The sequence below is a fragment of the Bufo bufo genome, chromosome 5 (assembly GCF_905171765.1).
Source record: "Bufo bufo chromosome 5, aBufBuf1.1, whole genome shotgun sequence".
In the NCBI taxonomy this organism is placed as follows: Eukaryota; Metazoa; Chordata; class Amphibia; order Anura; family Bufonidae; genus Bufo; species Bufo bufo.
Window position 1 is genome coordinate 363,884,032 of NC_053393.1, and position 144,179 is coordinate 364,028,210.

General features: G+C 45.5%; 1 protein-coding gene across 1 annotated transcript; it reads left to right on the forward strand.

The window, feature by feature from the left end:
* Positions 1 to 38,631: 38,631 nt before the first annotated feature.
* Positions 38,632 to 102,096, forward strand: LOC121001016 (serpin B3-like). Its single transcript, XM_040431874.1, has 8 exons — positions 38,632 to 38,706; positions 39,494 to 39,681; positions 76,055 to 76,093; positions 78,412 to 78,528; positions 88,906 to 89,023; positions 97,638 to 97,780; positions 99,281 to 99,433; positions 101,595 to 102,096. Exons 2-8 carry the CDS (start codon positions 39,514 to 39,516, stop codon positions 101,991 to 101,993), a joined length of 1,137 nt encoding a protein of 378 aa, XP_040287808.1. The 5' UTR covers positions 38,632 to 38,706; positions 39,494 to 39,513; the 3' UTR covers positions 101,994 to 102,096.
* Positions 102,097 to 144,179: the final 42,083 nt, after the last annotated feature.

A 144,179-nucleotide genomic window follows, 5' to 3' on the forward strand; every position in this document is an offset into this window, starting at 1 on the left:
CCGTACAAGGACATCCCTCTTGTCCTTATATCTGACCAGCAACAGGTTTCCACTGGTAAGGGCACGGGTCTCACCCTTGGGGATAGGTACCTGGAGGGGGAGGGTAGGGAGGCGCGTTGATTTTCCACGCGGTCCCACAAGCGGACGTGGATCTGGCGGCGCGGGACTGGAACAAGGGGATACTAATATAAAAGTTATCCACGTACAGGTGGTAACCCTTATCTAGCAGTGGGTGTACTGAGGTACTCTTACAAAGTTTGTACAGCTTCACGCCATACCTCGCCCACTTTGAGGGAACATACTGGCGGAAAATGAGTCTACCCTTGAACGCAATGAGACTCATCAACCGCGACCTCCCTTCCAGGTACATAGGCCTGTACAAATTTGGCCCCAAAGTGATCGATGACCGGCCTGATTTTGTACAGGCGGTCATAGACAGGATCACAGACAGGGGACGACGACGACGACATGCTGCATTATCTGAATAATGCAGGCATTTCCGGATGGCCTCAAACCGGGTATGTGTCATGGCCGTACTGTAAAGTGGGGTCTGGTAGAGGATGATACCACTCCAGTAATGCCTGACACTCGGTTTCTTGACTAGGCCCATATGCAGCAGGAGGCCTCAAAATGTCCTCATCTCGGCTGCACTGACCGGCGTCCAGCCACCGGGCCTAGCCAAAAAGGAGCCCGGGTGTTGAGCAACGAACTGTTGGGCGTACAGGTTCGCCTGCTCCACCATTAGATTTACCAGTTGGTCACTGAAAAAATGACTAAAAAAGTCATATTTAGTGAAGCCCACTGTGGAAATCTGGATTCCTGGTTGGCCTACAAAATCAGGAATCACGGACTCAAATCGCTCTGGGGTATACCAGACAAGTTCATCGGCAGGGGGCTCCGGTGGATTTAACTGGTGGGCCAGAAAACTAGTATGAGCCCCAGAGCTGCTCGTACTAGGGTGGGCCACAGGGTCCCTAACATGGCAGTCCCCTTGCTCCGCCTGGCGGCGTCTCTGCCGCCTTGGGGGCTCATCATCATCGCTAGATGATGAGGAGGACGCGGATGACAACAGGAAAGTGGGGTCATCCTCGTCCTCACTGGGACTCTCAGACTCGGAGGCAAGCTGGGCGTATACCTCCTCGGCGGAGAACATCCGGTGGGCCATAGGGGAGTGTGTGTCTGCGTGTGTATGTGCGTGTAAATCTTTATTTGTGGTCAGGACCTAAATGAGTGGAAGATGCCCAACCACCACCCCCCTACCTAATTGGCCTGAGGTGTGCCTTGGCCTCACTAGGTCGGTATGCCTGAAAAAGGGGGCATACCCTGAATGTGATGGTTGAATGACTGAATGAAGAATGGGAATGGGTGGGCAGGGGACGTCCGAATGCCGACGTGCTGCCTGGGAGAGCCGGACTGCTTAAGACAGGTAACGGCCCCTCCAACAAATTGGCCTGAGGTGTGCCTTGGCCTCACTAGGTCGGTATGCCTGAAAAAGGGGGCAAAACCCACCAGTGAGGGAAGGATTGGCCTGAGGTGCTACTCTGCCAATGTACTGAATGCTTGGACCAGCTCCGCTTATGGCTCCGGGATATACCGTGCAAAGCACCCCGAGCGCCAGCGCCCCAAGTGTTTGATGACATGCACAGGGACTCCATGCCTGGACACCGCGGATGCCGCACCGATGCGGAAAGAATGCACCGAGAATTGAGCCGGATTCAATCCTACCCTGGTCAACAGGATGCGAATATGTTTGATGAACTGGCTGGACGTCAGTGGACCAACAGGGAATGGAAGTAATGGGTCGGTGGGGCTGTGAAGACTAAGGGCCAGCAAGAGGTTGTCCAAGACTGTCACTGGACACCATGCGTTTGTGGCCTGGAAGAACTGAACTACATGGCCGGGACCTACCTGCCTTGTTTTGTTGTGAGGCAACTGCAAATGAAAGTTACTGCCCATCCTGACTAAATCTCCCTTGCGGAGAGCCACCGCCCCTTGTCTGGCCTGTGTCACTTCACCTGGTCTTAAAAACCCGTAAAACGCCAAGTACATCGCTGCCTTGATCACCAGGCTGGGAAGGACTCCGAATGGTGACAATGTGAGAACTTCCGACAGGCTACGAAACGTGTCCCCCGTAATAGGTCGACGGACCGACTTGACCGTGACCTGGCTTTTTTGAATGCCTCTGAGGATGGCCTTGATCGGGTGAGCTGAAAATATAGAGGTCTTGAAGTGCCAAAAAATGCTGCACCCCAGCCAAATATAGCCTAATGGTGTTGTAGGATAAAGCCAATACCGAATGACAATAAGACACGAAAGCCACCATATACTTGACCTGACCTGTGTCACCTCTAGGATATGCCAACTGAAAGTACGAAAAACCACCCACGCTCGGCGGTACGACCGCAACGTACTGGCCGACAAAGACTTGGTAATGAGTGAACTGGCGACCATCATCAGAGAGTCTAATCCCAAGACCAGCAACCGCCAGTCCGGTACCGGGGTGCCCACTGAGTCTGCTTCTGGGTTCTGTAAGAAAAAGCGAGAAAAATCAAAACGAGATAAAGCATCAGCTGCAACGTTGCTGACCCCGTCCAAAAACAGGGCATGAAAATGAAACGCCTGTTCCAGAGCTATCCAGGTCAATCTACGCATGAAAGACATGATGAGTAATGATTTAGATCTGCCCTTGTTAATGATCTCTGCGGTCGCCATGTTGTCAGTGTGGAAACCCACCGTGTGACCCGACCACCTATGCCCCCAGACTATAGCAGCTGCTATGATAGGATAGATCTCGAACAATGCCGACGTCTGAGAAAACCCCGGCAACTGTAGCACGTGTGTGGGCCATGAGCCGGCGAACCAATGTGAGCCAAATATGGCCGCGAAACCTACCGAGGCAGCCGCGTTTGAAAATACGTGTGGAGAATCAGAAGTGGCCCTCGGAATAAACATGGAAATGCCATTCCACCCGCTGAGAAATCTGTCCCACATGAACAGATCTGCTCGGGCGTTCGCATTAAGATGCACTGATGCGTCCAAATCACTGGTCTGTTGTAATAAGACTAGCAATCTTGAAATGAATGATCTACCCTGAGGAATGATCCTCATGGCAAAGTTTAACATGCCCAACAGAGACTGAAATTCTCTCTTGGTGCAAACCTGAGACATGAGCAAGGAACGGACACCTGATTTGATTCTGTCGAGTTTGTCCTGTGGCAGACTGGCTGACATGGCGCGTGAATCCAGAGAGATCCCCAAGAACGTGACAACCTGCGCAGGCCCTTCTGTTTTGTGTTCGGCCACTGGAATGTTTAACTCCTTGAAGACCTGCAAGAGAACCTGCAAGTCAACAGGCGCCTGTGAGGGTTCTTCGATCAACAGAAAATCATCCAGGTAGTGAATGACATTCTGGCAACCCTGTTCCAACAAAATCCATTCCAGTGCCTGCGCTAACTTGTCAAACAGACTGGGGCTGCTCTTGGAACCAAATCTCAACTTGGTGGCGAAATGGTACGCATCTCTCCATTTGATGCCATGCCACTGCCAGAGAGATGGGCTAATGGGCAGCAGTTTGAACGCATCAGAGACATCTGCTTTGGACAGCCAAGCCCCCATGCCTGTCTGAAGAATGACCTGGATAGCCTGGTCTACGGAAGTATACTTCAAGGAAAATTCCTCGGACGGAATCAACGAGTTGAGCCTTGGAACGTGGGAAGAATGTAGAGCAGACAAATCATAAATCAAACGAAATTAATTGGAATATTTTCCCTGCACCACCCCCACCGGGCTCACCCTCCAAGTGCAGAAAGGAGGGGACTGGAAAGGACCAATGATGAAACCCTTGTCCAGCTCAACTGCCAAGAGTGAATCCACCAGACCAGCATGTTTAGAAGCCGACTGCAAGTTGGGGCATTCATGAGTCTGCTGGGGCAAGGTGATGAGCCCAGTGTGAAACCCCCGTGAAACCCTTCCACCAGGAATGTACGGAACGGCTGAACCGGATGAAGCCGCAGCAGCTGGTCTAGTGCCTCCACATTCACCCGGCTCAGTCACGCCGGCTTCAATGTGCAGACCGTGACTGGATGTGCCCTAAAACATGTGGCACAGACATGCAGGAGCCTGCACTGGCTGAATTTGCAGATGGCGTAATTGAAGTTATTGCAGAGCTGGGCTTTGCCTAGATAATGAATGGGTCTCCCTAGCTTGTCAAACTGGGTTGACTGCTGGCTAGGACCCGGGTTGATCCCACCTCTGGAGGTACTGGGGGCGGCTGTGAGGTCAGCCAATGGGCACCAAGCGGTAGTATGAGCAGGAGACTGACATGTAGCGCACACCGGGGACTTCAAACTGGCGAAGTGCCTGCAAAATAGTTCCATGTCGATATTGCTCCAGTCTGTGACTACCTGGAACTGGGCCCAAATGGCTGCCGCTTTGGCCGAGAAGGACCTATGATAATCATAGCTGAGACATGACCACTGCAAACAACACAACAAACACCACAAAACAACCAAAAAAAAAAAACGAAGAAAGAAAAAGAGAAGAGAAAAAAAAAAAAACTGTTAACCCTACGACCTGCTGCCCGTAAGCTGACAGACAAGATGACGGAATCTAAGCCCCCCTCCCCCTTTCCCCTCCCCGGCAGCGTGAAACGATTGAACGAAAAGCCTTCGAGGCTGACAGGGAGTATGATAGTCGTTTCCACTGACGTATGAAGCGAGCCCGAGTTTGTGTGAATCTGTGACGTGGCAGATTAATTAAAAACGAATACTGCGGGCTAACGAACCTACAGACGTGGTAGGTGATGTATGTAAGTATAGGATTTGTGGAAAACAGACCGTATGACGTATGACACTAGTCTACGAGATGAAACGGGGTGTTTATGTCGTGCGAGCGTGTAGCTGTATTGGCGGATGTACCTATGCTAGAGGTGTATGGATGAAGCTTGTTGGATAAAGGTTCCCAAAAAAAATTATTTGTTATTTTATTTAAATTTTTTTATTTTTTTTTTAAATCCCCAAAAATTCCCTTTTTTTTTTTTTTTTTTGTTTATTTGAACAACCCACTTTTTTTTTTTTTTTTTTTTTTTATTCGTCAAACTGCCTGATGTGCGAACTATGTGTCTAAGGTATGTATGTAGTGTATGTGATGAGTGTCAAACATGTGCACAAGCAGCAACCTTGTAAGTAATCAACTCAGTAATGGCACCAGGACCCAGCTGCCAGAGTTTAACCTGCTGAGCCCAGATGACTCGCAGCCCCTGTATGAACTTAGATACAGGTTATGCTGAGAGTGCTGAACAGGCAATGAGCTCCAACTATGTGACAATGCTGCCCCCTGGTGCCAAAACTTGAATTGCATGTGCCTGAACGCAGTGAGGAGAAGCGATCCTCCGGCACACTTCCCCCTCTCTACACACCCTCCTACCCTCCTCCACGTTGCCACGCTCCCCAAACAAACCAGTTATCTTGGAAAACGATCTAAACAGCTTGCAGACTGAAGGGAAAGGTACACCCGGCTTCTCTGAGATCCGACTCGTGCAGGACGCTTGCTGATGACGTCACACCCGGAAGTAGCAGACGTCCGAATGCCGACGTGCTGCCTGGGAGAGCCGGACTGCTTAAGACAGGTAACGGCCCCTCCCACAAATCCAGGCTAGCCTGCGGCCAGCCTTAACACTTGGTGTGCGTGTGTGTGGGGGCACGGGTGTACGTGGACTTATCCCTAAAACTAAGAGAAAAAAAAAAGACTGACTAAAAAAAGGGCAAAAAATGTGAAAAAAAATCTAAAATAAAAATTCAAAACCGCTGATCAACAGTCTGAAATTGATCAGCGGTGGGGTGTGCGATGCGCTAACAGTGGCCGGACACTAAGAGTGCCGGACACAGTCAGCATACGCACAAAAAAAACAAAAATAAAAACTGCCTGTGCCCCAAAAAAGTTGGGGGGGGGGCAAGCGGCAGCACCCCTGGGGGGTCTAGGGTGACACAGCTGTGCTCTGGACCCCAGACACCCAAACTTAGGGTGATGCAATCAAACTTTTTTTTCCCACTAACTTTCCCTTTTATATCCCTGCCTAGCCCAACCTTTTCCTAGCCTTTCCCTAATTACCTGGCTGATCAGATGGGGGGTGCTGGGGCACAGATCGGGTCCTGGAGCAAGGATGGGTGCTGGGGCACAGATGGGGTGATGCTGGCTGAGATCCAACGACGTGCAGGCAGCGTTGTCAAGATTTGAATCTCCTGTCCGCCCGCCCACCTACCAATCAGAGGCGATCCTGAGAGGTGATGTTACATCACCTCTCAGGATCGCAGGATGGTGATTGGTGAATTGACCTGTGGTTTGCTGCGATCGCCGACATGGGGGGTCACAGGACCCCCTGGCGCATCTAGCCAAGGTGCCTGCTCAATGATTTGAGCAGGCACCGGGTTCCGATCACCGCCCGCCAAGCTGCGGTGATCGGAACTATACATGACGTACCGGTATGTCATGTGTCCTTAAGTACCAGGACAACATGCCGTACCGGTACGTCATGTGTCCTGAAGAGGTTAAAAAAGATGGGCGATGTATGGCTGACAAGAAACGTGTGTCTGGTCCGGACCTGAATGTGGGTGATTTGGTGTGGTTGTCCACTAAGAACATTAAGGTGAAGGTGCCATCCTGGAAGTTAGATCCAAGATTTATTGGTCCATACAAGATCTCTGCCATTATTAATCCGGTTTCTTTTCACCTTGAACTTCCGCAGGCTAGGAAGATTTATAATGTCTTCCATAAATCTTTGTTAAAAAGTTATGTGGAACCTGCTGTACCATCTTCCTTGCCACCTCCACCTGTCATGGTTGACGGGAATCTGGAGTTTCAAATTTCCAGAGTTGTTGACTCTCGTGTCCTTCGGGGTTCCCTTCAATACCTCGTTCATTGGAAAGGTTACGGTCTGGAGGAGAGAATGTGGGTCCCGGCGACTGATGTGAATGCCAGTCAGCTTCTGAAAGCCTTTCACAGAGCCCACCCTGATAAAGTTGGTCCTGAGTGCCCGGAGATGAAGGATTAACAGAGATCTTAGAAGTTCAGATAGACGGAAGACTCGGGAATCTATCTGACAGATCTCTCTTGTTTTTATTGTTGCTGACAGGTTTCCACCCCTTCACAGATGCTGCTCATTATCAGTCAGGTGGCTCTTTAAATGTTCCGTCTCTCACTTGTTTCCCTGCGGCTAATAGTTCTTCTGTGAGTGCTCTGCTTGTGTGGTGGTTCTCCTGTTCCAGTTGCTTCTCAAGCTAAGTACTTATTTCTTTCATGTTGTGTCTGTTCTGACTAGGCCTCAGGGAGACACTAGCTCCTTCAGTTTGGAAGAAGTCAGTTGCCTCTTTCCCTGTTCCCTAATCTGAGGGTTTGGTGCAGTGTTTTAGCAGTCTCAGGTTCCGGTGCATGTGCATTTCTACCTTTAAGATTTGCACATGTTGTTAGCAGCTTAGGTAGAGATATTCTGGCATTGCTGGGAGGTCACCTCTTTTCCCTATGTTTGGGGCCCAGTCTGTTGTTGTTTTGTTGTGGTCCCCTTTGGTTGTCCTTCCTTCCCCGTATTACCCGTGACAGAAGAACACTGGCCTGCAGTAAAATTGATATCCAAGGATCGTGTAATCTACCTCCAGCCACATACTTACTTGTTCTTTTATGTACGCTGAATGCATAATATTTGGGACCTGTAGTTCACTGGCCTATTGTAAAATTGATATCTAATGACCATGTAATCTACCTCCAGCCACATACTTACTTGTTCTTTTATGTACGCTGAATGCATAATTGTTACAGCCTCGGAGGAATTCAGCACCAGTGACAACCACGTGTTATCGAATTTCAACTATTATCACTAGGGTTTTTTTCAAGAGGCGGGATTTCGTTAGACATGTCTTTAATCCATTTCTATATTTTTAGTTCTTTTAAACATATGTATTTGACCTGTATTTGTACTGTAACAAAAACAAAGACAGGTGCACTCTGCGGTCTTACTAACCCTCGTACTGGTGTAAAATTGAGAATTAGCCAACATATCCTGCTTGGAGGACATGTCTGAGCCCAAGCACCGCGCCAAGGTTTCTCAAGTAGCTCGGGACCTAACGCTAAACCTACCTGGGCCGTATGGGCAATACCAGGAGCCAGTGGGCGAATTACAGGCGCGCAAGGTCCGACTCAAAGCAATCTTCCAGTAACCTCCAGCATGTGACCATGCATACAATGGGAGGAGGCAGAGAGCTCTGAGCCCCACCCAAGACTGGCTGATATAGCCCGAGCCTCACATGTGCACAAGAATGCTGCCTGTGGATGGAAATAAGGGCACATTCAGACTAGGAGTTTCTACACCTCGAAAAATTCAAAATACAAACTACAAATTGGCATGGTATTAAAAAGCAGGAAGTGCTCAACCCCATATGCAGTGGTGCATCTATACCGGGGGGGGGGCAGATCCTGCACTTGTGGCCCGTTGCTAATGGCAATCCCCAGCAAAAATGCACACAATGGAGTATGCCTGCAGCGGACCACAAGTACCACAATGGACATCCTACACAGGATAGCAATTGTGTGGATGTGATAATCAGTCAAAGTAACATAACAAAAACAAAGACAGGTGCACTATTGAGAATTAGCCAACATATCCTGCTTGGAGGACATGTCTGAGCCCGAGAACTGCGCCAAGGTTTCTCAAGAGCTACTTGAGAAACCTTGGCGCAGTGCTCGGGCTCAGACATGTCATCCAAGCAGGATATGTTGGCTAATTCTCAATTTTACACCAGTACGAGGGTCAGTAAGACCGCAGAGTGCACCTATCTTTGTTTTTGTTATTTTGACTGCTTATCACATCCACACAATTGCTATCCTGTGTAGGATGTCCATTGTGGTACTTGTGGTCCGCTGCAGGCATCCTCCATTGTATGCATTTTTTGGGGATTGCCATTAGCAATGGGCCACAAGTGCAGGATCTGCCCCCCCCCCCCCTTTCCGGTATAGATGCACCACTGCATATGGGGTTGAGCACTTCCTGCTTTTTAATACCACGCCAATTTGTAGTCTTTATTTATACTGGCCTTCAGTAAAATTGATATCCATTGACTGTCTAATAGACCTCCAGCCACATACTTGTTCTAATATGTACGCTGAATGCATAATTATTGCAGCCTCGGAGGAATTCAACACCAGTGTCGACCATGTGTTATCGAATTTCAACTATTATCATTAGGTGTTTTTTAAAGAGGGGGGATTTCGTTAGCCATGTTTTTAATCCAATTTAATATTTTTAGTTCTTTTAAACATATGTATTTGACGTGTATTTGTACTGGCCTTCAGTAAAATTGATATCCATTGACCGTGTAATCTACCTCCAGCCACATACTTACTTGATCTTTTATGTCTGGTAAATGCCTAATGTTTGGGGCCTGTAGTCGACTGGCCTACAGAAAAATTATTAACTATTGACCGCATAATGTACCTCCAGCCACATAATCAATTGATGTTTTCTGTCCGGTGAATGCCTAAATGTTTGGGGCCTGTACTACCGTGGACTAAAATAAAAAATTTCTAGGCTCCAGCAGGCCAAATTTTTGACAGTTTTCCTATAAGATGCATAAAAATGGCCCCTGATTAAATTAGATATTTTTTGTGGGAATTTTTGCCATTGATCCCCCTCTGGTATGTCACTGTCCATGTTGTGGGATGATTTGTGCACTTCTTGTAAGTATTTGGTGACTGCAATAATGACCTGAAGTTTTTTCAGGTTTGCCTGCCATTAAAGTGAATGGGGTCCGCCGCAAACTTGTGGTTTGCAAACATTTGATTGCATTTGCGCGTTCGCGAACCGTCCCGGCCGATGTTCGTCCATCACTACCTGCTTCCGCAAAATACTGATTAAGGGGATTGATATACCTGTTTCCACAAAATACAGATTGAGGGGTGCGATATACCTGCTTCCACAAAATACTGATTAAGGGGTTTGTTATACCTGCTTCCACAATATACTGATTGAGGTGTGCAATAAACCTGCTTCCACCAAATATTAATTCAGGTGTTCTATATACCTGTTTCCACAAAATACTGATTGAGGTTTGGGATATACCTGCTTCTACAAAATACTGATTAAGGGGTTCAATATAACTGCTTCCACAAAATACTGATTAAGGGGTGCGATATACCTGCTTCCACCAAATACTGATTGAGGCCTGCGATACATTGGCTTCCACAAAATATAGATTGAGGGGTGTGATATAACTGCTTCCACCAAATATTGATTATGGGGTTCTATATAGCTGCTTCCACAAAATACTGATTGAGAGGTGCGATATACCTGCTTTCACAAAATACTGATTGAGGGGTGCGATATACCTGCTTCCACAAAATACAGATTGAGGGGTGCGATATACCTGCTTCCACAAAATACAGATTGAGGGGTACGATATACCTGCTTCCACAAAATACTGATTTAGGGGTTTGATATACCGGCTTCCACCAAATATTAATTCAGGTGTTCTATATACCTGTTTCCGAAAAATACTGATTGAGGTTTGGGATATACCTGCTTCTACAAAATATTGATTAAGGGGTTCTATATACCTGCTTCCACAAAATAGGCAGGACGTGAGGCAGGATGTGGAGCGCCGGGAGTGTGGCTTTGTGGTTTCTGACAGAGTTGCTCCCACGGGGCTCGGTGATGGGAGGCGAGATGCCTTCTTAAGGCGGTCGTCCCTAGGTGAGTTTTGGGCTTATCGCGATTTATGTGTTGACAGTACAGGCTGCAGATGACAACACTTTTGTCAGCAGCTGACACATTAAAAAAAGCCCACACCGCAATGCCATGTACCGGAGTCCTGGGAGCGCAAGATGTGACCATGCATGTTGGATGGCTTGCTCCAGATACATTTGCAGTCTGCTATAATACAGGAGGCAAAAAGCAGACTGCAAATGTATCTGGAGCGAGCCATCCAACATGCACGGTCACATGCGCTCCTAGGACTCCGGTACATGGCATCGCGGTGTGAGCTTTTTTTAACGTGTCAGCTGCTGACAAAAGTGTTGTCATCTGCAGCCTGTGCTGTCAACGCATAGCTCGCGATAAGCCCAAAACTTACCTAGGGACGACCGCCTTAAGAAGGCACCTCGCCTCCCATCACCGAGCCCAGTGGGAGTAACTCTGTCAGAACCCACAAAGCCACACTCCCGGTGCTCCACGTCCTGCCTCTTCTCCTTCCCCTCCCATTTGTCCTCCACTCCACCTTCCACCGTGCCGTCGTCGCGTTCATCTGGCAAAAGGCAGGCCTCTGTGGCCCAAATGTTCGAGCGAAAAAAAGTTGACGACGCCGGATAACCCTCTTGCCCAATGCCTGACTGCTGGCTTGACGGAACTGCTATCCCGCCAACTACTGTCATATAAACTGGTGGACTCGGAGGCCTTTAGAAAATTTGTGGCCATTGGCCCACCGCAATGGAAGGTCCCCGGAAGGAAATATTTCTCCCAGAAGGGCATGAGGAATGAGGATGAGGAAGAGGAGGTAGCAACGGCCGCCACCCAGTGGTCTGACAGCAGTACGCAGATCAGCCCAAGGAGGGTGGTCCACGCTGTTGCTGCCTACTCGGAGATCTCTAATGTCAGTGGTGGTGAAGGTGACGATGATGGACGTCACGTGGGTGCCCACAACAGAGGAAGAGGAGGGGAGTTCAGAGGGAGAGACGGAGCAGTAGATAGGTAGGAGAAGCAAACAGAACTTGCAGTGCACAGGAGGCAAAAATCAGACTGCAAATGTATCTGGAGTGAGCCATCCAACATGCACGGTCACATCTTGCGCTCCCAGGACTCCGGTACATGGCATCGCGGTGTGTGCTTTTTTTAACATGTCAGCTGCTGACAAAAGTGTTGTCATCTGCAGCCTGTGCCGTCAATGCATAGGTCGCGATAAGCCCAAAACTCACCTAGGGACGATCGCCTTAAGAAGGTACCTCGCCTCCCATTACCGAGCCCAGTGGGAGCATCTCTGTCAGAACCGACAAAGCCACACTCCCGGCGCTCCACGTCCTGCCTCTTCTCCTTCTCCTCTCTCCTCCCATTTGTTCTCCACTCCACCTTCCACCGTGTCGTCGTCGCATTCATCTGGCAAAAGGCAGGCCTCCGTGGCTCAAATGTTCGAGCAAAAAAAGTTGACGATGCCGGATAACCCTCTTGCCCAACGGCTGACTGCTGGCTTGACGGATCTGCTATCCCACCAACTACTGCCATATAAACTGGTGGACTCAGTCTCCTCTTCGGCTGACTCCCACTTTTCCACTACTACCACCTTTTCCACTGCACCCCCCAAGCTCCCCAGAACCTATTCGAAGTGCCAGGTGAGACGTTGCCATTAGTGATGGACGAACATCGGCCGCGACGATTCGCAAATGCGATCAAATGTTCGCGAACCGCAAGTTCACGGCGGGCCCCATTCACTTTAATCGCAGGTGGGGGGTTGCAGGAGAAGTTCCAACTCGATCAGCAGCAACTTAAGTCTGGATTCTTGTGTAGACACTACTCACCAGCAGCTAGACATGGAGAATAACTTGAACCAGCAGGTGGTGGCATACTTGGACTGCACCCTTCTACCGCACATCGAAAATCCCCTGGACTACTGGGCAGCCAAACTTGATTTGTGGCCGCAACTGGCCGAGTTTGCCATGGACAAGCTTTCCTGCCCAGCCAGTAGTGTGGCAACAGAGCGGGTGTTTAGTGTGGAGGGGGCCATAGTTACCCCAAGGAAAATTTGTCTTTAATATGGAGAAACTGACCTTTGTGAAGATGGATCAGCCAGGATTTCGACACACCAGTGCGTGATGCATCAGACTAGATCATCCATGGTGCCACACCCAAACTTTGTAAAAAGAAACCTGTTTGTTCTAGCTACCTGCATCAGCTACTATTCTGATAATGCCTCCAGCCTGATGCCACACACCTGCTGCCAGGTGATCCTACTTCCACCCAACATCTTGTTCTGGTACTGGCTATGCTTTTGCCTCCCACCTCCCCACTCTTTCACTGGGCCACTCTGTGGTCTCCTCATGCTGCTGCCAACTCAACACTCTGTCACTGGGCCACTCTGTGGTCTCCTTATGCTGCTGCCACCTCACCACTCTTTGGTATCCTCATGCTGCTGCCACCTCACCACTCTGTGGTCTTCTCATGCTGCTGCCAACTCAACACTCTGTTGACCACAGATTGTTAAATTGGCAGCAGCATGAGGAGACCACATAATGTTGAGTTGGCAGCAGCATGAGCAAACCACAGAGTGTTGAGGTGGCAGCAGTATGAGGAGACCACAGAGTGGTGAGGTGGCAGCAGCATGAGGAGAGACCACAGAGTGGCCCAGTGACAGAGTGTTGAGTTGGCAGCAGCATGAGGAGATCACACTCTGTCACTGGGCCACTCTGTGGTCTCCTTATGCTGCTGCCACAGCACCACTTTGTGGTCTCCTTATGCTGCTGCCAACTCACCACTCTGTGGTCTCCTCATGCTGCTTACACCTCACCACTTTGTGGTCTCCTCATGTTGCTGCCAACTCACCACTCTGTGGTCTCCTCATGCTGCTGCCACCTCACCACTATGTCACTGGGCAACTCTGTGGACTTCTGATGCTGTTCCCACCTTCCCCACTTTATGACAAGGCCGCCATTTTCCCTTTTTGGCCTTGTTGACATCACCATTTATTTTACCCTTCTTTTGATCTGTCAGCAGGATGGAAAAATGACACACACAACGGATCCTGTCTTTGGAGCAGCCGTACGGCCTGTATCCAATGGTCCCTATTTTGCATCAGGATATGCTCATGATTTGGTAGTCAAAAGCATGAATGGGTACAAAACACATAAGACATGCAAATATTCCATTCACGTGTCATCTCTGTTTTGGATCCACTCCTGTTTTTTTTTTGGCCTTAGCACTACTGATGACTTATTGACCAAATGCTGACCGAGTAAAGGCGGATCATCATTTTTTGGGGGTTGTTCTTCTGACGGATCAGAAGAAGGGCAAAATAATCAGTGACTTCAACACAATCTTACTGCTGACATCCTCTCCCCTCTGTCGGGGGGCTCAACTTTTATCAGCGTTTAACAGAACATGTTCTGTAGAAATCTTTGTGGAATCAGTTGACGGTGTAAAACGAGTGAGCTCTTTCACGCTATAGTAGGATCTTGGGCTGCTGCACGGTTCTTCATACCTAATGCTAACATTGACCTGTAAGGCTGAGTTCACACTTGAGTTATTTGGTCAGATTGGGCCCCATAACAAACCAAATAAGTGAAGTGTGAAGTGATTCTAGGAGTGACGCCTGTCATAGGCGTGACATACTGACTGACAGTTCTGTTTCACTACCACAGTAGACTCCCTATGCATGTTTCTGCAAGGCACAGTTTTCTACATCGCTATACAGGCTCTCTGCAGCCAGGAAATAGCTGTTTTTTTAACGAGATTCGTCACAAATAAATTTGGATTGAATCAAATTTGTTTGGAAAATTTGACGAACCAACTGAATTGAATTTTTGAGAAATTTGCTCATCTCTATTCAAAGTCCTAGCAGTCTCTCAGTATTCATCAACCCTTTTCACAGAGCCTTGCAATGCAGTGATAATGAACAGGGTATATACAGTATCACAACATACATATAAAATGCAGTAACACAGTATTAAACATTATAAGTTAGCCCTTTTAAGAGAAATAAAGTAAGACGTTTTAACTTTGCATAGGGGAAATAGGCAAATGTCCACAAATGTCCAAACGTCAAAGTACCCCCTGCTCTAGGCACTACACAACCCCTTTAACCACCTCCGGACCGCCTAACGCAGGATCGCGTTCCGGAGGTGGCAGCCCTGCGCAGAGTCACGCATATATGCGTCATCTCGCGATGGGCGAGATTTCCTGTGAACGCGCGCACACAGGCGCGCGCGCTCACAGGAACGGAAGGTAAGAGAGTTGATCTCCAGCCTGCCAGCGGCGATCGTTCGCTGGCAGGCTGGAGATGTGTTTTTTTTAACCCCTAACAGGTATATTAGACGCTGTTTTGATAACAGCGTCTAATATACCTGCTACCTGGTCCTCTGGTGGTCCCATTTGTTTGGATCGACCACCAGAGGACACAGGTAGCTCAGTAAAGTCCCACCAAGCACCACTACACTACACTACACACCCCCCCCCCCGTCACTTATTAACCCCTTATTAGCCCCTGATCACCCCTGATCACCCCATATAGACTCCCTGATCACCCCCCTGTCATTGATCACCCCCCTGTCATTGATTACCCCCCTGTAAAGCTCCATTCAGATGTCCGCATGATTTTTACGGATCCACTGATAGATGGATCAGATCCGCAAAACGCATCCGGACGTCTGAATGAAGCCTTACAGGGGCGTGATCAATGACTGTGGTTATCACCCCATATAGACTCCCTGATCACCCCCCCTGTCATTGATTACACCCCTGTCATTGATCAACCCCCTGTAAAGCTCCATTCAGACGTCCGCATGATTTTTACGGATGCACTGATAGATGGATCCGATCCTCAAAACGCATCCGGACGTCTGAATGAAGCCTTACAGGGGCATGATCAATGACTGTGGTGATCACCCCATATAGACTCCCTGATCACCCCCCTGTAAAGCTCCATTCAGATGTCCGCATGATTTTTACGGATGCACTGATAGATGGATCCGATCCTCAAAACGCATCCGGACGTCTGAATGAAGCCTTACAGGGGCATGATCAATGACTGTGGTGATCACCCCATATAGACTCCCTGATCACCCCCCTGTAAAGCTCCATTCAGATGTCCGCATGATTTTTACGGATGCACTGATAGATGGATCCGATCCGCAAAACGCATCCGGACGTCTGAATGAAGCCTTACAGGGGCATGATCAATGACTGTGGTGATCACCCCATATAGACTCCCTGATCACCCCCCTGTCATTGATCACCCCCCTGTAAAGCTCCATTCAGATGTCCGCATGATTTTTACGGATGCACTGATAGATGGATCCGATCCGCAAAACGCATCCGGACGTCTGAATGAAGCCTTACAGGGGCATGATCAATGACTGTGGTGATCACCCCATATAGACTCCCTGATCACCCCCCTGTCATTGATTACCCCCCTGTAAAGCTCCATTCAGATGTCCGCATGATTTTTACGGATGCACTGATAGATGGATCGGATCCGCAAAACGCATCCGGACGTCTGAATGAAGCCTTACAGGGGCGTGATCAATGACTGTGGTTATCACCCCATATAGACTCCCTGATCACCCCCCTGTCATTGATCACCCCCCTGTCATTGATCAACCCCCCTGTCATTGATCACCCCCCTGTCATTGATCCCCCCCCTGTCATTGATCACCCCCCTGTCATTGATCACCCCTCTGTAAGGCTCCATTCAGATATTTTTTTGGCCCAAGTTAGCAGAATTTTTTTTTTTTTTTCTTACAAAGTCTCATATTCCACTAACTTGTGTCAAAAAATAAAATCTCACATGAACTCACTATACCCCTCACGGAATCCAAATGCGTAAAATTTTTTAGACATTTATATTCCAGACTTCTTCTCACGCTTTAGGGCCCCTAGAATGCCAGGGCAGTATAAATACCCCACATGTGACCCCATTTCGGAAAGAAGACACCCCCAGGTATTCCGTGAGGGGCATATTGAGTCCATGAAAGATTGAATTTTTTGTCCCAAGTTAGCGGAACGGGAGACTTTGTGAGAAAAAAATTAAAAATATCAATTTCCGCTAACTTGTGCCAAAAAAAAAAAATTTCTATGAACTCGCCATGCCCCTCATTGAATACCTTGGGGTGTCTTCTTTCCAAAATGGGGTCACATGTGGGGTATTTATACTGCTCTGGCATTCTAGGGGCCCCAAAGCGTGAGAAGAAGTCTGGTATCCAAATGTCTAAAAATGCCCTCCTAAAAGGAATTTGGGCACCTTTGCGCATCTAGGCTGCAAAAAAGTGTCACACATCTGGTATCGCCGTACTCAGGAGAAGTTGGGGAATGTGTTTTGGGGTGTCATTTTACATATACCCATGCTGGGTGAGAGAAATATCTTGGTCAAATGCCAACTTTGTATAAAAAAATGGGAAAAGTTGTCTTTTGCCAAGATATTTCTCTCACCCAGCATGGGTATATGTAAAATGACACCCCAAAACACATTCCCCAACTTCTCCTGAATACGGCGATACCACATGTGTGACACTTTTTTGCAGCCTAGGTGGGCAAAGGGGCCCATATTCCAAAGAGCACCTTTAGGATTTCACAGGTCATTTACCTACTTACCACACATTAGGGCCCCTGGAAAATGCCAGGGCAGTATAACTACCCCACAAGTGACCCCATTTTGGAAAGAAGACACCCCAAGGTATTCCGTGAGGGGCATGGCGAGTTCCTAGAATTTTTTATTTTTTGTCACAAGTTAGTGGAAAATGCTTATTTTTTTTTTTATTTTTTTTTTCATACAAAGTCTCATATTCCACTAACTTGTGACAAAAAATAAAAAGTTCCATGAACTCACTATGCCCATCAGCGAATACCTTGGGGTCTCTTCTTTCCAAAATGGGGTCACTTGTGGGGTAGTTATACTGCCCTGGCATTCTAGGGGCCCAAATGTGTGGTAAGGAGTTTGAAATCAAATTCTGTAAAAAATGACCTGTGAAATCCGAAAGGTGCTCTTTTGAATATGGGCCCCTTTGCCCACCTAGGCTGCAAAAAAGTGTCACACATCTGGTATCTCCGTAATCGGGAGAAGTTGGGGAATGTGTTTTGGGGTGTCATTTTACATATACCCATGCTGGGTGAGAGAAATATCTTGGCAAAAGACAACTTTTCCCATTTTTTTATACAAAGTTGGCATTTGACCAAGATATTTATCTCACCCAGCATGGGTATATGTAAAAAGACACCCCAAAACACATTCCTCAACTTCTCCTGAATACAGAGATACCAGATGTGTGACACTTTTTTGCAGCCTAGGTGGGCAAAGGGGCCCACATTCCAAAGAGCACCTTTCGGATTTCACAGGTCATTTACCTACTTACCACACATTTGGGCCCCTAGAATGCCAGGGCAGTATAACTACCCCACAAGTGACCCCATTTTGGAAAGAAGAGACCCCAAGGTATTCGCTGATGGGCATAGTGAGTTCATGGAAGTTTTTATTTTTTGTCACAAGTTTGTGGAATATGAGACTTTGTATGAAAAAAAAAATTAAAAAAAAAATCATCATTTTCCACTAACTTGTGACAAAAAATAAAAAATTCTAGGAACTCGCCATGCCCCTCACGGAATACCTTGGGGTGTCTTCTTTCCAAAATGGGGTCACTTGTGGGGTAGTTATACTGCCCTGGTATTCTAGGGGCCCAAATGTGTGGTAAGGAGTTTGAAATCAAATTCAGGAAAAAATGAGGAGTGAAATCCGAAAGGTGCTCTTTGGAATATGGGCCCCTTTGCCCACCTAGGCTGCAAAAAAGTGTCACACATCTGGTATCCCCGTACTCAGGAGAAGTTGAGGAATGTGTTTTGGGGTGTCTTTTTACATATACCCATGCTGGGTGAGATAAATATCTTGGTCAAATGACAACTTTGTATAAAAAAATGGGAAAAGTTGTCTTTTGCCAAGATATTTCTCTCACCCAGCATGGGTATATATAAAATGACACCCCAAAACACATTCCCCACCTTCTCCTGAGTACGGAGATACCAGATGTGTGACACTTTTTTGCAGCCTAGGTGGGCAAAGGGGCCCATATTCCAAAGAGCACCTTTCGGATTTCACAGGTCATTTTTTACAGAATTTGATTTCAAACTCCTTACCACACATTTGGGCCCCTAGAATGCCAGGGCAGTATAACTACCCCACAAGTGACCCCATTTTGGAAAGAAGAGACCCCAAGGTATTCGCTGATGGGCATAGTGAGTTCATAAAACTTTTTATTTTTTGTCACAAGTTAGTGGAATATGAGACTTTGTAAGAAAAAAAAAAAATAAAAAAAAATCATAATTTTCCGCTAACTTGTGACAAAAAATAAAAAGTTCTATGAACTCACTATGCCCATCAGCGAATACCTTAGGGTGTGTACTTTCAGAAATGGGGTCATTTGTGGGGTGTTTGTACTGTCTGGCCATTGTAGAACCTCAGGAAACATGACAGGTGCTCAGAAAGTCAGAGCTGCTTCAAAAAGCGGAAATTCACATTTTTGTACCATAGTTTGTAAACGCTATAACTTTTACCCAAACCATTTTTTTTTTACCCAAACATTTTTTTTTTATCAAAGACATGTAGAACTATAAATTTAGAGCAAAATTTCTATATGGATGTCGTTTTTTTTGCAAAATTTTACTACTGAAAGTGAAAAATGTCATTTTTTTGCAAAAAAATCGTTAAATTTCGATTAATAACAAAAAAAGTAAAAATGTCAGCAGCAATGAAATACCACCAAATGAAAGCTCTATTAGTGAGAAGAAAAGGAGGTAAAATTCATTTGGGTGGTAAGTTGCATGACCGAGCAATAAACGGTGAAAGTAGTGTAGGTCAGAAGTGTAAAAAGTGGCCTGGTCTTTCAGGGTGTTTAAGCACTGGGGGCTGAGGTGGTTAACATGTTAACATCAAACACAATTCAGCTTTGTATGCACTGTTTAATGTTGCCTTGTATTGGTTAACATTAATAAAGGATGAACTTTATTATTTCATAACACGCATTGTATCAGCTGTTAGCTAAGGTGTTGTCCCTTGTAATGTTAAAGACTACACCCTATAATTTTCAGTACTGCATCATTTATATTGTTATTTACTTGTACTGTCACCAAGCTACTCGGATTTGATTGCATAAACTAGTGTGCACACTAGAAGACAAGGACTTGCCCAGAAGAACGGGAACAATTGAGTGCGCACGCGCCATCATACATGCGAGTGTGCAAGCTCTGGATCTCAGAGCAAGACCAGTGAGTCTAACGCTGCAAGTCAAAAGCATTGGGGGCGTTATTAGAACATGCAGGGCGGCGGTATCATTCCAAGGGGTGTGGCAGAAGCAGTGCTTGGAAGGCATAACCCAGCCTCCGAGTAGTCCAGTTGCTCATTTAAATATTTATAAAAGTTGCTTTTACAGCTAAAAAAGACCTCAGAGAAGGCAATGAAAAGGTATGATTTTTAGTAGTGTTAAGAGCCCAACCTGGCTATATGACTATTAGGGTATGCTGGAAAAAGGTGACAGAGCCTTTTTAAGGACAAATGTGCATGCATCTTTTGTTGCTCCCAGGCTATGACAGCCTTCCGTGGGCTATAAAGGGCATCCTCTCACTGGAGCTGGTACCTGAGCAAGGTTCTAGTGAACTAGTTTCCTGTAAAGGTGCAACATGGTCCTTCTTGCCTGCCCATGTACCAATCTCTGCCTATTACCATATTTGACCCTTTGCTGCCCGACTAGACCTCTATCTGTTCCTCATTTGACTCTGTGCTGCCCCCACTGACCCTTTGGCTGTTGACTGAATTGCTTGTCTTCTGCCCTCCCTGTCCTTAGCTTGTTTCCTGAATACGGTATTCTGGTGTCTCTTGACCCGCCCCCTCCCCTTTAATCAGTGGCAGAGACTACTCCACGAGGTAGTGGCCTGGAGGTTCCCCTGTAGAGGAGTCCAGATCCCTGTATAGGGGTCAAATCTGTTCAGTGGCCCAGCAGATGCACATCAGCTTCTGTAACACCATTGCCTAGCAACAGACACTTTACATGGTGCTTTATGCATGCAGAAATTTCCACTTCTTTAATTACCGTATATATCTATTTTTGTACTTGATTTTATTTTTTGAGGAACTGTTATGTGTCATGTTGTTTGATTCAAATATTTTAAAAATTGCTACACTTTTGCACTTATTAGGCTCAAGATTTACTCAATATTTTTATAATTACCTCTCCGCACACCACAGCATAATTGTATGTCATTGAAGTGCAGTATCTGGAGTGTATGAAGTGTATGGAGTGGGCTCAAGAGCTGAGCCCACTCCATACGCGATGGACACTGGTTGCGTTACACAGTTGACACCCACCTGCAGCGGCAGGGCTCATAGATAACTCAAATCCCAGCTGTTTAACCTCTCAGATGTCATGGTCAATAGCTTCAAATGATTTTGTCATCATATCCCCTTCCTCCTTGCACCACAATTGCAAGTTGCCAAGAAGGTGGTACAAGCAAAAGCGAACACATGTTCAAATCCCCCCAAAAATGTTAAAATAAAATATAAATAAATAAAAAAATAATATATACCTTTTTTCTATTTATATTAAATAAATAAAAATAAATACACATCACAGCTGTTGCTGTCTTTGAATTACTAAAATATCATGGTCTTTATCCCATATGGTTAAGGCCAATAAAAAAAATTCCCAATGCCAGTATTGCCATTTTTGGTCAGCTCGCCTACCCAAAAAATGGAATAAAATATGATAAAAAAAACTTGCATGTTCCCCAAAATGATATTAATAAACTACTACGGTACTATGCTACTGCTCACCCTGCAAAAAATGAGCCCTTACAAAATAAAGTAGAAAATATGGGTGTTAGAATATGGTGAATAAAATCAAATGTATTATGTTTAAAAACAAAAGTTTTAAATTTTTTAAAAGTAATAATTATAAAAAGCATACATTTAGCATCGCTGTAATCATGCTGGCCTGCAGAATAATAAACACACAATTTCATTTATAGTTTTACAATACATTTTATGGAACATAAAAAACAACTCTTCCCTCAACCCCTTGAATATCCCTAATATAGGCGTATTTCTGGTTAGTAAATGACCACCATAAAGTTGCAAAAAAATAGAAAAAAAAATGATTAGGTATCGCTGAGGGCGTGGCCTGGCTATGGAAGAGTAAGTAGAGACGCACCTCACTTCAGCTTCTGTCTCTGGACGAGTAGAGAGACCCTAATTTACAACAAAAATATCACTGATATGCGCATAATAGGAATCAGAAACAGTGGCGTACTAAGGCGGGTGGGCATGGGGCGCGATCCGCCCCGGTGCTGGTTCTCAGGGGGGTTCCAGAAGCAATGAGTGCTTCCATCAATACAGATGGAAGCGCTGATTGCTGGAGCTCTGGGACCTGAGGTCCTGTCTCTCACCACTCATCTCCTCGCGCTCCTCCCCTCCTTCAGGCCAGTGGCACACAGAATGGTGAAGCAGGAAGACTTCTCCCTGCTCCACCATTCAGCCTGCAGACACAGATCGCGCTGTCAGCCTGTGAGGGCAGAGCCTGCAGCCTGGAAATCTGCATAAGCCCCACCCACACAGTGCTGCAGAGCGATCTGTGCCTGCAGGGAAGAGAGGACTGTGAGCTTCAGGAATGGGACAAAGTGAGTAGTTACTGTGTTGTTGTTTTTTTTAATACAGAGGAGGTAAACAGGGCTTTATTACTATGGAGGGGGCACATAGGACTATTACTATGGAGCGGGCATAGAGGACTTTATTACTGTGAAGGGGGCACAGTGGGCATTTCTACTATGGAGAGAGCACAGAGCCAGAGGGCAGTACTACAATGAAGGGGGCACAGTGGGCATTATTACTGTGAAGGGGGCACAGTGGGCATTATTACTGTGAAGGGGGCACAGTGGGCATTATTAATGTGAAGGTGGCACAGTGGGCATTAGTACTGTGAAGGGGGCACAATGGGGATTTATACTATGGAGGGGACACATAGGCCATTACTAGCACAGTGGGCATTACTACTATTAAGGGGGCACAATGGAAATTATTACTGTGAAGTGGATACAATGGGCATTATTCCTATGAAGGGGGCACAGTGGGAATTATTACTATAAAGGGGGCACAATGGAGATTATTACTATTAAGGGGACACAATGGGGATTATTACTATGAAGGGGCAAAATGGGGATTATTACTGTGAAGGAGGCACAATGGGGATTATTACTGTGAAGGGGGCACAATGGGGATTATTACTGTAAAGGGGGCACAAAGAGGGCATAACTACTGTGAGGGGGGCACAATGTGGGCATAACTACTGTGAGAGGGCACAATGTGGGCATAACTACTGTGAGGAGGCACACATCTGTGCAAAACTACTGTGAAGGTTGTTGTCACGGTCATATTGGTGTTTGACCGTGACGCGGTTGCCGTGCAGACTTGTTGCTTGTGGCAACGTGTAGTTTGTGCGTGCACTTCCCCATTAAGTTGTGTCTCCCTGCTGTGTGGTGTGCGTGGGGTTAATATCCTGACTTGGTTAGATCAGGGTGTGGTCTCTTCTAGCTATTTAGCCTTTGCTTGTAGCTTGGAGGTTAGTTGTGCTCTAGCCTTGCTTTGGGCTGGAAGCTATGCTCCTTTCTGTGGCTAGTCAATCTGCCCAGTCATTGAGGGCCCCCTTGTTGGACATCAAGGTCTTTTAGCAATGTCATCCCTAATTCTTCTCCATGTCTTTACCCATCCTTAAATGTCTATGTTTGGTGTGGGTTTGATTTGGGATTTGGTTGTTATGTCTTGTGCGTTGTTACATGTCTGGTCTGTTGATGTTGTGTACAGCATGTCTGCTAGACATTTCCCCTGTTCGTCTTCTACCTCCGAAAGGGGGTCCCATTGGTTTCCCAGAGGGGTGAACCTAAAAGATACTTGCAGCCTTGCCTGGAGCCACCTTCCATCGGTGTCTGCATGGGGGTCTAGGTTGTTTTGGTGTCTTTTCCATCTTTGCTGCGGCAGGTAAGTGTTTGATGTTCGGTTGTTACACTGTGTTCTTACCTGCCGTGCAGTTGCTGCATTGTCTTTCTCCCTGTCAGCTACTGGGCTCCTGGAGACTCCTTTCATCCGTGGTGATGGATGAACAGGAGGTCTCTGCCCTGTCATTATTTTGAGGGTGATGCAGGGATTCCTAGACTTCTAGGTTTGTGGGTATGAGCCCCCTTACCATTGAAGGCGGCTCATACAGCCAGGAGTCTAGGGCTATTTTAGGGAAGCTTTAGGAGGTGACCAGCTCCCTTTTCCTTGCCTATGGCCTAGTATATGGTGACATTGTACGGTGGGGAGTTTCACCCACTCTCTACCGTGACAGTTGTACAATGAGGGCAATACTAATGTGAGGGGGTACCATATATTTTTTTTGTATTGGGGATGGGCGGGGGTGCCAGAGAATGGACCCACCCCGGGTGCCAAACACCCTAGGCACGTCACTGGTCAGAAAGGGCATACAGGCTCTCACTTGCCAGCCGGATCATTTTTTGTCGCAATGCATTGTGATTTCTTACCCCTGGATCTCAGCGCTCGTCTCTCATGCCATCTTCTTGGGAGGCTCTCGTGGATGAACAAGCAGAGGCTCCTGTGACCTCCTCTCAATCGGAAGCAGATACCGGGAACCCAGCCGATCTAGCCAGGGATCTGGAGGCTCCCCGCACCGATTCTGATACCTGGCACACAAGCGCCACCGGGGGAGATGGGGAATGTGAGAACTCTATTTATGATCGACAGCCTTCCAACCCTCCAACACCCATAATCTTCCCTGTCTCCCCCTCAGGCAATTCTCCGGCTGCAACGCACATTGCCACGCAGCCCGACATGGGGACTTCCACCCTCACAGAACTGAGAGACCTTCATACACATTACTTCTATTCCTACTAAAGATGACATGGAGGCATACATTTCCATATTAGAAATGGTTTATAAGGCGGAGGTCAATAATATAAAAAATTTGATGATTTCTCTGGGGACGAAGGTGTTGTCTGTGGAGCAATCTATGGCTGCGGTTGTTACTAAACAAGATGCACAGGACTCCATTTTAATGTCTTACACTTTACAATTGCACTACTTCGTAGATATGCTGGATGATGCAGAAAACAGAGGAAGGCAAAATAATATCAGGGTGCGGGGCATTTCTGAAACGGTGGCGCCTGGGGACTTAGATAATACTTTGCGCTCTATCTTTAATGATCTCTTAGGGGTTCCCCAGGACACACCTGTGGAGCTTGATAGAGCTCATCGTGCAATTGGGCCTAAGCCTGCTGATTCTGACAGGGTTAGAAATGTTAGGCTACTTTCACACTGGTGTTTCTGGGTCCACTTGTGAGATCCGTTTCAGGGCTCACAAGCGGCCCAAAATGGATCAGTTCAGCCCCAATGCATTCTGAATGGATAAGGATCCGTTCAGAATCCATCAATTTGGCTGCGTTTGGTCTCCGTTGCGTTTTCGCAGCTTGCAGCGTTTTGGTGTCCGCCTGACTAGGCGGAGCCAAACGGATCCGTCCTGACTTACAATGTAAGTCAATGGGGACGGATCCGTTTTTCACTGACACAATATGGTGCAATTGAAAACTGATCCATCCCCCATTGACTTTCAATGTAACGTTTTGACTTAGACTTTTTTTTTATGAATAATGCAAACAGATCCGTTCTGAACGGATACCAGCGTTTGCATTATCGGTGCGGATCGGTCTGTGCAGATACAAGACGGATCCGCACCGAACGCCAGTGTGAAAGTAGCCTTATCTGTCAAGTACACCACTATCAACAGAAGGAAGCCTTCATGAAGGCCAGGGAGGCTGGTCAGGTGCAATACATGGGCTCCCCCATACAACTTCTTTCTGATCTTTCCCGCTTCACTTTATTGTCCCTCCTGCAACAGCACAAAATTTTGTATACCTGGGGATTTCCCATCCGTCTGCAGGTTCGCTTAGATGGACGACTTGTGTCCCTTCATCACCCCAGAGATTTACCATCCTTCTCTGAGTCAATGGATCTTGCACTAATGAAGATTTCTGACTGGCCCTCCCTACCAGATGGCATTATGATGGAGGCGGCACCAATGCCTCAGAGCACTGGCGTAGCTATAGGGGTCGCAGCAGTCGCCATTGTCACCGGGCCCCTAAGTCAGGGGGGCCCATGGGGCCCCCTCAAGTCAGGAGAGCCACAGTAAAGCGGGTGGTGCGGCCTGCAGCTGATAACTAAAATCATAGGGGGCGGAGGCTGAGAGGCGAGCCCTGCATCACGTGCACTGTGCAGGGCAGGCGAAGTGAGGAGGGGGAGTGGCTTCAGTTCAGGTCTCGGGAAGAGGAAGCTGTGTGCTGACCGCCGGATTGTTAGCGAACTTGCGAGGGAGTGACTCCTGTCCTGCGACTCTGCGACTGCGAGACACTGTTGATTGATATACTGAGGTGAGCCCGGCACTGGCGGCGTGATAAACTGGACCGTCCGACTGTGGTCCTGGTCCGGTCCAGTGAGTGACTGTCCCTGAGTGAGTCCCCTGACCCGCTTGGTGGCTGACCCAGAGCGCTGGTGAGATCGTGATAAACTGCCAGACCAGTCAATACCCCCTTAGAAAATCTCTCATCAGATGTGAGATCAGCAGCAAATCGATCATCCAGGATTAATGTGCACAGTGGGAGGCCCCCCGTTAGGCAAGTGACAAACTGCCCCACCTCCCCTCAGGCTTAGGCAAGTGACAAACTCGTCTCTGCTACATCTACAATGAGCAACTACAGCAAATGTAATGCCAAACTGCAGTTCCTCTATGTGATGCCTTGGACAGCTTCCACTGGACCCACAGCCTTGTCACTTGCCTAAGGGGGGGCCTCCCACTGTGCACATTAATCCTGGATGATCGATTTGCTGCTGATCTCACATCTGATGAGAGATTTCCTAAGGGGGTATTGACTGGCATTAGGGACGGGCTGGTGGATGAGGGCAGGTGTCTTTACCATACGCGTTTCAGGGTAACAGGCCTCTTCCTCAGTGGTGACTGAGGAAGGGGCCTGTTACCCCGAAACGCATATGGTAAAGACAGTGAGGGAACATCAAGGAACAACATTTGGAAATCGTCTGTTTTCAACTTTTCAACTTTCTAATTTGAAAACCCCGCCTGGAAATTCAGGTCATATGACCGCTCCAGCCAACCACGTGGGACGCCACAGGTCCTGGAAGGTCAAAGCAGAGCAAAGAAATCACACTACTATCCAGGCAAGGGTGTAAACCCCATAGACTTGACTGACAGGTCCTGGAAGCTTAAAGCACCGCATCTGACAAACTGGTGCACAAACGGGCCGAACACAGGAGGGGTAAAGTACTCTATATCCTATACAAAGTATAGCATTGGATTACTGCAACTTGTCAAAATCTGGGGATGATATTGATCTCTTTGGACATTGCTCCATTGAACATTGTGCTCTCCCACAAGTATAGCTGCTAATACATATTAGGGTTATAATTTCCTTTAGACTTATTGGCTCAACAGCCCCCCCCCCCCTAAGGACTTTTACTATATAGAAGTGTAATTTTTAGTCTGAGTTTTAACATTGAAAAAAATAGGAAGTTTGAGTCAGCACAACCTGCCTGCAGGTGCACATCACTATGGCGAAATACATACACAAACGGAAAATGCAAATGTGATCGCACACTGCATCCAGCACTCTGCCCTCCATGCTGGATGAGACATTGGTTTATATTTTGGCCAAAGCATAGTAAGCCACTCACCGCGTCAAGGTCGTCTCATGAGTGGTCCCTAACTCTTGTTCCTACCTGTTCATGGGCCATGACAGCCACATAAAATCCAGTGCATGCAGGTCAGCATGCAAGCCAAGTACACTTTGCTTGTAACCCCGTCCGGTGCCATTACAGCTTTCATCGGATCCAGGGATGCAAGTACCAACATGCATGCTGAACCCACCATATACTTCTCCTGGAGCCAGATGGCTAATGGTAGGTTCTATATAAGCAGACTCAGTTTTATACTGACTTTAAAACCAGCCTCCAGGACAGATTAACTGGTCAGGTGTGCTTGACTCAAAGGAGATCGCCACGCCTCCAATATATGCTACAAAGAAAAAAATAGGAAGTTTGAGTCAGCACAACCTGCCTGCAGGTGCACATCACTATGGCGAAATACATACACAAACGGAAAATGCAAATGTGATCGCACACTGCATCCAGCACTCTGCCCTCCATGCTGGATGAGACATTGGTTTATATTTTGGCCAAAGCATAGTATGCCACTCACCGCGTCAAGGTCGTCTCATGAGTGGTCCCTAACTCTTGTTCCTACCTGTTCATGGGCCATGACAGCCACATAAAATCCAGGGAATGCAGGTCAGCATGCAAGCCAAGTACACTTTGAGTTTTAACATTGATTGAATGTATGAATTTTATGCAACATGTTGTAAATTATTTTAAAGTATCGTATATAAAAATAATTTCTGATATACCAACCAACTTGTCTGTGTTGCCTGATAAAGAGTGACGCCCAATTTAATTAATTACATCTCCACAATGCATCATGGTTTCCTCCTCTCTGCCCTGGAGACACCCGAGGAGTAATTCAATTATCTCTCAGGACAAAGGGAAATTGCCAATACACATGTGGATACAACAGGACAGGAATCGCCACCCAAACACACAATGTCACACCCCCACAGCAAACACAGACATTTAACATATTCCCAGATAGCTCAAGTCTGAGTGCATATCATTAGGTGAATGGCACTCAGAATACACAAATACAATAAAATGAGCCATCTTGGTACCCTCACATAACATACAATACAATTACACAGACAGATGGTTCTGTCACACACCTCAAAACCCCACATGTCCCCATATGGCTTGGATCTGAGCGCTCAGATGCCACAAACACAGTCAAATCGCCATGGGGTTTAAGTTTTGCATGGGCTGATGAGAGGGCCCATAATCCTGGGGCAAGAGGCTGGCAACCAGGCCCCTCCAAAACCCAGTGGCGAGGTTATTTTCGCCACACATCTCCCCCTCCCAGGGAAGACTAACCAGATACCCGACCTCACGCCGGTCGGTACCTGAGTTAGTCTGGCAGCCCACCCACAACCAAATACTGGACCTGTTGAATTTGGTAGCCTGTCTCTTTCCAGTGAGTCCACCAAGGTTATGTTGGTAGCTGGTACTCCCGGTCTCTGTGTTGCTCCCTGGCTTGGAGTGGAGGTTGCTTTGTGGGCAGGGATCAGCGGTACTCTGCCCTGGTGCCAGCGTTACCATGGAAGAAGCCTGGTTGGAGCCTGGTTGTTGGAGGGGGAGACCGACTGTCTCCCCTTTGGATACCCAGCTCTGCTGCTGGAGGGGGAGACCAACTGTCCCTACCCCCTGTGCTGTAAGTGCAGAGACCACGGTCCCATCTGCACTGTTGTGGGGGCTTGCTGTCTCCCCCTGGTGCGTTAAGCTGCCGCTGGGGAGAGGGAGTAACAAGCTCCTCTCCCATACATACTTCCAGCCGCTGGGGAGGGCGACCGACCGTCCGTCTCCACTCCCAATACAGTGTCCTGCTGCTGGGGAAAGGAGACTGGGCTCTCTATTCCCTGCTGGACATTCTGCCGCTGGGGGACAGGACCGACTGTCTCTGCCCCCTGTAACTCCGCCTGCACTGTTGTGGGGCTTGCTGTCTCCCCCTGGTGCGTTAAGCTGCCGCTGGGGAGAGGGGATAACAAGCTCCTCTCCCATACATACTTCCAGCCGCTGGGGAGGGCGACCGACCGTCTCCACTCCCAATACAGTGTCCTGCCGCTGGGGAATGGAGACTGGGCTCCCAATTCTCAATAAATCACACGGCCGCTGGGGAATGGAGACTGGGCTCCCAATTCCCAATAAATCACACGGCCGCTGGGGAATAGAGACTCGGCTCCAAATTCCCTGTAAATCACCCAGCCGCTGGGGAATGGAGACTGGGCTCCCAATTCCCTGCAATTCACACTGCCAATAGGGAGAGGGGGTAACAAGCTCCTCTCCCATACATACTTCCAGCCTCTGGGGAGGGAGACCGACTGTTTCCGCTCCCAATACAGTGTCCTGTTGCTGGGGAAAGGAGACTGGGCTCTCTGTTCCCTGTAGGACACTCTGCCGCTGGGGGACAGGACTGACTGTCTCGGCCCCCTGTAACTCAGCCTGCCGCTGGGGAATGGAGACTGGGCTCCCAATTCCCTGCAGGAGCAGTGGAGAGACCTCGGTCCCATCTCCACTGGCCACCTGGGTTTCTTCCCAGTAAACATACACAATATCCTCCCAGCTGAAGGGCTCTGGACCTGGGTCTGACACTCTGCTCTCCTGCTGAGCCTTCCCAATGGAGTGGAAGAGATCTCGGTAGTCCTGCTCCAGTTCCCACTCCAGGGTTGCTAGATGAGCCAGGTCTTTCTCTACCTCATGGGGGTCATCCCAATCCTGCCTAGCCTCCCTCTCATAGAAAATGTCCTGAAGTCTGTACTGTGCAGGGCTCCCGAAGTCAGGCTCTGCAAAGGACTCCCATAACAAGCCAGGACCATCAAACGGCTCTCCCTCTGGCTTGTCATGTTCAGCTGTCCAGGGTATATACTGTGCCATATACCAACAGAGCGCCTGGTAGGCATCCTCCAGCCATAGCTCCTGCCATACCCGGTGCTCTAGTTCCTTCACCCATTCCTCCAGGGGCTGCTCTCCCAGGAAGGGCATCCGCAGGGCCACTTGCTTCTGCAATCGCTGCTCTTCACTGGGGAGACTCTTGCCTCGCTGGTATTGTACATTATCCAGGGCCTGGTACCAGATGCCTTTCCTTAATGCATCCCAGCCATCCAGGTCTTCCTCATCGTATGCCACTACTGTTTCCATCCTGCTGATGTCAGGGACGCTGTACTGGGACATGCGTTGCCCTCAAATACGTAGCACTCAGGATACACAGACACAACACATCCCCACAATGCATCATGGTTTCCTCCTCTCTGCCCTGGAGACACCCGAGGAGTAATTTAATTCTCTCTCAGGACAAAGGGAAATTGCCAATACACATGTGGATACAACAGCACAGGAATCACCACCCAAACACACAATGTCACACCCCAAACAGCAAACAGACATTTAACATATTCCCAGATAGCTCAAGTCTGAGTGCATATCATTAGGTGAAGGGCACTCAGAATACACAAATACAATAAAATGAGCCATCTGGGTACCCTCACATAACATACAATACAATTACACAGACAGATGGTTCTGTCACACACCTCAAAACCCCACATGTCCCCATATGGCTTAGATCTGAGCGCTCAGATGCCACAAACACAGTCAAATCGCCATGGGGTTTAAGTTTTGCATGGGCTGATGAGAGGGCCCATAATCCTGGGGCAAGAGGCTGGCAACCAGGCCCCTCCAAAACCCAGTGGCGAGGTTATTTTCGCCACAGTCAGGGATTCCATCAAAGCATTGGTAGAACAGCAGTACTGTATAAAAGGTATCGAGATCAGGGGAGACGCTTTTTCTACGAATACTCCAATAAATGTGGAAGGCCGCTCACCCGTCTTTTACATCCCAGATCGTTACAAACCTTTATTTCTCATATCAAGAAACCTAATGGTGCTACCACCCACAACCCTATAGAGATTGTGGAGGTGTTTCATTTCTATTATTCCCAGCTTTATAACATCAAAAGCCAATTTTCTGATATGGCGCCTCCTTCCCTTGGTGACTGTATAGATGACTACATCTCAGAAACAGCACTACCCACAATCTGTCCAGGAAAAGGATGTTTGGATACTGATTTCTCTGACAAAGATGTAAAAGCCATTATTAAGGACTCTCCTTCAGGGAAGAGCCATGGCCCTGATGGCTTCACACCGGCCTTTTACAAATGCTTCAGCGACCTTATATCCCCTTTTCTGACCAGGATTTTTAATAGTATTGTCCCCATTTGCTCAGCTACAGTCCCTGGAGGCACATATTAGCACTCTACCCAAACCCGGCAAGGATTCTTCCCTGTCCTCCAACTATCGACCTATCTCACTAATCAATATTGATATTGAACTTTACTCTAAGATTCTTGCAGATAGGTTGGCCCCTTTACTTCCACATGTTATCCACTCAGACCAGGTTGGAGAGAGGCACAGGACAATACAATTAAAACCTTACTACTTACAAATGCAGCACAGTCCAATGCCTCTCCCTTATGTCTGTTGTCAGTGGATGCCAAAAAGGTGTTTGACCGTGTTCACTGGACTTTGTAGATTCTACCCTGAGACAAATTGGGTTGGGGCCTAGGTTCCTAGATAGGATCCGCGACTTATATTCTTATCCTATGGCCAGGTAAACTGGCTCTTATCCCCTTCCATATCGATTCGGAATGGCACCAGGCAAGGGTGTATGTTGTCCCCTCTGCTGTATGTCCTAGTAATGGAACACTTGGCCAACACACTCCGACACAACCCATTGGTGCATGGCTTCGCGATTAAGGGCTCTCAGTTTAAACCAGCATTATACGCAGAGGATCTCCTGCTATGTCACTCAACCCCACATACAGTCAGGTCCATAACTATTGGGACATCGACACAATTCTAACATTTTTGGCTCTATACACCACCACAATGGATTTTAAATGAAACAAACAAGATGTGCTTTAACTGCAGACTGTCAGCTTTAATTTTAGGGTATTTACATCCAAATCAGGTGAACAGTGTAGGAATTACAGTTTGCATATGTGCCTCCCACTTGTTAAGGGACCAAAAGTAATGGGACAATTGGCTTCTCAGCTGTTCCATGGCCATGTGTGTGTTATTCCCTAATTATCCCAATTACAATGAGCAGATAAAAGGTCCAGAGTTCATTTCAAGTGTGCTATTTTCATTTGGTATCTGTTGCTGTCAACTCTCAAGATGAGATCCAAAGAGCTGTCACTATCAGTGAAGCAAGCCATCATTAGGCTGAAAAAACAAAACAAACCCATCAGAGAGATAGCAAAAACATTAGGCGTGGCCAAAACAACTAGTTGGAACATTCTTAAAAAGAGTGCACCGATGAGCTCAGCAACACCGGGAGACCATGGAAAAGAACTGTGGTGGATGACCGAAGAATTCTTTCCCTGGTTAAGAAAACACCCTGCACAACAGTTGGCCAGATCAAGAACACTCTCCTTGAGGTAGGTGTATGTGTGTGTGTGGCAAACCTAGCCACTTATAGAATGTTTTTGTATAAATCTTGCTCTTACTGTAATGTTTACTATGTTAAATGCATTACTTTTCTGTGCCTCTTCCCCTCCCCCTTTTTCCTGTCCCATTGTTTCCCCAGCAGGGTGTTGTCTCAGGGACACTGGGAGACCAGTTTAAACCAGCTCCTCAATCTCCCATCAGTCCTTGCTATTGTCTGGCCCCACCCTTCCTTGTACATTAGTAATCTATGTGCCCTATTGTATGTAAATGAGGTGGTTGGGGGGTTTAAACTAGGTGTGCTATGCCTAAACCAGAGTGAATACAGAGGGTTCACAACAAGATGTAAACCATTGGTGAGCCTCAAAAACAGGAAGTCCAAATTAGTTTGCCAAACAACATCTAAAAAAGCCTTCACAGTTCTGGAACAATATCCTATGGACAGATGAGACCAAGATCAACTTGTACCAGAGTGATGGGAAGAGAAGAGTATGGAGAAGGAAAGGAACTGCTCATGATCCTAAGCATACCACCTCATCAGTGAAGCATGGTGGTAGTGTCATGGCGTGGGCATGTATGGCTGCCAATGGAACTGGTTCTCTTGTATTTATTGATGATGTGACTGCTGACAAAAGCAGCAGGATGAATTCTGAAGTGTTTCGAGCAATATTATCTGCTCATATTCAGCCAAATGCTTCAGAACTCATTGGACGGCGCTTCACAGTGTAGATGGACAATGACCCAAAGCATACTGCAAAAGCAACCAGAGTTTTTTAAGGGAAAGAAGTGGAATGTTATGCAATAGCCAAGTCAATCTCCTAACCTGAATCAGATAAAGCATGCATTTCACTTGCTGAAGACAAAACTGAAGGGAAAATGCCACAAGAACAAGCAGGAACTGAAGACAGTTGAAGTAGAGGATTGACAGAGCATCACCAGGGATGAAACCCAGCGTCTGGTGATGTCTATGCGTTCCAGACTTCAGGCGGTAATTAACTGCAAAGGATTTGCAACTAAGTATTAAAAAATGAAAGTTTGATTTATGACTATTATGTCCCATTCCTTTTGGTCCCTTAACAAGTGGGAGGCACATATGCAAACTGTTGTAATTCCTACACCGTTCACCTGATTTGGATGTAAATACCCTCAAATTAAAGCTGACAGTCTGCAGTTAAAGCAAATCTTGTTCGTTTCATTTCCAATCCATTGTGGTGGTGTATAGAGCCAAAAATGTTAGAATTGTGTCGATGTCCCAATATTTATGGACCTGACTGTATCTCTCCCTTCGCTACTAAGTGAATTTGAACAATTCTGCCATCTAAGTAACTTTAAAGTTAATTATACAAAGTCTGAAATTCTCTATCTCCATCCCTCAGACTGAATTTGCTAGACTTCTTGCCTCATTCCCGTTTAGGCACCAATCATCTTCAATTAAATATTTGGGGATACAAATTCAAGTGGACCCGGATCATTTATTTAATTTGAATTATCTTCCCTTACTGGAACGTACACAGGGCCAGTGCAAGTATTTTTGCCGCCCTAGGCAAAGATCCATTTTGCCGCCCCCTCATGTCACTCACTCACTGACAGACACGCACTCACACTCACTGAATGACATACACAGAAACTCACTGACAGACACACATACACTCAATGACAGACACACACACACACACACACTGACAGACAGACATGTACACAAACTCACTGACAGACACACATACACTTACTGACAGACAGACACGCACTCAGACACTCACTGAATGATGTACACAGAAACTCACTGACAGACACACACGCACTGGCAGACAAACACACACACACATATACTCACTGACAAACACACAGACACTTACTGACCGACAGACATCCACACTCACTGACATACACTCACTCACTGACATACACACACACACTCACTCACTGACATACACACTCACTCACTCACTGACATACATACACTCACTCACTGACATAAATACACTCACTCACTGACATAAATACACAGGCAGACACTCACTCAGTCAAACACTTAAACACTCACCTCCCTGGGGTCCAGTGTGGTGCAGCTCCTCAGTCCTCCAGCGCACCGTTTAGTATGCAGGGGCCGGAATAACGTCATATTCCGGCATCACAGAGGGCGCAGGAGGGAGGAGTGGGGAGCTGCTAGAACAGCCTCCCTTGCCGCCCGCCTCCTCTCCTCCGTTAATTTACTGTCAGAGCAGGCACCTGCCATCAGGGTAAGCAGATGCCTGCTCTGCCATATTTAAGAAGGACCTCCACCTCCTGGCCCCCCTGTAACGGCGCTGGGGGGCGGCTCAAGAGACGGTCGCCCAGGGCTGCAGCCCCAGTCAGGGGGAGCCAACCAGGGCGCCCCCGGCAGGCCGGCGCCCTAGGCGAACACCTAGTTCGCCTATATGGTTGCACCGGCCCTGAACGTACATTGAGAGATCTTGCTGCCTTTAACAAAAAGGCTTGTTCTGGTTCGGTCAAGTAAATGTCCTAAAAATGGACATCCTACCCAAAATCCTATATATCTTCCAGGCCGTCCCCCTAACTCCACCCTCTTCCTTTTTTTCAAAGATAAAAAAAACTGTAATTACCCGATTTTGTGTGGGCCACCTCAGCCTGCGGATAGGCTTTTCTACCTTTTAACCAGGCATTCCAGATTTCAAACGATATCATATGGCGGCGTCCCTCATTAGGTTATTAGATTGGCAATACCACGGAGCCTCAAAACAGTGGGTAGAGTTGGAACAGATCTTCTATCCTCTTCCTCTTAAACATGCTCCATGGATCCCCTTAGAGGCCTTACCACATGTAGATAAACGGAATGTCTTGCTGCGACAGACTCTTAGGGCTCTTTCACGCGAGTGGATACGTGCGGGTTATCCGCTGCGTAAAAAAGTGCCAAGCCCCGCTCTGGACAGCAGAGACACGGAGCATCAACATGATTGATAATGCTCTGTGCCTCTCTGTGACCTTTTTACTACAAAATCACGGTGAAAACTTCAGAGGGGCACAGAGCATTATCAATCATGTTAATGCTCCATGTCCATGATGTCCGGAGCGGAGCTTGGCTCTTTCACGCAGAGGATTTCCCGCACGGCATCCACTAGTGTGAAAGAGCCCTTACACTATGGGATTCTCTGACTCAGAAAGGCCTTTGTTCCAGAAGAATCAGTCAACTTACTCCGATTTTTCATAATCCGGCTTCATCACCAGTTTTGGTAGAGATTCTTTCCTTGGCATGTAGGTTGCAGATGATCCCCATTTCCACCATCTCCTTTTGGGGGCCTCACTGCCTTCTGTTTCTGAGATATCTACGAAACATCCTAATATACAGATTTCATGGCTGGAGTACGAACAGCTGAAGTCTTATGTCTCTTCTGGGGGGAGCGGTGCTCTTTTGGGACCTCTTTATCTGAGACCGAAAAATTGTTCTTACTATCCTCTCCGTCTACGCATTTGGTCTCTCTGCCTTATCGGAACTTAATTGCTGACTCTAATAAAGACTCCCCAAGTTTTACCTCGCAGGAATTGGGAACTGACAGTGTGCAGATCAGCAAAAAGCTTTAATATTTTCTCACAAGCTCTCTATGGCCTGTTCTGCCCAGGAAAAAAAACTATAAGATCCTGTCACGCTGGTACAGGTATCCGGTTAGACTACACAGAATATTCTCCTCTGTCTCTGAGACATGCTGGAGGTGTTGTAAGGAGAGAGGTACAATCAAGAGTACAAAGGAGTGGAAAGAGGTGGGCGAACAGAACCTCTAGGATCAGGTGCAACGCCCCCCTGCTCCTAGAGGCTAATTAGCATATAATAAGTTATAATTGCACAAAAACTGGGGCACACTGAAAAAAAAAAAAGAATAGAGTTAAATTCAGGTGACATTTGCACATGTATAATGTCAGCCTGTTTAATAGTGAAAAGTGTGGTGACAGAAACCCTTTAAACCCTTCTGGGACAAGGTTTTTGAAGTATACAGCAGCATCTCACAGAAAACAGCTAGCAATTCTCCCCAGGTGGTGCTCTTCACCATTCTGCCTGGCTCTATCGCATTTAAAAAAAAAAAAAAAAGCTTGCTGAGATTTTGCATCTCCGCAGCCAGATCAGTAATACCTTGACACTGGCGCATGACACATGTTCCTACTATGATGGAATGGTACCAGGAAATGTTGAATATTGCTAGGATGGAAGAGATTTTTTCAGAAGAGTTCGATGAGTCCTCCAGATATCTCAAGATTTGGTCGTAATGGGTTGACATTCAGGAATCCCCGGACTTTCACTCCTTACTTACTGCTTGAGTGTGGTGGTTCTTCATGGGCGAACTCTAGCTCTAGGGAGATTTTCTTTTCTCTTTTTTTCGCTCTTCAATTTACCTAGTAATGTATGTTATGTTGCATATGTTGGTGAATATAAACAGTTGATCATTCGTACTGTATGTCCTATGTAATACATATCTGCATTGTATGCTTGATTTACTAAAACCTCTTGTGAGGATTACATCTTGTATTATATAATGTTTTAAAAATGTTCAGTAAAAAGTGTTTAAACATATTAGGTATCACTGTCTGTAACGACCAGATCTATACAAAATATCACAATCGGTGCCTAAAAAGCCATTTTCTGTCACCTTACATCACAAAGTGTAATGCCAAGCGATCAAAAAGTCAGTTACCCCAAGATAGTTCCAAATAAACCGTCATCTCATCCTGCAAAAAGAACCCCTACATGAGACAATTGACCGAATAATAAAAAAAATATAGCTTTCAAAAAATGGAGACATAAGTGCGGCACCTGAGGGGTTAATTGTGCGGATCACAGCCCCCTGTAAGAGATCGGGTGCTGCCAGGCAGCAGGGGGCAGTTATGTACACAGTTCTTAGTGATGGGGACGCTTCAAGTTAGAATATACTATGGGAACGCCTCTGTGTTAGAATATACTGTCGGATCTGAGTTTTCACAATCTAACTCAAATCGATGGTATATTCTAACATAGAGGCGTTCCCATGGTGATGGGGACGCTTCAAGTTAAAATATACCATCGGATTGGAGAAAACTCTGATCCGATGGTATATTAATAGGGACTCCTGACTTTACATTGAAAGTCAATGGGGGACGGATCCGTTTACAATTGCACCAATATTGTGTCAATGTAAATGGATCCGTCCCCATTGACTTACATTGTAAGTCAGGACGGATCCGTTCGGCTCCGCACCGCCAGGCGGACACCAAAACGCTGCAAGCAGCGTTTTGGTGTCTGCCTCCAGAGCGGAATGGAGCCAAACTGATGCATTCTGAATGGATCTGCATCCATTCAGAATGCATTGGGGCTAAACTGATCCGTTTGGGGCCGCTTGTGAGAGCCTTGAAACGGATCTCACAGGCGGACCCTGAAACGCCAGTGTGAAACTAGCCTTAAAAAAGCCCTCAAATGGCTACATCATTGGTAAATAGAAGTTATGGCTCTTGGAAGGCGACAAGGAACAATTGAAAATGTAATTTCCAAAATTGTCCCAGTCCTGAAGGGGTTAAATGTCCTTTCAGTTTATGAGCAGTGAAGTAAACTTGCTCAGCTTGTCTTGCAAAAGTATGAAGAAACTGCTTGTTTGCCAAGACAAACATTGAAACATACAGTACCATGTGCATTGAATTTCATGGCACTTTGCCAACAGACAGAAGTACAGTATAAAAGTCAGCCCTTTCTTAATGCCTTACCAATTAACTGAGATCCAGCGAGGATACACTAAGATTTAAACTTTTCCATTAAGGTAATTTAACTTTAAAAATATATACTTCCTTCTCACTATATTACCTTTTATTTGTAACGTGGATAAAACAGGGGTTAATTGAATTCTTTAGAGTGGTTATAACTATTATTGTGCAGCAGTGTACTCAAACGTGCTCTAAACTATATAGTTGGATATTAATAAAATACGGATGTAGTAGAGTTAATACTCATGATTTATGAGACGTGTTATCTAAACTAAATGCGTTAAGCAAACACCTTCAATTTCTTTTTAATGGCTTTTGTCTCGATAATTTAATGAGTTAAGAGATTGAGTGCTAACCCTGCTACATCTGTTTGTTACTTATTCTTTATGGAACCGGCCAAGTCGCATCTGGCTGGAAATGATCTTTTTTGCTAATAAAATAGATTTCATAGAAAGTAACCTAACCCCTAAAGGCTCATGTACACGAACGTATTTTCTTTCCGTGTCAGTTTTTTTTTTTGCAGACCGTTTATTTCAATGGGTCCGCAAAAAAAAAGTTACTCCATGTGCATTCCATTTCCATATGTCCGTATATCTGTTCTGCAAAAAAAAATAGAACATGCCCTAATATCGTCCATATATTGGAGAAAGATAGGACTGTTCTATTAGGGGCCAGCTGTTTCATTCCGCAAAATATGGAATATTTTTTGCGGACCACAAAATACATATGGTCGTGTGCATGAGCCCTAACAGAGGTTGGAGCAAAAAGAGCAATTGTCTTTGTCATTTTCTAGGCTTAATATTACCTTAGAGTGTGAATAGTAATTGAATGTATATTTTATAGGTCCACTTTATAGGTTGATCATGGATGCCTTCAGTAAAGCGGTTTTGAACTTCTCAATGGACCTGTTCAAAGAAATGCAGAAAACTGAACAAAACAAGAACATATTTTGTTCACCTCTCAGCATTTTTATAGCATTGAAGATGCTTTTGTCAGGAGCATGTGGAATTACAAAGTCTCAAATAGGAAAGGTACTTTTGCTCTGCAATTATTTATTTTTAAATGGAGTTGCCTTCTGTCATCATTCAGATATTTCACAACCTAATGTTAAAGAGTAATGTTTAGTGATGATTAGTAATGTGCCATTTTTAAAGGAAGTCTGTCAGCATTTTTAACCATGCAAAACTGAAGACCGCACTAGGTTGGGGCTGGGCAGAGCAGGACATGCATACCTTTTGTGAAGGTTTTATTATCAGAAATAGCATGCATGTCAACTTTATTTTGGCAGGTACTGCTCCAGCAAGTGCCCATGTGGTGGGGCTTCATTGCAAAGTGCGATCTGCATTAATTTGATTTATAACAACTCCCCTGTGCTCTCAGTAACAGCTGTAGCAGAGGGGAGGGCCAATGCAGATATCAGGCCGGAAACTGAGAAAAGGCAGGTCTGCAGACAGATCATTTTTTTTATTTTTTATTTTTATGTTTCAGCAGAAAAGAGATGATCCCAGAGGTTGTCAGCCCCAAGGCTGTGTAATGGGTAACGGATGTGGACCACTGTTCCAACTAACCAGTTTTGCTTAGGGCAAACGCTAAGGCCCCTTTCACATGGGCGAGATTTCTGCGCTGAATCCAGACCCATTCATTTCTATGGGGCTGTGCAGATGAGCAGTGATTTTCACGCATCACTTGTGCATTACATGAAAATCGCAGCATGCTCCTCTTTGTGCGTTTTCCACGTAACGCAGGCCCCATAGAAGTGAATGGGGCTGCGTGAAAATCTCAAGCAAGTGCGGATGCAGTGCGATTTTCATGCACGGTTGCTAGGAGACTATCAGAATGGGGACCCGATCATTATTATTTTCCCTTATAACATGGTTATAAGGGAAAATAATAGCATTCTTAATACAGAATGCATAGTACAATAGGGCTGGAGGGGTTAAAAAAATATATATATTTAACTCACCTTAATCCACTTGTTCACGCAGCCCCGCTTCTCTTCTGTCTTCATCTTTGCTGTGCACAGGAAAAGGACCTATGGTGACGTCACTATGCTCATCACATGGTTCGTCACATGATCCATCACTATGGTAAAAGATAATGTGATGGACCATGTGATGAGCGCAGTGACATCATCAAAGGTCCTATTCCTCAAAAAAGAAGACAGAAGAGAAGCCGGGCTGCGCGAACAAGTGGATTAAGGTGAGTTAAATTATTTATATATTTTTTTAAACCCTCCAGCCCTATTGTACTAAGCATTCTGTATTAAGAATGCTATTATTTTCACTTATAACCATGTTATAAGGGAAAATAATGCAATCTACACAACACCGATCCCAAACCCGAACTTCTGTGAAGAAGTTCGGGTTTGGGTACCAAACATGCCGATTTTTCTCACACGCGTGCAAAACGCATTACAATGTTTTGCACTCGCGTGGAAAAATGGCGCATTTTCCCGTTATGCACCCGCATCTTATCTGGGCCAAAATCATGACGCCCGTGTGAAAGAGGCCTAAGGGCTTTATTTTGGCAGTCCCCCTGGTATTTACCCTTTTGGTCTTCACTGCAGGGAGCCACTACGCTGCTACCTCTTTAGTTGGCAACTGACCTATGGGGGTTAGAAACACCATTAAAAAGCATGAGGGGTCTTGGAATAATCGGTCAGGAAACAGGCTAAGGTCAGGGCAGGTAGAATTCAAACGTATCTGAGAACTAAGTCTGAGGACAGAGCAGGCAGCAATGGAACAATATGGGAGACAGACTAAGGTCAGGGCAGGCTTCAGAGACTCAGTCAGGTGTCAGACAGAAGTTTGGTAACCGGCAGTCTGATCGAATATTGCACTTTTGCGTGTTAACTAGAGACTAGGAGCCAAAAGATCATACACCGTCCACTGGGGAAAGTGCCTTAAAGGGATTCTGTCAGCTGGATTTTAGTAACAGAGCTTTTGACATCACCACATCAGTCTCCTCGATTTGTTTTAAAATATACCATTATTACTGCCATCTGTCTTGTTTTGTTAAAAAAAATATATAAAATCGATTTTTATTATGCTAATTACCTCAGTAATGTGCCCAAGGGGCTGTCCCTCTGTCCCAGCCATCCCACTGCTAATTATTCACTCCTCTCATCGCTGATGGTGCACTGTAATCTCGCGCATGCGCCCTGGATCCGCTGGTCAGCACCCGCGCGGTATCCTGGCAGCAGCCTCAGCAAATGAAGAGCGCATGCGCCAGCTGTCTGTGCACTTCGCTCGTGGGCACTGACCAGTTGATCCAGGGCGCATGTGCGAGATTACAGCGCACCATCGGCGATGAGAGGAGTGAATAATTATCAGTGGGGCGGTGCTGGGCTCCTAGAGAATGAGTACGGCTGGGCATCAACAGCCAGAGGGACAGCCCCTTGGGCACATTACTGAGCTAGTATAAAATTCTAGATTGGATAAAACTAGGAGATACGTAGATGAGAAATCATTAAAAATGTGCAGACATGTCCTCCAAAAATAGCAGCATTAAAATGTAAACTTTACATATGATAACGTGTCATTCACTCTCATATGTCCCTCTGTATAAATCCTCAGCGGGACTAAACTGTAACCCCAGTCCAAGTTCGGAGGTCCCAAAAGCAAGAAAACTAAAAAACAGCAGCACGAGGCAGGATCCACCTAGATAATTCTGGAGAGGAAAAGTAGTCTTCCAGTATGTGTGTCTGCAATGTAGGTAACTTCCGTCAGCAGGGTTAAATAAAGTTGCTGTATTGCAGCACTCAGCTGTACATAGAAGATTCAGTGGTCCAAGAGTCCGGTCGTTATATTCCACTGGCTGGATTATCCATTATCCAGGACCATGTATTATAGAGCCCTCACTGTCCCAGAAATCACAGCTACATCAGAAATGACTCCTATATGAGGAAGTTGTTTGACACTCACTGTTCAACCACTGAGGAAGGGGCATTGTTATCCCCGAAACGCGTCTGATTTTGAACAGTGAGGGATCGAATTATAGATGACAATACCACCATGATACAGCAGACTTATTTGTCATATTTAGCGAAAGCAGGAGAATCCAGCCGGTGGAATATAACCACCGGACTCTAGGACCCAGTTCCCTGTAAACTCCCGAGTCACGTGCACAGAGAGGGAGAGAGCAGAGGACCACACGGAACACCTCGTAGGTCCTTACAGCTCATTGAATATACAGATCACAAAATGAACATACAGAGTACAAAATCTTCGGAGCCGGACTGTACAGCCTTAACCAGCTTGGATTGGTTAATTCTAACCTAGCTGCAAAACAGCAACTTTATTTAACCCTGCTGATGGAAGTTACCTACATTGCAGACACTTATATACTGGAAGACTACTTTTTCTTCTCCAGGTGGATCCTGCCTCGTGCTGCTGTTTTTTTGTTTTGTTTTTCCGTACGCCTACCACAACGGCACTTCAGCAGGAGGGTACCCTGCCCCCAGGGACAGGAAACGACGTAGAAAGCAGAAGTTTAAATGCCTCCTCCCCATTACCTTCTCCAGTCGTTTCCTGTCCCTTGGGATGAGTAGAAAGCGGGGAGAGGCTCCCTCCTGCCGAAGTTCCATGCGCCCAGCCTGCGGTGAGTATTCCCTGCTGCGGCAGACGCTGGGGGCGAGATACGGCTCCCACCGCATGCTTGTGGCGTAAGTCCTGACTTCAGGCAGCCCCCGGACGGTGCATCGGCTCAGGAGAAGCCAGTTGCAGGGCCAGAAGGCGCGCAGGATCTCTGGGCCGAGATCTCGCGAGATCCGGTCACGTGACTTCGGCCGGGCTATGTGACGCGCCGACAGGTCATGTGGCCAGGAAATGAGTCAAATTTGGCGGCGGGAAGCTGAAAAACGCTGCAGAGTGTCTCCAGCAGAGCAGCAGTGGATTCCTCATCATGTCTCTGCAGCAGGAGAAGCCTTCTGATGCCCCTAAGGCCCCCAGTCCGGTAAGCCTCCTCCTCTGGAGTAGTTTTATTTATACTATCACCTGTGGGATTTTTTTTTCTTGTTAATCCTGGTGACTGTTGCCCCACTCCTTCCCCTACACTAAAGAAGAGCCCCTGCTCTTTTTTTTTTTTGTACTTTCAGAATAGAGAAGCCGGAAGGAGTGGGGAATCTGCACAGAAGAAAAAAATTGCTATTTGCAAAAAGCATCTGGCAGCGCATAGCAAAAAACCTATCTGCCAAAAAAGTACGGACAAAATAATGGCTGAAGATTCCCCTTCTCTAGTGGAAAATTTACGATCCATTATAAGAGAAGAAGTGCGTTCAGCAGTGGAAGCAAAAATGGCGTCCTTTTCCCAAAAACCTTCCACTTCTAAAATGGTCACGGAGCCCCAGATAGAATGGGATATGGAGGACTACGATTTTAATGATTCGTCTGGCTCAGGATCCTCATCGGAGGAGGTCAGTGGTCTGTTATGCTTAGTAGAAAACACTGACAGTCTCTTGAAAGCGATAAGATTAACTCTGAATATTGAGGAATCTAGACAGTCAGTTCAGGATCAGATCTTCAAAGGGCTGGGTGATGGGAAGAGGAGTGTTCCCCATCCATGACAGAATCCGAAAGCTTATACGGAACGAGTGGAAGGACCCAGAAAAAAGGGCTGGTACTTCAAAAATCTTTAAAAGGAAATATCCCTTTAGCGAGGAAGATTCGGCTCTTTGGGATAAAACACCAAAGGTTGACGCCCCTGTTGCGCGAATTTCTAAAAAGGTAGCCTTACCTTTTGAAGATGTCGGCTTATTAAAAGATGCTATGGATAAAAAGTGTGAATCCGTACTTAAAAAAGCTTGGGAATCCAATACCGCTATGTTGAGACATAGCATAGCTGCCACCTATACGGCTAGATCTCGGTCTCTCTGGCTCTCTCGGCTGGAGGAGCACCTGGTCTCTGACACCCCCAGAGAGGATATCCTGGCCTCCTTGCCAGTTTTGAAACAGGCCTCTAACTTCCTGGCAGACGCGTCTGCCGATCTTGTAAAGTTATCAGCTAGGTCAGCGGCTCTTTCAAATACGGCAAGGAGGTCAGTCTGGTTACGCTCTTGGTCAGGCGATATCGCTTCAAAAAATAAACTCTGCAGTATCCCTTGTGAAGGAGATCGTCTTTTCGGTTCTGTCCTAGACGACATTCTGGAAAAGGCCTCTGATAGAAAAAAGGGGTTTCCGCCAGAGTCCAGGTTCTCCTTTCGCCCCCAAAGAAAGGGTAGACAGGACCGTAGAAAAAAGGATCCCTTTAGTTCTTGGCAGTCCTCAAAGGGGAGAGGTAGGAATTTCCTCTTTAGCCAGGATAAGTCTACAAAACAGTCCTCCCAATGACGCCATGAGCCCGGTGGGGGGGGGGGGGGGATTGAAAGAGTTTGTCCCTTCCTGGGAAAAGATCTCAATCTCAGCCTGGGTCCTAGACGTAATCCGTCAGAGATACCAGCTGGAATTTTGCACTCTCCCTCCAGACAGATTTGTATTAAACAAAAGATTAAAGTCAGATCACAATCTCCTAGAGTCTCAGATTTCTCTTTTGTCAGAAAAAACAGCGGTGGTTCCAGTTCCAGCAGACCAGGAAGGGGATTCTACTCCCCAATTTTTCTCTTAAAAAACCCAATGGCTCCTTCAGAGCAATAATCAATCTAAAGCTCCTCAACAAGTATATAAAATACAAAAGGTTCAAAATGGAGACGGTAAGATCTACAGTGAACCTTTTAACACAGGACTGCTCCATGGTAACAATCGACCTGGCGGACAATTATTACCATGTTCCGATCCATCAGAAACATCAAAAATATCTGCGTTTCACCATTTTCAGGGGAGAGCGTCTTCTCCATCTCCAGTTTGAGGTGTTAACTTTTGGCCTGGCCTCAGCACCCAGAGTGTTCACAAAGATTATTTCAGAAATCTCAGCTTTTTTCCACCAGAAGAGGATAAACTTCATACCCTATTTGGACGATTTTCTCATTACAGCAGCCTCCCAGACTCTGCTGCAGTTACAGGTGAAGTTTGTCCTGGAGACCTTATGATCCCTAGGTTGGAAACTAAATCTAGAAAAATCAAATCTATCACCCAGCCGAAAGATGATCCTTCTAGGTATTCTTCTGGATTGCAGCCAAATGACCTCTTTTTTTCCAGAACAAAAGATCCGGGACATCAAGTCAAAGATTTCTGTCTTTTCACGCCAGAGAAAGGTCACGTTCCGAAGGATTATGAAAATTCTGGGACTCATGACTTCGACGATTCCTGCGGTGAGATGGGCCCAGGCTCACGGGAGACCGCTTCAAGAATTCCTGCTAAAACAGTGGAACAAAAGCATCTTCTCCCTGGAAAAGGCAGTTACCTTACCTCCAGGTGTCAAACTCTCCTTGCGGTGGTGGCTGAACAAAAGAAACTTAGTCAAGGGGGTCTCTTGGAGGCTCTCCAATCAGATAGTGGTAACAGACGCAAGTGGGGCAGGCTGGGGAGCCCATTGTCAGGGTCAGCTGTTTCAAACGCCAAAGAGCTTCTGACCGTGTTTTTGGCCCTAAAAGCCCTGGCTCCAGTCATCCGAGGACAAAACGTAAAAATCCTCTCCGACAACTCCACCACGGTGGTATATCTCAACAAGAAAGGGGGCACAAGAAGCAGTTCCCTTTGTCAGATAGCATCTCGGATCTTTTCTTGGGCAGAGTCAAACATCCAGTCCATAACCGCGGTCCATCTAAAGGGGGGCGAGAACACACTGGCAGACTTCCTGAGCAGGAAGAGAATTTGGCCAGGGGAGTGGAGCCTCAAAAAAGCGGTGTTACAGAACATCTGCAGCAAATGGGGAGTACCAAGAATAGACCTCTTTGATTCCCAAAAGAACAAACAGGTGGACCTTTTCTATTCCCTCTCGGCGAAGGACCACCTGGTGAGAGTGGATGCCTTAGCGGGTCCATGGCCATTGGGTCTGCTCTATGCATTTCCTCCTTCCCAGCTCATACCAAAGGTTCTGGCAAAGATAATAGAGGAACGAACCCATGTCATCCTAGTGGCTCACTACTGGCCCAAAAGGCCTTGGTTCTCCCTCCTTCTGAACCTCTCCAAGGGGGACTTCTGGACCCTTCATCAGTCTCCGGACCTCCTCTATCAGGGCCCAGCCTGGCATCCGGCAATCAGCCAACTAAAATTGACAGCATGGAATTTGAGCGCTCCATTTTGAAGTCCAAGGGCTTCTCGGATGCAGTTATCTCCACTCTGCTCTCTAGCAGAAAGCAAGTAACTTCCAATATCTACTGGAGAACTTGGAAAACCTTCCCTTTCATTTGCCAAGGAATCCTGGAATCCCACTTTTCACCCAGATATCAGGGTAATTCTAGACTTCCTTCAGAAGGGGCTAGATAGAGGTCTTCATGTCAGTACAATTAAGGTCCAGATTTCAGCCCTTAGTGCCTTCTTGGATATGAGATTGGCGGATTTGGATGTGGTCAAGAGGTTCATAAAGGGAGCCAGCAGACTTCACCCAGTTATTAGATCTACGGTTCCGCCTTGGGACCTTTTTAATTTGGTCCTTTCCGTCCTTATGGACCATCCCTTTGAACCTCTTGAGTCAATCCTCCTCAGGTTGCTGTCCTTTAAATCCGCTTTTCTCATAGCTATCACCTCAGCCAGGAGAGTGGGGGAGATCCACACTCTTTCATGCAGACCTCCATATCTAACCATCCTTGACCGGATTATATTGAGACCTGAACCCTCCTTCTTACCAAATGTTTTCTCAAAATTCCACTGCCAACAGGAGATTTCCTTACCCACCTTCTGCGCAGGGGCAAAATCTTCAAAAGAAAGACGTTTCCACCATCTGCGAAAATCCGACCGTCTTCTGGTCCAGTATGCAGGCCAAAATAGGGGGCAGGCAGCATCAAAAATGACTATAGCCCGCTGGATAAGAATGACCATTGCAATGGCCTATACCAGTGATGGCTAACCTTGGGCACTCCAGCTGTGGTAAAACTACAACTCCCAAGATGCCCTGTTCATTGGCTGTTCTCAGAACTCCACAGAAATGAATGGATGAATGGAGCATACTGGGAGTCGTAGTTTAACCACAGCTGGAGTGCCAGAGGTTAGCCATCACTGGCCTATACAGTTAAGGGTCTTACTCCTCCAGAGGGTTTAAAAGCCCATTCAACCAGAGCGGTTTCCACCTCCTGGGCAGAATCTGCCTCCGCCTCCTTGTCTCAGATCTGCCAGGCCGCTACATGGTCAAATCCTTCCACCTTTTTCAACCACTATAGGTTGGACGTTCAGTGCAATTCGGATTTGTCGTTCGGACGTAAAGTCCTTTCCTCCAGCTGAAGTGCCGTTGTGGGAGGTGTACGGAAAAGATAATTACTCTTAACGGTAATTGGATTTTCCATATAGCCTCCAACGGCACTGGGTTTTTCCCACCCACTAATTGCTTGTATTCTTTTGTCTATTATAACTTGATTCATATCTCCCTACAAATAAAAGGTTACTTCTTCAGCATCATCCTGGTTCCTTTGGTACTTACTGGTGAAGGTAATGGGGAGGAGGCATTTAAACTTCTGCTTTCTACGTAGTTTCCTGTCCCTGCTGAAGTGCCGTTGTGGAGGCTATACGGAAAATCCAATTACCGGTAAGAGTAATTATCATCATTCTTGCTTTTGTTTTGTTTTTTCTGTTTTGTTGCTTGTTTTTTTGTGTGAGGGTCACACCTCATATTAATAGGGGGACCTCCGAAGTTGGACTGAGGTTACAGTTTAGTCCCGCTGAGGATTTATACAGAGGGACATATGAGAGTGAATGACACATGTTATCATATGTAAAGTTTACATTTTAATACTGCTATTTTTGAAGGACAGATCTGCCCATTTTTATTGATTTCTCATCTACGTATCTCCTAGTTTTATCCAATGTAGAATAAATATTTTTATGCTGTCCATTAGTTATTAGTTTTATTTTTCAGTCTATTAGTTGCCAGATATAAAAGTGCCCCACACCGCCTATTCAATACACATTCCTTTTATTTCGGTACTGGGGGTACCGTGGGGTGTGCACCTTTCTGATATTTTGGTCTAGTCACTTACAATTACACATTACTGAGCTACATAGGCGTGCGCAGCCTAAAGCACAAACACAGACGCAGCGCACGCACGTGTGTGTGTGTGTGTGTGTGTGTGTGTGTGTATGTATGTATGTATGTATGTGTGTGTGTGTGTGTATATATATGTATGTATGTGTATATATATATATATATATATATATATATACACACACATACACACACATATATATACACAAATACACTCTGTATACATACATACAGAACTGCACTATCAATATAATGAAGGGAGAAGAAATCATTTTTAAACTTACCGCATTTTTCGCCCTATAAGACGCTCTGGCCCATAAGGTGACACACCTAGGTTTTAGAGAGGGACAATAAGAAAAAAGTCATTACACCTCAGGTCAGACTGTCAATAAGACCTCAGATCAGACCCCAATGTGAATGACCCCCAATCAGACCTCAGATAAGAGCCCCAGTGCCTCATATCAGCCCCCAGTGCCTCATATCAACCCCCTGTGCCCCCATATAAAATAAAATAAAAAACACTTTCCTGCTCCGGACGCTGCCGCTTCTCACCGCTCGCGCTCGGTAATCCTCTTGTACAGTATGCTGTGTGGGCACGCACAGTGTGAGGTCACAGCGCGGCCTCACACTGTGTGCAGCCTTCACAGTGGAGCGCATGAGGACCAGGAAGAGGCGAGTATAGCGCTTCCTGGCCCTCTGGTACTAATAACTTGATTAGTATTCGCCCCATAAGACGCAGGGGCATTTTTCCCCCACTTTTGGGGGAAAAATGCATCTTATGAGGCGAAAAAGTGCAGCACGGGGGTGACAGAACCAGTGTTCCCTCTAAGCCTTGGCAGATGCTGAGTGGGATCGGCTCATTGCTGGGCACAGCGCCATCAAAGGTGGGCGATAGGAAAACCTAAGATAATTGTCACATCAAAGAGCATAAAAACCACTGCGCCATCCCATACAATACAGTATAATCCCTGCACCATCCCGTACAATATACAGTATAGTCCTCTCTGTTATCACTGGACATTGCTCTCCATATATAAACCATACGGGGGAAAAAATCTCATTGATCCAGAGAACTTACGGTACATAGAAAAACTAATAACCAAGAGGCTAAACAAAACCCTTATATATTAAAACATAACTTTCATTTGATTGCTCTAATACCTAAACACCTAAAGGGAAAAAAATTATTTTAAAAAGCTGCTGTTTCTCTAGATGACATTATGTTGATCGTAGTGGAAATAGAGTCTCAAGGGTCTATAAAAGCAGCTACACTATTGAGACTCCCCTTTAACACTACTATCAACATAAGGTCATCTAGAGAAACAGTAGGTTTAAAAAAAAAAAATTCCTTTAGGTGTTAAAACATAACTTTCATTAGATTGCTCTAACACCTAAACGGAAAAAAAAAAAAGAATTTAAAAAACCTGCTTTTTCTCTAGATGACCTTATGTTAATAGTAGTGCTAATAGAGTCTCAAAGGTCTGTAAAAATAGTGTAGCTGCTTTTATAGACCCTTGAGACTCTATTAACACTACTATAATGTCATCTAGAGAAACAGCAGATTTTTTAAATTATTTTTTTCCATTAGGTGTTAAAGCAATCAAATGAAAGTTATGTTTTAACATAAGGGTCAGAAGCAGTTTTTTTTTAGCCTCTGGCTATTAGTTTTTCCATTCATAAAGCTCCACATTGAGCTCTCACCCAGCAGTAGATAGAAGCCTGCAGGACACTTCACCTGGGCACATCACCTGGGCACATGGTGATGGCTCCATTCCTATGCTGACCCTGGCACGCAGCAGGGGTGGCACGCAGCAGGGGTGGCGCGCTTCCTGTTTTCATAATAACTGAAAAGGAAGCTACTGCTGCTGTGTTCAGCTCCCGAGAGAAGGGGTGTGAGAGGATCAGCCAATGGCACGGCAGCCAGCTGATACTGGCCAATCAGCAGCCTCCTCCCTTATAACAGAGCTGTATTGCTCTGCTGCCTGCAGTGCCACTCACAGCGCTCAGTGCGCTAATGAACAGTGAAATCGGCGGCGGAGCGCATATTGTAAACCTCAAGTCGGCTTGATTAGGATGTGCCCAGGCACACCCCGTGCGCACGCCTATGCTGAGCTAATTAGCATATTAATAAAATCGCTTTTTTAACAAAATGACAAGACAGATGGCAGTAATACTGGTATATTTTAAAACAAATCGAGGAGACTGATGTGGTGATGTCAAAATGCAGCGCGCCGGGACCGCAGGGGGAATAACTTGTGAGTTGATGGTGTACTGAGGAATAATAACAGTTCTTTACAATGAAGGGGAGAACAGCACTAGATTCCCTGGGGCACACTCTATTACAAGGGAAACCGGCCAGGTGGTGATCGAGGTGCCCTTGATGGTGATTGGATTTTCTGGGTGCTTGTGCGGCTGGGCACCTTAATTAGGTAATGTTGTGACGCCAGCACCTTGGTGGTGCAAAATGATGAGTGGAAGAATGAGACGGGGTTAGAATCCACCTAAGAACTTTACTGAACACAGGATCTTGACAGCAATTTACATCCAGATATAAACAGTCTCTCATGTATATGGAACTTGAATGCTGTAAATCCAGGTAACAGGCTGTATATGTGGCTATGTCTCAGGCTATGGTAGGAGGTTGTGTACTCACTGGTATTTAGCTCTTTGCCTTGTTCTAATCTCAGTAACGGTGGTTCAGGTCCTTATCTTCTACACATAAGTGCTACAACAGATGGCCTGTCTGTCCTTGAAGTAACGGTGAGGCTGCCGGAAGCCAATAAATCCTTCACCTTGATACAAAGGCGCCTAAAGCCTAGAATAGCTATTGTCCTTCCTTTGTCTTTTTACATAGATAATGGTAAAATCCACTTGGCACTCCAGAAGAGTAGACGGTAGAATAAAGATCTCACCTCTGCCTGTTTCTTAGCTTGACACTGAGACAAACAAATTGGCTCCTCTGGGCTGTGGAGCCCAAGAGAGAGCTGAGAGGAGGGAGTCCTCTCCTTCCCCCTGCTCCTCACTCCAGCTACTCCCACTCCACACCACCAACTAGGCCTGAACTGTGTGTATATATATATATATATATATATATATATATATATATATTACTATGGTGCTATCCCCATCTAGTGGTGGAATATGTGTAGTGCACCTAAACGCCTGTTAGGCTACCTTCACATTTGTAGCAATGTGCTCCGGCAAGCAGTTCCGTCGTCAGAACTGCCTGCTGGATCCGCTGATCTGGATGTGACTGAAAGCATTTGTGAGACGCATCCAGATGCGGATCCGTCTCACAAATACATTGCGAGAACGTATCCGTCTCTCCGCTTGTCATGCGGACAGATGGATGCGTCTTGCATGCGCAGACCGGAAGGACTGATCCGGCATTCCGCTATTTTGAATGCCAGATCCGGCACTAATACATTCCTATGGGGAAAAATGCCGGATCCGGCATTCAGGCAAGTCTTCATTTTTTTTCGTCTGAGAGAAAACCGTAGCATGCTACGGTTTTCTCTTTTGCCTGATCAGTCAAAATGACTGAACTGAAGACATCCTAATGCATTGTGATATGCATGGGGATATAACTGATCAGTTCTATTTCGGTATTGAGCCCCTGTGACAGAACTCTATGCCGGAAAAGAAAAAACGCTAGTGTGAAAGTACTCTTAACAGGGATCTTTATACAATAGTGCAATACAACATGATACAACATATAATATAACAATATTTGCATTGCCCACGTACATGAGTGGGACGCTGCAAGAAGCTCTGTTACTAAAATCCAGCTGATAGAATCCCTTTAAAAACCCAGGGGTGTCCAGGATTTGGATGTGCAACTGTTGCCCCTTTAGGAGAAAGAGAATAAGTGTGCCCATCCCTATAGGACAGGCCAGTAGGCCTACACAGGGAATGTAGGTTCTATTCTGCAGAAGATGCAAAAGATGCTGGCACCATCCAAACCAGGTTCAAAGAGATGATGAGCTATAAGGTCCTAATAATTTCAAAACTAGTACTCATTAATTGTGCAGCTTCAACTGCCATATAATAATTAAAGGGACACTCCAGGCAAAAACTAAAAATTAATCCTTTGACCAAAATCATGGAGTTATACATGCTTCATTTAACTGAATGGTACCATTACAGAGATCCCCTGCTGTCCCTTTTTAGGCTGCAGCTGAAGCCTGTGCTGTTATAACAGAGTAGTAATGTCCTGATTCACCATAAAGTCAGGATAAGACATATACACAAGCTCCCTTGCAGGATTCAGGACACCATAAAAGGGCTTTAAAAAAGTTAAAGGGGTTGTCCCACAAAAAATATTCTGCATCTTTCAAACCAACCTGGAGCTGAATTCTTTTGTAATTTTTAAAAAAAAATAAATTGTATCTGTATAGCACCTGCTGTTTGTTTATTTTCTTATTTATTTGACCTGCTCCCTGAGAAGGCCACACATACTCAGTTCCATCCTTCAACTGCCTCCTGAGTTCTCCAGAAATTAAAAAAAATAAAAATTCTCCAGAGATTCAGCTAAAGTTCTTATCTGTATTCAGGATCATAATCCCTAACAAGTAGAGAGGAGGATGAGGCAGCTCTTTACCTCAGTGTTGTAAAGTAACTTGTCCTCATGTCATGTGTGATCAGGACAGGTTTTGTGTGAACTAACGGGACAGCAGCCATTTTATTTCCACTTATTAGTGCTCCCCAGACAAAATGAACCATTATAAATAATGAAAGGTATTTGAGAATATATTTATAATAAAGTAATATTTAATTATTTTCATTTTATTAATTCCCGGAGAACCCCTTTAACTGCAGCAGAAAAAACACCCCCTTTGAGCTGCCAGTTTGATGTAAATCTAACAGAGTAATGAATGGGAAGATCTCTGGATCCACGTGAGCTACATGACTTTGTTAAAAAGAGATTGTCATGTACTATATAATGTCTGATTTGTTTTTTACATTAGTCATGGAATAACCCTTTTAAGATGTAAAATTACCTTCGGTTTGGCTCAAAGACATTTAATTTCTAACTCCAATTTCACATTTTCGAGGGGCGGAGCCAGCAAGCCATGGTGTAGGTCGTCTCTGCTAGAGCTCCTCACCGCTAGCCCAGCTTTATCAGCTTTAATCGAGTAGACACAGAACCCAAGATGGGGAAAACTCTGAGAGACAGAGACGGAGCATCAGGGAACACCCTGAAGACGAAAAAGACGCAGGGTGATCTGACTAAATACCTTAACATGAGATCCTCCTCGCACCCTGAGGGCAGCAAGATGGCGCGAGGCGCGAACCAACTCTGAGTGAGAAGGAGCTGACTCAGATGCCGATAGCTCAGATGCTGAAGCATATACTGGATTCCCTCCCTCTCACCCGAAGCTTCCTACAGCAATCATTGGCCCAAGCCCTTTCCCCGGTCATGAAAGAACTGTCTGATATTAAATCCGAGTTTCAGCAGCTTGGACATCGGGTCGAACATCTAGAGGAAAGCCATGACCTCCTCATTCAGCATGAGAATGGAGTTCAAAACCACCTAACGGCCATGTCCAAAATGATTAATACACCCTTTTTGAACCTGGAGGACCAGGAAAACAGGGGACGAAGGAAAAATGTTCGGCTGCGGGGTGTACCCGAATCAGTGCAGGCTGAAGATCTGACAGACACGGTTCGCCGCCTATTTGCCACCTTAGTAGGCGAGGACCAGGCTGCCGCCATTATCATCGAAAGGGCCCATAGAGCTCTCAGGCCCAAGCCTGCCGCGGGAGAACTACCCAGGGACGTTGTATGTGCCCTTATGAACTTTCTGGACACAGCTGCCGTCTTGAGAGTGGCTAGAGAAAAAGGCGACGCCACCCTGGATGGGCATAAGGTACTTCTATTCCAAGACCTGGCGGCGAGCACGCTGGCCAAGCGCAGGAACTTGCGCCCGTTGACCACGCTATTGAGGGACAAGAAGCTGCCGGTCCGATGGCTGTTCCCTTTCGGATTAAGTACCACGATCGGGGGGAAACAATACACCGTGAGAACCCCGGAGGACTTACCGCCTGTGTGGGAGGCCTTGGGATCCGAGGTCCTGGACATTCAGTCTTGGCTCCCCTGCAACCCGACACCTGACCTCCCAAGTCTGCCGCAGCCGGAGGGATGGCGTCTAGCGCAGAAGAAAAGATCGCCGAAGAAGAGGATCCCTTGATATGCTTCCCTCCGAAGATATAGAAGCGACCTTTGAAGTGAAGTGAGACTCTGAGGCTCATCGACATTGAGAACGTTGCTGTCGCATCTCCATCTGGCAGGATTCAGGTTCTATAAAGCCCTGGCCCGGGGCCTTTATTAAGGGGATCCTCTCCCTTTTACCTTATTATATTATATGGTCCCCTGGTATCTTTTTGCTGCCATTACTATCCTTCCCCACCTCATCCTCTTTCCTTCTCTCCCCTCCTCCTTCCCCTATCCCCTCTACCACTTACCTGTCCGTAACCCTCCTCATCATTCGAGTGTTTACCATCTGATCATATGTTGGCGGTTGCCCACAGGGTTCGATCCACCCGGGTTTAGCCTGAGCCTAAGAGCGGCAAATGTGCGATGAAGTGTCAGAGCGCTTGTTTTGTTTGGTGATCCATGTTTAGGCTCCTTATTGTTTCATATTTCTGCTATAAGTCTTCTTTTTACTGGGCTTAGTGTGTGGGGCCTCGTTTTTGGATACTTCCACACTAGTTCCCCTCCCCTACCGAGGTCTTTAACCTCCTAGGTAGCTATTACCGTTTAAGTTTCCTACATTTTGCGATGTTTATATTTTATTTTTGTATTATTTTTGTGTAGCCCTGTGCCACCCTCTGACTAGTCTTTCAGGTTATCCGCTCAGATCTACATAATGTCACCATGTCTGACTTAAAGGTTTTGTCATTTAATGTAAATGGCATGAATACCCCTTAAAGAGGGAGCTGATTTAGTACTATTACAAGAGACCCACTTCAGACACTTGCACATGCCTAACGTAGTAAGCAAAAACTTCCCTATGTGGCACCATGCCGCATACTCCTCGGCAGCTAGAGGGGTTTCAATAGGCGTAGGGCAGAATTTCCCCTTCACTTTGGTGTCTAAACTAGTTGACCCTGATGGTCGATACCTATTTTTGAAAGGCAGAGTAGCAAACTCTATGTTCACACTAGTGAACCTTTACACCCCGAATAGTGGACAGATCACCTGGCTACTCCACACACTTGAGATCCTGAAAACCTATAGGGAAGGACACCTCATCCTGGGGGGAGATCTCAATCTCACTCTTGACTCTTCTAAGGATTCAACCTCTGAAGTCCATCCTCCCTCTAAAAAACAGATGAGAAGGCTTCTTCTCACATTCACAGATCTAGGGGTTTCGGACGTTTGGCGCATCCTACACCCAGAGGAAAAAGACGCATAACACATATCAACGTTTAGATTACCTATTTTTAACTAACCAATTGCTGTCCTCAGTCTCGGAGGCTAGTATTGGGAACATAGTTGTTTCTGATCATGCGCCGGTGAGTGTGAAGGTGAGGTTCCATGCTATTCCTCTGAAATCCTGGGTTTGGAGATTGAATGAGACGCTTCTGGAGGATGATTCGCACAGGCGGGTTGTAGAGCAATGCCTTAAGAACTACTTTAGGGAAAATGCCAGGGATCTAGCCAGCAGGACGACTCTATGGGAAGCACATAAGGTAGTGGTTAGAGGGGAGCTCATTAGCTTGGTTTCCAGAGTCAAAATAAATAGACAGAAACATAGAAACATAGAATGTGTCGGCAGATAAGAACCATTTGGCCCATCTAGTCTGCCCAATATACTGAATACTATGGATAGCCCCCGGCCCTATCTTATATGAAGGATGGCCTTATGCCTATCCCATGCATGCTTAAACCCCTTCACTGTATTTGCAGCTACCACTTCTGCAGGAAGGCTATTCCATGCATCCACTACTCTCTCAGTAAAGTAATACTTCCTTATATTACTTTTAAACCTTTGCCCCTCTAATTTAAAACTGTGTCCTCTTGTGGTAGTTTTTCTTCTTTTAAATATGCTCTCTTCCTTTACCGAGTTGATTCCCTTTATGTATTTAAAAGTTTCTATCATATCCCCTCTGTCTCTTCTTTCTTCCAAGCTATACATATTAAGGTCCTTTAACCTTTCCTGGTAAGTTTTATCCTGCAATCCATGTACTAGTTTAGTAGCTCTTCTCTGAACTCTCTCCAAAGCATCTATATCCTTCTGGAGATATGGCCTCCAGTACTGCGCACAATACTCCAAGTGAGGTCTCACCAGTGTTCTGTACAGCGGCATAAGCACTTCACTCTTTCTACTGCTTATACCTCTCCCTATACATCCAAGCATTCTGCTGGCATTTCGTGCTGCTCTATTACATTGTCTTCCCACCTTTAAGTCTTCTGAAATAATTACTCCTAAATCCCTTTCCTCAGATACTGAGGTCAGGACTGTGTCAAATATTCTATATTCTGCCCTTGGGTTTTTACGCCCCAGGTGCATTATCTTGCACTTATCCACATTAAATTTCAGTTGCCAGATTTCTGACCATTCTTCTAGTTTTCCTAAATCCTTTTCCATTTGGCGTTTCCCTCCAGGAACATCAACCCTGTTACCTATCTTTGTGTCATCAGCAAAAAGACAAACCTTACCAGCGAGGCCTTTTGCAATATCACTTATGAAGATATTAAACAAAATCGGTCCCAGTACAGATCCCTGTGGAAATCCTTTATTTATCAAATCGACCTCGGGCTCCCGACTTATCAATACCCCTGCGATAGCTCAAGAGTTTTGCTCCTTCTATTCAACTTTGTATAACCTCCCGGCACCCCTCACTGTACAGCAGCTTGATGAGCATATATCAGAGTTTTTAGGTTCAATCAACATTCCGAGGCTAACTGCAGATGACATACGTGAGCTGCTTTTACCATTCACGGTAGAAGAGGTAGATCAAGTCCTCTCCTCTATTCCTTCGGGTAAGAGCCCAGGGCCTGATGGGTTCCCAATCTCCTATTGCAAAAAGTTTAGGGAAATCCTTAACCCTCACTTTGTGGATGTCTGCAATCTCCTCCTCAAGGGTGGTTCTCTGACCCCGCAAGCCCAGGAGGCACATATAACAATTATTCATAAAGAAGGGAAGGATAGAGAGGCCTGTGGAAGCTACAGACCAATTTCGCTGCTAAATACTGACCTGAAATGGTGGGCTAAATTGCTCAATAACAGAATTTCGAAGTTGCTTCCTGGGCTTGTGGGAGAAGAGCAAGTGGGTTTTGTTGAGGGCAGACATAACATCAGTAGAGTGATACACGTGATCACGCACGCTATCAAAACTAAGTCCCCCCTTGTGCTCCTAGGCACGGATGCTGAGAAGGCGTTCGATAGGGTTAGCTGGAACTATATGGAAAGGGCTTTAAGTGCCTTTGGCATTCCTGAGGATTTTATTATAGCCATCTTTACTTTGTACTCAGCACCATCTGCGAGAGTGATGGTCAATGGGACCCTATTGAACACCTTCCAAATCAAAAATGGTACTCGCCAGGGATGCCCGTTGTCACCCACCTTGTTTGTCCTCGTCCTAGAGACGTTACTTCTAAAGTTTCGCCAATCCCCTGTGATCAAAGGGGTGAAAGTGGGAAAATTTACCCATAAGATGGCGGCCTTCGCGGACGACCTTTTGCTCTTGATGACATCCTGAGGAGGCTCTGCCGGAGGTTATGCAGATATTTTAATCTTTTGGGCTACTCTCAAATTTCAAGATTAACTTTGATAAGTCGGAAGCCTTGGGTATTTCTCTACCGCCTGCCATGCGTACTAGGGTCAAAGCCCTCACTCCATTTAAATGGCCTCCACAGGCAATTAAATATCTGGGTGTCATGATCCCAATGGATCCTAGACTTTTATTTAAGCTCATCTTCCCTCCTTTACTCTCCAAAGTCACCTCCATCATCTCAAAAAGCTCCTCGCCGTTCCTTACCTGGCTAGGCAGGAAGAATGTCTTAACCACCTACATTCTCCCATTGCTTATGTATACTCTTAAAGCTCTTCCTATTTTAATACCTTGCAACTTTATAAATAAACTACAATCCATTATGAGGAAGTATCTCTGGAATGGAGGTCGCCCTAGCGTGTCCCTCTGTTTGTTTGCTCTCTCGCAGGAAAAAACAAGGAGGTATTTCTCTTCCGGATATTCCGACCTACACTCGCCTAAAGAATTATTAGGAACACCTGTTCTATTTCTCATTAATGCAATTATCTAGTCAACCAATCACATGGCAGTTGCTTCAATGCATTTAGGGATGTGGTCCTGGTCAAGACAATCTCCTGAACTCCAAACTGAATGTCAGAATGGGAAAGAAAGGTGATTTAAGCAATTTTGAGCGTGGCATGGTTGTTGGTGCCAGACGGGCCAGTCTGAGTATTTCACAATCTGCTCAGTTACTGGGATTTTCACGCACAACCATTTCTAGGGTTTACAAAGAATGGTGTGAAAAGGGAAAAACATCCAGTATGCGGCAGTCCTGTGGGCAAAAATGCCTTGTGGATGCTAGAGGTCAGAGGAGAATGGGCCGACTGATTCAAGCTGATAGAAGAGCAACGTTGACTGAAATAACCACTCGTTACAACCGAGGTATGCAGCAAAGCATTTGTGAAGCCACAACACGCACAACCTTGAGGCAGATGGGCTACAACAGCAGAAGACCCCACCGGGTACCACTCATCTCCACTACAAATAGGAAAAAAAGGCTACAATTTGCACGAGCTCACCAAAATTGGACTGTTGAAGACTGGAAAAATGTTGCCTGGTCTGATGAGTCTCGATTTCTGTTGAGACATTCAAATGGTAGAGTCCGAATTTGGCGTAAACAGAATGAGAACATGTATCCATCCTCTGATGGCTACTTCCAGCAGGATAATGCACCATGTCACAAAGCTCGAATCATTTCAAATTGGTTTCTTGAACATGACAATGAGTTCACTGTACTAAAATGGCCCCCACAGTCACCAGATCTCAACCCAATAGAGCATCTTTGGGATGTGGTGGAACGGGAGCTTCGTGCCCTGGATGTGCATCCCTCAAATCTCCATCAACTGCAAGATGCTATCCTATCAATATGGGCCAACATTTCTAAAGAATGCTATCAGCACCTTGTTGAATCAATGCCACGTAGAATTAAGGCAGTTCTGAAGGTAAAAGGGGGTCCAACACCGTATTAGTATGGTGTTCCTAATAATTCTTTAGGTGAGTGTATATACAGGCTATTAACCTAGAAAGGTGGCTTAAGCTGACCAGACAAGAGTCACACTGTATGCAAGTAGATTTAGAACTGGCCCTCCTAGGCAAAGATTCATTTCATAGGTTGTGGTTGCCTGGGAAAGCAGGCGAGGGGTCCAAAATAGACAGTGGACTTACCAGGGGGATGCTGCATGTGTGCCACAAATCAAAGGAACTTAACTCGGGGCAAACTAAGATCTCTCCTTTGGCTCCCATTTCAGTTATACCCGTCCTTATGTGCCCACAAATTAAATATCCATCTGTCGTGTGGCTCTCAATGTCTAGCCACAGATTAGGGGACTTGTTATGGCTTAAGGCTCCTGCTGATTTTTTCACTACCCTCTCAGGAGATAAGGCCCCTGGGAAAAATTTCATCCAAAGGAATGATTTTGAGACCATATGCAGGGAATTTAAGTCCTCCAAGTACGTCCCATTATCAGATCCGACGTGGTTGGAGAACTTTGTTTTACTCCCGTGTTTGCCTCACAAGTGCACCACTCTCCTATATAGACAAATCCTCAGCGCTAGGCACTCAAATTTGCCACCTTGGGTTGCTGATTGGGAGAGGGAACTACACCTTACATTAAATGATGCTGACAGAAAATGGATCCAAAAGTGTTCACACGGTTTTTCCAAGTGTATAAAAATACAAGAAAACTCTGTAAAGGTAGCGTTAAGATGGTGTAGGACCCCTGAATACCTTTTTAGAATTAAGTTGCTTCCCACAGATTTGTGTTGGAGATGCAGTGCTGCTACTGGATCCATGTCTCACGTCTGGTGGTACTGTCCAGCCATTCGTCACTTCTGGGCAGATGTAGAACGCACTATCAACAAGATCTGCACCACAACCCTGAGACTCACAGCCCAGTTAATATTACTTTGGCTGCCCACCCCAGATTTTCGTCCGGGGAAAAATAATTTGACCACACACTTGCTTATGGCCGCAAAACTTCTGATTCCCGTAAAATGGAGATCAGTGGATCCACCGACCTTAGACATGTGGCGGGACAGGGTCCACCAGATGTGCCAGATGGAAGAATTGATTGGGTGGACATATCACAGTAGAGACCGTTTTCTACAACTTTGGCAACCCTGGCTACATTACAGAAAGAGCCACCTGAATTCCCCCGCAGCCAGGAACTATCTAGAACTACATGAGGAAAGGTGCTCCTTTATGGGGCTTTTGAGAATGCCTCCCCCCCCCCTCCCCTTATCCACCCGTCTACGCCCTCCTATAGGGGTGTCTTGATTAAAACCTGCACATTTAAGGACCTGGTAGGCGTAAATAGTATTTTTATTGTTAATCCTGAGCGGAATGTAGACTATAATTTAGGATGACACAATGTTAGGGCTGATAGTTCTGATTACTTGTTACGTATATAATTTGTTCTTTACTTATGATTGTAAGGTCATTCACCTAAGGGACTCTTTTTAGTCCTAGATGAGTGATTGCCTCATACCTGCCTGTATTGTTAGGCTATGCCTTCGAAGACTTATGCCTTGCTTTTAATATGACTCAACATTGTACTACTGTACTTAACTATGATCTTTTTTTTGTCTAATAAAAAGAGATTTCAAACAATTTCACATTTTCATCTCAGTGGGAGGGGCTTATTTACGTGCAGCTATACAGCTGACTCAGTTACTAGCCTTGGAGTCATGGAGGTGGCAGCCAACTAGTGCTGCACAAGAAAAATATGTACTAAAAAGAAATAAAAGTGAGCAGAAAGCCTGCACGATGGCAAACAGGCATCCTGGTAATCTTCCTGCAGCCGAGAAAGATAGACCTCGAGTAGCAGCATGTTGGCTAAAGGATGTTCATACACAAGGACGCCTGGGGTGATTGTGTGTAATATCACCTGTATTTTACTTATTATGCAGTTCTAACAAATGTTATCTACAGCATGTAATGTGCAACAATTAGAGATGAGCAAATTTCTAAAAAATTCTATTTAGCCGGTTCACCAAATTTTTTTCGAAAAAATTTGATTCGATCCGAGACTATTCAATCGCGTTAAACAGCTATTTCCTGGCTGCAAAGAGCCTTTATTAGTGGTGGAGAACACTGTGCCTTGCAGTAACACTCATAGGGAGTCTGCTGTGGTAGTGAAACAATACTGTGAGTCAGTATGACATGTAGATGACAGGCAACGCTCTTAGAATCACTGCACACTTCACTTATTTGGGCAGTTACGGGGCCAAAACTGACCATATGACTCAAGTGTGAACTCGGCCTTACAGGTTAGTGTTAGCGGCAGGTATAAAGAACCGTGCAGAGGCCCAAGATCCTACTATAGCGTGAAAGAGCGCACTCCTTTTACACCAATTTACTGATTCCACATAGATTTCTATTAAACGCTTATACAAGTAGAGCCCCCTGAGTGGAGTGGGTGTCAGCAGTAAGTTTGTGTTGATGTCCCTGATTATTTTGCCCTCATCTGTCAGAATAATATCCCCCAAAAAACTGATCCTGTCTGTGGAGCATCCGCCTTCACTCGGTCAGCATTTGATCAGTAATCCATCAGTATTGCTAAAGCCCAAAAAAACAGGAGTGGATCCAAAACAAAGATGACACGTGAATGGAATATTTGCATGTCTTCTGTGCTTTGTACCCACTCCTGCTTTTGGCTACCAAATCATAAGCCAATTCTGATGCAAAATAGGGACCATGTCATGCAGGCCTTACAGCTGTTACATAGACAGGATCCGTTGTGCATCTAATTTTTCCTTCCTTCTGACAGATCAGAAGGGTCAAATAAATGATGTCAGCCAGGCCGAAAAACAAAATAGTGGCCCAGTCATGAAGTGGGGAGGGTGGGAAGCAGCATGAGGTGATCAGAGTGACCCAATGACAGTCTGGAGGTTGCAGCAGCATCAGGAGGAGGCCACAGAGTTGCACAGTGACAGTGTGGAGGTGGCAGCAGCATCAGGAGGCCACAGAGTGGCACACTGACAGAGTGTTGAGGTGGTGGCAGCAGAAGCATCAGGAGGAGGTGACAAGGTGGCACAATGACAGTGTGAAGGTGGCTGCAGCAGCATGAGGAGACCACAGAGTGGCAAGGTGACATAGTGTGGAGGTGGCAGCAGCATCAGGAGACCACAGAGTGACCCAGTGACAGAGTGGGGAGGTGGGTGGCAATACCAGTACCAGCTGAAGATGGTGGGTAAAAGAAGGAGCACTTGGCATCAGATGTGTGGCATCAGGCAGGTTTCAGCATCAGAATAGTAGCTGAGGCAGGTAGCCAGAAGAAATCAGTCTCTTTTGTCAAAGTGTTGGTGTGGCACCATGGATAATCTAGTCTGATGAATCAGGCATTGGTGGGTGGAAATCCTGGCTGATCCACACCTGATTCATCTTGACAAAGGTCAGTTTCTCCACATTTTAGGTACACAGGCGAGTTCTTCTTGGGGTAACTATTGCCCCGCCACACTAAACACCTACTCTGATGCAACACTGCTGGCTGGGCAGGACAGCTTTTCCAGGGCAAACTCGGGCAGTTGCGGCCACAAATCTAGTTTGGCTGCCCAGTAGTCCAGCAGATCTTCAATGTGGAGTGGCAGGGTGCTGTCCAAGTATACCACCACCTGCTGGTTCAGGTCCTGCTCCAGGTCTAGCAGCTGCTGATGCTGGTGTGTAGTTTCTTCATTAGGTCGGTGAAGAAAGCTGCTCATCAGCGACTCTAGACTGAAGTTGCTGCTGATGAGGCTGAAACTGCTCCTACCCCCCCACCCTGCCACAGCAACCATGGCAGAGGAATGTGAGTGCAGAGAGCCCCCCCGGTCAGACTTGCGAAAGGATGGAAGATGGCGCAGAAAGGCAGCGGCCAACTGGCTACATAGGAATTCTCTATAGTAGTTCAGATTTGTCCTCCCTCTCAGCGAGTGTAAAAAGGCCCCGATTTTGGACCGGTACCAAGGGTCCAACAAGGTATAGAGCCAGAAGTCATCCCTCTGCCGAATGGTGACAATTCGGCTGTCACTATGCAAGCAAGTGAGCATGCATCGGGCCATTTGTGCAAGTGACTCAGAGGAACTCCCTGCCTCCATCTCCACTGCATACGACGACGGTGTGTCTGGGTCCTCTGCCTCGTCTCCCTCATTGCCCTGCATCTCCTCTGGCTGCTCCTGCTCCTCCTCTCCTGTCACCTATGTAGAAAAACCACCCATTTCGCTACACATTGCTTGTGCTCCAATGTCCTATTCCTCCAGTCAGCCCCCACAGGGCTCATGTGGCTGTGAGATCTAGGCGCCACGTCTCCAGTCCCCTGACCAGCCAGATTTACCCTCATCTGTTCCAGGACATGAAGCAGTGGAATGACGTTGTTCATCCCCGTAGTCCTGGCGACTGACAAATAACGTGGCCTCCTCAAAGGGCCTGAGCACACGGCAGGTGTCTGGTATGAGCTGCCACTGGCTAACATTGAAGTTACACTCCTGTCTGCTTGGATCATCAAGAAATTGTTTATGGCCTTTCTCTGTTCGTATAGTCGGTCCAACATATGGAGGTGTTATTCCAACAGGTGGAAACATCGCATATCAGCCTATGATGGGGGATACAGTTCTGCCGCTGCAGCTCAAGGAGGGTGTGCTTTGCGGTGTACGAGTGGCTGAAGTGCATGCAAAGTTTCCTGGCCATTTTTAGGATGTCTTGCAGATGGGTGGAAGACTTCAGGAACCGCTTGACAACCCGATAGAACACGTGTGCCATGCAGGGCGCATGGCTTAGCCCTCCTTGAAGCAGTGCTGACACCATGTTCTTCCCGTTGTCGTTCACTATGGTTCCGATTTTGAGTTGTCGCGGAGAAAGGCAGGATTTGATTTCTTGATGAAGGACGCGGAGCAGTTCCTCCCATGTTTGACTCCGTTAGCCCAGGAAAACGAGGTGCTTAACACAGCTGTGCCATGCACATGTGGTATGCGGGAGGGGCACTGTGAATTGTCCCTGCAGTGGAGGCTGAGGACACGGTGGAGGAGGAAGAGGCGGACATTGTCACAGGACCAACGACGTGAGAACGTGGAGGCAGAAGCGGCGTCACCTGGCCAAGTTGCAGATTTGGCTGTGCAGGAACCACATTTACCCAGTGGGCCGTAAAGGACATGTATTGTCCCTGACCATAGTTACAGCTCCACACTGCCGTGCACTTTGGCAGACAACGACAGGCTCAAGGACTGGCCCACATTCTGTTCTACATATGTGTGCAGGGCTGGTACTGCCAATGAAATGACAGCCTGGGACTCTCCACCTCGGCTCTGCACAAGCCATCAGTTCTCTGAAAGGTGCAGAGTCCACCACTTGGAAAGGGAAGGACTGCAGCACCAGCAACTTGGCCAGGAGCGCATTCAGTTTCTGGGCCATTGGATGAGTGCATGCATACTGTTGTCTCTTGGCAATCGTTTTGGTGATCAATTGCTGACAAAATTACTGACAAGGAGGAGGATGGACAGCTCCCTTCTGCTTAGGTGGTGGAGCCTTGACTGCCTGAAATCGGGTGCGTGCCACTGGGTGATGCAGCCGTTGCTGCGGCAGGCTGGACCAACACATCGGAGCCACGGTTCTCCTAGGCCACTTTATGGTGATGCTGCATATGTTAATGCAGGCCCATGGTGCCAACATTGGTACCCTGACCACGCTTAACCTTCTGCCCACAGATTCTACAAATGACCCTGTTCACCTCCCCCAGCGGCATAACAAAAAACTGCCACACCACCAAGTAGGTGATTTTACCTCCAACACTCCTCACTGACTGACTGCTACTTCCGTGAACCCCTGCACCACTGCTCTCCGGGCAGGTAGGCTCCTGCGAAGTGCGTGGTCTACCCCAGGCACGTTTGGTTCCTGACCTCCCACTGCTGCCACCATGCTGATTCCCGGCCACGCTAGCAACTTGCTGGATCCACCGCTGCCTCACTGGCAAGCTGCCACCCTCTTCTCCCAATGATGATGAAGCCCCTAATTCAACCGTCTTCCAAGTGTGATCAGCTACATCATCATCATCGAGTACTGTCTGCACGTCACTGATGTCCTCTTCAACAGTCTCTGGCTCAGGAGCCTGACCGCTTGCAACACCAGCTCCCATGCCACTCTCCTCATCGCTACTTGCCCGCCTACCGGAGGAAGCTGTGGATTTCTCCTCCACTGCACAAATAGTCTCACAACATGGACAGTGACACACCAGAGGGGGATCAATGGCAAAAATTCCCACAAAAAATATGTATTTTAATCAGGGGGGATTTTTATGCGTCTTAAATGGACTCTTAAAAATGTGCCCTGCTGGAGCCTAGAACGTTTTTATTTTAGGCCATCTGAGTACGGGCCCCAAAAATTAGGCATTCACCTGACAGAAAAGAACAAGCGATTATGTGGCTGGAGGTATATCAGTCTACTTTCACACTCACGTTTTGGCTTTCCGTTTGAGATCCGTTCAGGGCTCTCACAAACAGTCCAAAGCGGATCAGTTTGCATTCTGAATGGAAAAGGATTTCCTCAGAATGCATCAGTTCAAACTCCATTCTGCTTAGGAGACAGACACCAAAAGGCTGCTTCACCCAGTGGGCAGTAAAAGTTATGTACCTTCCATGCCCATGTTTGCTAGACCACATGTCTGTGGTCAGATGTATCTTGGCACCGACACTCTGTGCCAGAGAAATATTCAATCGCCGCTGAACGTGGCCATATATGTAGCTCTGTGATGCCCTTCTGGGAGAAATATTGCAGTGTGCCAATGGCCACAAATTTTCTAAAGGCCTCCAAGTCCACCAGTTTATATGGAAGTAGTTGGCAGGCTAGCAGTTCCGACAAGCCAGAGGTCAGCCATTGGGCAGGAGGGTTATCCGGCGTCTTCAACTTTTTATGCTCGAACATTTGGGCCACGGAAGCCTGCCTTCTGCCAGATGAACGCGATGACGGCATGGTGGAAGGTGGAGTGGAGGACAAATGGGAGGAGAGAGAAGAAGAGGCAGGACATGGAGCACCGGGAGTGTAGATTTGTGGGTTCTGACGGCGTTGTTCCCACTGTGCTCGGTGATGGGAGGGCAGGTGCCTTCTTAAGGCGGTTGTCCCTAGGTTAGTGTTGGGCTTACTGCGACTTATGCATTGACAGCACAGGCTGCAGATGCAGGGGCGTAGATAAGGGGGGGGGATAGGGGGGTTCAAACCCCCCCCCCCCAGAGTGTCTGTCCTCCTCAGGGCCGGCGCTTCCATAAGGCAGACCAAGCGGCTGCCTTAGGGCGCACCCTGCACAGAGAAAGGGGTGGGCGGAAAAACAAACCCTTTTTTTTTTAGCACTTACTTGCCAGCAGCGCAGCGCTGCCGGGCGCCCTCCCCAGCCAGTGTTCACTCTAAACTGCGCTTGTGTTAAGCCACAGATAGGAGCAGGAGACTGCTGATTGGCTAGTATCAGCTAGCTGCCCTGCCATTGGTCCATCCTTTCACACCCCCTTCCTCTGGAGCTGAACACAGCAGGAGGTTGTGAAGACAGGAAGCCTGCGTTCTCACAGTGGATCATGTGACCATGAAGGAGCATGTGACCAGTGACGTCACAGACCTCCTTCTAGCAAATCCATTCTAGCATCTACCCAGCATGTATGGCAGGACTCTGCTGAGCAAAGACCATGTGCCCAGGTGAGGTGACCATAGAAGTGCCCTGGCATCTGTCTGCTGCTGGAAGCTCAATGTGGAGCTTTATGAATGTAAAAACTAATACCCAAGAGGCTAAAGAAACCCTGCTTGTCTGCTTCTGACCCTAATCTTAACACATAACGTTCATTTGATTGCAATTTACTCTAACACCTAAAGGGATTTGTTTAAAGCCTGCTGTTTCTCTAGATGACCTTATGTTGATAGTAGTGTTAATAGATTCTCAAAGGTCTGTAAAAATAGGGTAACTGCTTTTATAGACCCTTGAGACTATTAACACTACTATAAACATAAGGTCACCTAGAGAAAGAGCAAGTTTTTAAAATTATTTTTTTCCTTTAGGTGTTAAAACATAACTTATTTGATTGCTTGAACACCTTAAGGAAAACCAATTAAAAACCTGCTGTTTCTCAAGATGACCTTATGTTGATAGCAGTGGTAATAGAGTCTGAAAGGTCTATAGAAGCAGTTACCCTATTTTTACAGACCTTTGAGGCTCTATTAACACTACTGTCAACATAAGGTCATCTAGAGACACAGCAGGTTTTTAAAATGATTTTTCCTTTAGGTGTTACAGCAATCAAATGAAAGTTATGTTATAACACCTAAAGGAAAAACATAATTCAAAAAAGATGCTGTTTCTCTAAATGACCTGATGTTGATAGTAGTGTTAATAGAGTCTCAAAGGTTTGTAAAAATAGTGTACCTGCTTCTATAGAGATTTGAGACTCTATTACCACTACTTTTAGCATAAGATCATCTGGAGAAACATCAGGTTTTTTAAATTATTATTTTTTCTTTACGTGCTAAAGCAATCAAATGGAGGGGGAGAAATGTGACATGGGTGAGGATGGGGTTACATGATGGGCCGGAGACAATGTCTGTAGCCTGTCTGTGCCATGGACTGGGAGAAATATGACATGGAGGGCTGATGGCTAACATGGGGATTGGTTTAGGAATGATATGGCTGGTATATTTTTTTCAAACCCTGGTGTGTCTGCTAGATGAAGTCTTATAATTTGAGAAAGCTGAACCCCCCCCAGGAAATAAAATTATCTATGGCTCTGTGCAGATGGCAACACTATTATCAGCAGCTGACACGTTAAGAAAAGCCCACACTACGGAGACATGTGCCGGCGTCCTGGGAGCGCAAGATGTGACCGTGCATGGTGAATGGCTCGCTCCAGATACATTAGCAGTCTGCTTTTTGCCTCCTGTGCACTGCGAGTTCTGCCTGCTTCTCCTCCTTCTCCTCCCTATCTGCTGCTCCATCTCTCCCTCTGAACTTCCCTCCTCTTCCTCTCTTGTGAACACCCACGTGATATCCATCGACACGTCATCGTCACCTTCACCACCAATGACATTAGAGATCTCTGAGTAGGCAGCAACAGTGGGGTCCACCCTCCTTGGGCTGATCTGGGTTCTGTTTGAATTTAAGGATACAATAAGTGTCAGTGGCTCACCTGCATGTACTACCGTGAGATGGTGCTCACTCCAAGGGCAACACCCCAAGCCTGTAAAATGTATAGAACAAATAAAAATGAGGAAGTCAAATTGAGATTTTGCATATTTATACAACTTTGTTTATTAGAATAAAAAAAAAATATTTATTATCATAAAATTAATAATAAAAAATAATAAAAAAAGAATGGGAAGAACTATGTGGTCTTTATAAAACACTAAACTGTGGTCTCAATAGTACCTTATACCTTAATTCAGGGAGATCCTTCTGTGGATCCCTGTGTAGATGGTCCACGTGGATATCTGTGCTCCCCTCTTGATATGGGGTGGGATCGTAATGCTACGATGAGCACTATCTCCACCTGGAGCATCACCCCAGTGATAATCGCAGAGGATAATTTGATTGCAATAAATTAACACTAGTATACAATATAACACAAATAAAAATAAACAAACAAAAAATATGAAAATAAGAATACATTAATATGATAATAATAATAATAGTAATTTGCAGAATGCAGCAGAATAAAAAACAAATGTCTATTCAGGATGCCTCCAAATGATCATGTGGATGACAAGTCCTGCTGCAATGCGATATAATAATTCTCCAAAATGTAAATAGAATTAAAAATAGAATTAAAAATGGAATCCTTCTAAAATGCAGTACATTAGTCCCCTTCAATGAGGGTAGACCAATACCTCTTAATCCACTATATTTTCAGGGGTATGCATGTACTGTCCAGACCTCTCTTGCGGTCTGTGTGTTGCCGCAGTTAAATTATGAGTAATGCCGTTTTAGTATAATGATTCATCAGCAAGTACTGCCACATAAAAAAAAAAAACTAATATTCATTTTTACAAATATACAGTATATCACTATACTCGAAATATTTGCAAAATCGTGAAGTGCTGATATTCGCGATAAAAATTTGTTTTTCAAATATTTACGCTCAACACTAATCTACACCACCGTACAGCAAATAATATATTTTTTTTTACCACTAATACTCGCCAAAAAGGGCTTTAGAACATATAACTACACCACTAAACGGCAAATATATTTTTTTGCCTTTTAATACATGGCAAAAAGAGCTTTAGAACATATATCTACACTGCTGAACAGCAAATAATATATATATTTTTCTGCCACTAATACACGCCAAAAAGGGCTTTAGAACATATAACTACACCACTGAACGGCAAAAATATTTTTTTGCCACTAATACACCCGAAAAAGGGCTTTTGAACATATAACTGCACCGCTGAACGGCAAATAGGACATTATTTTTTCCCACTTATACACGCCACAAAAGGCTTTAGAACATATATCTACACCGCTGAACAGCAAATAATAGAAACATAGAATCATAGAATGTGTCGGCAGATAAGAACCATTTGGCCCATCTAGTCGGCCCAATATACTGAATACTATGAATAGCCCTTGGCCCTATCTTATATGAAGGATGGCCTTATGCCTATCCCATGCATGCTTAAACTCCTTCACTGTATTTGCAGCTACCACTTCTGCAGGAAGGCTATTCCATGCATCCACTACTCTCTCAGTAAAGTAATACTTCCTGATATTACTTTTAAACCTTTGCCCCTCTAATTTAAAACTGTCCTCTTGTAGCAGTTTTTCTTCTTTTAAATATTTTCTCCTCTTTTACCTTGTTGATTTTCTTTATGTATTAAAAAGTTTCTATCATATCCCCTCTGTCTCGTCTTTCTTCCAAGCTATACATGTTAAGGTCCATTAATCTTTCCTGGTAAGTTTTATCCTGCAATCCATGTACCAGTTTAGTAGCTCTTCTCTGAACTCTCTCCAAAGTATCAATATCCTTCTGGAGATATGGTCTCCAGTACTGAGCACAATACTCCAAATGAGGTCTCACTAGTGCTCTGTAGAGCTGCATGAGCACCTACCTCCCTCTTTCTACTGGTAATGCCTCTCCCTATACACCCAAGCATTCTGCTAGCATTTCCTGCTGCTCTATGACATTGTCTGCCTACCTTTAAGTCTTCTGAAATAATGACCCCTAAACCCCTTTCCTCAGATACTGAGGTTAGGACTGTATCACTGATTTTATATTCTGCTCTTGGGTTTTTACGCCCCAGGTGCATTATCTTGCACTTATCAACATTAAATTTTAGTTGCCAGATTTTTGACCATTCCTCTAGTTTTCCTAAATCCTTTTCCATTTGGTGTATCCCTCCAAGAACATCAACCCTGTTTCAAATCTTTGTGTCATCAGCAAAAAGACACACCTTACCATCGAGGCCTTCTGCAATTTTGCTGATAAAGATATTAAACAATATGGGTCACAGAACATATCCCTGAGGTACCCCACTGGTAACAAGAATATACTCCATTGACTACAACCCTCTGTTGTCTGTCCCTCAGCCACTGCCTAATCCATTCAATAATATGGGAGTCCAAGCACAAAGACTGCAATTTATTGATAAGCCTTCTATGTGGGACAGTATCAAAAGCCTTACTAAAGTCTAGATAAGCGATGTCTACTGCACCTCCACCATCTATTATTTTAGTCACCCAATAAAAAAAATCAATAAGATTAGTTTGACATGATCTCCCTGAAGTAAACCCATGCTGTTTTTCATCTTTCAATCCATTGGATTTTAGATGTTCCACAATCCTTTCCTTAAGTATGGTTTCCATTAATTTCCCCACTATTGATGTCAGGCTTACTGGCCTATATAGTTGCCCAATTCCTCCCTACTACCTTTCTTGTGAATGGGCACAACATTTGCTAATTTCCAATCTTCTGGGACGACTTCTGTTACCAGTGATTGGTTAAATAAATCTGTTAATGGTTTTGCTAGTTCACTGCTAAGCTCTTTTAATAGCTTTGGGTGTATCCCATCAGGCCCCTGTGACTTATTTGTATTCATTTTAGACAGCTGACTTAGAACCTCTTCCTCTGTGAAGACACATGCATCAAAAGATTCATTAGTCTTCCTTCCTAACTTTTTCCTTTATTTTCTTTGTAAAAACTGAACAGAAGCATTCATTGAGGCAGTCAGCTAGTTCTTTATCTTCTTCCATATACCTTCCTTCATTTGTTTTTAATTTAGTAATTCCTTGTTTTAGTTTCCTTTTTTCATTTATGTATCTGGAGAATGTCTTATCGCCTTTTTTCACTGACTGAGCTATTTTCTCTTCTGCCTGTGCTTTAGAAGCTCTTATAACTTGTTTGGCCTCTCTCTGCCTAATCTTATAAATTTGCCTGTCATCCTCGTGTTTTTTTTATTTATTTTTATAATTACTAAATAGTGTTGAGTGCGAATATTTGAATTTCGAATTTTTTTCTCGAATATCGCAATTTCGAGATTTCGCAAATATTTCGAATATAGTTCCAAATATTCGCAAAATCGAATATTCGTATTTTTTTTGTTAAAAAAAAAAAATCGTACGATTAATTTAATCGTACGATTTTTATTTTTTTTTCCCCTGTATAAGGCAACGTTCCTATGACTATGGCTAGGCTAATAATCGTATGATTAAATTAATCGTACGATTTTTTTTAAATTTTTTTTCCTGTATAAGGCAAAGTTCCTATGACTATGGCTAGGCTAATATGTGTATTTTACGAAATTTCTTAATATTGCTCTAATTTCGTCTTTTAGAATATTCGTAATATTCTAAAAGACGGAGTTAGAGCAATATTACGAATATTCTAAAAGACGGAGTTAGAGCAATATTAAGAAATTTCGTAAAATACACATATTAGCCTAGCCATAGTCATAGGAACGTTGCCTTATACAGAAAAAAAATAAAATGAAAATCGTACGATTAAAAAAAATCGGACGATTAATTTAATCGCATATTATTCGCGAAAAATAAAATAATTCCGAATATTCGATTTCGACTAAAATAATACAAATATTCATTCGAATATTCGCGAAATATTGCGAAATCGAATATGGCACCTCCCGCTCATCACTACATACTAAATGCTATATTTTTGTTTTTAATGATTTTGGCCACTGAGTACCACAGTGTTCGCTTCCTTTTTTTTGCTTTTACTGACAAGCCTGACGCAATTATCTGTTGCCTTCAATAGTGCCACTTTTAAGTAGTCCCATTTCTCCTGGACTCCATTGAAACTGTTCCAATCTGATAGGTACTCATATACCACTAATCTAATTTTAGAAAAGTCAGTTTTTCTAAAATCTAAAACTTTTGTGTGGTGTGACTGTACTTATAGTAAACCCCACTGACTGGTGATCACTAGATCCCAAGCTTCCCCCTACAGTAATATGAGATACCAAATTCGCATTTGTGAATGCTAAATCTAAAATGGCCTCCTTCCGGGTTGGCTCCTCAACTACTTGCTGTAGAGATAATCCCAGTAGGGAATTTAGAATATCTGTAATCCGGGCAGAACTAGCTATTTTGGTTTTCCAATTTACATCAAGAAGATTAAAGTCTCCCAAAATGATAACTTCCCCTTTCAATGTCATTTTAGCTATTTCCTCAACTAGTAGATCATCTAATTCTTTGACTTGGCTTTGTGGTCTATATATCACACCTACACGAGTTACCTTATGATTATCAAGCTGCAAGGTAACCCAAACTGACTCTCTAAATTGGTCTTGCTAACTTTTATTAAAGGGAACCTGTCACCAGGATTTTGTGTATAGAGCCGAGTACATAGGTTGCTAGATGGCCGCTAGCACATCCGCAATACCCAGTTCCCATAGCTCTGTGTGTAAAAAAAACTGATTTGATACATATGCAAATTAACCTGAGATGAGTCCTGTATGTGAGATGAGTCAGGGACAGGACTCATCTTAGGTTAATTTGCATATGTATCAAATCAGTTTTTTTTATACAATAAAAGCACACAGAGCTATGGGAACTGGGTATTGCGGATGTGCTAGCGGCCATCTAGCAACCCATGTCCTCAGCTCTATACATCAAATCCTGGTGACAGGTTCCCTTTAAATTAGATTTTATGCTATCTTCCACATACAGGGCCACCCCTCCCCCTCCCCATTTCTTGCCTTCTCTGACTTTTCTATATAGAGAGAACCCTGGTATTGTTATATCCCAGTCATTACTCCCATTTAACCATATCTCAGTAACAGCCACTAAATCTATATTCTCAGATGCCATTATAGACTCAAGTTCACTGATCTTATTCCCTAAACTGTGAGCATTTGTAGACAAGACTCTGAGCTTGTCATTTCTTAACCTATGTGCTACTGGCATCTTCTGGCATTGTTCCGTGGGGGAAGGGGGCAGTCGGACTGCTGGATTATCACTCTTTTGCTCCCCTTCCCTAGTTTAAATGCTCCTTAGCAAATACTTTGAACTGTTCACTGAGGACATTCGTTCCCTTGAGAGAAAGATGTAAACCATCTTTCTTGTACAGTTATTTTCCATTCCAACGAGAGCTAACATGAGACACAAAGCCAAATCCTTGGTTCAGACACCATTCACCAAGCCATACATTGAATTCCTTAATGCACATCTTCCTGTCATGCTGAAAATTATGCACAGGCAAAACTGCAGAGAATGAAACAGTTGATGCAACCTCCCGTATATCATTTCAAAGTGTGTGAAAAGCTTCCTTCACCTTTGAAACCTCATTGCAAGCCAGATCATTTGTTCCAAGATGGACAATAACATCCACCTCCTTTTTCTGTTTTGCTTGCCTAACAATATTAAGGATATGTAGTCTATCCCTGCTAGTGGTAGCACCAGGGAGACCTCTCACAAAACTATTTTCCTCAAACTTCACACCTCTTATGATAGAATCGCCCACCAACAGCTGCTTACTATCAGTTCTCACCTTAACCTTTTTGTCTTTGGTTGCAGTCTTGCATACTTTAGGCATATATATATTTTTTTGCCACTAATACACGCCAAAAAGGGCTTTAGAACATATAACTGTACCACTGAACGGCAAATAGGCCCTTATTGTTTTCCACTTATACACGCCACAAAAGGCTTTAGAACATATATCTACACCACTGAACAGCAAATATTTTTTTCCCACTAATACACGCCAAAAAGGGCTTTAGAACATATAACTGCACAGCTGAACAGCAAATATAGGTGAAACTCCAAAAATTGGAATATCGTGCAAAGTTCATTTATTTCAGTAATGCAACTTAAAAGGTGAAACTAATGTATGATATAGACTCCTTACATGCAAAGCGAGATATAAAATCATTCAACCTGTCTATCAAATAGTTTTTATACCAAAAGTATAAATAAATACGTTTTTAAACATAACAACCTATTTCAATCTATACCAGATGAGTGTGCCATCACAACTACTTTTTTCCAATTTATTGTTTACATGGTTTCTAGGTGTACCGGTGTATGAGCACCTCTATCCACATTGCACAGTCAGCGAGCCACTGAATTACCTTATTCCATTTTCTATTAAGTGCCAGCGATGAGCGGTCCACAAAATGCGAAACGCACATTGCCAGTGTCCGTGTTTTGCGAATCCGCAAAACACACACGGATGTGTGAATAGACCCTAACAGTAACTAGGAAGTGGCCAGCTACAGATCTTAAATTCATAATTTTCCTGACATTAGGGCTTTCCCTTAAGCTTCAAACCTCATCTGACTTCATCCTATCGATTAAGCTGTAACCTTATTTAGTCTTTTTGTCTAATTCGGAGCTACACTCAACAAGGAAATCGGCCTGAAATTCTTTACTGCAGTGTGGTCTTTTGCATGTTTAGGAATGCCTGTTCTAACAACTTCCCTAAACATCCTTAGACACTATCTGGCCTCCTATAATATGTTAAATAGCTACTATAAAAATAACCAGACTACACTACACAAATACATAGTAGGGATTTCAGATAATAAGCTTGTCCATGCTGTTTTTAAGGTTACCAAACTCACAGGACTATTGTATCACATATATACATTTTTACAAAACAAGTATTCATGTCTTTTCCATTCCAGGTTCTTCATGCTTCACAAGAAGGTTCAAGTTCAAAACAGGTACAAATTAATCTTAAATCACTATGTCATGCAATTAAAGTGGTTGTGCAGTGCTACTATATTGATGACCTATCCTCACTAAGTGTTAACAGTGCCCCCAATAGTAATAATGCCCCCATAGTGCCCATTCTAGTAATCATGTTCCCCATAGTCCCCCAGTAGTAATAAAGCCCACCATAATGCCCCCCAGTAGTAATAATAACCCTTATAATGTGTGCCAGTATAAAAAAATATCCCCTTGCAATGTGTGCCAGTAGAAAAATACCCCTTATAATGTGTGCCAGTAGAAAAAAATGCCCCTCATAATGTGTACCAATAAAAAAATGCCCCTTATAATGTATGCCAGTACAAAAATGGCCCTTATGTGCCAGTACATAAAACACCCCTTTTAGTGTCCCCATAGAACCAATGTCCTCATTGTGCCCTGCTTATAATGTGTGCCAGTACATAAATGCTCCCTTTATGTGTGCCAGTACGAAAATGTCTCTTTTTAGTGCCCCCTAGTAGAAACATCTACTACTTATGACCCCCCCCCCCCATAGTGCCCCAATGGCATGCTGCCAAATAAAAATAGCAAACTCAAATACTTGCCTCCATGCCGCTGTCAGGATGTGGTGCAGACTAGGTATCGACCGATTATCGGTTTTACCGATATTATCGGCCGATATTGAGGCTTTTGACAGTTATAGGTATCGGCATCTATTTTGCCGATATTCCGATAACGTATTGGGAAGACACGCGCTGCTCTCAGCGCTCTCTGTGTTCCCTCCGCAGCACAGGGGAGAAGGAAGCAGTGTCTCCCTCCCCCTGTGATGCAGCTGCTGCTGCCGCCTATGAGAGGAGAGAAGACAAGAGGAGGGGAGGGGCTGTGGCCGCTGCGCCACCAATGAAGATACCTCTCTCATTCATTCATATACAGGAGGCGGGAGCTGGCTGCAGAATCACATAGCCGGCTCCCGACCTCTATGAACGGCAGCTGCGGTCCGCGGTAGTTAACCCCTTAGGTGCCGCGGATCGCAGCTACCGCTCATAGAGGTCGGGAGCCGGCTATGTGATTCTGCAGCCAGCTCCCGCCTCCTGTATATGAATGAGAGACTTATCTTCATTGGTGGCGCAGTGCGCCCCCCCCCCAATTCCCCCAGTATTAATCATTTGTGGCGCAGTGCGCCCCCCACCTCCATCCCAATAGTAAAACCATTGGTGGCAGTGGCCACAGGATCCCCTCTCCCCTGCTCCTCTGATCGGAGCCCCAGCAGTGTAAGCCTGGGGCTCCGATCAGTTACCATGGCAGCCAGGACGCTATTGAAGCCGTGGCTGCCATGGTAAGCTCCATGCTGCTGTGTGCACAAAGCACAGAGCAGCAGGGACAGTGTGAGATCCTATTCACCCTGATAGAGATCTATCAGGGTGAATAGGACAAGGGTTCTAGTCCCTAAGGGGGCTAAAAGTTAGTAAAAAAAACCCACAAAAATATTAAGTATAAATGAAAAAGATTTACAAAAAAAAAATAATACATGTTAACAATAAACATTAATTTTCAGCCGATTTGTGTAGGAAATTTTTTTTTTCTCAAAAATTAAAATACCCAGAATATCGGTATAAATTATCGGCTATCGGCCTGAAAGTTGACAAATTATCGGTATCGGTATCGGCCCTAAAAAAATCAATATCGGTCGATCCCTAGTGCAGACACAGGCATTTTCCTATCTGTGTCCTAAACTGCATACTGCCCGGCTTATGTGGCTATATTATCATTGTGTCGCCTGTTCCGACTTCTGATAGGCTACATCACTCCTGTGCCCTGCTGCAGCATTTAACTGTAAAGCTGTCCTGAGGACAGCGATACAGTTGAGTATGGAAGATGAATACTTATACAATTGAAGAGCTCATTGCCCACGGCCCTGCATTGTTGGCAGTGTGTGCCTGACTAGCAGAATAAAAATGGGGTTCACCTCATGGTACAGATACAGATCTTTTATTCTGTCTCCTGGTTGCCATTCCATCCAAGACTATTCCTTATCTTGGAACAGGGAATTGACACTAGGGCAAAATACAGACAAGTGGTCTCCAGAGGACCCACTGTTTCTAGATTTGGTCTTCAAAATCAGAATTAATGAACTGCTCAGTCCAGTTTGCCATATTTGTCATGTATGGTATATTTTAAAGTAAATCTAAAATGATCCTGCTCAGATATTCTTTCTTTTAACATTCCTAAAAAGTAATGCAGAGTTTTCTTTCTCATGACTTTTATCACTTCTACGATATAGTGATGTATACATCTGAAAATACTTTACCCATTCTCAAAATATCACTTATAGTGTGAAGAAGGACAACAATCAAGTATCAAAGAACTTCTGAGTATCCAGACAGGCAACAATAATGAATTAATGATTGCGAATGCAGTATATGTAGAGGTGTTATTTCCAATTCTAAAAGTAAGTTGCAAAATTAAAGTTATTGTTTAATATTGTTCTCTTAGCTTAGTATTTTCATGTTATTCAATTTATGAATTTTATTAGCACAGATTACTTATGTACAGTATAATGTGTTGTGCAGTTCCTCCTGTAAGATGAATGTATGAATAATGGTTTTGCCATTTGCCGTCTAAACTGATACTAATGTATCTTCACCTAAAATCTGTCTAAACACTGACGCAAAATGACACAACTAGGGTTCTTAACTTTTTTTGACTTGCTCATGGTGGCAGGACTTAGCAGGCAGACCTAAGGTGCATTGTTTTGTGGCAAAATTACACCACAATTCTGAAATACAATTCTCTCTCAAACCAATTCATCCAATAATTGGTATAGGATTAAAGTGTCTAGCCATGCACCAGATTTATGATCCAGACACTGTGATAGTGCAACGGGCACCTCCCTCTAGTGCCCTCTCTGTAATGCGACCAATAAAGGTTAGACAAATAAAGACAGTAGCAGGGTGCAGAAGTGGTAACACCACTCTGGGGTGTTACATTCCCTCTTACTTAAAACCAAGCTGCCCTCGGCTTGTGCTTAGGATGTGCTCTAAGTGTACCCAAGGAAGGTTAGAGTGCTGCTTTAGACTATAGACTATTATGTCATACATATTCTAACATAGAGAGGGCTACCACTAGGTTCCTGCCCGTATGTGTAGGGTGTCTATTCACAGTTCGCCCTCTCTGTATAACCAGTGAACCAAAAAAGTCTGCACTAAGCTCTTAAATACTCCACACAGGACTGGGCCAGAGTCGTATATGGAGCGTGGAGGTGTCATGTACTGTAATGCCTCCACGATACTATGAGACGTCCGCAAATAGAAGGGTGACTTCGTCCTGTATTCCCTTCCTTGCACCAAGGTCTATAAAAAGCTTTTCGCACAGTCACCTTGATGACTAAACAGGTAGCTAAACATACATATCCATAAGGCTGCGCACTAAGCCTTAGAACACACCAAAGTAGGAGGAGGAGCTGGTTCTCTCCAAGAACTCCCACGAAGGTTAATCCCTCTAAACACACATTTTAGCAGTGGGGTTACCCTTGACGGTGTTAGATCTGCTTGTGACATAACCCAACGTCCTCAGAGGCAGTCCATATGAGCTAAAGTAAGGACGCTAACTATCTGGCCAACAAGCTTAAGTCCAAAGTCTATTTAAAAGTGTATACTTGGTCACATTACGGTACCTGTAAAAGAATACAGGCAATGGGCAAAACACTTGAACATTGCACAACCTGTAAAAATGTTAGTGCAAGAAGACAGTGTAAATATATAAGGCAATAGCATGGTGCAAATAAATTCACATGGAAGTCTTTTTCTTCAGTGGTGGCAGATCAAGTGCACCAAACTGGAACAAGCTTTTCAAAAGTCCTTTGTTTTCCATAGGAAATAGTACTGTCAAGATTTGTAATCCATATGAGATAGTAATGTCATTTGTAATCCACATAAGGTATAGGATAAAATAGCAGCAATGGCAAATGAGAACCCTTTTAGCAAAAGGGGCTCCCACTTAGCCTGAGAAGGGGGGGGGGAAAGGAAATGGTCGCAGACGTCCGCAACTGGGAGTTATTATCTGTAGATGGGGGAGGCCCTGACAAACCGCGCTCCTCTGGGAGAAAGTTAACCTAGGCTGGGCAACAGAACATAAAAATGGGCCAACTCGCTCTTGCTTGTCAGAAGCAGTCCATGTTGAGGCTCCAGTAGTTCAATGGAGGGTTTTCCTCACAGCACAGGGTCACTTACAAGAAGGGCTAGAAGTCTCAGCCTGGATCCCATACTTGAGGGTATAGAAGTCCTTCTTTAAGCTGCGAGACATCCTCATCACTGTCACTGCTAGCTCTGGTGCTCTCCACTAGAAACTTCATCTGCGATCTCCTGGTGGCCTTCTGTGGCAGAACTTTTAATTGGAGAATCACCCTCTTCTGGAGGATCCTCTGCAAGCCTTGGCTTTTTCCTTGTAGGTGACAGGTTCTCCGGACAGCAATAAAGGATAGACATTTGGTCTTTCATAGCAAGGAGCTCTGCATTTGGTGGTGGCTCTGGAGTGCATGGAGCAGTATCAGTGGACTTTTCACTAGTAGATAGGTCACTTTTCGTGATTGGAGGATCTGGTAGTGTCATATCAGGTGCTCTATCTTCAGCAGGCGGCTGAAAGGAAGTCTCGGAGGCTTCATGCAATTCCCTGAGTGAATGAGGTTCTCCTGAATAATGTGGAAGCCAAGGTGCTCCAAAGTAGTATGGCATAGTAAGAGTCATGATGCAGGTGGCTGCAGCTGCTGCTGGTGGATCTTCGCTGTCAGACATGGCTTTTGATACCCTATACCAGGCTAGAGGGGTCAATGTAAGCTAGATTGCAATTTAAGTGCACGTTTCTATGGGCAACGGTGGCAGAATTGGTGCATGGCTTCTTTAAGAGTCGCTGCAACTGCTCAATTTTGGAGAGTATGATGATCTGGCAGGCAGATTATATCCCCTAACAGTCTTTAGCAAGGTTATTTTCCCCAGCAGTACTCACACTCAGACCTCTGGACATTGCTTCTCAGGATCCAGGGAAGAAGGAACTGTATTTTCCCTTTTCTAAGATGGCCGCTGCTTCCACTTCCTGTAGGGGGTACAATTGGTTTCTCTGTCCTCCTGGGAACTTGTACTGAGCACTTTAGTTCCTCCTTCTGTAAGAATGGTTCCTTTTGTGGAGGTGGGCTGTTTGGTTCCCTCCCCTCTGCTTGGTGGATGTCTTCCTCTCAACACAGGATGCCCAAATCCAATATGGCCTATTAACCCCTGTTTAGAGATGTCCCGAACTATTCGCCGGCGAACAGTTCCCGGCAAACATCGCTTGCTCGCGTTCGCCGCGGCGGGTGAACATATGCGATGTTCGGTCCGCCCCCTACACGTCATCATTGAGCAAACTTTGACCCTGTACCTCACAGTCAGCAGACACATTCCAGCCAATCAGCATACCCTCCCTCCCAGACCCTCCCACCTCCTATCAAAAAGCAAGGACAGCATCCATCTTAGATTCATTCTGAAGCTGCAGTGTTAGTTAGAGCAGGGAGAGTGCTGCTGAATTAATAGGGAAATTGTTAGCTAGGCCAGTGTTCTGTGTCCACTCCAGTCCTCAAAGACTCATCTGCTGTAAGGACAGCGTCCTGACAGCACCCCAAAAAGCCCTTTTTTGGGCTGGAACATCAGTCTGCTTTTATTTATTTATTTTTCTATATATATGTACTGTGTGCACACCACTCATATCCGGTGGCACAGTACCTTGCAGATAAAAGTCATTTAATTTTTACGCTTTAATATAATTGCAGTTGCCTGCCAGTGTGTGTCAGGCCCACAGTCTGTACTGTGCCCACTGCCAGTGCCCACCACTCATATCGGGTGGCACATTACCTTGCACGCATAGTACCACTAATCTAAAAAGAAATGACAGGCAGAGGAAGGCCACCCCGCAGGGGCTGTCGTGGTCGTGGTGCTGTGATTTTCTTTGGCCCTAGAATAATGCCCAGTGTTCAGAGGCCACGTACCCTGAACTCGAAAAATTCTGAGGGCATAGTTGACTGGCTTACACAGGACACCCAATCTTCTACAGCTCCCGCTCGGAACCTTGACGCACCTTCCTCCTCCAGCTCAGCTTCAGGCACCTCTCAAGTTACCACTCGCCCGCCCGCCGCCACCACCAACACTAGCACCACAGCCGCTTCACTTGATCTGTCAGAGGAGTTATTTACACATCAGTTGGAAGAAATGAGTGATGCGCAACCATTATTGCCAAAGGATGTAGATAACAGGGATATGTCTCAGTCAGGCAGCATTACACACATGGACGTACGGTGTGATGATGATGATGATGTTGTACCCGCTGCTGCTTCCTTTGCTGAGTTGTCAGATGCAAATGAAGCGGTTGATGATGACGATGTGTCCGTGGATGTCACATGGGTGCCCGCTCGAAGAGAAGAAGAACAGGGGGAAAGTTCAGATGGGGAGACAGAGAGGAGGAGGAGACGAGTTGGAAGCAGGGGGAGGTCGTCGCAAGGAGCTACTGGCACAGTCAGACAGCATGTATCGGCACCCAGGGTCAGCCAGACAGCACGCCAATCAACGCATGCTGTTGCCACCACCAGAATGCCGTCATTGCAAAGCTCAGCAGTGTGGCATTTTTTTTGTGTGTCTGCCTCTGATGACAGCGATGCCATTTGCAACCTGTGCAAAAAGAAACTGAGTCGTGGGAAGTCCAACACCCACCTAGGTACAACTGCTTTGCGAAGGCACATGATCTCACATCAAAAACGCCTATGGGATCAACGCATGATGAGTACAAGCAGCACAGAAACTCAAAGCCACCATCCTCCTCCTGGTCCAGCATCTTCAGCCACGTCAACCACTGCTGTCCTCCTTGCCCCCTCTCAACCACCTGCCACTCCGACTCCCACCTTCAGCAGTTCCTGCTCATCTGCCCACAGTCAGGTGTCTGTCAAGGAAATGTTTGTGCGTAAGAAGCCAATGTCAGAGTCACCCCCTTGCCCGGCATCTGACAGCTGGCTTCTCGGAACTCTTAGCCCGCCAGCTTTTACCATACAAGCTGGTGGAGTCTGAGGCCTTCAAAAAATTTGTGGCTATTGGGACACGCATTGGAAGGTACCCGGCCGAATTTTTTTTCACAAAAGGCAATCCCCCAACCTGTACTCTATTGTGGAAAAGGAAGTCATGGCATGTCTGGCACACAGTGTTGGGGCAAGGGTCCATCTGACCACTGATAACTGGTCTGCAAAGCACGGTCAGGGCAGGTATATCACCTACACTGCGCATTGGGTAAACCTGCTGACGGCTGTCAAGCATGGAATGCGTGGCTCTGCAGAGGAGTTGGTGACACCGCCACGACTTGCAGGCAGGCCTGCTGCCACCTCCTCCACTCCTCCTACTCCATCCTCTTCGCTAACCTCCTCGGCTGAGTCCTCTTCTGCTGCTGCGTCTTGCTCCACATCAACTGCACCCCCCCCCCCCCTAGCTCCCCAGGGGCTATTCCACATCCCGGAAATGACAGTGTCACGCCGTCTTGGGGTTGACTTGCCTGAAAGCAGAGAGTCACACCGGACCAGCACTCCTGTCCGCCCTGAACGCACAGGTGGATCAGTGGCTGACCCCGACCAACTGGAGATCGGCAAAGTGGTGTGTGACAACGGAAGCAATTTGTTGGCGGCATTGAATTTGGGCAAGTTGACACATGTGTCATACATGGCACAATGTGTTGAATCTGATCGTACAACGCTTTGTGCATAAGTACCCAGGCTTACAGGACATCCTCAAGAAGGCCAGGAAGGTGTGTGGCCATTTCACGCGTTCCTACACGGCCATGGTGCACTTTTCAGATATTCATCGGCGAAACAACATGCCAGTAAGGCGCTTGATTTCCGACAGCCCGACACGTTGGAATTCAAAACTCCTAATGTTCGACCATCTGCTCCAACAAGAAAAAGCCATCAACAAGTATTTGTATGACCGGGGTGCTAGGACAGCCTCTGCGGAGCTGGGTATTTTTTTGCCACGTTACTGGACGCTCATGCGCAATGCCTGTAGGCTCATGCGTCCTTTTGAGGAGGTGACAAACCTAGTCAATCGCACCGAAGGCAGCATCAGCGACATAATCCCATTTATTTTCTTCCTGGAGCATGCCCTGTGAAGAGTGCTGGATCAGGCCGTAGATGAGCGTGAAGAGGAAGAGTTGTGGTCACCATCACCACCAGAAACAGCCTTATCATCATCGCTTGCTGGACCTGCGGCAACGCTGGAAGAGGAGTCTGAGGAAGAGGAGTCAGAGGAAGAATGTGGTTTTGAGGAGGAGGAAGACCAACCACAGCAGGCATCCCAGGGTGCTCGTTGTCACCTATCTGGTACCCGTGGTGTTGTACGTGGCTGGGGGGAAGAACAGACCTTCAATGAGATCAGTGAAGACGAGGAACGGGACATGAGTAGCTCGGCATCCAACCTTGTGCAAATGGGGTCTTTCATGCTGTCATGCCTGTTGAGGGACCCTCGTATAAAAAGGCTTAGGGAGAACGACCTGTACTGGGTGGCCACGCTACTAGACCCCAGTTATAAGCAGAAAGTGGCTGAAATGTTACCGAATTACCGGAAGTCGGAAAGGATGCAGCAGTACCAAAACAAGTTAAAAATTATGCTTTACACAGAGTATAAGGGTGATGTCACAGCATAATGGGAATCTAACAGGGGAAGAGGTGAAAGTAATCCTCCTCCTACCATGACCACGCCGGCAAGGACAGGACGCTTTACAGACGTGTTGTTGATGGAGGACATGCAGAGCTTTTTAAGTCCTACGCATCGCCACAGCCCTTCGGGGTCCACCCTCAGAGAACGACTCGACCGACAGGTAGCAGACTACCTCGCCTTAACTGCAGATATCGACACTCTGAGGAGCGATGAACCCCTTGACTACTGGGTGTGCAGGCTTGACCTGTGGCCTGAGCCCTCCCAATTTGCAATAGAACTTCTGGCCTGCCCCGCTTCAAGTGTCCTGTCAGAAAGGACCTTCAGCGCAGCAGGAGGTATTGTCACTGAGAAGAGAAGTTGCCTAGGTCAAAAAAGTCTAGATTACCTCACCTTTATTAAGATGAATGAGGCATGGATCCCGAAGGGACTGACAGTGGGGGATGCATTTGACTAAAAAAGGCCTGATGAGATGCCTTGGGCTAAAAATGGTCCACACACTGCTGTATTTAATCTCTGCATGCCGGATGACTTGCGTGACTTCTCCGCCACCAACTAGGGTTCAAGCCGCAATGTTTTAGTGCACTTTCTGCCTGGAAAACATAATTTTTTCCGTCCGCTGCTACAGCAGCGGCTGCAACAATACCTAATTGTACATGCCTATTTTCTCTGGCCTCTGGTGCTGCACTGTTGCTGCAAAAACAAAACAAAAAAAAGGCACATACATGTGTCAATTCCCCTTCGTGATCATTACCTTATTGTGGTGAAGGGGCTTGCGTATAACAATGAAGCGATCACCATTATGAGTGTGTTGGCAATGTTGGCACATCCCAGATAATAAGGTCGTTGCTTCATTGTGAACAGACCAAAAGCGATCGGCTGGATACATTTTCATAGAAAAAACATTAATTTTCTTTGTGATCATCTAAGGTGATCATTAAAGCCTACTAGGCCAACAATGGGCCCACACTGCAGAATCATTGTTTTCGGGGTCACTTAACTGTCACTGAACTACCTCAGCACGACCATAGAATTTGAAAAACCACCATCGCCTGCAATCTCCCAAACGTGCACACGAGCACAGTCATCACTACACCAAGATTGACGCATAGAGGAATAAAATTTATGTCATGAGTGTGTCAACTATTGACAACTCTTTGCGGTTGTCTAGAAATCTATTCGATACACGTCCCCTGATAGGGGACGTAACAGGGATTAAACTGATAAGAATAGTACTACTTAACACACCACTCATATAGGGTGGCACGGTACATTGCACGGCGCACGCGCAGTGCCCCAAATTGGAAGTAAGAGGACCGACCAACCATCTTTTTCTATCTCCCGGTTACTAAAATCTATTCCATACACCGTTCCCTGATAGGGGACAAAACAGAGATTAAACTGGTAAGAACAGATTTATTAATTAAAAAAAAGACAGCCTCTGCGGAGCTGGGTATTTTTTGGCCACGTTACTGAACGCTCATGCACAATGGCTGTAGGCTCATGCGTCCTTTTGCGGAGGTGACAAACCTGGTCAGTCAAACCCAAGGCAACATCATCGACCTCATCCCATATGCGTTTTTTCTGGAGCGTGCCCTGCGAAGAGTGCTGGATCAGGCCGTAGATGAGCATGAAGAGGAAGAGTTGTGGTCACATCACCACCAGAAGCAGCCTTGTCGTCGATTTCTGGACCTGCGGCAACGCAGAGAGAGGAGTCTGAAGAAGAGGAGTCAGAGGAGGAAGGTGGCTTTGAGGAGGTGGAAGACCAACCACAGCAGGCGTCCCAGGGGGCTTGTTGTCACCTTTCGGGGACCCTTGGTGTTCTACGTGGCTGGGTGGAGGAAGAGACCTTCAATGACGTCAGTGAGGACAAGGAACGGGACATGGCTAGCTTGGTATCCAACCTTGTGCAACTGGGGAGTCTGCGGTTGTGCAAATGGACTATTTGCAGTTGTTTGCGGTGCATTAAACGGGGAGTTTTGTCTGTCAGAGTTTGGTCTGTCACTGTGAAGCGGGCGTAACCCTTACACTACCTGATCGATACAACATCATACTTGATCGTATACACACTAGGATGTTTTAAAGCACGTTATTCCAAACTATTTAGGAATGTTAGGTGATTTATGCCCTTTATGGATTAAAACCCGACTCTGCGTCAACTACGTAATTTTCCATGGGAGTTTTGCCATGGATCCCCCTCCGGCATGCCACAGTCCAGGTGTTAGTCCCCTTGAAACAACTTTTCCATCACTATTGTGGCCAGAAAGAGTCCCCTGTGGGTTTTAAAATTCGCCTGCCTATTGAAGTCTATGGCGGTTCGCGAACATTTGCGGAAATTCATGTTCGCCGTTTGCGAATGGAATATTTTATGTTCGACATCTCTACCCCTGTTTTGCCACAGTGCTGCAACTAATGCAGATTCACACTCTCCAGCAGTAAGTAGACGCTATAAAGTCTCTTGTAGGGGGTTTTACAGATAGAGGGGGCCTTCCAGGCGCAAAAGTAGATCCTGTTACGTGACGCCAAAATTGCAATGGGCGCCTCCCCCTAGGGTATTCTCTGTAATGCGACCTAGGTATAGGAATGCCGAGTGGTATAGTGCGGCCTATCTGTGTCTTTATCTGTGTCACGGTGCTCCTACCTGGATAGCGCTGGACCCCAGGCTTTGGCAAAGCAATAAATAGGGGGAATAATTGAGCGATTTGAAAGAAAGATTGAGTCCAGACCTTGTATGTAGTTGAACAGCAGCTTTACTTGAATGAAACATTCAGGAGAAACAGTCTACAAACTTTGTCTTGGTCCCAGCAGGCTTTAGCATTAAACTGGCAGGCAAACTCATCTCTGCTACATCTGTTTCTCTCTGGCTCTGCTGTACTGACAGGCTGACTGTATGACTTTGCATCTGCTGTATGCTGCACTTCTTTCTTAGTAGTCTGTCTCTAGATTAGGCAAGGGAACTCTCCACCTGGCTCCTGAGGCTTCAAGCTTTGGCCTCCATGGCCAGCAGAGCTTAAGGTGCTCTGGCTGGCATGGGCATGTCCAGTAGAGACGTGCCCTGCACACCTTCCCCTAGCAGGGGGGTAAGCTAAACTAACTAGAACTGGTCTCCACCCTTCCTGCAGGAAGAAGGATTCGCCCACTTCTCCACAGAGGGGGTTAGAATGGAATGGAAAGCTCCATTCTATGTGACTGTAACTCTGCCGTGTTTTCTGCCACCTGCTGGTGAACCAGGCACATTACATGAAATAAACTGTTGCAAACAAAATAGGAATGCACATTGTGGAGGACCTGGAATAAATACACAAGATGACATTCCGGTTACACCAATAAAGAAAGTAGCAGGGTGCAGAAGTGGTAACACCACTCTGGGGTGTTACAATAGATCTGGTATAGGTCTAAACAGCCTGTCTAAATTTACATCATCTATATGATTAGTACATCTGGGTCATTGGGTAGTTATCCTCCCCAAATGCCAGTTTCATGGCTTAAAAAAGTCGCAAACTCTGGTTTTTTACCGGTACTGTGACTAAATTTATATGCAGTTGGCGTTTCTACATCAGCACTTTCTGAAAAGGGGGTGTGATGTGTGTGGGGCCATCAGCCCCTGCACATTTATCATTAACCCCACTTTTTGGGTTAAATGATGACTGAAATATACGTTAACTATGAGCTGGATTTCAATCTCGGAACACAGACTGCCAGAGGGTGCACTTAATTTATGATGAGAAATGCCACCATCATAAACATGAGTCCCCTTGCAGCACAAGGCATAGCAAATGCCGGACTTGATAAATCTCCACCATTCTGTCTTCCCACTCATCCTAATGCAGTCTAATCCGTGCTGACAGTGTAAGAGTTTGAGGGGAAAACACTGTATTGGTAATGTCCAGGTAAATTCCAGGAAGAAATATAGTGAAACTTCACAATGCAGAGTTCTAATTAAAGGTGCTCTTTTATTGTTATTTTAGGCAAAATAAAAACATTTACTAAAACTGGTAGGAGAGCTGGCAGGTTGTCTTCAATGAGTAAACACAGCCTTACCACAGACTTACACATTAGTATCATTTGCCTTGTACGGTTTGTTAACTATTTCTGATTGAAATTCTTTATTTCAGAACTATTTAGAAACTTTAACAAAAGACTACGGGGCAGAGAGCAATAATGTGGACTTCAAGACTAATGCAGAAGTAGAAAGACAAAAAATAAATGAATGGGTAAAAAGCAAAACCAATGGTAAGTAATTTTTACCACTTACCATATATTGTGCACCTCTGCACTGTTCTATAACTTTCATGGACCGTTCTTTCTTAAAGGGGTTGGACACTTTCTGGTTACTGTTGACCATTGTGTATGTAAGATGATTATATGACACTTACTAATATACCCTTTGGGGATTTTCTGTGACGTTTGCTATATTTCACAGGTCCCCTTGTTGGGCAAATCTTCTGTGCTATCCACACAGGAGATCTGTCCATAAGATGGCTGCTGATGGAGGGTCATGTGACCAGGTAAAAAAAACTCCAGACACATCACTCAGCCTTCTCCAATCTCCGCTCAAATACATTACATCTGCCATCTGCACTTGAAATATGGAGAGTTTAGGACTACGCCAACAAGTGAAAATACCTTATGAAATATAGAAAATGGTGCAGAATATAAAAAAAATACTATATTAGTAAGTGCCATATAGAGATCTTACAAACACATCGATCAAAAAGTGGCCAACCCTTTTAACGTTTGTAGTATTGCAGAGAAATCCATGTTTACTATATACTAGAGATGGGCAAACCTTTTGAGATTCAGTTTGTTTCAGGTTCGCCAATTTTTTTGAAAGTTTGGCTCAGACCCGAATTGATTCTACCTCAACCAAAATTGCTCCGATTGCCCTAAAAATTTGTATATAACACCCTCTAGTCTTCTAGGACTCATAATTTCTAGGAAAAGATGTTATCCCTTTTCATTAATTTTTTAATAAATTTTTGCTTTTTCTCGCCCTCCCTCCCTAAGCTCTTGAATAGTGATGGCCTTGCGGTTCGCCCGGCGGTCGGTTCGCGGTGAACTTTGCTCGTTCACGATTCGCCAAACATGCGAACATATGGCAATATTCTTTTACATTGTGAAGAACTTTGACCCATGACACATCCAATGTTTTGCACTCACGCAGAAAAATCGCGCATGTTCCCTCAACGCAAACGCACCTTTTCCCGCACATACAAGGGTCTCAATGGTAGACTATTGCATGCCCACGTACCTAAGCCTGTGTGACGCCTGAAAACCCTATAATAGTGAGGGGACACGACCACCGGCTCCCTGCACTTAATACGGAGGGAGTCAGGGTCACCTAGAATCAAGCCAGCAAGCATACACAATAAAGTAAAGGACTTATCTGAGCAAACAGCAGCAGCAGCCTCCAGCAGTGAACACTTCATCCAGGAAGTAGTATAAACCGCAAAGTGAGGCAGTATGGGAGGGAATATAAAGGAAGACTATTATGTCTAAATAAGTGACACCTGGCAGAAGGAAAGGAGATGAGAAAGTGAAACCAAAACAAAGAACATCATACAAGAGGTAGAGAAGAACGTCTGCCAGACCTTCTCACAGAACTGGCGGTGACAGTCACAGTGAGGAAGCCGGCACCAGGAGCACGTTCTTCACTCACTGCGCCTGCGCCGAATGCAGAAGTGGGCGGCGCAGGCGCGGGATTTCTTCAGCGATCCAGCTAACTCGGACGTCACTCAAGAGGAGCGGGGCGGGCTAAACAGAGGACCTGTGCGGGATAAATGGTTAGTGGACCGAGCTTCTAGGTGCTGAATCAACGCCCTCATAGCACCTAGATGCTCATTATCATATTTGAAAAGTGTGTTTTTTAGGAGAACGGCGGCAGAACAAAAGTATAAAGAACACTGATATGTACTGCTGACATTAGCACATCGCTAATGTCAGTCAGCTACATAACAGAATTTCTGATGATAGAAACCCTTTAAATAATGCTGGTGTTCTTGAATATCAATATAGCCATGATCACAGAAGTATCAGAAAACTTATACTTATCTATATAAAAGTATAGATGAATCGAAGTTACATAAAGTTTTAACTAAAAGATCAGGTACAAAGCAGGGTAAGGCCAAGGTGTTCCTTTATAGTGATGGACGAACATCGGCCGGGACGTTTCGCGAAAGCGTGTTCGCGATCAAATGTTTGCGAACCGCGCGTTCGCGGCGGGGCCCATTCAATTTAATGGCAGGTGAACCTGAAAAACCTTTAGGTCATATTTGCAGCCACCAAATACTTAATAGAAGTGCACAAATAATTAATTTGGCATTGCGACTTCCTCATCTATCTGCTCCTGCATCTCGATGGCTTGATCAATGACACGACGCAATGCATGTTCCAGAAAGAAGGCGTAAGGTACGATGTCACTGATGATGCCCTGGCTGCGACTGACCAGTTTGGTGATCTCATCAAATAGCCGCAGAAGTCTGCATGCGTCGCGCAAAAAAACAAAACCAAACTCCCCAGAACCTGTCCTGCTGCAGAGTTCGTACAGGTAGTCATTAACGGCACGTTGCTGCTGAAGCAGCCTATCAAGCATATACAAGGTGGAGTTCCAGTGCTTCAGGCTGTCTCAAATCAGACGTCTGATGGGCAGGTGGTGTCGCCGCTGAACGTCATCAAGGCGAGCCATGGCCGTGTAAGATCTTCTTCTAAAATGGCCAAATATTTTAATGGCCTGACGCAAGACGTCCTGGACCCCGGGGTATTTGGGAACGAATCGCTGCACGACTAAGTTCAGGACATGTGCCATGCACGGCACGTGTGTCATTTTGCCCTGTTTCAGCGCACTCAGCAGAATGGCACAGTTGTTGCACACTACTTTACCAACTGTCAAATTGAGCGGGGTTAGCCACTGATTGGCCTGTGACCGCAGAGCTGAGTGTGGCACTTGGCTTCCATGCACAGCATGGCAACATCTCACCTGGCACGTCGAATGGATTCTGGGGATCTTGGGGGGTGCAGTGGAAGAGGCGGTAGCAGTACAAAAGGAGGAGTCAGCCGAGGAGGAGACTGAGGATGGAGTAGGAGAAGAGGCAGGCCTGCATGCAATCCGCTGCGGTAACACCAAATCCACACGGGTGCCACGGGTTACATGCTTGACGGCCATCAGAAGGTTCACCCAGTGGGCAGTAAAAGTTATGTACCTTCCCTGCCCGTGTTTGCTAGACCACGTGTCTGTGGTCAGATGTATCTTGGCACAGACACTGTGTACCAGAGATATATTCAATTGCCGCTGAACGTGGCCATATACAGTGCTGCCCATAATTATTCATACCCCTGGCAAATTTTGACTTAAAGTTACTTTTATTCAACCAGCAAGTAATTTTTTGATGGGACATTACATAGGTGTCTCCCAAAAGATAATAAGACGATGTACAAGAGGCATTATTGTGGAAAAAAAAAGATTTCTCAGCTTTTATTTACATTTGAGCAAAGTGTCCAGTCCAAAATTATTCATACCCTTCTCAATAATCAATAGAAAAGCCTTTATTGGCTATTACAGCAATCAACGCTTCCTATAATTGCAGACCAGCTTTTTGCATGTCTTCACAGGTATTTTTGCCCATTCATGTTTAGGAATGAGCTCCAAATCTTTCAGGTTAGAGGGTCTTCCAGAGGTTAAAGGGGAATCCATTAACCGGGTATCGCACAGAATACAATGCACTTTTAATTAAAGGAAAAAATATGGGTATACTTGATGATAAAACATTTACCTTTTTAAGTGCAGACGCCTCAGTTACCCCTATCATCCACGCTCTTCCTAAAATGCACAAGAAAATCATTCCCCCACCACTTAGACCCATAGTATCCGGTATAGGATCGCTTCTTGAGAGGATAGGTGCATGGTTGGATGGCATATTACAACCTCTTGTGAAAAGGCTGCCTAGGTATCTAAAAGATACCACTGATGTCCTTAAAGCAATGTCACATAGGAGATGGGATAAACCATACATGTGGCTTACTATGGATGTTATCGCTTTATATCCCTCCATACCTCATGACATAGCGTTGCAATCCATTGAGTACCATCTAGACAGATATAGTAGTCAATCGCCAGATTCAATAGACTACATGTCAGACATCACTCAATTTCTCCTAACACATAACTATTTCAGTTTTGACCAGGTGTTCTTTTTGCAAATTTGTGGAGTTTCTATGAGGGCCAAATTTTTCTCCTTCTTTGGCTAACCTGACGATGGGTTACTGGGAGGAACGTTATTTGTTTTCCAATACGAATACTTTTTGCTCTGTCATCGTCTGGTATGGCAGATACATCGATGATCTGCTCCTTATATGGAGCGGCGATGTGTCTGCCATACCGGACTTTGTCGAGTATTTAAATACCAATTCATACAACCTACGTTTCACCAACTCCATAGATTTTCATAGCATTTCCTTCCTAGATTTGACTCTCATAGGCATTTCTGATAAATTTGTATATACAGAAACGTATCACAAAGAGATCACAGGTAACACCATTTTGCAAGCAAGCAGTCACCATCCCAACCATACCATTAAAGCCATTCGGGTAGGTATATTCATCAGAGCTAAAAGAAATTGTAGTACCCAAGTGGGTTTTGATAAAGAAGCAGATTATATTTGGAACAGGTTGAAAAAAAGAGGTTACCCTAGTTGGATGCTAAAAAGAGCCAAAAATATAGCTGCCAATAAAAATTAGATGAATTACTTTCTAAACCAGAAAAATATCCACATAAAGCTCCAACCAGACGTTCCAAACCCACCATGGTACTTACATACAGTTGACAATTCAGCTCCATTAAACAGGCGGTTTACAAATGCCTCCCTATCCTATATGAGGATAGTATCTTGTATGATACACTCAAGGATGGGTGCAGAATTGTCCCCCGACGGTCCTGCACATTGGCTAACATGCTGTCTCCCTCATTTTTTTTACTAAAACTGGTTTTACCAGGAGCTCCTGGCTATATTATCGGGGCTTCACTAAATGTGGAAGACATCCATGTAAGACCTGCAATTTTGTACACTGCACTACTACGTTTGAAAATGCAACACATACGGAAAATTTTAACAAAAGTTACATTAATTGCAATTCAACTGGTGTAATTTATATCATCAAATGCATATGTTGTGATCTTTGTTATGTAGGCTGTACTACTAGACAACTAAAAACACGAATACGAGAACATCTCAATTATGTGGCCAATCCCCAAGCTTTGGGGATTTCTAGCGCAGCGAAACATTTTATCAATATGCATAATAGAAATGTCAGCTACTTACGGATATTTGCTATTGAGAAAGTAACTCTTCCCTTTAGAGGTGGTAATCTGAAGAAAAAAATCCTCCTGAGGGAGGCTTATTGGATCTTCAGGTTAGGTACAAGGTACCTTGCAGGTCTCAATCTTAAAAAATAATTAATGCTGTTATCACTAATGGCCAATTTCTCCCTTAGATTTATTATTTATGATAGTATTGTCATTCAGAGTTAGGAGCAGTTTTAACATCCACACTCTTAATACAGACATCCAATTTTGGTATTGGTGACTGTTCACACCTAGCGGTTTTTCAACCGGTACCAATGTTGCAGGATTTTGTTAGGAGTTGTGCTCTGACATGGTTTTATGTATCCACTTTTTATGTCCCATGTATCACTTGGCATTCTTAATACTATACTAGACAGCGGTGGTCTGTCTTTTTATGGTTTTGTAGTATATGTTTTGTCATGTTTAAAGGTGTTGGATTTGATACGTGGCAACCCAGGGGTTAAGTGGCTGTGTATTCAGCAGTTTTCCTTCCCTTACTTGCTGGTAAAATAAAAGTAACTTTAAGTCAAAATTTGCCAGGGGTATGAATAATTATGGGCAGCACTGTAGCTCCGGGATGCCCTTCTGGGAGAAATATTTCCTTCCAGGGACCTTCCATTGAGGTGTGCCAATGGCCACAAGTTTTCTAAAGGCCTCCGAGTCCACCAGTTTATATGGCAGTAGTTTGTGGGCTAGCAGTTCCGACAAGCCAGCAATCAGCCGTTGGGCAAGAGGGTTATCCGGCGTCATCAACTTTTTACGCTCGAACATTTGGGCCACGGAAGCCTGCCTTCTGCCAGATGAACGCGACAACGGCACGGTGTAAGGTGGAGTGGAGGACAAATGGGAGGAAAGAGAAGGAGAAGAGGCAGGATGTGGAGTGCCGGGAGTGTGGATTTGGGGGTTCTGATGGCGTTGCTCCAACTGGGCTTGGTGATGGGGGGCCAGGGGCCGCCTTAAGGCGGTCGTCCCTAGGCGAGTGTTGGGCTTACCGCGACTTATGTGTTGACAGCACAGGCTGCAGATGGCAACACTATTGTCAGCAGCGCTAAGAAAAGCCCACACTGCGGAGCCATGTGCCGGCGTCCTGGGAGTGCAAGATGTGACCGCGCATGGTGGATGACTCGCTCCAGATACAATTGCAGTCTGCTTTTTGCCTCCTGTGCACTGCGAGATCTGCTGCTTCTCCTCCCTATCTGCTGCTCTGTCTCTCCCTCTGAACTCCCCTCCTCTTCCTCTCTTGTGGACACCCACGTGACATCCATCGACACGTCATCATCGTCACCTTCACCACCACTGACATTAGAGATCTCTGAGTAGACAGCAACAGCGGGGACCCCCCTCCTTGGGCTGATCTGGGTTCTGTTGTCAAACCACTGGGTGGTGGCCGTTGCTAACTCCTCTTCCTCATCTGATGCCAAGAATAGCTGTGCATTGGTAAGGTCTGGGAATGGATGGGAAAATAATTCCTCTGACTCGAGTGGAGGGGCTATGGTGGTGGTGGTAATGGTGTCTTTGGGGGTGCACACAGCAGAGAGTGAGGAGGGTGCAGATACAGAGGAGGGTGCAGAAGCGGAAGGGTGAGTGAGCCACTCAACCAACTCCGGTGCGTCCTTTGACATAATTGCATGCACCTTCTCCAACTTTGCACTTAGGCCAACTGGTCTGGTGCACCTACCCGACCCCTACCACCCCTGCAGAATGGCCTGCCTCTTCCTCTGCCTGTCATTTTCAAAATGACCCTGGGCCAAAGTCCCTAGAGAAGAGCAGTATTTGTAGAAGCAGGTATATCGCAGGCCTCAATCAGTATTTGGTGGAAGCCGGTATCTCGCACTCTCAATCAGTATTTTGTGGAAGCCGGTATATAGAACCCCTTAATCATTATTTTGTAGAAGCAGGCATATCGCACCCCTCAAGTATTTTGTGGAAAACAGGTATATAGAACCCCTCAATCAATATTTGGTGTAAGCAGGTATATAGAACCCCTTAATCAGTATTTTGAGGAAGCCGGTCTATCACAGGCCTCAATTAATATTTAGTAGAAGCAGGTATATCGCACCCCTCAATCAGTATTTTGTGGAAGCCGATGTATCGTGGGCCTCAATCAATATAGAACCCCTTAATCAGTATTTTGTAGAATAAGTTATATCGCACCCCTTAATCAGAATTTTGTGGAAACGGGAATATAGAACCCCTGAATCAATATTTGGTGGAAGCAGGTATATCACACCCCTCACTCAGTATTTTGTGGAAGCAGGTATATCCCACCGCTCAATCAGTATTTTTTGGAAGCAGCTATATAAAACCCCTCAATCAATATTTTGTGGAAGCAAATATATCACACCCCTCAATCAGTGTTTTGTGGAAGCAGGTATATTGCACCCCTCAATAAGTATTTTGTAGAAGCAGGCATATAGAACTCCTTAATCAGTATTTTGTGGAAGCAGGTATATAGAAACCCTGAATCAATATTTGGTGAAAGCAGGTATATCGCACCCCTCATTTAGTATTTTGTGGAAGCAGGTATATAGAACCCCTTAATCAGTATTTTGTAGAATCAGTTACATCGCACCCCTTAATCAGGATTTTGTGGAAACAGGAATATAGAATACCGGAATCAATATTTGGTGTAAGCAGGTATATAGAACCCCTCACTCAGAATTTTGTGGAAACAGGTATATCGCACCCCTCAATAAGTTTTTTTGGGGCAATAGGGATATCACACCTGTTGCAACTAGTTGTTCCAATAACGCGTGTCCCTCTATATACCTGCGGTATCGCAGCAGAACCGCACACAATTGCTGCACAATACAAATGCACTATAATATACTTTCTATGTTAGAAAGTATATTATAGGTATATCACACCCCTTAATCATTTTTTTGGGGGGAGCAACAGGTATATCACACCAGTTGCAATTAGTTATTCCAATAGCGTTTGTCCCTCTATATAGCCGCGGTATCGCAGCAGAACCGCACAATACAAATGCACTATAATATACTTTCTATCGCACCCCTCAATATATAACACCTATCGAAAGCACACCTATACCAGTCCTTAAAAGAACTTCTGTGGCCCTATTAGCTAGCGTTTGGTGTCCCTAACAGTCTGTCCCTGCTCCACAAAGCAACCTCTCCCTACACTGGCAAAACACAGAATGTAAAATGGCTTCTGTTATAGGGTGGGGGGATGTCTATGTGCTGAAACATTTTAATTGGCTGTCCTGTCCCACCTGATGGATGTGTCATGGGTCAAAGTTCGGCGCAATGCAAAAGAATATGGCGAATGTGAACATCGCCATATGTTCGCATGTTCGGCGAATCGCGAACAAGCAAAGTTCGTCGTGAAACGACCGCCGGGCAAACCGCAAGGTCATCTCTATTTCTTCAGTGCATAAGCCTTGAATGGCTGAGCTGGGCTGAAACAGATTGCAAATAAGAACTTATCATACCTCAATTGTCAGTTTTTGCTAATATATGTTTCCTTCTGTGTCTGTTTTGTCATGCCAGGTAAAATAAATGAACTGTTTCCTCAAGGATCAGTTAATAATTCATCAGTTTTGGTCTTGGTAAATGCAGTTTACTTTAAGGGAACATGGGCAAACAAGTTTGATGAAAAAAATACAAAAGAAGGAACATTCCACATGAATAAGGTAAATCTTCTAGTGTACATCTATATATGTATTAAAAAAAGGTTGGCATATCTCATACATTGATGGCATATCACTAGGATATGCCACTAATATCAGATAAGCGTGGGTCTCACCTCTGGAACCATTTCACTTCTATGGGAGTTATGAAAATTGCTGGCTTGGCTATTTCCATCAGTCCCACAGAAGTGAATAGAGAGGTGGCCGTGCATGCATGGCGTGCTCTCCATTCACTTCTATGAATGGCTATTTTTGGACATCTGATAAAAGTTAACATAGGGTGGCCACGCTTGCACAGTTTGTGCTTAATAACTTTGGGGGCCCTGTTCTACAGATAGGTATGGGTCCTAGAGGTGGGACCTGCACCTATTTGACACTGGTGGCATATCTTAGCAATACGCCACCAATGTATAAAAAAGGCCAACCCATTTAAGTGACAATAGTAATTTTCCAGCTCAATTCAGAGATGTCACTTGTAGGTTTTTCAACATGTTACTCCCAGCTTGGGCATTGAATGTGTATCCACATGGACCCATATCTATGTACAAAAGGCTATCCCCCTGAACCGCCTTGTGCAACTTCCTAATCTAGACAGAGAAATGATTGGAGACAGGAGCGATGCTCCATTTTTTAAGACACTCTAAAAGTCTAAAACCGTTAATAAATGTGGCACACTTAGATATATCTGTCCCAGTGTCCTAGTGTAAATCTGGCTGAAAGAAGTGAACCTGGCTATAACATCAAAGGTCTATCTGATGGGCAAAGAAATGGTGTTTGCTGTAGTTTCACTCTCTCCTAATTGAAGTAACCTACATTGTGCTGACTACGTCTGTGAAGATGCATCTAGTACATGGGGCTGAGTTGTGACTTAGCTTCAGTAACAAAAACAACTGCTCTTTATTAGATTCTGTAGTGAAGGGGCCATGGTGCTCCAGTAAACACAAACACCCCTTCTTCTCTGATAATCAACAGGGTTAGACCCCCAGAGAGCACACACTGATATAACAAAGCTATTTGTCTCAAAACAATTTGATATATTTTTGATAACACACATTAAAGCGTATATTTGGTTCTGGGGTACACAAGCTTCTATATTAGGCAGTCTTCAATTTCATAATATATTTTGAGCAAATTGATAGTAGTTTTGAATTTCCTTGGGTTGCCAGATATACCGTAGTTCAGCTCTAGTCATGAGGACTACAAATCAAAATAAATCTACTATGTGCTAAACTTCTTTGCATGGAAATGGCATCAATCAGCTACTGTAATAGTGGCTTACCTTTTCATCCTCCCAAGACTACTATGAATTCTGTTTTTGTACTAGAATCTTTAGCTGCCAATGAAAGGGTGAAAAGTGGCTAAGAAACTAAAGCATTTTGGAAATACTGCTAATTATATGTAAAAACTTACCAAAAGTGTAGTTGAAAACTAAAATTTCTGTGGAAGCTCTACAAGAGGTAAAAAAGAAGAATAAGAAATGGATATACATTTTGCTTTTTCTAGACTGAAACGAAGAAAGTTCAGATGATGTCTAAAAGTGGGAAGTTCAAATGTGCTGAGCTGCCAGAAATAAAGAGCAAGGCTCTAGTGGTGCCATATGAGTATGACATAAGCATGATCATTGTGTTGCCAAATGAAATTGATGGACTACAGGAGGTAATGTTAAATGTCAAGTTTAAATGTAAAAATATTGATAGCAATGGAAAAAAAACACAGAATGTACATGAAAACTATTGTTTTCAAGGATATGGTTGTGTGCATGAGGCCTAACAGGGAAACATTGAGATTTGTAAGAACACTTGGAGAGGATGTCTTATCAAGAAAACTTGGCCAGCACAGTGATGTTTCATTTACAGGCTTGTAAACGACCTTTATCAGAGCAGGGAGAGAAGTTGATATCGCAGGTCATGTGACCCTCAGTGAAATCTGAGAAACCAGACACTGGAGATAAAGTGAGTTAATTGGAAAGCTGTTACATTTGCTTAGTTAGGAACATAGAAAGAATAAAGAAATAACCCCTTTAAATCCAAGACCTACCAAAAATGACCCATCAGTGTACAATAAAAATATTACAGTTTTCTTAATATATTACTTCTATGCGGAGATGTGGCCATTTACCTGTAATTGGAAATATTAAGAGATGACCACCAATTTTCGTCAGATGCAGTGTTGCCATGAAGTCTTAGTGTGGACACAAATCACTAAATGAACTCCACACATATACACTATCCAAGGCATTATGGATTTAGATTTTAATATAATTGGTGATTTGATTTTGGGTGGTTCCAAGATCTCATAAGAACATTACACCCAATAAAAATCAGGTGCAAACATGTTGTCATTAGCCTCGTGTTTTAGGGCAGAAAATGCATTTATTAAAAACAGTTTTAGGCTACTTTCACACTTGCGGCAGGACGGATCCACCATGTCGGATCCGTCCTGCGGCTATTTCGCCGTGCCGCTGGACCGCCGCTCCGTCCCCATTGACTATAATGGGGACGGGGGTGGAGCTCCGGCGCAGCACGGCGGTGCAGGGCGAAAGCCGCCGGACTAAAAAGCCTGACATGCAGTAATTTTAGTCCGGCGGCCTTTCGCCGTGCACCGCTGGAGCTCTGCCCCCGTCCCCATTATAGTCAATGGGGACGGAGCGGCGGCAAGCGAAATAGCCGCAGGACGGATCCGACATGGTGAACAGCCTGTCGGATACGTCCTGCCGCAAGTGTGAAAGTACCCTTACATTTTTTAGGGATTTTTTTCATTTAGTTTTCCTTTAAAGAGTCTGTCACTAGGCAATTAATTATTAAACCAGACATAATACCTTGCAGAGCCAATTTAGCTGAATGTGATAATACCTTTCACTAAGTGATCCATTGCTGTGCTCCATAATCAGCAGTTAAGTGCACTGAGGGTGGGCCCAAGTCACTCTGTCCACCCTTACTCCTCCTCTTTCCTCTGCCAGCCCCTCCCTCTCCTTCATTAATAGGGCCAGACAGAAAGATTATGCAAGACCTTGACTCTGTCAATCAAAATGGAGAATTGGGAGCTGGTAGAGGAAGCAGGAGGCAGAAGAATGTTCAGAATGACTTGGGCTTGCCCTCTGTGCACTTAACTGCTCATTTGCATATGGATGAAAAGTACTTTGTCTCTTTAATGAAACAATTGATTGCTAAGTTGTCTGGTTTAACAGTGAATTTCTTGGTGACAGGCTCACTATAATAAACAACCAACATGTATATATAAATTCTACGAGGAGACATAATTCTGCATAGGACCTGCATAAACAATAGGATCTTTTTATAAAGATTGTTTGTGTTTTTTATTTTAGATGCCTTGGAGCAAGAACAAAGGGGGAGATTTATTCAGATCAGTGATTGAGACACCAGTCTTAGCTCATCTGCGCTGCCAGTGGATGCGCCAAAGTTATGTGGAGGCGCAGGTCTCTACATAACTTTGGCTCTTCCTCCAGCAGATCATACGACATACTAAAATCTACGCAAGCACCCTTGCTGGCGTAGATTGAAGTAATTTTCCATGTCAAAAATTAGAATGGAAAAAGTTAAATGAGATGGTCCTGTCAGCCCGCCCTCTTACCACCCACATTGCCCCTTTTCTTGGCACTTGGGGAAAGTGGTGTAAGCGGCAAAAAGTCACAGATTTTGACGCAAAAACTATTGCAACAAAAACGGTGACCTTTTATAAGCCAAAAAGTGGCGTATAATTCATAATAGATGTCCCCCAAATTCTTTGTAATGTATGGATGGCTTTTAAGCCAAGTTAGTTTTAATTAACATTGCTTCCTTTTTTATTGATCTTTTAGGTTTTAAAAAATGCAAATGGTGACCTAATCACCAAATGGCTCCAAGCACAAAACCTAACAGAGACAGAGGTTGATCTGACAATGCCAAAATTCACAATGGAAGGAAGCTATGATCTAATACCAATGCTAAAGTCAATGGGAATGACAGATGTGTTCCAAGAAAATGCTGATTTGTCAGGAATATCGAAGACAAAGGGCATACATGTGTCAACTGTAGTCCACAAAGCAGTTATACAAGTGAATGAAGAGGGCACTGAAGCAGCTGCTGCCACTGGTGTTGGAATAGGTTTAACAAGTTTACCTATAAGGACACCATTCCATATGGACCATCCCTTCATATTTCTCCTGATAAGAAAGCCCACATTGATTTTATTTCAAGGAGTTGTAGTCTCTCCATGAATACTGGGTGCATTATTATCAGTTTGAGAAAATTTATAGAAATTAATTGATATGTCTACATAAGTACCAAGAGCTATACAATAAAGTGTACAGCAACATGTTTTTTTTTTTTTCTATAGTTTTCATTAAAGATATAAACAGACACAAAAGAAAACGGATTACAAGATATAGTACAGTATCAGAGCACAGCATAAATATAACTAAATAGCTATAAAAAATTATCCCCATATAGAAGGTACTAAACGCAGCAGGCCCCTGGGGGAGGCGGTGTGGAGGATGGGAGTGGTAGTGCGGATGGGAGTTGTAATGGTCACGGTGTCCTACCTCAGGCCGTAGCTCCCTGGGGTCAGTTGCAGTGAAGGTGATGGAGTAAACTGTAGAGTGGCGCTGCATGATAACGAGAATTGTTCTAGTGTAAAAGATCCACAGTACTTTACTGAACCAGGTGATCGACACAAGCCCTCCCTCTCACAATCAGACAGGTCAATCTCTGCTTCCCCCGGCCTAAAGGGATGCACTTTCTCTATCATCAGATATCTATAAGTATATGATATTCACAGTATCCCCAGGGGAATACAGTCTCTGAACAGGGACGCCTTCCTATCCTTTGGTTAGGGTGTGTAGTTTGTAGCTTATAGTGTGACCACCACATGCAGAGAAGGCTATAGCCAGATTGGCGGCAATTACCTTCCTAGCCAATGTCGTCTGCATTTCCTTTGTGGTAGCTAAACCTGTAGATTTTCTCCCTTCTAAGGGCTGGTACATAAACTGCTTGTAGTCTTTAGGGGACTGGAATCTCCCTACAGGATCTGCTCTCTGCTGCTCTGAGGTATACTCTCCTCAACAAGGTTGCCAACCAGAACTTTTCTTTTTTCTGGATAATTAATCACAAATGGTGTTGATCACAAATATTCTAATCGCTAATTTTTTACGCAAATATTGGCACTTCGAGAATTTGCGAATATCTAGAATATAGTGTTATATCTTCGTAATCGCGAATATTCTAGATTTTTTATTTTTTTTTATCAGTACCCATGATCCCTCACTGCTTCTTGCTTGTGGGCCAATGAGAAGGCTGCAATATCTTTGACTTTAGGAGTAGTGTTGATCATGAATTTTCGTATTGCAAATTTTCCGATTGCCGTTTTTCGCAATCAAGAAAATAATGACTGGAGATCAAAATTGCGAATATTTGCCCAAATATTTGCGAAATATCGCGAATTCGAATAGTGCCCTTGCCGCTCATCACAGACATCTAACATTTTTTACGGACATATTAGAAAACCATAATGAATGATAAAGAAGATAAGTAATAGATGTCTATAACTTAATATACGGATAAGAACTTACAAGCATTTAAAAAGATGATAATTACCACCAAAATGTTCTAGTCAGTTACCACCAGCCTCAAAAAAATCGTGGACTCCCTTTTCCTGTGTCCCTATTTTTTTTCAGGGACACAGGAAAAAAGTTGATTCATTTTATGGACTGTCCAGAAATTTCGGGACGGTTGGCAACCCTGCTCCTCAGCAGGCAGCCATAGTAGAGGAGTGGAGCCAGCCCTGACTAGCCACATGGGACCTTCCACTCCCTATACAACCTTAAGGGATATGTAGTAGATGAACATAATACATGAAATACAATAATATTAAAGGGGTATTATCATCTTGCTTTTTCAGCCTTACCTGCAGTCAGCTAGTTGTTCACTTCCTGGTTTTCTGCAGTTAAAGGGAACCTGTCATGTGGATATTTGATTATAATCTAATTAATTATATACAATCATTAACTACTAAAAAGTGCCTTAGATGTATTCACTTACTGGTGTGACAGATGGTTACCTCATAATATACACACAAAGATGCCGCATGCCGCATGCTAATGAGCTGATTGGAGTCCGGCGTGATGTCATTGAGTCCAGCGTATATTTAATTCAGAGCTATAGCCACTCCCCTGCCCACCTGCTGCTGATTCCTATGGAAACAAACTGTCATTCAGCAGCAGGTGGGCGGGGAGAGTCAGGAGCTCATGAATATTCATGACTCATCATTATCAGCTGAAGATTTTCAATACAAGATGTTGGCAGATTGACTGGATCAATTAAAGAAAGTGACCCAGCATTCTGCTAAGAGAATCAATCACTTATTTATGTTGCCCTTAGGACACCATAAAACTGGTGACAGGTTCCCTTTAAGGCTGGACGGGCTTAGGCTGTTTGAGTGAAGGCCGGCCACGCCTCCTTATGACATCACACTGAGCACTGAGTTCTTACGTGCTCATTCATGTGAATAGTATGAGTCATCAGTCTGGCAGCCTGCAGTGTCTGAGGCCCCTCCCCCTGCTGGGGAATCATCAGAGAGCCATGTGAAGTGAGCTCAGTGTACAGGAACATGTTCTGTCCTGCAGTCTAAGGGTCCATTCACACATCCGTAATTTGGTCCGCATTCGTTCCGCAATTTGCGGACCCATTCACTTTCAATGGGGCTGGAACGGATGCGAATCCGCATTTTCAGGATCAGCATCAGTTTTTTCAGGATCTGTTTTTTCGGGATCCACAATTCCGTTCCTGAAAAAAATAGAACATGTCCTATTCTTGTCCGCAATTGGGGTCCAGAAAAGGCATTTTCTATTATAGTGTCTGTGATGTGCGGTCCACAAATTGCGGATCGCACATTGCTGGTGTCCGTGTTTTGCGAATCCGCAAAACACTTACGGACGTGTGAATGGACCCTAATACAGTTTTACACATAGAACCTGTCTTATCTTTTACAAACCCATTCTGTGCAGCTAAACAGTAGTTCACTACTATACATTAGTTCAAAAGCTTGTCAGCCAGTAGCCGTATGATCTGTGCTTTTGACGCCCATAAAACATGACCATCCCCCACTGACGCAGATTTTTATCCAATACAGCTCTACTACAGCTATGTATAAACCTTAGACCTTTTATCTGTATATATGCATATACAGCTCTGCTCTGTCTTCCCTGAATCTCTTCTCTTACAGCTCTGCTGCATCTGTATTATTCACCAATATCAGCATTTTGTTGGAATCACTTCATATACAGCTCTGCTACATCTGTCTATTTCTCTCTCCCACCACCACTACTGTGCCTGAACCACCTCCTATACAGCTCTGCTACACCAGTCTTCTCTGAATCGCTTTATATACAGCTCTGCTACATCTGTCTTTTCCTCCCCCACTAGCACTGTGACTGAACTGCTTCACATACAGCTCTGCTACATCTGTCTTTCTCTCCACTACCAGCACTGTTTGAATTACTTCATAAACAGCTCTGCTACACCTATCTTCCCTGAACCTCTTTATATAGAGCTCAGCTACATCTGTCGTCTGTGCGCCCCGCATCACGGACCCATTCACTTCAATGGGTCCGCAATCCGGGAGATGCAGTGCACTGAGCGAAACCCCACGGAAGCTCCTCAGAGTGCTTCTGTGGTGTTTCTGGCCGTGCCTAAAGCATTTGCGGAACGGATGGATCACGGATCCATTCAAGTGAATGGGTCTAGGATCCATCTAAGGCAGCTGCACGGATGTTGCCCGTGCATAGGGTACCGCAAATTGCGGTCCCCAATGCATGGAACGGCTGACACACATTCATGTAGATGAGCCCTAACGGAGAGATGGCGGGGCATTTATCCGTGTAGAGAAAGCAGAAGGGGGTAATGGGAAATTCTTGCTTTGTAAAGTCTCAAGTACACTCTTTGTGCCGCCATATGGTTTTATATAGCACCATAATTCAGAAGAATTCTCTCCTAGAACAGTCCATAATGCAATTAGAGGCATGCAGAGGTAGTGTATAGCCCCATAGACTTCTATTGGAACATAACAGAGATGGCAGGGCATTTATAACAAAGAGATGGCGGGGCATTTGGCATTTTTAACAGAGATGACGGGGCATTTATAACATTTGGGACATTTATAACATTTGGCGGGGCATTTGGCATTTATAACAGAGAGATGGCGGGGCATTTATAACAAAGAGATGGCGGGGCATTTATAACAAAGAGATGGCGGGGCATTTATAACAAAGAGATGGCGGGGCATTTATAACAGACAGATGGCGGGGCATTTATAACAGAGAGATGGCGGGGCATTTGGCATTTATAACAGAGATGGCGGGGCATTTAAAACATTTGGCGGGGCATTTGGCATTTATAACAGAGAGATGGCGGGGCATTTATAACAAAGAGATGGCGGGCATTTATCCGTGTAGAGAAAGCAGAATGGGGATGGGAAATTCCTGCTTTGTAAAGTCTCAAGTACACTCTTTGTGCCGCCATATGGTTTTATATAGCACCATAATTCAGAAGTATTCTCTCCTAGAACAGTCCATAATGCAATTAGAGGCATGCAGAGGTAGTGTATAGCCCCATAGACTTCTATTCGAACATAACAGAGATGGCGGGGCATTTATAACAGAGAGATGGCGGGGCATTTGGCATTTATAACAGAGATGGCGGGGCATTTATAACATTTGGGGCATTTATAACACTTGGCGGGGCATTTGGCATTTATGACAGAGATGGCGGGGCATTTGGCATTTTTAGCAGAGATGGCGGGGCATTTATAACATTTGGGGCATTTATAACATTTGGTGGGGCATTTGGCATTTATAACAGAGAGATGGTGGGGCATTTGGTATTTTTAACAGAGATGGCTGGGTATTTATAACATTTGGGGCATTTATAACATTTGGCGGGGCATTTGGCATTTATAACAAAGAGATGGCGGGGCATTTATAACAGACAGATGGCGGGGCATTTATAACAGAGATGGGGCATTTATAACATTTGGCGGGGCATTTGCATTAATAACAGAGAGATGGCGGGGCATTTATAACATTTGGCGCGGCATTGGGCATTTATAACAGAGAGATGGCGGGGCATTTATAACAGACAGATGGCAGGGCATTTATAACAGACAGATGGCGGGGCATTTATAACAGACAGATGGCGGGGCATTTATCCATGTAGAGAAAGCAGAATGGGTGGTGGGAAATACTTGCTTTGTAAAGTCTCAAGTACACTCTTTGTGCCGCCATATGGTTTTATATAGCACCATAATTCAGAAGTATTCTCTCCTAGAACAGTCCATAATGCAATTAGAGGCATGCAGAGGTAGTGTATAGCCCCATAGACTTCTATTCGAACATAACAGAGATGGCGGGGCATTTATAACAGAGAGATGGCGGGGCATTTGGCATTTATAACAGAGATGGCGGGGCATTTATAACATTTGGGGCATTTATAACACTTGGCGGGGCATTTGGCATTTATGACAGAGATGGCGGGGCATTTGGCATTTTTAGCAGAGATGGCGGGGCATTTATAACATTTGGGGCATTTATAACATTTGGTGGGGCATTTGGCATTTATAACAGAGAGATGGTGGGGCATTTGGTATTTTTAACAGAGATGGCTGGGTATTTATAACATTTGGGGCATTTATAACATTTGGCGGGGCATTTGGCATTTATAACAAAGAGATGGCGGGGCATTTATAACAGACAGATGGCGGGGCATTTATAACAGAGATGGGGCATTTATAACATTTGGCGGGGCATTTGCATTAATAACAGAGAGATGGCGGGGCATTTATAACATTTGGCGCGGCATTGGGCATTTATAACAGAGAGATGGCGGGGCATTTATAACAGACAGATGGCAGGGCATTTATAACAGACAGATGGCGGGGCATTTATAACAGACAGATGGCGGGGCATTTATCCATGTAGAGAAAGCAGAATGGGTGGTGGGAAATACTTGCTTTGTAAAGTCTCAAGTACACTCTTTGTGCCGCCATATGGTTTTATATAGCACCATAATTCAGAAGTATTCTCTCCTAGAACAGTCCATAATGCAATTAGAGGCATGCAGAGGTAGTGTATAGCCCCATAGACTTCTATTGGAGCCATATTGCAGTTCTGTTCTCTGTGTGCTGCCATATGGTGCCATTATATGGCACTATGATACAGAAGTGCCGCCATATAGTGCAAATATAGGACACTTCTATCCAGCAGTATTCTCCCCTAGAACATGTCACAATGAAAGCAGAGGCATGTGCAGGTGCAGTGTGGTCCTGTTGACTTCTCTTGGGGCCACATTACTATTTCATACAACTAGCAGCTTGTGTGGGGCAGTTGGACATCAGCCCATGCTAATGTCAGGAACTCCTGCTAATGTCAAGAAGCGCAAAGCAGGGGGCACCTTATCAGAGAAGAAGTGGGACCAGCTGTTATGTGACCTTTAGGTTCAAGGGGACAGTGACAAGGGGACAGAGCACAATAGCAAGGTCTGCTCGGTGAGAGCTGGAGGACGCTGAGCACATTTTGTCACTACACGGCAGAGCAGAGTGTAACCGGACACCACTCCAGCACCTCCTCCCTCTCCCAAGTCTGCACTGCAAACAGAGCATGCGCGGCTCTGTTTCAGAAGCAGCACAAGGAAATGAACAGCCGGCCGTGCGCGTTCATGAAAGAAAGGAGAGGCCAGCCACTGGATCGATGTGGTTACTCTGCGCATGCGCAGCCCCTGCATTCGGAGGGCGAGAGGTGGCCGTAACTAGGGGAGACACATGACAACACAGAGGTAGGAGGGGAAGGATTTTATCAAAAAGGGAGGGAATTGGCTAATACATTACATTTACAAAAATGATGACTGTTATATCATTAGCAGATTAAACAGTGATCATTGAGATGAGAATACCCCTTTAACACTTTCAGTGCTTTGCAGTGTATTATAGGACACTGGATAAATTTCACCAGTGAAGCCAAAAGCCAAAAAGTGATGGTATCAGTGGATACAAAAATGAAACAATGCAGAGGGTGTCTCTGTACAAGACAGACCAAAAAAGAAAGTAAAAAATAAAAACAGTGAGAAGGAAAAAAGGAGGCATGGGGAGAAAAAGTGGGACTCCAAGGGAAGAGAGCAAGGCCATATTTATAGCTCACTCTGCCCCAGGCATTGGGTCTAAATATATCCCCCATTAGCTCATTAACATTGTCCAGCTATAGTTAAAGGTGAGCGAATCGAAGTTGACAATGTGGAATTTCAGGAAAAATTTGATCAGCAGATAGCCAACCCCTGTAATGTCACAGCCCTATAAAAATTATCCTCCTGCCCAGTCTCCTCTATTTTACTGTGAACTTGCAGGCATAGAGACAATGTTTAGGGAAGCCTTTATTCACCAAGAATTACTATTGAGCAGTTCCGGGACATCTTATTTATAGTGTAGAGATATAATATGGAGGCATTATCCACACTGTTGGGAGAGAGCAGGGGACAAATGAACAGTGCATGGTGCAAGTCTTTAATCTGATTATAAAGCGGTTCCAGAAGTCTTCCACCCAACTGCAAGACATCAGGAAAATGGATAGAAAACTGTGCATGCAGTTCAGCCACTCTTACACTGCAAAGCACGCCCTTCTTGAGCTGCAAAGGCAGAATAGTGTTCCCCAACATCGCCTGAAATGCGACATTTCCACCCATTGGAACTCCACCTTCCACATGTTGGACCGACTATATAAGCAGAGGAATGCCGTAACCGATTTCTTGATGATGCAGGCGGACAGGAGCACTTCCCTGTGTAACTTCGACGTTAGCCAGTGGCAATTCATGCATGACACCTGCAGTTTCTAAGGCCCTTTGAGGTAGCCACGTTATTTGTCAGTTGCCACAACTATGGGATGAATGACGTCATTCCACTCCTTCAAGTCCTGGAACAGATGCTGATAAATCTGGCTGGCCAGGGGACAAGAGACATGGCGCCTACATCTCATGGCCACCTGAGCCCTGTGGGGACTAAACTGGAGGAGGACATTCACACACAACAATGTATATAAAAATGGGTGTTTTTTCTGCACAAGTGACAGGAGAGGAGCAGGAGGAGCTACAGAGTGATGAGTAAGACCAGGCAGATGACCCGACTCACCGTGGCAGTATGCAGTGGAGATGGAGGCAGCGAGTCCCTCCAAGTCCCTTGCACAAATGGCTAGATGCATACTGAGTTGCTTGCATAGTGACAGCCGTATTATCATCATTCGACAGAGGCATGACTACTGGCTCTCCACCATGTTGGACCCTTGCTACTGCTCCAAAATGGTGGCCTTTTTTTCCACCCGCTGAGAGGGAGGATAAATTCTACTATCAAGACAGTCTATGTAGTCAGTTGGCCGCTGGCTATGTGCGCCTGGAAAGCCCTCTGTGCTCACGTTACACTGCCATGGCTGCTGGAGGGGGTCTGGAGTCTCTAAGGAGCCCTTTTATTCACCTGCCTACTGAAGAAACCACCCACCAGCAGCAGCAGCAAGACATGGAGCCGAACCTGAACCAGCAGGTGGTGGCATACTTGAACTGCACCCTGCCACCCCACATCCAATATTTGCTGGACTACTGGGCAGCCAAACTTGATTTGTGACCTCAACTGGCCAAGTTTGCCCTGGACAAGCTTTACTGTCCAGCCAGGAGTGTGGCACCAGAGCAGGTGTTTAGTGCAGAGGGGGGGCATGGTTACCCCAAGGAGAACTCGCCTTTCTACCCAAAATGTGAAGAGACTGACCATTTTGAAGATGAATCAGGCGTCGATCAGCCAGGATTTCCACACACCAGTGCCTGATGCATTAGGTTACATCATTCTGGGTGCCACACCCAAACTTTGTGAAAAGAGACCTGTTTCTTCTGGCCAGCTGCTTCAGCAACTATTCTGATGCTGCCACCCTCCTGATGCCACACACCTGCTGCCTCTGATGACATGTTCTCCTACTGCCACGCACCATCTTGTGCTGTTACTGCCACTGCTGTTAACCCCCACCCTCCACACTCTGTGACCCGGCCACTGTGTTGACTCCTTACGTGTTTTCTACCCTCCGCATTCTGTGACTGGGCCACTGTGTTGACTCTCCATGCATTTGCCACTCTCCCCATTCGTGGCTGGGACACTGTGTTGACTCCTAATGCATTTGCCACCCTCACCAATCTATGACTGGGCCACTGGGTTGACTCCGTCCTCATGCATTTGCCACCCTCACCACTCTGTGACTGGTCCATTGTATTGACTCCTCATGTGTTTGCCAACCTCATCACTCTGTGACTAACCACTTTGTTGACTCCTCATGCAGTTGCGTTTTTTTTTTTTGCCTATCAATACTGATGGATTACAGACCAAATGCTGACCATGTGAAGGCAGATGCTGCCCATTTTTTGGGGGTTGTTATTATGACTGATCAAAAGAAGGGCAAAATAAACAGTGACATCAACACAAACATACTGCTTACACCCTCTCCACTCTGTCATGGGGCACTACTTGTATTAGCGTGTAAGAAAACAGGTTCTGTACAAATCTATGTGGAATCAGCTGGCGACTTTGTAAAAGGAGTGCGCTCTTTCACTCTATAGTACAATCTTGGGCCATTGCACGGTCCTTTATACCTGACACTAACATTGACCTATAAGGATAAGTTCACACTTGAGTTATTTGGGCAGATTTGGCCCCATAGCTGACCAAATAAGTGAAGTGTTAAGTGATTCTATGAGTGACGCCTGTCATACTGATGCAAAGTAACTGTTTCACTACCACAGCGAACTACCGAAATGCATTCCGTCATAGAATTGCATTATGGTCCGTGGTAACAGAATCCATAACTAGAGTTGAGCGAACACCTGGATGTTCGGGTTCGAGAAGTTCGGCTGAAGTCAATGGGGACCCGAACTTTTCGGCACTAAAAAGGCTGTAAAACAGCCCAGGAAAGGGCTAGAGGGCTGCAAAGGGCAGCAAAATGTAGTTAAATCCCCTGCAAACAAATGTGGATAGGGAAATGAATTAAAATAAAAATAAAATAAATAAAAATTAACCAATATCAATTGGAGAGAGGTCCCATAGCAGAGAATCAGTCTTCATGTCACCCACCACTGGAACAGTCCATTGTCAGATATTTAGGCCCCGGCACCCAGACAGAGGAGAGAGGTCCCATAACATAGAATATGGCTTCATGTCAGCAGAGAATCAGTCTTCATGTCATAGCAGAGAATCAGGCTTCATGTCACCCACCACTGGAACAGGCCACTGTCAGATATTTTTAGGCCCCGGCACCCAGACAGAGGAGAGAGGTCCCATAACAGAGATTCAGTCTTCATGTCAGCAGAGAATCAGTCTTCATGTCATAGCAGAGAATCAGGCTTCACGTCACCCACCACTGGAACAGTCCATTGTCATATATTTAGGCCCCGGCACCCAGACAGAGGAGAGAGGTCCCATAACATAGAATCTGGCTTCATGTCAGCAGAGAATCAGTCTTCATGTCATAGCAGAGAATCAGGCTTCATGTCACCCACCACTGGAACAGGCCACTGTCAGATATTTTTAGGCCCCGGCACCCAGACAGAGGAGAGAGGTCCCATAACAGAGATTCAGGCTTCATGTCAGCAGAGAATCAGTCTTCATGTCATAGCAGAGGATCAGGCTTCACGTCACCCACCACTGGAACAGTCCATTGTCATATATTTAGGCCCCGGCACCCAGACAGAGGAGAGAGGTCCCATAACATAGAATCTGGCTTCATGTCAGCAGAGAATCAGTCTTCATGTCATAGCAGAGAATCAGGCTTCATGTCACCCACCACTGGAACAGGCCACTGTCAGATATTTTTAGGCCCCGGCACCCAGACAGAGGAGAGAGGTCCCATAACAGAGATTCAGGCTTCATGTCAGCAGAGAATCAGTCTTCATGTCATAGCAGAGGATCAGGCTTCACGTCACCCACCACTGGAACAGTCCATTGTCATATATTTAGGCCCCGGCACCCAGACAGAGGAGAGAGGTCCCATAACATAGAATCTGGCTTCATGTCAGCGACTCAGCAGAGAATCAGGCTTCATGTCACCCACCACTGGAACAGGCCACTGTCAGATATTTTTAGGCCCCGGCACCCAGACAGAGGAGAGAGGTCCCATAACAGAGATTCAGGCTTCATGTCAGCAGAGAATCAGTCTTCATGTCATAGCAGAGAATCAGGCTTCACGTCACCCACCACTGGAACAGTCCATTGTCACATATTTAGGCCAAGGCACCCAGGCAGAGGAGAGAGGTCCCATAGCAGAGAATCAGTCTTCATGTCAGCAGAGAATCAGTCTTGATGTCATAGCAGAGAATCAGGCTTCATGTCACCCACCACTGGAACAGGCCACTGTCAGATATTTTTAGGCCCTGACACCCAGACAGAGGAGAGAGGTCCCATAACATAGAATCTGGCTTCATGTCATAGCAGAGAATCAGGCTTCATGTCACCCACCACTGGAAACGGCCACTGTCAGATATTTTTAGGCCCCGGCACCCAGACAGAGGAGAGAGGTCCCATAACAGAGATTCAGGCTTCATGTCAGCAGAGAATCAGTCTTCATGTCAGCAGGGAATCAGTCTTCATGTCATAGCAGAGAATCAGGCTTCATGTCACCCACCACTGGAACAGGCCACTGTCAGATATTTTTAGGCCCCGGCACCCAGACAGAGGAGAGAGGTCCCATAACAGAGATTCAGGCTTCATGTCAGCAGAGAATCAGTCTTCATGTCATAGCAGAGAATCAGGCTTCACGTCACCCACCACTGGAACAGTCCATTGTCACATATTTAGGCCCAGGCACCCAGGCAGAGGAGAGAGGTCCCATAGCAGAGAATCTGGCTTCATGTCAGCAGAGAATCAGTCTTCATGTCATAGCAGAGAATCAGGCTTCATGTCACCCACCACTGGAAACGGCCACTGTCAGATATTTTTAGGCCCCGGCACCCAGACAGAGGAGAGGTTCATTCAACTTTGGGTTGTCCCGCAATATAATGGTAAAATGAAAATAAAAATAGGATTGAATGAGGAAGTGCCCTGGAGTACAATAATATATGGTTAAGGGGAGGTAGTTAATGTCTAATCTGCACAAGGGATGGACAGGTCCTGTGGGATCCATGCCTGGTTCATTTTTATGAACGTCAGCTTGTCCACATTGGCTGTAGACAGGCGGCTGCGTTTGTCTGTAATGACGCCCCCTGCCGTGCTGAATACACGTTCAGACAAAACGCTGGCCGCCGGGCAGGCCAGCACCTCCAAGGCATAAAAGGCTAGCTCTGGCCACGTGGAAAGTTTGGAGACCCAGAAGTTGAATGGGGCCGAACCATCAGTCAGTACGTGGAGGGGTGTGCACAGGTACTGTTCCACCATGTTAGTGAAATGTTGCCTCCTGCTAACACGTTCCGTATCAGGTGGTGGTGCAGTTAGCTGTGGCGTGGTGACAAAACTTTTCCACATCTCTGCCATGCTAACCCTGCCCTCAGAGGAGCTGGCCGTGACACAGCTGCGTTGGCGACCTCTTGCTCCTCCTCTGCCTTCGCCTTGGGCTTCCACTTGTTCCCCTGTGACATTTGGGAATGCTCTCAGTAGCGCGTCTACCAACGTGCGCTTGTACTCGCGCATCTTACTATCACGCTCCAGTGCATGAAGTAAGGTGGGCACATTGTCTTTGTACCGTGGATCCAGCGGGGTGGCAACCCAGTAGTCCGCACACGTTAAAATGTGTGCAACTCTGCTGTCGTTGCGCAGGCACTGCAGCATGTAGTCGCTCATGTGTGCCAGGCTGCCCAGAGGTAAGGACAAGCTGTCCTCTGTGGGAGGCGTATCGTCATCGTCCTGCGTTTACCCCCTGCCACGCACCAGTGATGGGCCCGAGCTGCGTTGGGTGCCACCCCGCTGTGAACATGCTTCATCCTCATCCTCCTCCACATCCTCCTCATCCTCGTCCTCCTCGTCCTCCAGTAGTGGGCCCTGTCTGGCCACATTTGTACCTGGCCTCTGCTGTTGCAAAAAACCTCCCTCTGAGTCACTTCGAAGAGACTGGCCTGAAAGTGCTAAAAATGACCCCTCTTCCTCCTCCTCCTCCTAGGCCACCTCCTCTTCCATCATCGCCCTAAGTGTTTTCTCAAGGAGACATAGAAGTGGTATTGTAACGCTGATAACGGCGTCATCGCCACTGGCCATGTTGGTGGAGTACTCGAAACAGCGCAACAGGGCACACAGGTCTCGCATGGAGGCCCAGTCATTGGTGGTGAAGTGGTGCTGTACCGCAGTGAGACTGACCCGTGCGTGCTGCAGCTGAAACTCCACTATGGCCTGCTGCTGCTCGCACAGTCTGTCCAGCATGTGCAAGGTGGAGTTCCACCTGGTGGGCACGTTGCATATGAGGCGGTGAGCGGGAAGGCCAAAGTTACGCTGTAGCGCAGACAGGCGAGCAGCGGCAGGATGTGAACGCCGGAAGCGCGAACAGACGGCCCGCACTTTATGCAGCAGCTCTGACATGTCGGGGTAGTTGTGAATGAACTTCTGCACCACCAAATTCAGCACATGCGCCAGGCAAGGGATGTGCGTCAAACCGGCTAGTCCCAGAGCTGCAACGAGATTTCGCCCATTATCGCACACCACTAGGCCGGGCTTGAGGCTCACCGGCAGCAGCCACTCGTCGGTCTGTTGTTCTATACCCCCCCACAACTCCTGTGCGGTGTGGGGCCTGTCCCCCAAACATATGAGTTTCAGAACGGCCTGCTGGCGTTTACCCCGGGCTGTGCTGAAGTTGGTGGTGAAGGTGTGTGGCTGACTGAATGAGCAGGTGGAAGAAGAGGAGGAGGAAGCTGAGTAGGAGGAGGAGGAGACAGGAGGCAAAGAATGTTGCCCTGCGATCCTTGGCGGCGGAAGGACGTGCGCCAAACAGCTCTCCGCCTGGGGCCCAGCCGCCATTACATTTACCCAGTGTGCAGTTAGGGAGATATAGCGTCCCTGGCCGTGCTTACTGGTCCACGTATCTGTGGTTAGGTGGACCTTGCCACAGATGGCGTTGCGCAGTGCACACTTGATTTTATCGGATACTTGGTTGTGCAGGGAAGGCACGGCTCTCTTGGAGAAGTAGTGCTGGCTGGGAACAACATACTGTGGGACAGCAAGCGACATGAGCTGTTTCAAGCTGTCTGTGTCCACCAGCCTAAATTACAGCATTTCATAGGCCAGTAGTTTAGAAATGCTGGCATTCAGGGCCAGGGATCGAGGGTGGCTAGGTGGGAATTTACGCTTTCTCTCAAATGTTTGTGAGATGGAGAGCTGAACGCTGCCGTGTGACATGGTTGAGATGCTTGGTGACGCAGGTGGTGGTGTTGGTGGTACATCCCATGTTTGCTGGGCGGCAGGTGCCAACGTTCCTCCAGAGGCGGAGGAAGAGGCCGAGGCGGCGGCAGCAGCAGAAGAGGCCGAGGCGGCAGCAGCAGAAGAGGTAGCAGGGGGAGCCTGAGTGACTTCCTTGTTTTTAAGGTGTTTACTCCACTGCAGTTCATGCTTTGCATGCAGGTGCCTGGTCATGCAGGTTGTGCTAAGGTTCAGAACGTTAATGCCTCGCTTCAGGCTCTGATGGCACAGCGTGCAAACCACTCGGGTCTTGTCGTCAGCACATTGTTTGAAGAAATGCCATGCCAGGGAACTCCTTGAAGCTGCCTTTGGGGTGCTCGGTCCCAGATGGCGGTGGTCAATAGCAGGCGGAGTCTCTTGGCGGCGGGTGTTCTGCTTTTGCCCACTGCTCCCTCTTTGTCTTTTGCTACGCTGTTGGCTCGGTCTCACCACTGCCTCTTCCTCCGAACTGTGAAAGTCAGTGGCACGACCTTCATTCCATGTGGGGTCTAGGACCTCATCGTCCCCTGAATCGTCTTCCACCCAGTCTTGATCCCTGACCTCCTGTTCAGTCTGCACACTGCAGAAAGACGCAGCAGTTGGCACCTGTGTTTAGTCATCATCAGAGACGTGCTGAGGTGGTATTCCCATGTCCTCATCATCAGGAAACATAAGTGGTTGTGCGTTAGTGCATTCTATCTCTTCCACCCCTGGGGAAGGGCTAGGTGGATGCCCTTGGGAAACCCTGCCAGAAGAGTCTTCAAACAGCATAAGAGACTGCTGCATAACTGGAGGCTCAGACAGTTTCCCTGATATGCATGGGGGTGATGTGACAGACTGATGGGCTTGGTTTTCATGCGCCATCTGTGCGCTTTCTGCAGAAGACTGGGTGGGAGATAATGTGAACGTGCTGGATCCACTGTCGGCCACCCAATTGACTAATGCCTGTCCCTGCTCAGGCCTTACCATCCTTAGAACGGCATTGGGCCCCGCCAAATATGGCTGTAAATTCTGGCGGCTACTGGGACCTGAGGTAGTTGGTACACTAGGACGTGTGGCTGTGGCAGAACGGCCACATCCTCTCCCAGCACCAGAGGGTCCACTAACACCACCACGACCATGTCCGCGTCCCTTACTAGATGTTTTCCTCATTGTTACCGTTCACCACAATAAGAAAAATATTATTCGGGCCAATGTATTGAATTCAAATTCAGGCCTTTTTTTACAGACACCTAACACTATCTGGCTATCTATTTAGGTACCGTATTACACTAATACAGGCACACCAGTAATGACAGATTTAGCTGAATATAAATTGAGGCCTATTATTTAGGCGCTGGGTGACAGGTATACGTTTACGGACAGAATTAGACTTGGATCTGCACAGTAGCGTGTGTGTGAAGTTATTGAGAATAACTTGGTGACAGGCTCAGCTTGACCCTGATGTAGGATATAGCCAAAAAATAACCACACTATTGATGGTTAAATGCACTTAGTGACAGGCTCAGCTTGCCCCTGATGTAGTATATGGCCAAAAAATAACCACACTATTGATGGTTAAATGCACTTGATGACAGCTTGACCCTGATGTAGGATATAGCCAAAAAATAACCACACTATTGATGGTTAAATGCACTTTGTGACAGGCTCAGCTTGCCCCTGATGTAGTATATGGCCAAAAAATAACCACACTATTGATGGTTAAATGCACTTGATGACAGCTTGACCCTGATGTAGGATATAGCCAAAAAATAACCACACTATTGATGGTTAAATGCACTTAGTGACAGGCTCAGCTTGCCCCTGATGTAGTATATGGCCAAAAAATAACCACACTATTGATGGTTAAATGCACTTGATGACAGCTTGACCCTGATGTAGGATATAGCCAAAAAATAACCACACTATTGATGGTTAAATGCACTTAGTGACAGGCTCAGCTTTCCCCTGATGTGGTATATGGCCAAAAAATAACCACACTATTGATGGTTAAATGCACTTGATGACAGCTTGACCCTGATGTAGGATATAGCAAAAAATAACCACACTATTGATGGTTAAATGTACTTGGATGCAGCTTGTGCTGGCGCACCACAAGCCACAAAATGGCCGCCGATCACCCCAGAAAAAAGTGACTGAAAAACGCTCTGGGCAGCCTAAAAACAGTGAGCAATTGAATAGCAGCAGTTCAATGATCCACAGCTGTAGATCGATCACTGAATGAAGTCTTTTGGAGGAGTTAATCACTGCCTAATCTCACCCTAACGTCGCAGCTGCAACCTCTCCCTACTCTTGTATCAGCAGAGTGACGTGCAGCGCTACGTGACCCAAGCTTATATAGAGGCTGGGTCACATGCTGCACTGGCCAATCACAGCCATGCCAATAGTAGGCATGGCTGTGATGGCCTCTTGGGGCAAGTAGTATGATGCTTGTTGATTGGCTGCTTTGCAGCCTTTCAAAAAGCGCCAAAAAAGCGCCGAACACCGAACCCGGACTTTTACGAAAATGTTCGGGTCCGTGTCATGGACACCCCAAAATTCGGTACGAACCCGAACTATACAGTTCGGGTTCGCTCATCCCTATCCATAACGCAATTCTGCTTTTACCACCAAACAAAGCGTGAATGAATTTCAAAATATGACATTTGCTCATCTCTAGTCATGATCTACTTATTTCTCAAGTCATAATGAAAATTTTCCTGAGAGAATCGCTCAAAATTTGATTCAGGTTTGATTCAGTTCACTTTCTCTCATCCCGGAATTCGCCCAAATCGAATAACCAAAAATTATGATTCAGATCCACCTAGAATCTTTACAAAGTTTGGTTTAATTCTGTTTAATTTACAACTGATTCAGGGGGCGTGGCCAAATGAGTAGCTGAGCGGACGCAAGACGCGCTAGCTCCGGAGCCTGCAAAATTAACACCGCTGCCCGCAGCAAACTCAGTGACCCCAGCATCAACCAAAGGTTGTGGGAAACCTCCTAGACCATCATCTCACCGCCTGCAAATATGGGCCCCACCAAAGGAAAGGAAGAAATGCCGAGCAAGATTAAGGCATTCAGAAGGGCTGCCGGAGGTATCCAAGATGGCACCCGCTCCTTACACTACGCGGCACAGGAGAAACAGCCCGACACTGCTCCCTTCCCACCGCACCTCAGAAATACAGGGGGAAGAAGCCTCACCTCTAACAGGTCAGCCCACCTCTGCAGTATCATCCCCATCTAAAAAGCTCCAGACACCAATTTCTCCCCACTATCAGAATATGCTGCAGGATGCCACTTCCTCTTATAGTGAGGGAATCCTACCCCAGGAGAAAAAAAACACAAACAATCTGCTCCCACTCATCCACCAATGATAACAACCAGTCTTTATCAGTTACAAGTTACAGCATCCACTTTAAGGTCTTTGCTATCTGACCTGAGACACTCCATACAGAAAGATGTAACATCCGCACTTATTGCCTTGCAAAAAGATACCATATTACCCAAATTGGAGAAAGAACGTCTAATATCGAGGATAAAATGGAAGAATTCACTAACGCCCACAACCAGTTTGTGGACGCACATAATGATGTTGAGGATGATATATCAGCAGTGAAACTCAAACTCTGTCCCGGAAACCGTTGAACCTGAAGCTATTAATGACTTCCTTACAGATTATTTTGTTGCACTGATTCCAAATGTAGAACAAAGAGATCTATTAATTGATGGAGCGCACAGAATTCCTAAACCCAGAAGCGCTCCCAGTGCTGCCCCCAGAGATATCATTGCTAGGCTGCACTTCTACTATTTCAAAGAATTAATCCTCAAAGCAGCAAACTCCGCACAAGATCTCCCTGAACGCTTCAAGAACATCCTAATATTTTCCGACCTCTCAGCAGCAACGCTGAATAGATGCAGGGAATTATCTGCTGCTACCAAAATCCTTAGGGATCACAATATCCCATATAAATGAGGCTACACAGTAAAACTCCTGATCTTCAAGAACGGAATAACTCACTCGATCTCTTCCCCAAGCGATACCATGAAACTACTCCAGAAATGGTCTCTGGCTACGGTACATGAAGACAGCAGCTCGCCCATGAAGAAGAGGCCTCCTACCTTGGCTAGAGAATGGACCTGAAAGCCTCATCGAACAAGAAAGGACTATTCCCATTTGCCTTAAAGGACATATCCTTTTCGTTATTCAAAGGTCACTAGAACGAGTTATTTACCTACACTCTTTTGTTGCAGGTCTCATCGGAGATAATCTATCTGTATTTTCTAAATCCCACCTCCATTGTTAACTGGAGAAATTGGTATCCAGTTGGTTTTCTTTGAACCGAACTCTGATTTATCTACTCTGTTATAGATAGAGTTGAATTGTTCTGTTTAACCTTATCTATCCTACCTCCCTTTTTTTTCCTTTTACTTTAACATTACCCTGTAATTCCTAAGTGACAAGTGAGCTCGATATTCTTATATTTACGGCTGTGGAGCGACTGCATCACCCTTACGTTGTGGTGCCTGCACTTACTTCGTAGCATATTGTATTATTTACTTATCAAAATGTCTTCAATTAATGCTAATGGACTAAATAGTCCTTTTAAAAGATCTCTATTATGGAAATAAGTTAATTCCCTTAAAAGTGATGTGATTTGTATTCAAGAAACTCACTTGAATGAGTCTGACACTTATACAGTTGCAAGAAAAAGTATGTGAACCCTTTGGAATGATATGGATTTCTGCACAAATTAGTCATAAAATGTGATCTGATCTTCATCTAAGTCACAACAATAGACACTCACAGTCTGCTTAAACTAATAACACACAAATAATTAAATGTTACCATGTTTTTTATTGAACACACCATGGAAACATTCACAGTGCAGGTGGAAAAAGTATGTGAACCCCTAGACTAATGATATCTCCAAGAGCTAATTGGAGTGAGGTGTCAGCCGACTGGAGTCCAATCAATGAGATTTGATTAAAGGTGTTGGTTCTGGGTTTTCCTTTCACAAGAAGCATTGCCTGATGTGAATGATGCCTCGCACAAAAGAGCTCTCAGAAGACCTACGATTAAGAATTGTTGACTTGCATAAAGCTGGAAAGGGTTATAAAAGTATCTCCAAAAGCCTTGCTGTTCATTAGTCCATGGTAAGACAAATTGTCTATAAATAGAGAAAGTTCAGCACTGCTGCTACTCTCCCTAGGAGTGGCCGTCCTGTAAAGATGACTGCAAGAGCACAGCACAGACTGCTCAATGAGGTGAAGAAGAATCCTAGAGTGTCAGCTAAAGACTTAAAAAAGTCTCTGGAATATGCTAACATCCCTGTTAGCGAATCTACGATACGTAAAACACTAAACAAGAATGGATTTCATGGGATGATACCACAGAGGAAGCCACTGCTGTCCCAAAAAAATATTGCTGCACGTTAACAGTTTGCACAAGATCACCTGGATGTTCCACAGCAGTACTGGCAAAATATTCTGTGGACAGATGAAACTAAAGTTGAGTTGTTTGGAATAAACACACAACACTATGTGTGGAGAAAAAGAGGCACAGCACACCAACATCAAAACCTCATCCCAACTGTGAAGTATGGTGGTCGGAGCATCATGGTTTGGGGCTACTTTGCTGCATCAGGGCCTGGACGGATTGCTATCATCGAAGGAAAAATGAATTCCCAAGTTTATCAAGACATTTTGCAGGAGAACTTAAGGCCATCTGTCCACCAGCTGAAGCTCAACAGAAGATGGGTGTTGCAACAGGACAACGACCCAAAGCATAGAAGTAAATCAACAACAGAATGGCTTGAACAGAAGAAAATACGCCTCCTGGAGTGGCCCAGTCAAAGTCCTGACCTCAACCCGATTGAGATGCTGTGGCATGACCTCAAGAATGCAATTCACACCAGACATCACAAGAATATTGCTGAACTGAAACTGTTCTGTAAAGAGGAATGGTCAAAAATTACTCCTGACCGTTGTGCACGTCTGATCTGGAACTACAGGAAACGTTTGGTTGAAGTTATTGCTGCCAAAGGTGGTTCAACCAGTTATTAAATCCAAGGGTTCACATACTTTTTCCACCTGCACTGTGAATGTTTACATGGTGTGTTCAATAAATACATGGTAACATTTAATTCTTTGTGTGTTATTAGCTTAAGCAGACTGTGATTGTCTATTATGACTTAGATCAGTGGTCCCCAACCTTTTTTGCACCAAGGACCGGTTTCATGCAAGACAATTTTCCCAGGGACCGGTTGGGGGGGGGGGGGGCGGAGTTCTGGGGGGGGGCTTAGGGGGTGGGCGGGACCGACTGATTCACGATCATAACAAAACACAGGTGCATATTAACCACTTGCCGCACGCCTAACGCCGAAAGGCGTCATCGCGGCGGCTCCCCCAGGCTACGCTAACGCCAATAGGCGTCATCTCGCGTGAGCCGAGATTTCCTGTGAACGCGCGCACACAGGCGCGCGCGCTCACAGGAACGGAAGGTAAGCGAGTGGATCTCCAGCCTGCCAGCGGCGATCGTTCGCTGGCAGGCTGGAGATGTGATTTTTTTAACCCCTAACAGGTATATTAGACGCTGTTTTGATAACAGCGTCTAATATACCTGCTACCTGGTCCTCTGGTGGTCCCCTTTGTTTGGATCGACCACCAGAGGACACAGGTAGCTCAGTAAAGTAGCACCAAGCACAACTACACTACACTACCCCCCCCCCCCCCGTCACTTATTAACCCCTTATTAGCCCCTGATCACCCCTGATCACCCCATATAGACTCCCTGATCACCCCCCTGTCATTGATTACCCCCCTGTCATTGATCACATCCCTGTAAAGCTCCATTCAGATGTCCGCATGATTTTTACGGATCCACTGATAGATGGATCAGATCCGCAAAACGCACACGGACGTCTGAATGAAGCCTTACAGGGGCGTGATCAATGACTGTGGTGACCACCCCATATAGACTCCCTGATCACCCCCCTGTCATTGATCACACCCCTGTAAAGCTCCATTCAGACGTCCGCATGATGTTTACGGATCCACTGATAGATGGATCGGATCCGCAAAACACATACAGGCGTCTCCCTGGAGCCTTCCAGGGGGGGTGATCACCCCATATATTAGCCCCTGATCACCCCTGATCACCCCATATAGACTCCCTGATCACCCCCCTGTCATTGATCACCCCCCCCTGTCAGGCTGCATTCAGATGTCCGTATGATTTTTACGGATCCACGGATACATGGATCAGATCCGCAAAACACATACGGACATCTGAATGGAGCCTTACAGGGGCATGATCAATGACTGTGGTGATCACCCCATATAGACTCCCTGATCACCCCCCTGTCATTGATTACCCCCCTGTCATTGATCACACCCCTGTAAAGCTCCATTCAGACGTCCGCATGATTTTTACGGATCCACTGATAGATGGATCGGATCCGCAAAACACATACAGGCGTCTCCCTGGAGCCTTCCAGGGGGGGTGATCACCCCATATAGACTCCCTGATCACCCCCCTGTCATTGATCACCCCCCCTGTCAGGCTGCATTCAGATGTCTGTATGATTTTTACGGATCCACGGATCGGATCCGCAAAACACATACGGACATCTGAATGGAGCCTTATAGGGGGGTGATCAATGACAGGGGGGTGATCACCCCATATAGACTCCCTGATCACCCCCCTGTCATTGATCACCCCCCTGTTATTGATCACCCCCCTGTCATTGATCACCCCCCTGTCATTGATCACCCCCCCTGTCATTGATCACCCCCCTGTCATTGATCACCCCTCTGTAAGGCTCCATTCAGACATTTTTTTGGCCCAAGTTAGCGGAATTTTTTTTTTTTTTTCTTACAAAGTCTCATATTCCACTAACTTGTGTCAAAAAATAAAATCTCACATGAACTCACCATACCCCTCACGGAATCCAAATGCGTAAAATTTTTTAGACATTTATATTCCAGACTTCTTCTCACGCTTTAGGGCCCCTAGAATGCCAGGGCAGTATAAATACCCCACATGTGACCCCATTTCGGAAAGAAGACACCCCCAGGTATTCCGTGAGGGGCATATTGAGTCCATGAAAGATTGAAATTTTTGTCCCAAGTTAGCGGAAAGGGAGACTTTGTGAGAAAAAAATAAAAAATATCAATTTCCGCTAACTTGTGCCAAAAAAAAAATAATTTCTATGAACTCGCCATGCCCCTCATTGAATACCTTGGGGTGTCTTCTTTCCAAAATGGGGTCACATGTGGGGTATTTATACTGCCCTGGCATTCTAGGGGCCCCAAAGCGTGAGAAGAAGTCTGGTATCCAAATGTCTAAAAATGCCCTCCTAAAAGGAATTTGGGCACCTTTGCACATCTAGGCTGCAAAAAAGTGTCACACATCTGGTATCGCCGTACTCAGGAGAAGTTGGGGAATGTGTTTTGGGGTGTCATTTTACATATACCCATGCTGGGTGAGAGAAATATCTTGGTCAAATGCCAACTTTGTATAAAAAAATGGGAAAAGTTGTCTTTTGCCAAGATATTTCTCTCACCCAGCATGGGTATATGTAAAATGACACCCCAAAACACATTCCCCAACTTCTCCTGAGTACGGAAATACCAGATGTGTGACACTTTTTTGCAGCCTAGGTGGGCAAAGGGGCCCATATTCCAAAGAGCACCTTTAGGATTTCACAGGTCATTTACCTACTTACCACACATTAGGGCCCCTGGAAAATGCCAGGGCAGTATAACTACCCCACAAGTGACCCCATTTTGGAAAGAAGACACCCCAAGGTATTCCGTGAGGGGCATGGCGAGTTCCTAGAATTTTTTATTTTTTGTCACAAGTTAGTGGAAAATGATGATTTCTTTTTTTTTTTTTCTTTTTCATACAAAGTCTCATATTCCACTAACTTGTGACAAAAAATAAAAACTTCCATGAACTCACTATGCCCATCAGCGAATACCTTGGGGTCTCTTCTTTCCAAAATGGGGTCACTTGTGGGGTAGTTATACTGCCCTGGCATTCTAGGGGCCCAAATGTGTGGTAAGGAGTTTGAAATCAAATTCTGTAAAAAATGACCAGTGAAATCCGAAAGGTGCTCTTTGGAATATGGGCCCCTTTGCCCACCTAGGCTGCAAAAAAGTGTCACACATCTGGTATCTCCGTACTCAGGAGAAGTTGGGGAATGTGTTTTGGGGTGTCATTTTACATATACCCATGCTGGGTGAGAGAAATATCTTGGCAAAAGACAACTTTTCCCATTTTTTTTATACAAAGTTGGCATTTGACCAAGATATTTATCTCACCCAGCATGGGTATATGTAAAATGGAGTGCCGATTTGTAAAAAAGGGCCTGGTCTTTAGGGGGGTATAAACCTGTGGTCCTTAAGTGGTTAAAATATATAACACTATATATAATGACTATATAAACTGACTATGGTCTCTGCTGCACTGGTCTCTGCTGCACTGGTCTCTGCTGCACTGGTCTCTGCTGCACTGGTCTCTGCTGCACTGGTCTCTGCTGTACTGGTCTCTGCTGCACTGTACCGTATTTTTCGCCCTATAAGATGTACCTAGGTTTTAGAGGAGAACAATAAGAAAAAAATATTTTTCATTACACCTCAGGTCAGACCAGCAATCAGACCCCCAATGTTAATCAGACCTCAGATCAGACCCCCAATGGCTCAGATCAACCACCAAACCTTTAGCCATCTATCAGCCCTCAATGTCAGCCATACACCCCCCCCCCAATGTCAGCCATAAACCCCCCCCCAATGTCAGCCATAAGCCCCCCATTAGCCCCTCATGTCAGCCATAAGCCCCCCATTAGCCCCTCATGTCAGCCATAAGCCCCCCATGTCAGCCATAAGCCCCCCATTAGCCCCTCATGTCAGCCATAAGCCCCCATTAGCCCTTCATGTCAGCCATAAGCCCCCATTAGCCCTTCATGTCAGCCATAAGCCCCCCATTAGCCCCTCATGTCAGCCATAAGCCCCCATTAGCCCTTCATGTCAGCCATAAGCCCCCCATTAGCCCCTCATGTCAGCCAAAAGCCCCCCATTAGCCCCTCATGTCAGCCATAAGCCCCCATTAGCCTTTCATGTCAGCCATAAGCCCCCCATTAGCCCTTCATGTCAGCCATAAGCCCCCCATTAGCCCTTCATGTCAGCCATAAGCCACCCATTAGCCCTTCATGTCAGCCATAAGCCCCCCATTAGCCCCTCATGTCAGCCATAAGCCCCTCATGTCAGCCATAAGCCCCCATTAGCCCTTCATGTCAGCCATAAGCCCCCCATTAGCCCTTCATGTCAGCCATAAGCCCCCCATTAGCCCCTCATGTCAGCCATAAGCCCCCATTAGCCCTTCATGTCAGCCATAAGCCCCCATTAGCCCTTCATGTCAGCCATAAGCCCCCATTAGCCCTTCATGTCAGCCATAAGCCCCCCCATTAGCTCCTCATGTCAGCCAGCCCATAAGCCCCCCATGTCAGCCAGCCCATAAGCCCCCCATGTCAGCCAGCTCATAAGCCCCCCATGTCAGCCAGCTCATAAGCCCCCCATGTCAGCCAGCCCATAAGCCCCCCATGTCAGCCAGCCCATAAGCCCCCATGTCAGCCAGCCCATAAGCCCCCCATGTCAGCCAGCCCATAAGCCCCCCATGTCAGCCAGCCCATAAGCCCCCCCATGTCAGCCAGCCCATAAGCCCCCCATGTCAGCCAGCCCATAAGCCCCCCATGTCAGCCAGCCCATAAGCCCCCCATGTCAGCCAGCCCATAAGCCCCCATGTCAGCCAGCCCATAAGCCCCCCATGTCAGCCAGCCCATAAGCCCCCCATGTCAGCCAGCCAATAAGCCCCCCATGTCAGCCAGCCCATAAGCCCCCCATGTCAGCCAGCCCATAAGCCCCCCCATGTCAGCCAGCCCATAAGCCCCCCATGTCAGCCAGCCCATAAGCCCCCCATGTCAGCCAGCCCATAAGCCCCCATGTCAGCCAGCCCATAAGCCCCCCATGTCAGCCAGCCCATAAGCCCCCCATGTCAGCCAGCTCATAAGCCCCCCATGTCAGCCAGCTCATAAGCCCCCCATGTCAGCCAGCCCATAAGCTCCCCATGTCAGCCAGCTCATAAGCCCCCCATGTCAGCCAGCCCATAAGCTCCCCATGTCAGCCAGCCCATAAGCCCCCCATGTCAGCCAGCCCATAAGCCCCCCATGTCAGCCCCATGTCCCCCAGGTCAGCCATCAGTGCAAATCAAATAAAATAAAAAACCACTTACCTCTCCTGCTCCTGGTCACCATCGCGATCCTCTTCATTCTGCTGTCGGCTGGTTGTGTATAGCGGCGCACAGCGTGAGATCACAGAGCGACCTCACGCTGTGCGCAGCCCTGCACAGCCGATAGCCGAGCCGAGGACCAGGAAGCGGTGAGTACAGATCCTTCACCGCTCCCTGGTCCTTCTGTACTAATGAAGCGCTTCCATAATGGAAGCGCTTCATTAGTACAGAGCCTGATCGCCGCGGCCCGGCTAACAATCTTCCACGGCCCGGTCCTGGGCCGCGGCCCGGCGGTTGGGGACCGCTGACTTAGATGAAGATCAGATCACATTTTATGACCAATTTGTGCAGAAATCCATATAACTCCAAAGGGTTCACATACTTTTTCTTGCAACTGTATTTGCATCACCTGCAGTGAACAAGAAAAGAGGGGCAATTATTGCTGTTAAAAATTCCCTTTCTTTTCAAATGACTCAAAGCAAGACTGACAACAACGGGAGATATATTAGTATATAACAACAATATCAAAGAGGTAATAACCACCGCCCTATCTATCAAACAAGTTATATGTGGAGATTTTAATTTGCCTCCATCGCCATCTATTGACAAGTCGAACCATACAAAATCTCAACCCTCCTTACATTTTGTGCAATACCTAGTGGCAGAAGATTTATATGACACTTGGAGAGTGTTACACGCATCAGAATGCGATTACACTTTTTACTCATACCCCCATAAACCGTATTCTAGGATTGATTTTATAATTGTCGATAAATGGACTTTACAAAACATTTCGTCCTCTAGCATAGGTTCCATAACATGGTCCGATCACGTACCAATTTCATACCTAATCTCGGAGCGATTGAACCAACTCACATACACACCCTGGCGAACCAACAATTATCATTTATCTTTACCTTCCACCCATTCCCAAATTAATGAAGCTTTTACAGAATATTTCATGTACAATTGTACCCCAGATGTGCAACCCACCATGACTTGGTGCGCACAAAAGGCTTATTCGCATTTCAACCTTCTTAAAAAAACTTAGACGTACTTGTACGGAACAACTATGTACAACCATTACTAATTTAGAAGCTACGGACAAAATAAACCCTTCCCAAACTATGCTAAACAAACTTAAAGATTTACGTTACGAACTATACCAGCTTTATCAAAATAACTTTGAATACAACTTGAGGATATCCAAGGCGAAATATTACTCACAAGGAAATAGAACGAGTACAATATTGACCAATAAAATTTAAGCCGCCCAAAACAGGAAAAAAATACAGTTTTTTTTACAACTCTCGCAAAGAAAAGATCATTAACCCCCAAGGTATCTCCAACACGTTAGCCGATTATTACTTTGACTTATGTAACCTCAAAGACAACAACTCAGTGCCCCAACCGACCCCAGACCTCATTAATAAATTCCTATCTGATATCCCACTGCCCAAACTGTCCCCTGATCAACTTGCGCAAATTAATAAGCCACTTGAACTTTCAGAAATAACTGATATTATCAAGTCAACTAAAAAGAATAAATCTACTGGCCCAGACGGATTAACCAATGAATATTTTAAAACCTTTAAAAAAAATATCTCTATCTTCTATCTACCTTTTCCCACATAATGTCCACTGGGAACATACCACCTGAAATGCTCCAGGCCACTATAGTAGCTCTTCCTAAAGAAGGAAAATCTCCTGACCAACCAGGGAATTTCCAACCTATTTCTCTCCTGAATGCCGATGTTAAAATGTATTCTAAACTATTGGCCAATAGACTCTCTCCCCTGTTTCCTTACCTAGTCCACCATGATCAAGTGGGTTTTGTTAAATCCAGACAAACACTAGATGGTACTAGACGCATAATAGATCTTATTTATGTAGCAAGGAAAATCGAGCGCCTTCTCTCCTCCTGTCTCTAGATGTGGAGAAGGCTTTCGATCGAGTACATTGGGGGTATTTGGAGGCACTACTATCAAAGTTTGGAATACTGGGACGATTTGCCAAAGCTATATGCGCACTCTACTCAAAACCCTCCGCTAAAGTCTTTATAAATGGAATGTTATCCAACCAGTTCCCAATTAATAACGGAACAAGACAGGGGGTGCCCCCTCTCTCCTATTATCTTTGCACTAATAATTAAACATTTACCCTCATCCACAGGTTACGGGTATAAACATTGGCGATACAGATCACAAGATTGGACTGTTTGCCAATGAAATTATATTGCCACTTATCAACCCAACAGTGTTCCTACCCATTGTGATGCAAATCTTAAAGTTTTTCAGTTCAGTTTCCTATTACAGTTTGAACGTAGCCAAACGCTAGGCAGCCAATAAACGAGCAGGTAAGTACTTCCATCACTGTAATGCCAGTAGCCATGTTGGCTGCTGGCATTACAGTGATTGGCTGGCAGGAACGCATCATCGGGTGCTATATAAATAGCACCCGATGGCGCGGGTTCAGCTCATTGCGCGTCAGGGAGAGCTGCTCTTAGGAAGGTACAGATAGTGTAGGGAGATTGTGATCGCAATATATTCCAGTGAATAACGTTTCAAAGACCCAAAAGTCCTTTTAAGGACTATTGTGTGTGGTGGCAGCAATTTAATCGTGCAAAGTTGTACTCAAATTTATTTTTTTATACTTTGTGAAATAGCGATTATTTTGCTATATAGAAGGTGTCTGCAGTGACTTGTGACATCTGTGCAGCAATACCTTCTGTGTGTCAGGGGCAGAGATAGGAAGAATATTAGTGAAAACAAGAATTTTTTTTCCCCATAATCCACATTTTTGCTGTTAACGGTGTAATTCGTGAATTGTGGGATCTGCGCTTCAATACCTTGTGTGGTTGTCAGGCCCAGATAAAGGGAACAAATTATAATACAGAAAATTTATTTTATTCCCATAATCTATCCACATTTTTGCTGTCAATGGTGTAATCTGTGAATTGTGTGATCTGCGCTTCAACACCTTGTTTGGTTGTCAGGCTCAGATATAGGGAAAAAATAAAAATACAGAAAACAATTTTTCTCCCATAATCTGTCCACATTTTTGCTGTCAAAGGTGTAATCCGTGAATTATGTGATCTGCGCTTCAATACCTTGTGTGGTTGTCAGGCCTAGATATAGTGAAAAATATAAATATAAACTACATCTGAAAACAGTGTCTGTACCGCAGATTCCAATAATCTGGGCCTAAAATAGTGTCCATATTCTGTGTGTTTCTGTGACATATACTGTCCTGCATCCGAAAACTGTTTCTTTAGGGCAAATTCCAATAATCTGGGCCTAATATAGTGTCCATATTCTGTGTGTTTCTGTGACATATACTGTCCTGCATCCGAAAACTGTGTCTTAAGCGGACTGTAAAAAAATCTGCACGACATCGAGTGACAAAACCATTAATATGAAGGCAAGCACTAAGGGACGGGGAAGTGGGCGTGATGCTGATGGTGTACGCAGAGGCCGTGGCCCTGGGCGCAATGAAACTGTGCCTGCTGCCAGTGCACCATAAAAAAATATATAAACATCCACCATACCCAGCTTCATGTCCAACGTAGCTGGGCGGCGCAGGACAACACTGTCCAAGTCGGACCAGTGCGAACAGTTGGTCGGTTAGATTGCTGAAGATAATGCTTTCAGTTGGTTAAGCACCACCTTCTATTCCACCAAGTCCCGTTTCTGTAGCCAAGAGTATGGTCAACCGAATCTTCACTCTGATCATCCTTCCTCCCACTATGGAGAGGCTTGCCAAACAAGTGATCCCACACTCAGATATTCCGAGGAGCTCTTTCCAGCGCCACTATTACATTTGGCCCTTGCGCTTAACATGCTTGAAGAGGGACCTGAGATATTGTGCCCTGATTCCCAACCTCTTGAGCCTTCACAGTCTCAAGAAGATGACGGTGGTGAACGGCAATCATTCGTTCACGAGGTGGATGATGATGAGACACAGTTGTCAATCACTGAGGTTGTGGTTAGGTAAAGTCAGGAGGATGAGCAGAGTGAGGAAGTGGAAGAGGAGGTGGTTGACGATGAGGTCACTGACCCAACATGGGAAGGTGAAAAGCTGAGCAAGGACAGCAATACAGAGGGGGAGGGATCCGTAGCACCGCAACAGGCTGGAAGAGGTAGTGGGGTTGCAAAAGGGAGAAGTCAGCCCACACCAAACAGGCCCGCAACCGTTACACCGAGCACCCTATTGCGTAAATCTACCTTGCCAAGGGGTAGGTGTTTCCGCGTATGGCGCTTTTTTGAGGAAAGTGGAGACGACAAAACAGTGGTAGTTTGCAACCTGCGCCGTACCAAAATGAGCCCGGGGCGTGAGCACTAGCAACCTCACCACCACCAGCATGATCCGCCACATGGCATCCAAGCACCCTAACAAGTGAGATGAATACCTGGGTCCACAATCTGGGTCTGCGGGTCACACCACTGCCTCCTCTTCCCCTACGTTATGCACTGCTGGCCAATCCCATGTCAAAGGCGCAGGCACCTGGACCTTCGCATGAACCATCAGCAAGAACATCCACTTCCCTGTCCCAGCGCAGCGTCCAAATGTCCATAACACAGTCATTTGAACGCAAGCACAAATACCCACCCACCCACAGGCCATAGCACTAAATGCGCAACTTTCAAAATTACTGGCCCTTGAAATGTTGCCATATAGGCTTGTGGACACTGAGGCCTTCCACAGCCTGATGTCGGCAGCCATCCCTCGGTACGCAGTCCCCAGCCGCCACAATTTTTTCCTGTGTGCCGTGCCTGCCTTACACTAGCATGTGACCCAGGTCCACTTAACCACACACACATGGACAAGTGCTGGTGGCCAGGGATGCTACATTTCCCTGACGGCACACTGGGTGAATGTTGTGGAGGCTGGGAGTAAGTCGTGGCACAGGTGCTACCCATGCCCAGGATTGCGGGCCCTACGTCCATCAGGGTCTCCGCCAGCAGCTATGTTACTGGCTCCAACCCCCACTTCTCCTCCCCCGCCGCCTCCTCCTCCACTTCCACCTCCAGCAGCAGTCAGCCATCAGTCGCTAGCTGGAAGAAGTGTAGCACTGCTGTGGGTAAGAGTCAACAGGCCTTGCTGAAGTTGATCTGTTTAGGGGACAAACAGCACACAGCCACAGAGCTGTCGCAGGGTATAAGGGACCAGACCAAGCTGTGGCTCTCGCCACTCAACGTACAACCAGGCATGGTTGTGTCTGACAATGGCCGTAACTTAGTGGTGGCTTTGGAGCTCGGCAACCTGACACACATCCCATGCCTAGCCCACGTCTTAAACTTAGAGGTTCAGCGGTTTATCAAAACCTACCCCAATTTGCTAGAGCTACTAGTGAAGGCGCTCCGCGTGTGTGCCCATTTCCGCAAGTCGTCCACAGCTTCAGCCGGTCTGTCAACGCTGCAGCAGCGCTTGCTGCTTCCAGCTCACCGACTGTGAGCAGAAGAGGGAAGTTGTGGAATACCAGCTGCAACATAGTCGTCACCTTTCGAGTCAACTGCCACTATTCACAAGCGAGGAGTGGGCATTGATGTCAGACCTCTGTGAGGTTTTAAAAAACTTTGATGAATCCACACAGATGGTTAGTGGCGATAACGCTATTATCAGCGTGATCATCCCACTGCTTTGTCTACTCAAACGATCGCTGCTCACAATTAAGGACGACGCTCTGAATGTGGCAGACGAGGAAATGGGGGAGGACATTACACAGGGTGATAGCCTGCCCATCCTCAGTTCATCTTCTCAGCGCGAATTGGGCCTTGAAGAGGAGGAGGAGGAGGAGCTGGAGACAGTTGTCTCGGCTACAGAGGGTAGTACCCATGGAACTTTATTTCCATCTGTTCAGCGTGTATGGGCAAAAGAGGAGGAGGAGGATGAGGAGATGGACAGTCATCCTGATGTCGACATCGACATCTTGCCTGTTGGTACTCTGGCACACATGGCTGACTTCATGTTAGGCTGCCTTTCCCTTGAACCTCGCGTTATACGCATTTTAGATAACACGGATTACTGGGTATTCACCCTTCTTGACCTCCGCTACAAAGAGAACTTCTCATCTCTCATTCCTGTGGTGTAGAGGACGAGTAAAACGGTGCAATACCAGAAGGTACTTGAGAGATTGCTCCAAAATTTTCCATCTGACAACGCTGGCGGCAGAGTCCGTACTTCCTTAAGCAACCAAGGATGGGAGACAAGGGGAACACACAGCAGTTCCAGCAAAGGCAGGGCAACAGTCTCCAAGGCATGGGGCACTTTCATGACACCCCACCATCAACCTCACCCTGAAGCACGGCCTAGTGGTACAAGGAAGGAAAAGTTTTGGAAGATGGTGAAGGAATACATAGCAGACCGTGTCAGCGTCCTAAATGATCCCTTAGTGCCTTACAACTACTGGGTGTCCAAACTGGACACGTGGCACAAACTTGCGCTCTACGTCTTGGAAGTGCTGACCTGCCCTGCCGCCAGCGTTTTGTCTCTGCGTGTATTTAGTGCTGCTGGTGACATTATAACAGATAAGCGTATCCACATGTCCACTGGCAGTGCTGACAGGCTGACTCAGATAAAAATGAACAAGGCCTGGATTGCCCCTGACTTCTGAACTCCACCAGAGGAGAGCTGAGCTGATGATGAACATAAAGACAATTTCAATCTATCATTTATAATGTACTCAATCTACTGTAGTGTATTCCCATGCACCTTTTCCACCACAAAAAAAGAGTATATGGTTGAATCGTGTTTCCTTTTCCTCCTCATCCAGATTGTATATATTCCTTCCACTCAAATTTTTTTTTAAAGGGTCAGCTCAACTACAGGCCCTCAACTCAATTTTTTTTATAGGGTCAGCTGAACAGCATGCACTCGCATATAATGTTTTACAGCGTCTGCTCACCAGCAGGCCCTCGCCCTTAATGTTTTAGAGGGTCAGCTCAGCAGCAGGCCCTCGCATATAATGTTTTACAGGGTCAGCTCACCAGCAGGCCCTCGCCCCTAATGTTTTAGCGGGTCAGCTCAGCAGCAGGCCCTCGCATATAATGTTTTAGAACGTCAGCTCACCAGCAGGCCCTCGCATATATTGTTTTAGAACGTCAGCTGACCAGCAGGCCCTCGCATAAAATGTTTTAGAGCGTCAGCTCACCAGCAGGCACTCGCATATAATGTTTTAGGGCGTCAGCTCAACCGGCAGGCACTCGCATATAATGTTTTACAGGGTCAGCTCACCAGCAGGCCCGCACCTAAAATCTGTTATTGGGTCAGCTCACCTGCAGACCAGCAACTCAAATCTTTTACAGGGTCAGCTCACCTGCAGGCCTGCAACTTATGCTGCCTTGCTTTGAAGTAGTAACCGTAGCCTTTTATCAGGCTCCCTCTGCAGCATCGAACAATGATTCCTCGTTACCGGTGGTCACCATGTTAGGCCCATAAAAAAAACATCTAACGTTGATAGGGAAGATATCAAAATGGATCATGGACGTCACGGAGACGTGTGATAAAGCAGAAGTTATCCAGAGTCAACAAAGCGGCAGCAGGGCCTCTCCTGTATAAAGTTTCCTCATCCAAAATACCGCAGTGACATTCCCTGTAATTTTTTATTACTCATTCCAATAACAGGGCATCTTAAGAGTCCTGTATTGTTATTTATCGTCACTACCTCCCCGAGTTGGGAGTGGGTAATTGCCGCGCGCCTGCTACCTTCCTTGGATACTTCTGCTTCAATAACTTGACCCACCCTCTCTGGGTGCTTCACAATTAGGAAAAAAAAGGGGCAAGGCAACAACAGCCAATCAGATTTCAGCCATTGACCTCCCATGGATGTGGTATCACTTTTCTCAAGCTCCCTCTCCGGCATCGAACCTTGATTCCCCGTTACCCGTGATCACCATGGTAGGCGCAGTAAAGAACATCGAAAGCTGATAGGGCAGACATCCAAATGGATCGTCGCCGTCACGGGGACGTGCAATCGCCCAGAGGTTATCTAGAGTCACCAATGCGGCAGCAGGCCCTCGCCACTAAGGTTTTAGATGGTCAGATCAGCAGGCCCTTGCTCCAAATGTTTTTGAGGGTCACCAGCAGGCCATCAATCATAATTTTTCAAGGGTGTGTATGATGCCCGCCTTTATGTGTAACAAAGGGCATTTTGGAGTGCCGGTTCCTTGTAATTTTTGGCAGCCCTTTCACTTAGTGCATAGGCTTTATGAGTGTAGGAGTCCCACTACCTGAACAATTGTACCACAATGTGAATGAGGCCCTCCTTTATGTGAAATACAGGCTGTTTCAGAGTGCCTCTTGCTTGTAATTTTTTTGCAGCACTTGCACTTTATATACAATTGAATATACAGGAAAGAATGTTTCCTAACAATTTTTCCTTTAAAATTGATTTTTTTTGGGGGGGTTGTGTGCGTATTTTTGTCAGTCTGTGGTGTACAACTCGGACAACATGGTTCCCAGCAGCAACCTAGGAGTCCAAGATGCATTCAGACACCGTCACCATGGTGTTCCCGATCCATTTCGGTGGTGTTTCTATCATTTTCTGACCTTTTCCAATGGACCAGGCACCTCCCCTCTTCAGAGCAGGGGGTGCCTGGTTGTCTCCCATTGACTTCCATTATACTCGGGTGCTCGGACGAGCACATGAATATAGTAATGTGTTTGGGCCGAACACCCGAATATTTTGGTGCTCGATCATCACTACAATTTTCCTTTTAAATGAAACTCTGAATATATTACATATTTATGAATCCAACTAACCCCATCAACTACCAATCTCCTACTAGTAAACCTAAGAATGACCTTAGTAAAATGAAAAAAACATGAAATCTTGTGGATGTGAAGGATCTCAGCCCTAAAAATGTTTATTATTCCACAAATCTTTCATCTATTCCACAACCTGACAATCTCTATCCCTATACGTATAAAGGCAAGTTGTTTACTGTGTAAACAAAAGAGAGAGGGCGCACCATAGGGTAAAAACGTTTGGAAATTCAGATTAAATCCCAATTTGGGAGGCTCACCTTGCAGGGTTGCGCAATTATAGGCACAACGCTAATGTAGGCATGTGGGAGATGATTTAATCCCCAATATGAAGGTTGGTATGCAGCCACGGATGTAGATGTCCTCGGATAAGCGTGCCTAGGCCCACACGGAGGATTAAAATGACAAGAAGAAAAGGAACATCTCTCGGCGCAAGGAACCAACCAGAGGTAGACGGTGAATCTTCAAGAGTTTTATTGCAATCACAACGCGTTTCGGGGAAAGGGTCCCCTTCATCAGGTGAAGAAAATTGCAATTTTCTTCACCTGATGAAGGGGACCCTTTCCCCGAAACGCGTTGTGATTGCAACCTCTGGTTGGTTCCTTGCGCCGAGAGATGTTCCTTTTCTTCTTGTCAATCTCTATCCCTATAACACATTTGAAAGAAATCCAAAGATCACTTCTTAATTACATATGGCAGGTTAAAAGACCAAGAGTCCAAGAAGATATACTGTATTAGCCTATTTCAAAGGGGGGTTTGGGTTATCCATCCATTATTAGATACCTATAGGGGTTGTATTTTTGAACAATTTAGATTTATATGGTTAAACTATCCCAACAACACTGGATATCTATTGAGAACTACCTAATGGGTGTGACTGACCCTCAGGTATTCTTCTACTCCAGATCCCTACTGCTCTTGAGGTTCCCCCTACAATCCAAGCTGCAGTTGAAATATGGACCTTAATGTCAACTAAATTGAGCTTTATTAACATCTCCCTTTCCGAAATCCCTTTGGCGGTCGTGGGGAAATGCATCCCAGATTTGAACATTCATAATTGGACTGACCTGGGAATCAAAAAAATTGGGAGACCTTTTTACCAATGATACTTTGAACTCTTTTACGGACTTATGCCTGAGATTCAAAATTCCTCATAGGGAATTCTTTAAATACTTACAAATCAGGCATTTCTTGTCTGGGTTGTGTTTTTCCGTGACTGCTGATACTTCCCGATTGATGAAGTTGTTACGAAACCCATCAATTAAACCCCTATCTCTCAGTTAATATTTCATGACAGAGAGATTGGACTCGTCATTGTCTCCATCACTTCGAAAATGGAAATTAAACTTTAGTGTATCCTCAAAGCAATGGGAATCTGCATTCTCTATTATGTGTGCCTCCTCCAAATGCGTTAACCATCTGGAAAATTCTAGGAAAATTATCTACAGATGGTATTTTACTCCTCATAGATTATCTAAAATGTACCCTTCATATTCCCATGTCTGTTGGAGATGTTCATCAGCAGAAGCGGATATGGAGCACATATGGTGGGAATGCAGGGAAACCAAACCCGTTTGGAACTCAATTAATACAATTTTAACCCAAATATGCAAAACTCTCATTTCCCTATCAACTTTCTATTAATTTGGATTCCTTCCCAGATTCTTTCTCAATAGTTATTAATCATATGATTATACCAACCAGAATTAAAATTGCCTACTACTGCAGAGCATCCTTCCCTCACTGCACCTGCGCCGAATACTGAACGGCGCGAGATTTACACTGCAGACAAGGCTGGCGGGAGGAGAGCAGCGCTGCCCTGGCCCTGTCAATCAAGAGAAGAAGGGTGTGAAAAGAGGTGGGCAAAGCCCCCCTGCTCCTAGAGGCTAATTAGCATATTATAAAAGTTCGTTTTTTTCTCAATAAAGGCTTTAGGCAGTGAGATGGCACTAATATAGTTATAATGTAGTTATGTTCAGCTGACATTAGCACATCGCTAATGTCAGTCAGCTTAATACCAATTTTTGTGGTGACAGAAACCCTTTAAAGGTGAAATATATTGCCTCAAATTTACCACTGTCATGAAGTACAATGTGTCACGAGAAAAAGCTTTCCAATGTTACCACATAAATTGACACATGTCCAATTTCCAAAATTTGGCCTGATGGGGTTAAACATATGGCATCATTTATCAAACTGGTGTAAAGTAGAACTGGCTTAGTTGCCCATAGCAACCAATCAGATTCCGCCTTTCTGTAACGGGGTTCCGAAGGTGCACACGGTCCCCCATTACCCGAAGACCTGTTGCTTAGCTTTGGGAATGAGGATCTGTGTTTGACCTCATTCCCAGGGCGGCGTTACTAGCTGGGTGGCTCCCTGCTCCTAAGTCTGCCTTGAGCGCCGAGCTGATCACTCGGTGCTCGACTGGTTGGTCTGTCGGTCATGTGACGCTGGCCACGTCACATGACCCTCACTCCCCACTATAAATACAGGCAGCCTGCTGGCCATAGGTTGGCTGTTAATTTAGGTTCCACCTGTGATTTGGTCTTTCCTGGCGTACTTACCTCCTGCTGAATTCCTGACGATCCTCTGCCTGCTCCTTGTGTACTTTGCTGCTCTCCTGGTATTTATGACCCCGGCTTCTCCTGACAATTCTCTGCTTGCTCCCTTTGTACTTTGTAGCTTTCCTGGTATTGACTCGGTCCGTTCACGTCCTGTTGTTTGTCTGTCTGTCATCCCTGCACTTATTCCAAGTTAGGGATTGCCGTCCAGTTGTCCCCTGTCATTAGGACTCGCAAGGCAAGTAGGCAGGGCCAGGGGTGAGGGTGGAGCGCAGTGGTCACTTCCCTCCCCCCTGTGTGTGTGTGTGTACGCGACCGTTACACTTTCATTATTGACAGTTCCTTTATAAAATGAAAGGTGGTATCTGATTGGTTGCTATAGGCAACTAAGCCAGTTCTACTTTACACCAGTTTGATAAATGGCCCCAAAAGATACTAAATAACACTCACCATGACTGAATAATATCAGTGCACTTTGATATTACATATATTACCATACAATTACTAAATTCCACCATACAGTGACCAAATATTTGCCTTCCAAATACATTCCCACCTTCAGTACCAAAGCATATTCTCCATCCTGCTTCTCCCTTGAATACTTTTGACTGTTCTCTAAAGTGGGCCTGATGTTACTAGAAAAAGTATGCAGTGCTGCCCGAGTATGAATTGTTGGTCTGCCCGTTTGTGTGTTTATTGGATTTTTATCAAGTGTGCCCAGGAGGCCAATCCATACCCTCTTAAAGGGACACTGACAGGCCCTATAAACATATTTGGTTATTCCTATGCAGTCATAGATCTAGTAAAGTGTATTCCAATGATATAAGAGTACCCCCTGTCCGCATTGTAAACCATGTAAAAACAACTTTATATTGATCTGTCAATCACATTTCTTTATGCCCAAGGGGCGTTTTTTCACATTTCTTTATGCCCAAGAGGCATTTTTTCTCCTACCTTCGTGCCCAGCCGCGCCTCAACTGTTGATTCCTAGCGCCGCCCAGCTCATTATTATTCACTGCGCTGGGCGGCTCTTACATTCCCCGATCCTGTCACCCGAAAGAAGAGCGCTGGATTCAATTACAGGCTTGGGAGGGTGCCGTCGCATGCGCAGATGGTCCAATTGAGGCCGATGCCCATAAGTATCTATCGGGCATGCGCGGGAACTGACAGGATCGGGGAATGTAAGAGCCGCCCAGCGCAGTGAATAATAATGAGCTGGGCGGCGCTAGGAATCAACAGTTTAAGGCGTGGCTGGGCACGAAGGTAGGAGAAAAAACGCCCCTTGGGCATAAAGAATTGTGAAAAAACGCCCCTTGGGCATAAAGAAATGTGATTGACAGATCAATATAAAGTTGTTTTTACATGGTTTACAATGCGGACAGGGGGTACTCTTATATCATTGGAACACACTTTACTAGATCTATGACTGCATAGGAATAACTAAATATGTTTATAGGGCCTGTCAGTGTCCCTTTAAGGACGGTTAAATGTAAAACAAAAAATATCTTTATTAAGTTTGAGGTTTATTTGGTATCAACCTCAATAAAGATATTTTTTGTTTTATTTTTAACCGTCCTAATCAGGCAGTGAATCTATATATACTCTAGGTACAGCAAAATCCAACGATTATTTCCGTTAATTAAAAATCGCTAGTAACCCTATATGCCCTGGCAGTTGTTTATTTTATTTTAACAAATCCCCATAACTGTGACTTTCACAGCACCCCACCCCCTTAACAGTGACCTCCACAATTTCCCAACCCCTTAACAGTGACTTCCACAGCACCTCCACCCCCTTAACTCCTTTGTTACCAGCGCTGTACATGTATGGCGCTGGAGCGATGGACAAACATAGCGCCCACTCGCACGTGCAGCGGGCATCATGGCCGGCGGGTCTCCGCTGTTTCAAGCAGCAGAGACCCATGGCTAATTACTGTAAGCAGCAATAATGCCGATCACAGTAATTAAAGCCTTAAGATGCTGTGATCAAGCTCGCGCTTCCGGGCTTCTAACTGGCATCCAATGAGGATGCCGGTAATTGATTTAAATGCGTTGGGTCTCGCTGAAGAGTCTCAGGGCATTTAAACTGTGATTCTTATTTTGGCCAGCAAGTGGCAGGCCAACATAAGAAATGAGCAATTCTGAGCAATAAATGGATGTAAAAAATCCACAATTGTTCATAATTACAAAATAAAAATTGTATTTTGTAGGCTCAAATACGAGCTTCAAAATCATAACAAAAACGTAAAAACACTTAATATATAAAAAATTTAAAAAACTTAAGTTTAAATCACCCCCTTTCCGTAGAATAAAAAAATTAATGCATAAATAACCAAAATATAAACATCAGGGGTATCACCGCGACCAAAAATGCCTGTAATCTTGAACTATAAAAATACTTTTCAAATGCGGCGAATGGCATAACGGAAAATTTGCCATGTTTTCATCGCTTTTCTTACCGCAAATAATGTAATAAAATGTGATCAAAAAATCACACACACTCCAAAATGGTATCATAGATTGTCCTGCAAAAATGAGCCCCCACACAGCTCAGTAGATAGAACTATAAAAAAGTTATGGGGGTCAGAATATGGTGATGTAAAATAAAATAAAAAATTCTCAAAGTTTACATTTATTTTTACACTATTTAGACATAAAAACCTATACATATGTGGTATCATTGTAATGATACTGACCCAGAAAATGAAGCACACAGGTCAGTTTTACCGAAAAACAGAACACCATGGGAACAAAACCGGTAAAACGGAGTTGCATTTTTTTTCCAATTCCACCACATTTGGAATTTTTTGCCCACTATATTGTATACCATATTAAATAGTGGAATTAGAATGTCCAACTTGCCGGCAAAAAAATAAGACCTCATACAGCTATGTGAACGGAAAAATAAAAAAGTTATGGCTCAAGGAAGATAGAGAAGAAAAATGAAAACACAAAAATGAAAAAACCTTCAGTATACCCTGCACCTTAACAGTGACTTTAACAGCACCCCGCCCCTTAACAGTGATCTGTAAAACTGTGTGTATGTCAGTGAGGTGAAGACTGAAGGAACTGCAAGCTTCTATTGGCTAATAAGACTCATGTGACCGGGTGTATGTTACAATATGAGTGAAGGAGCTGTGGACTTCTATTGGCTAACACGGGTCATGTGACAATGCAATATTTGCCATTTTTATGAATATCTCAAGAACGGTACATCCTAGAGAGCTGAGACCTTTATGAAAGTGTTCCCAGATACCTGATGTGGATATGTGCCAAATTTGGTGTTCAGTGGTTCAGGCGTTTGGATGCCTATAGAGGACAGATGAATAGACAGACAGATATTGATTTTTATAACATAAGTAGTAAGATATAGACATTGCCCCACAGTAAATAGCACCATACACATAGTGCCAAAGTGCAACACAGTAATTTTCAGAACATACGTTTTTTGTACTCTTCTCCAGGGAAGACAGAACAGCGCTAGGTATTGGGGACAGAACACTGCAGGGAAACGCTTCACTTTACACATATTATGAGGGAGAGGGAGCTCTGAATCACGCAGGGCAAGGGTTGTTTGTTTACATTTGGACACTGATAGGCGAAGGCTTCCACCTAACAGTGAGCCCGGTGATGTCACCGGCACTAATAGGTAGGTTTTAGCGCTGCCCTAGCCAGTTTTTAAAGGCTAGGGCATCACTAAAGCGCACCCATTAGAGTCAGTGACATCAACGGGAACACTGCTAGGTGGAAGCCTTCGCCTATCAGTGTCCAAATGTAAACAAACAGCCTTTGACCTGTGCAATTCAGCACAGGCAAAGGGGGAGCATCAGAGCATTCATGGAGTGCAGATCGGTTTGTGTCCAGGTTCAGCTCTGAACCCGGACAACCCCTTTAATAAACCAAATGAAAAAAATATACAGATCTTTACAATATCCTCGTTAGAGAGGACCTTTACGATACCTGGAGAACCTTGCACGCATTAGAAAAAGATCTCACATTTTTTCACACCCCCATGGGTTTTATTCTAGAATGGGTCTTATAATTGCTGCAAAGAGTTACCAGTACACTAATTGGAGTCATTGCAATGGCAAACCATGGTCTAGTGTCTATATCGTTAGAGCAGGGATCAGCAACATCCCGCACTCCAGCTGTTGTGAAACTATATTCCCAACATGCATTCTTGCCTATCTGTTTTCAGAACTCCCATAGTTCTGAAAATGAATGAAGCATGTCAGGAGTTGTAGTTTCACAACAGCTGGAGTGCCGAAGGTTGCTGATCCCTGCTTTAGAGGAATTATACAACCAATCCCCCTTGTCTCCATAGAGATTAAATAATTCAGTTCTGAACATCGAAAATAACTGTGTTTTAACAATTATACCAAAACAACGCTTCTGTACTGAACACTGTTCTGGTTCTGATCAATGGTCAGGTAGGTTAATACACTGCTCCAAATTAGATAGATACGTGCATGCACAGCGAGAGAAATAACACTCTATATAAGGTCAAAGCATAACTCTAATTTATTAGGTGGGGGCTTCACATTATATACCCTCCATATAAGTGGGAGGATTGGGCTCACATGATTGGTCTTTTTGCAAGAAGGAATGTAAACAGGAAATAAGTTTAAGGCATATGTATGATAGACATGATAGACTTGACAGTTTCAAGTTTTTCCTGCAAATAGTTTCAATCAGAGAATGCATACTGGGGGTTGTCTCTCGGACAGACACCATTTTGTAAGGGACAAGCAAGTGTCCATTATATTCCATAACAGTCCCTGTAGTGTACGGGAGCTGTAATGCCCGTCACTACAAAAGGGTCACTTGTTGTGCTGTCGTTTCCCCTTATTTATGGGGAGGTTGGTATAAGTCGTCTTTATAAAATGTAATTTAATGTAATGCTATGTATTTCCCTGTTACTGTAAAATGTGCAGGTACAGGCCTGTTAGGGGTGTCATTCCAGATCTTAGTCATTAGAGGGAGCTAGGGAGCCCTAGACTATATAAGGCCCAGTCAGGGAAAGGAGGAGAGAGTTGTTGTTAGTTGGAGATTAGACTATGTCAGAGTCAAGTCCAGGCCTGGAGCCTGCAGACCAGGAGAGGGTATTGCAGTCCCTGTAACCGGGTTCCAGATCCAAGGAGAAGGTTCCCCTCCTGAGTTCATATATGCAGAAGCAGGAACACCACAGTTAACCAGCCTAGGAAGGCAGTTCAGAAGTTTCTAGAGACTGGAAGAAACTGAGAGAGACAGAGGCAAGTCAAGAAAAGCAAGAGGTACTAAAGACAACAGAGGAGGTACTTGATAATTATAAAACCAAGGATATACGCCAAAGCTAGGGCATCGGGCCTTGGAGAAGATTTTCTATGTTCCAGGATCAGTCAGGAATAGAGTGCAAG

Excerpts from the sequence above, each read along its gene's own strand:
- LOC121001016 (XM_040431874.1), top strand. The coding sequence starts at position 39,514 with ATGGATGCCTTCAGTAAAGCGGTTTTGAACTTCTCAATGGACCTGTTC. Across the intron at positions 39,682-76,054 it reads CAAAGTCTCAAATAGGAAAG|GTTCTTCATGCTTCACAAGA; the intron begins GTACTTTTGCTC and ends TTTCCATTCCAG. Across the intron at positions 78,529-88,905 it reads TGTTATTTCCAATTCTAAAA|AACTATTTAGAAACTTTAAC; the intron begins GTAAGTTGCAAA and ends TCTTTATTTCAG.